The 142517-nt window shown below is 49.7% G+C and overlaps 1 protein-coding gene and 3 long non-coding RNA genes across 21 annotated transcripts; 1 reads left to right on the top strand and 3 right to left on the bottom strand.

The window, feature by feature from the left end:
• Window positions 1-35541: 35541 nt before the first annotated feature.
• On the bottom strand, window positions 35542-128512 carry Pax2 (paired box 2). 18 transcript variants are annotated; one of them, XM_006988168.4, is made up of 12 exons: window positions 127728-127881; window positions 117350-117460; window positions 113710-113878; window positions 112882-113079; window positions 85880-85965; window positions 83540-83659; window positions 77217-77285; window positions 56894-57069; window positions 54436-54562; window positions 40582-40683; window positions 38380-38466; window positions 35542-37904 (listed from the first exon to the last, which is right to left on the bottom strand). In XM_006988168.4, exons 1-12 carry the CDS (start codon window positions 127750-127752, stop codon window positions 37828-37830), a joined length of 1347 nt encoding a protein of 448 aa, XP_006988230.4. In that variant the 5' UTR covers window positions 127753-127881; the 3' UTR covers window positions 35542-37827. The 18 variants fall into 18 exon arrangements, with proteins under 18 accessions (XP_006988230.4, XP_076419288.1, XP_015862152.3 ...); XM_076563173.1 differs by having other exon boundaries at window positions 35542-37885; XM_016006666.3 differs by having other exon boundaries at window positions 113710-113875.
• Window positions 102030-106440, bottom strand: LOC143271158 (uncharacterized). Its single transcript, XR_013048368.1, has 2 exons — window positions 105367-106440; window positions 102030-105334 (listed from the first exon to the last, which is right to left on the bottom strand). It is a non-coding gene; the product is annotated as an uncharacterized LOC143271158 (long non-coding RNA).
• On the top strand, window positions 118352-129229 carry LOC143271159 (uncharacterized). The gene is made up of 2 exons (XR_013048369.1): window positions 118352-124199; window positions 124788-129229. It is a non-coding gene; the product is annotated as an uncharacterized LOC143271159 (long non-coding RNA).
• Window positions 129230-129691: 462 nt separating this feature from the next.
• LOC143271157 (uncharacterized) lies at window positions 129692-134419 on the bottom strand. Its single transcript, XR_013048367.1, has 2 exons — window positions 133464-134419; window positions 129692-133200 (listed from the first exon to the last, which is right to left on the bottom strand). It is a non-coding gene; the product is annotated as an uncharacterized LOC143271157 (long non-coding RNA).
• Between the last annotated feature and the right edge of the window lie 8098 nt (window positions 134420-142517).

Genomic DNA, 142517 nt, shown 5'->3' with positions numbered 1-142517 from the left:
TAGGAAAAAACAAGAATGGAGTCCCAATGCAAAGCTCCAGGAATTTCCCTTTGAACCCACTTCCATCTACCTTTGCTACACCTTCCTCCCTCTGGGCTACCGCTTCTTTGTAAATCTACTTTGGTCACTGATATGCACAAATGTTCTGTTTGGTGCCCACTCATTAAAGATGCATTTTCTAGGCATCTTTCTTCTTCTTTGTTAAATTGAAAATAGATTCTTCTCTCATATGCATCCAGACCAGTTTCCCCTCTCTCTGCTCCCAGATCCCTCCCAGCTCCCCTATCCCCCAGATCTACTCCCTTTCCATTTCCCTTCAGAAAATAGCAGGCCTCCAAGAGACAACAACCAAACACAGGATACAGTAAGACAAGGCACAGCCCTCATATCGAGGCTGGACAAGGGAACCCAATAAGAGGAAAAGAGTCCTAAGAGCAGACAAAAGAGTCAGAGACACTCCTGCTCCTGCTGTTAGGAGTCCCACTGAGGGCAAGGGCATGTTTGCCCTATTCATTGCTGAGTCTCATGTCCCAGGTGCTCTCTGTTTGAGACATAGAAGATTCTGTGAAGGAGAGAGAGAGAGAGAGAGAGAGAGAGAGAGAGAGAGAGAGAGAGAGAGAGAGAGCAATATGTCTACTAGGGTTGGAGAGTGTTGTAACCATCCACTATCCTGGTGCTGAACTTTTAGCTTCTGAACCCATACCTAGGGTCTTGGGCATGTTAGGTAAGCACTGTACCATTGAGCCATATCCTAGCCTTTTTTGTTTGTTAGTTTTCAAGACAGAGTCTCACTCTTAGCCCAGGCTGCTCTGGAACTTACTCTGTAGTCTAGCTGGCTTTGAACATGTGGTGATCCTCCTGCCTCAGTCTCCTGAGTGCTGAGATTACAGACATGAGCCATCACACGTGGCTTTGAGGCCAGGCTTTGGATGGAGGAGCAGTAAAAGGAGACTTGGTGGGATTTCTTTCTTTGTTTCTTCCTTCTTTCCTTCCCTTCCCCCCCAGGAATCTGCCTCCTGAGTGCTGGGATTAAATACATGTGCCACCACAGCCAGCTAGATTTGGTAGGAAACTTTTCAAGTAGGAACTAGAGAATTTCTAGAAAGAGTGTGAATCTGAGCTTTGGCATCAGGCATAACAGCATTTGAATTTTGTTTTAGTTATTCATTAGCTACGTGATTGGAAGTTATTATTATTATTGTTTTTTTTGAGATAGGGTTTGTGTGTGTAACAGTGTTGGCTGTCCTGGAACTTGATCTGTAGACCAGACTGGCCTCAAACTCACAGATATTTGCCTGCCCCTGCCTCCCAGAGTACTGAGATTAAAGGCCTGCACCACCACTGCCGGCCAGGAAGTAATTTTGTGTGTGTCTGTTTCTCCATCTATAAAATAGGATGGTAATCTGTAACCGACCCTCTTAGTTGTTGTGAATATGGGATATGATGATGGAGAAGCCCTCAGCACTGGCTCAACGCTGGGCCTGTAAATGGCAGCACCCCACCCCTCCCCCACTCCATGGAAACTTTCAGGGAGAAAGGGAGGGCTGTAAGAAGTGGAGTGTTACTGTGCTTTGAGAGAGCTCTGTCCCATTGGGTCAACCTTAACTTTTTACACCAGGGATTCTCAACCTTCCTGATGCTGTGGCCCTTTAACACAGTTCCTTATGTTGTGGTGACCTCCAGCCATAACTGTAATTTTGCTACTGTTATGAATCTTAATGTAACTGTCTGATATGCAGGATCTGATATACAATCCCCGTGAAAGGGTCATTTGATCCTTGAAGGGCTTGTGTCCCACAGGTTAAGAACCACTTTTTTCTTGTTGTTTTTACTACTCTGGAACCCAGTCTGTAGACCAGGCTGGCCTTGAACTTAGTCATCGGCCTACCTCTGGCTCTTGTGTGTTGAGATTAAAGGTGTGTGCTACCATCACCTGGCTAGAACTACTGTTTTAAAGGATGTGTTTTTCCCTCTCTATACATAAATATGAATGCTAAATGGAGGAAAATCTGGCAGATTCACATATTCAAATGAAAACAACATCTATAATTTCTGTATTGTCACTTTTAATATTTTGGTATGAAGTCTCCTAGGCTTTAGTTTTTATTCACACATAATCAACATTTTATTTTTATAAAAATAGAATTATTTAATACACATGGTTTTGGAAGCATTATTTCTCACTTAATAACATATTGTGGAAAGTTTTTCATGTAGTTCTGTAGTAAAAATGACTAGTGATACATAATAGTTTCCTGTGAGGATTGAATAATATTTTGTTGGTGGACACTTGTCTGTGCTTTCTCCTCTTATAAACAATCATGTAAGGAATATTCCTGAATCTACATGTCTGCATCCAAGAAAGGAGTGGGAGGGTGTCTCTGTGACCATTGTGGCTGCTTGAGAAGTTTTCTGAGGCCAGAGTGCCTGAGGCTTTAAATCTACCCTGAGAGGAGTGAGGAGTGAGCAAGATGGAGGACACCTGACTGCCAATGACTCTGCTTGAAAGGAGCAGAGGCTGTAATACTGCCTGGAGAGGATGGCTTTTCAGACTCCGAGTGTGCCTACCCTGGTCAGAACTCCACAGCAGTCCTAAGGGGAAACCAGGAGGACCAAACAGAGAGAGCTAGCCAGAGTCTGTTGCTGAGTGAGAGAAACAAATGGTGGGACAGACATTTGTCGTGTGTGTGTGTGTGTGTGTGTGCGTGTGTGTGTGTGTGTGTGTGTGTGTGTGTGTGTGTGTGTGTGTGTGTCCCTGTTTCTCTGTGTAGCCCTGGCTGTCCTGGAACTTACTCTGTAGACTGTAGTGAGTCTTTGTCCCACCATCCAGCTACCAAATAATGACGTGAATACTTAATTTTAAAGCTCAGCCTTAGCTTAGGCATGTTCCTAACGAGCTCTTATAACTTAAATTAACACATTTACAGTAATCTACATTCTGCCTTGTGGTTGTTACCTTTCTTTCATTCTGTATGTTCAACTCCCTCCATGTCTTGTTGGTGTCTCACATCTAGATTCATCTCCTCTCTCTCTCTGCCCAGAAGTCTCGCCTATACCTCCTACCTAGCTATTGGCCATTCAGCTTTTTATTACACCAATCACAGCAATACATCTTCACACAGTGTACAAATATCCCACATTTCCCCATGTTATAGAATATTAATTTAAGATGTGTTACATTTGTTTATGCTGTGGAATATTTGTTTAATGATGCAAAGATGTGTTGTGTTCTTTTATGTTGCATTTGCTGAACTCTGTGAAGCTGTGTTACTGTGCCTGTCTAAAACACCTGATTGGTCTAATAAAGAGCTGAACAGCCAATAGCTAGGCAGAGAGAGAGGAATAAGTGGGGCTGGCAGGCAGAGAGAATAAATAGAAAAACATTAGGAAGGAAGGAAGAAGAAGGGATCAAAAAGCAAGAAAAGAAAGGGCCAGCCACCCAGCCACATAGCCACCCAGCTACACAGCCACACAGCCACACAGCCACACAGCCAGCCACAGTGTAAGAAATAATGAAAGAGACGGCTCAGAGGTTAAGAGCACTGGCTGCTCTTCCAGAGGTCCTGAGTTCAATTCCCAGCAACCACATGGTGGCTCACAACCATCTATAATGAAATATGATGCCCTCTTCTGGCCTGTAGGCAAAACATGCAGGCAGAACACTGTATACATAATAAATAAATAAATAAATCTTTAAAAAAAATAAAAAAAAGAAATAATGAAAGATATACAGAAATAGAGAAAGGTAAGAGCCCAGAGGCAAAAGGTAGATGGGCTAATTTAAGAAAAGCTGGCTAGAAACAAGCCAGGTTGAGGCTGGGCATTTATAAATAAGAATAGTACTCTGTGTGTGACTTATTTAGAAGCTGGGTGATGGGGCCCCCAAAGAGCAAAAAGTAAAAAGAGTAAAAAACCCAACAATACCTCCCTTTTGTCTGAATAAAAGGGAAGGTTTTAATTCTAATGTAAAATTATATACAATAAAAAGGAAAGGTTTTAATTCTAATGTAAAATTATATACAATAAGAACAATTATCAAGCAAGAAATACATTCATAAAGTCCAGTCTATCTGTATTTGGCAAATTTAAAGAAAATATTCCATTTGTCCACCCTACCTTGATGGGTCAAAATTTTGTACCTGATTTACTTTTTATTCTAACTTGTACTACCAACTCCAAACTATCTTTTTAGACATCAAAACATTCTCTTAGATAAACAACTTAAGCTTTTATATTTCTCAACCTTATAAACTCTCTCTCTCGTTTTTCTTTCTTTCTTTCTTTCTTTCTTTCTTTCTTTCTTTCTTTCTTTCTTTCTTTCTTTCTTTCTTTCTTTCTTTCTTTTTGACAAGGTTTCTCTGTGTAACAGCCCTGGCTGTCCTGGAACTCACTTTGTAGACTGGCCTTGAACTCACTGAGATCCACCTGCCTCTGCCTCATGAGTGCTGGGATTAAAGGCGTGCACCACCACCCCCTGGCCAACTTTACATCTCTTATGTAAGTTCTTTTCTGAATTTGGTAAAAGGAAAAATGGTAACTATAACTATCTTGTTTTCAACTTCATCAGAGACCTGAGAAGGATGTAATATTACCTGAGTAAACAGGAAGTGCATAGCAAGCAACTTTCAAAACTGTAGAAATGACAGAGACATTTGGCTGCCTGGACAGTTACCAAAGTTTTTTTCTGTAACATTGGGGCATCTATCTTCAGCCTACAGGCCTAGACTATTCTGACAGACTTTTCTCTGAAGCAGGAATTTTGAAGAACTGTTCTACCTTGTCTTGGCAAAGTTTGGCAGTTGCTTTCTTTTGTGTCTTGATTGTCCAGTTTGGACAGCATACTGTCAGCAGCAGAGGCAAGAGCAGTTTCTTGCCCAAATAACTAGCTTTGCCACATTGGAAACAAACTCCATATGGAGGTTCTTTGATGCCCATCATCCTTTTTTAAAGTAAATTGGTACTGCCAGAAGCAGACATGTCTCACTGTCATGAAAAGCCTTATGTTATTAAAGTATTTTAAATGCCATGTTCTGTAGGTCTTTGAAGGGTTTAAAGGCCATCTATTTATTTAAAATATATCTCTGTGTGACTTTGAAAACATACCTAACATGACTATAAGTTTGATTCTTATAGATGACTAACTACTAACCTGTCCTTCTTTATTATCCCAAATAACTTTCAAGGACTAGAGCTTTACATTAAATTTTTTATTTTTTATTTTTTTTTTATTTATTTATTTATTTTTTTTTGGTTTTTTTGAGACAGGGTTTCTCTGTGTAGCTTTGCGCCTTTCCTGGAGCTCACTTGGTAGCCCAGGCTGGCCTCGAACTCACAGAGATCTGCCTGGCTCTGCCTCCCGAGTGCTGGGATTAAAGGCATGCGCCACCAACGCCCGGCTACATTAAATTTTTTAAATGAGCTGCATAGTATTGTGGAATATTAGTTGAAGATGTGTTACATTTTTTTTTATGACATGGAACATTTGTTTAATGATGCAAAGATGTGTTGCATTCTTTCATGTTACATTTGTTTAGCTCTGTGAAGCTGTGTTACTTTGCCTGTCTAAAACACCTGATTGGTCTAATAAAGAACTGAATGGTCAATTAGCTAGGCATAGGCAGGGCTGCCAGGCAGAGGGAATAAATAGAAGAATGAGAAGAGGGAAGAGTGAGAAAAGGAAAAAAGGGGTGGATGCCAGGGCCCAGCCACCCAGCTACATGGCCAGCCACAGAGTAAGAAGTAAAGAAAAGCATATAGAATAGAGAAAGATAAAAGCCAAGAAGCAAAAGGTAAATGGTCTAATTTAAGAAAAACTGGCTAGGACTGGAGAGATGGCTTAGTGGTTAAGAGCACTGGCTTCATTTCCAGAGGGCCTAGGTTCAATTCCCAGCATCCACATGGCAATTCACAACTGTCTGTAACTCCAGTTCCAGGGAATCTGACACCCTTACACCAATGCACATAAAATAAAATTAAATAAGTTATTAAAAAGAAGAAAAGCTGGCTAGAAACAAGCCATGCTAGGGCTGGACATTCATAAGTAAGAGTAAGTCTCTGTACTTATTTGAGGGCTGGGCTGTAGGCCCCCAAAAAAGCAAAGAGTAAAAAAACAAAAACAAAAACAAAAACAACTACACCATAGGTACAATACCTTAAATAAGAGTAGAAACATATATGCAGTATAACAAAAATAACCTCACATTTGTACAAATATACAAAAACACATACCAATGTAAAATATTTGAGACTAGTGGTTGTTCAAAAGTAGACTAAGCAATCCACCCTTTTTTCCCATCATTTCTATACTATAACCCCCTTTTTTCCTTTCAGAAAGAAATCCCTGAATCTAATTTTCTTTTTTAAAGCTTTTTTTTCTGTCCATTACCAGTAACATCTTGAACCAAGCCCCCTAAACAATGACAAACATCCATAACCCATGGAATGATAAAAAAACAACCCACCCTACCTTTTGGAATGTGGGTGTTGTGTTCTCTAGACTGCTTCCTGTTATCTGGGGGTGATGGCATCTTTAGGAGACCCTGAGAAAACTAAGATAATGGTCAAGTCCTGGGAGAGCTAGCTGTATTATTTTTTGCTTAGTCTCTGTGTGATGAGAAAGTTTAGAACTTTTCTGAAGCCTTGAATGGACAGTTATGAGGCTGGACCATCTCAGCTAGCAGCTTTGAAGTTGTTCTGGATGCAGAATTTTGAGCAAACTGAAACAGAGGCATTCTGAGAAGCTGGATCATCTGGGCTACTTGTTTTCATTGGTATCTAATCCTTTTTGTTTCCTAAAAATACACAAACTTTTAAAGGTAATATACGTATCTGCATTAACACAAGTATGGAATGTACAGTGTGCACAAGTTAGTAAAGATGATTTTTTTCTCTGTGTTTGAGCAGGTAAGAATGCATCTGTCAACTTTATAACTCTGTTTGGACTGTGTAACCAAACCTCTATTCATGTCATATGGAAGGATGGCATGTAATAATAAGTCATGAGGACTCTGTAGCCAACAAGATTTATCATGTCTCTGGGCTGGAGAAATGGCTCAGCGGTTAAGAGCACTGGCTGCTCTTCCAGAGGTCTTGAGTTCAAGTCCCAGCACCCACATGGTGGCTCACAACCATCTGTAGTGAGATCTGATGCCCTCTTCTAGTGTGCAGGCAGAACACTGTATACATAATAAATAAATAAAATCTTTAAAAAAAAAAAAGATTTATCATGTCTCATCTAGTCTCAGAGCTGTTCCCATGTCAGAGGATCAGTTTATACATCACCTGTCTTGTAGTCTTCCTTGGCTTTTTCCCTCATGTCTGCAGCCAAGATCATCAGGAGATTTCCCTTGATCAAATCTGATCTTTATTGATTTGAATAGAACCATAACTGTTTGTTTCCTGTGGAAACAAAGGTATAATCTCTTCCCCAGTGCAACATATTTTCTGGCTTCCATTTTGAAGTTAAGACATTCTTAAAATATATAGGTTGGTTTAATTTAGCAGTTTTCATAATCCAGTGTCGTCTCTCAGTAGTTATTTCTTTTGTTCATTAACATTTAAAAAACTGAAAGCCAACAAAGCACCATACAGGATCCAGACACCCTGTGTATTTCCCATCTTTATGTAGCTTTAAAAAAATGTTACTTTACTCTTTCTTTAAGGACTTTATTATTTTTAAACTTTTTTCTATGACTGTCTATACTCATTTTCTTTTCTTTCCTCAGCATCTAAGTACATTTTTAAACAAACTGTACCTTTTTAGAGGCTTTCTGTAAACCTGGCTTTACTAAGTGCCTGCAGTATTTTCTGACTGCGTGAGGCAAGCCTTAATGCTGCCAAGGCTCCATAGAAGGTCCTGGCTGGCTCAAGCCTGAAGACAATGGCTGGGAGCCATGCCTCTGTAAGCTATAGCCTGCCTGAGAGATTGCGTGACTAGGAAGCTGTGTCTGTTTGCATTTTTAGAACTCTTTTTTTTTTTTTTTTAAGTTTTGTCAGGTCCTATGTTGAAATACGTGCCTCCACATTGGATGCCATATGTAATGAGTCTTTGTCCCACCAACCAAATAACAACATGAAGACTTATTATTAATTACAAAAGCTCAACCTTAGCTTAGTCTTGTCCCAATAGCTCTTATAACTTAAATTAACCCATTTATAGTAATCTATGTTTTGCCTCATGGCTTTTGACTCATTTTTCATTTTTTATATCTGACTTCTTCTATGTCTTGTGGGTGTCTCACACACACCTAGATTCATCCCCTACTTCCTCTCTCTCTCTCTCTCTCTGCCTGGAAGTCTCACCCATACCTCCTGCCTAGCTATTGGCCATTCAGCTTTTTATTACACCAATCACAATACATTTTCACACAGTATACAAATGTCCCACAATAGTAGACCAGGCTAGCCTTGAACTCAGAGATTTGTCTGTCTCTGCCTCCAGAGTGCTGGGATTAAAGATGTGTGCCATCACCACCTCACTGACATTAAGTTTTTTAGTAAGATAATTCTGAATTCTTCCTTATTTACAGAATCTTGGTGCTAAAAATAATTTTTAAATAGCTTCCCTTTCATTGTCTCATTGCGGTAGAAAAAGAGAAGACATGCACCATTTTAGTCTTTAAAACCACACACACACATACACAAACATAGAGAGAGGCACATACACACACAGATGCACACACACACACACACAGATGCACACACACACACACACACACACACACACACACACACCACATGCCTGGTACCCCTGGAGACCAGAAGAAGGTGTCAGATCCTGTGAAACTAGTTACAGATGATTGTGTGCCACCATGTGGGTGCTGGAAATCTGGGAATCTAACCTGGTCCTCTGGAAGAGCATCCAATGCTCTTAACCACTGAGCTATCTCTCCAGCCCTCATTTTAGTAATTTTTAAGTGTTCATTGATTGTTCACTGTGTTGTACAACTACCACCACTATCTATTTAAAATATTTTAATTACCCCAATAAAAATATCCTGCCCAGTAAACAATTATCACTTCACCCCTTCCTCCCGCCAGCACCTGATAACCCCTACTCCACTTTCTCTGTGAATTTGTGTGCTCTGGGAACTTTGTAGACATGGACTCACATATTTGTATTTTGCACCCGGGGCCATCAAGATTCACCCCTGTAGAGGTGTGTATCAGAGAATCCTTCCCTTCTGTGACTGAGCAATGTATATTTATGCCACATTTTGTTTCATCAATCAACTATTGATGTGTAGACATTCCCTTCTTTAAATCCATTTCTCCAAATTGATATTCTGTGTGCAGATACTAACTGGGAGGCTGTTTTCCATTACTTCAAATGGGAAGAATGTTAACAGGCTGTGTGTCAACTCAAATCAGCTGACTTCTTAAAACATAACTAAATCCCAGAAAAAGACCTGTAAATAAGTATCAGCTTCTTTGTGTGTGTGTGTGTGTGTGTGTGTGTGTGTGTGTGTGTGTGTGTGCGCACGTGCATGTGCTCATGTACTATGTTGTATGCCCATGTGGAGGTCAGAAGACAACTTGTGAGAGTCAGTTCTTTCCTTCCACCATGTGGATTCTAGGAATCAAACTCAGGTTGTCAGGTGCCTTTACCCATGAGCCACCTCACTGGCCCCAATACAAAAAGTCTTATGTTAGGATGTAAAGTGTTTAACACAGGTTTCCTGGGTACCAAACAATGAATATGGTTGGTAGGAGTAGGATCTCGGTATTGGCCACACTCCAGGATCATATATCTACTTGTCCACAAGTGTTTTTTTTTTTTTTTTTCTATTTTGGTTTTTCCAGACAGTGTTTCTGTAGCCCTGGCTGTCCTGGAACTCATTCTGTAGACCAGGTTGGCCTGGAACTCAGAGATCCACCTGCCTCTGCCCCCTGAGTTCTGGAACTAAAGGTGTACACCACCACTGCCCAGCTGTGATTCTTTTCTGTTATAATTTTGAGGCAGAGTCTCATGTAAATCAGGCTGGCCTCAGCCTTGCTATATAGCTGAGGATGATTTTGAACTACTGATCCTTTTTGCCTCTGCCTCTGGCATGCTGGGATTACAGGTGTGTGCCACCACACCTAGTTTAAGCAGTGAACATAGGGCTTCCTGCATGCTGGGCAAGCACTCTACCAACTGAGCTGCGGCTTAAGCCCACAGGTGTTCCTGACGCCCTACCAAATCTATTGGAAAGGTAGATTGGGATTCTTTCTGCACACCACGGTGTTTAGAATATCAAACTGAGATTGGTGGACATACATACTGTGTCTACTTTTCCTATAAAATGGTTGGAAAATGTTGTGCTATACAAGTGTCATATAAAGTTGGGGTTTTAAAACCCTAGAGTTGTTGGAGGAAAGTATTTATGGATTTTCCTATGTAGTCTAAGCATAAAAAGCAAGCTATATGAATGTGAATAAAGCAAGCTATGTGAATGTGCATAAATGCAGACCTCTGGAAGAATATATGGCAAACTATCAAAAATAGAGAATGGACTAGAATGGGTGGTCAATGAGAACTTTAGCGTCATCTCTAACATTTTCATTTTGTTGAGAATGTATTTATATGTTACTAATCTGACTAAACATAATAAATATTCATTTAATGCCTGGGACCTTTAGGGGAGAAGGTTATGATGTAGGATTAACCAAAACAGAGTCCTCTAATTTTTCTTTATGTTTCCATAGTGTTAAGGTGAGTGATTTTAAATCAGATGTAATAGGGGAAAACCATAATTAATAAGTCCAGACATATGACACTGAGACTCTGCTGACAGCGACCTTTGGGGACTCATGGAGGATGGGAAGATTCCTGTGGAGTCATCACACAATGGGAGGATCCTGTGGAGTACTCATCACACAATGGGAGGATCCTGTAGAGTACTCATCACACAGTGGGAGGATCCTGTGGAATACTCATCACACAGTGGGAGGATCCTGTGGAGTACTCATCACACAGTGGGAGGATCCTGTGGAGTACTCATCACACAGTGGGAGGATCCTGTGGAGTCATCACACAGTGGGAGGATCCTGTGGAGTACTCACACAGTGGGAGGATCCTGTGGAGTACTCACACAGTGGGAGGATCCTGTGGAGTACTCATCACACAGTGGGAGGATCCTGTGGAGTACTCACACAGTGGGAGGATCCTGTGGAGTACTCACACAGTGGGAGGATCCTGTGGAGTACTCATCACACAGTGGGAGGATCCTGTGGAGTACTCACACAGTGGGAGGATCCTGTGGAGTACTCATCACACAGTGGGAGGATCCTGTGGAGTACTCATCACACAGTGGGAGGATCCTGTGGAGTACTCATCACACAATGGGAGGATCCTGTGGAGTACTCATCACACAGTGGGAGGATCCTGTGGAGTACTCATCACACAGTAGGAGGATCCTGTGGAGTACTCATCACACAGTGGGAGGATCCTGTGGAGCACTCACACACAGTGGGAGGATCCTGTGGAGTACTCATCACACAGTGGGAGGATCCTGTGGAGTCATCACACAGTGGGAGGATCCTGTGGAGTACTCACCACACAATGGGAGGATCCTGTGGAGTACTCATCACACAGTGGGAGGATCCTGTGGAGTACTCATCACACAGTGGGAGGATCCTGTGGAGTCATCACACAGTGGGAGGATCCTGTGGAGTACTCATCACACAATGGGAGGATCCTGTGGAGTACTCATCACACAGTGGGAGGATCCTGTGGAGTCCTCATCACACAGTGGGAGGATCCTGTGGAGTACTCATCACACAGTGGGAGGAGCCTGTGGAGTACTCATCACACAATGGAAGGATACTGTGGAGTACTCACACAGTGGGAGGATCCTGTGGAGTCATCACACAATGGGAGGATCCTGTGGAGTCATCACACAGTGGGAGGATCCTGTGGAGTACTCACACAGTGGGAGGATCCTGTGGAGTCATCACACAATGGGAGGATCCTGTGGAGTACTCATCACACAATGGGAGGATCCTGTGGAGTACTCACCACACAGTGGGAGGATCCTGTGGAGTCATCACACAGTGGGAGGATCCTGTGGAGTACTCATCACACAGTGGGAGGATCCTGTGGAGTACTCACACACAGTGGGAGGGTCCTGTGGACTCATCACACAGTGGGAGGATCCTGTGGAGTACTCATCACACAATGGGAGGATCCTGTGGAGTACTCATCACACAATGGGAGAATCCTGTGGAGTACTCATCACACAGTGGGAGGATCCTGTGGAGTACTCATCACACAGTAGGAGGATCCTGTGGAGTACTCATCACACAATGGAAGGGTCCTATGGAGTACTCATCACACAATGGGAGGATCCTGTGGAGTACTCACACAGTGGGAGGATCCTGTGGAGTACTCATCACACAGTGGGAGGATCCTGTGGAGTACTCATCACACAGTGGGAGGATCCTGTGGAGTACTCATCACACAGTGGGAGGATCCTGTGGAGCACTCATCACACAGTGGGAGGATCCTGTGGAGTACTCATCACACAGTGGGAGGATCCTGTGGAGTACTCACACACAGTGGGAGGATCCTGTGGAGTACTCATCACACAGTGGGAGGATCCTGTGGAGTACTCATCACACAATGGGAGGATCCTGTGGAGTACTCACACAATGGGAGGATGCTGTGGAGTACTCATCACACAGTGGGAGGATCCTGTGGAGTACTCACACAGTGGGAGGATCCTGTGGAGTACTCATCACACAGTGGGAGGATCCTGTGGAGCACTCATCACACAGTGGGAGGATCCTGTGGAGTACTCATCACACAGTGGGAGGATCCTGTGGAGTACTCACCACACAGTGGGAGGATCCTGTGGAGTACTCACCACACAGTGGGAGGATCCTGTGGAGTACTCATCACACAGTGGGAGGATCCTGTGGAGTACTCACACACACAGTGGGAGGATGCTGTGGAGTCATCACACAGTGGGAGGATCCTGTGGAGTACTCATCACACAGTGGGAGGATGCTGTGGAGTACTCATCACACAGTGGGAGGATCCTGTGGAGTCATCACACAGTGGGAGGATCCTGTGGAGTACTCATCACACAGTGGGAGGATCCTGTGGAGTCATCACACAGTGGGAGGATCCTGTGGAGTACTCATCACACAATGGGAGGATCCTGTGGAGTACTCATCACACAGTGGGAAGATCCTGTGGAGTCATCACACAGTGGGAGGATCCTGTGGAGTCATCACACAGTGGGAGGATCCTGTGGAGTACTCATCACACAGTGGGAGGATCCTGTGGAGTCATCACACAGTGGGAGGATCCTGTGGAGTACTCATCACACAGTGGGAGGATACTGTGGAGTACTCATCACATAGTAGGAGGATCCTGTGGAGTACTCACACACAGTGGGAGGATCCTGTGGAGTACTCATCACACAGTGGGAGGATGCTGTGGAGTACTCATCACACAGTGGGAGGATGCTGTGGAACAGTCATCATCCAGCAAAGACAGTGCTAGCTTTTCATTGCTGTGATGAAGTACCTGGGAAAAATCAAATGAGCCGGAGCAAAGTTTTAGCTCACAGTTCATGGTCACTTGTTTCTGGGCTATTCTGAGGTAAAATGTCATGGTGGGGAGCATTTAAGAAGCGAAGGGAGAACATGCTTCATCTCATGGCAGCCAGGAAGCAGAGGAGAGTAGAGGAAGGAGCCAATATCCCAAAATACCCTCCAAAGGTTTGCCTCCTATGACATGCTTCTACCAATTAGACTCCACTACTCAAATTCCCACCACCTCCCAAGAGCACCACTGTCTGGGGTCCAAATCTTCAACCAGCCTTTGGAGATGCAAATTCTAATATATGAGCCTGTAGTCAGAAGTTTCTCTGGTCTCTCCTGGCCCAGCGGTCCCTCAGCTGCTTATAAAATAATCATTCAGAGGCTTAATATTAATTACAAACTGTATGGCCTATGTATGGCTTAAGTTTCTTGCTAGCTAGCTCTATCATCTTAAATTAATCCATTTCTATTAATCAATATTTTGCCACATGTTCTGTGGCTTTACTGGTCTGCTGGCATCTTGTTGTTCCTTTGGTGGCGGCTCTCTTCTCTTCAGACTCTGCTTTTCTCTTTCCTGTCTCTCTCCTTGGATTTCCCACTTGCCTCTAAAATGCCTTGCCATGGACCAAAGCAGCTTATATATTAACCACACAGAGCAAGCAACACATATTAACAGCATATAGAAAGACATCCCACAACATGAGCCTAGGATCTGGAAATTAAAGATTGTCAAGATGTTGATTCCTGGAAGAATTCTAGAAATGATTATTGTTTATGGGAAAGTAGGCACAATATGTGCATCCTCTAATATCAACTTGATATTCTAACACAGTGGTGTGCAGGAAGAATCCCAAACTACCCTTCCAATAGACTTGGTAGGGTGTCAGGAACAGGTGTGGGGCTGGAGCTGTAGTCTCAGTAGGTAGGTAGAGTGCTTGCCTGGCATGCAGGGAGTCCTATGTTTACTCCTTAAACTAGGTATAGGGCACATACCTGTAATCCCAGCATGTCAGAGGTGGAGGCAAAAGGATCGGAAGTTCAAATCATCCTCAGATATGCTTGACAAGGAGAGTGATGATTGGCAGAAGCCATAATCCTCCATTAATAAACACTAAAGGAAGAAATATCAGATTCTGTTGATGAGGAGAATGGATGAATAAGTCAATAGTGGGTGATGGTTTTGGGTCTTCCTCTTTTGTGTCAGTTTTGCTTTCAACCAGGCAGTTGGTCATGTCCTGTATGTGAGAAGTGTGATAGCCCTGTCTAGAGGATTTTACTTAACCCAAAGAGGGATGACCATGTGTTTTATGTTTTGCTGTAGGAACTCTTTGAGCCAGGGACTCAGCTCTGGCTGCGATGTTTCTCCCTCAGAGACTCAGATGAAGAGGTAGGTGTCCAGTTCATCACGCTTTCAAATGACACCAAGAGCAGCAGGATCTGATAGACTGGATGACAGGACTTAGGTTTGAAATGATCTCGACAAGCTGAAGCAATGATTCTACCTGAACAAACGACATGCAGGGAGGGTGGATGTGGAGCCATGCAGGCAGATGGAGAGCAGAGGTGCCTGTGTAGAGCTGAACCCGGGGTTTAGGGATGGGTCATAGGGAAAAGACTGAGTTTATTTCAAATGTGTTCATTGAGAGTCAGTTGTGAGGCACTGCCTGGGGCATGTTGACTCCCAGACTGCCTCGGTAAAGCGGGAGTCCTGAAATAGCAAATGCTAGTGGTCCCGCTGGACCCCATATTTTGCTATGTTCAGAGCTAAAAAAAAAAAAAATCCTCTTTTGTAAAATTTATTACTTTTTAGCCAGGCAGGGCATCACATGCCTTAATCTCAGTACTAGGGAGGCAGAAGCCGGAGGATTTCTAAGTTCAAGGCAGCCTGGTCTACAGAGTGAGTTCTGGGATAGCCAGGGCTACACAGAGAAATTGTCTTGCAAAACAAAAAAAAAATTTTTTTTTGTTTTATGTGTATAAGTGTTTTGTCTGTATATACATCTGTGCACTATGTGTATAGCTGGTACCCTGGGAGGCCAGAAGAGCGTTCTGATAGCCTGAGACTGGAGTAACAGTTGTGGGTAGCAATATGGGAATCGAACCCAGGTCCTCTGGAAGAGCACCATGTGGTTGCTGGGAATTGAACTCAGGACCTCTGAAAGAGCAGCCAGTGCTCTTAACTGCTGAGCCACCTCTCCAGCCCCCATATGATTACTTTTTAAGTTATTATTTAAAAGGCTGACTCCCCAAGGCCATCAGGAAGATGGCCGAAGAGAGGATGGGAAGGATGTAAGAGTTGGAGGGTTGGAGGAGCTGAGCGCTGTACCTTCTGGACATGACACTGAGGTCTTGAACTTTCAGTACCTGTGATTATCTGGAGAAGACCTGCAAAAGACCGCACCTGTCAAGATTTCTCGGGAGCGGGGAGGACCTCATGAAGCCCTGCCCCTCCTTGAGGATCTATGGTCAGTTAATAGTTGCTGAGGGAGAGAGAGACTTTTTCTTCAGTGGCTGTAGACACTGCTAAGTTGTCCATGTTCCTGTAGACAACCTATCACCCATGCTCCTGAAAAAATTCCTCATTAGACTCACTGGGTCACACACACACACACACACACACACACACACACACACACACACACACGACCATGAGAGTGGAAATGGGCTAGCTGGGAACAGGAGGGGTCAGCTGGAGTGGGAGAGGAGCAAGAGAGAATAATGGGGGGTGAATATGATTAAATATTCATTATATAAGTATATCAAATTGTCAAGGAAAAATAAAAATACTTTTAAAAAGCACAAGGTTCTGGGTTTAATTCCTAACATTAATCATAAATAATAAAAAATAAATAACATCATACATAAATAATTATAAAAACATATAAAGGATTGGGGAGATGGCTCAGCCTTGTGAACCGAAGAACCAGAGTTAGATTCCTAGAATCCATGTTTTTTTTTAAAAAAAAGCTGGGCATGGGGCTGGAGAGATGGCTCAGTGCTTAAGAGCGCTTGCTGCTCTTCCAGAGAACTTGGGTTCAATTCCCAGCACCCACACATGGCAGCTCACAACTGTCTGTAACTTCAGTTCCAGGGGATCTGACATCCTCACACAGACATACATGCAGGCAAAACACCAATGCACATAAAATAAAAACAAATAAATCATAACAAAACAGAACATGAAAGAAAAAAAATGCAGCAGGGCATGGGGCCAGTGAGATGGCTCAGTGTACTTGCTGCCAAGCTGCTAAGCTGACTTCGAGTCCCAGAACCCACATGGTGCAGGGAGAGACACGATTCCTGGAAGTTGTCCTTGGACCTCCATATGCATTCTGTGGCATATGCACTTATGTGTGTCATATGATAAACAGACGTAAAAAGTTAAAAAGTTAGCAAAATGGCTCAGCACAAGTATGTGTATGTCTGTGTGCCACAAGACTGAGGTGCCCATGGAGGCCAGAAGTGGCCATTGGATCCCCTGGAACTGCAGTTTCAAACTGTTGTGAGCCACCTTGTCAGTGCTGAGAATCAAACCCAGGTCCTCTGCAAGAGCAGCCAGTGCTCTTAACTGCTAAGTCATCTCTACAGCCCTCATTTCGAACACTTTAAAATTTAAAGTAAGAGAAGAACGTGGTAAAATCTTGGCAGTTGCTAAAATTTGAGCTATTGGAGTATGGAAGTTTTTTGTGTTATTCCTCCCCATTTTTGTGTGTCTGAAGTTTTCATCAAAATGGTATATTTATATAGCTCAAAAATGAACTGAAGAGGATATGCAGCTGTCTTCTGTTAGCTCCTTATCTTAGATTGTCTAGATAAATCTTTTGATATGTCATTCCTTATTTTCATTCACTATGCTGATTTGGACATTTTAATGCTTTATTTTTAGATATAATATGTTCACTGATTACAGAGCATTGGGGTGAGAGTGCCTTACATCACCATCTATATTCATTTTATGTTTGTGTAGTCTCCTAGTGCCTCAGTATTTTATCTTTCTATAAATTAAACCTATTTTCAATAGTTGACCAATGTTATTTTATCGCATTTAATTCTTCCTTCCCTTTTTCCTTAGCTTTCCCATTCCTTCCTATTTTTAATTTTTATCTTTGGACTCACTGTGGCCCAGGCACTCCTCAAACCTGGGGTCCTCCTACCTCAGCCTCCCAACGCTAGGCTTACCGGCTTGGGCCACCACGTCTGCCTTGTCACATTTAATTTCTCATATAATGTTTGTTTTTCCCTAGGGTTGATAATTGCCTTATGTTTTTGCTGTTGTTAAATTTTCTAGCCACTTAGTCCTAATTCATCTCTAACAGAAATGAAATTCCCTTTGCTTTTGCAAAATATGTATTGTGATCTCTGATACTATATGTTTATTTTTAGTAGTGAGATGCTTCCTCGGTTGGTTTGGTTTGGCTTGTTTGTTTTGAGGCAAGGTCTTGCTATATTGCCCAGGCTGGTGTAGAACTTGCTGCATGGTCTGGGCTGGCCTTGAACTGTCAGCCCTCCCCGTGGTATACTTCTGGGACCTGAATGCTTTCATTAACGGCTGTCACTTGCACAAATGGCCACTGTGAATGAGTTAGAAAAAAGTACTTGTCACGGACAGATGAATTTATTTTATTTTTATTTTCATTTTTGTAGGCTTTTTTGAGATTGGGTTTCTCTGTATAATAGCCCTGTCTGTCCTGGAACTCGCTTTGTAGACCAATCTGGCCTCGAACTCAGAGAGATCCACCTGCCTCTACCTCCTGAGTGTTGGGATTAAAGGTGGATACAAGTTAAAGAGGAGCTTTCTAAAATGACAAATTCAAAAATTTAACTCTGAGGAAAAATTAGCAAGAAATCCCTTTTCCTATAGTTGATGCAAAGACCTTGGCATGGCAAGCAGAGTGAAGGGGGATTTGGGCTCTCTCCTATGGTCTCAAAGAAGACACTTTCGGATGTGGAACACCCTAACACCTGTATGTGGTGAGCTTGTTCTGGTTCCTATTTGGTACAAATAACACCATGATCATGCTGCTCAGTTGTCATTGTGAAATTTCCTTTTCCACCATTTTGAGGATTTTGCTCATCTCTCTCTTGCTTGCTCGGTCTCAAATAGTCTCCTTTCTGGTTAATTCCTTCTTGCTCTTTTTTTTTTCTTTTGCAACTAAGTTTCTCTGTGTAGCCTAGGCTGCCTTGAACTTTGTATTTGCCTGCCTCAGCCTCTTGAGTACTGAGATTACAGATGAGCACCATTGGGCCTGAAAACCCATTCATTGTTAAGGGTGGACATTCTCTAGCAATTTTTCAAGATAACATTCATGAGAGCTAAGTTTGGGGAGACTTTGGATGAATGTTAGTGACATTATTTCAGTTTCACTGTTGATTGATATTTTGGCTGGGTATAGAATTTTAAATTTGAAATCACTTTTCCCAAGAAAATTTCTCTTGATATTTGCAAAAAGGCCAAGGAAACTTCCTAGGAACATTGAAGGCATTGTTACATTATTATAGTTTCCATTGTTGGTACTGAGAAGTCTTAGGCTATTCTTATTCTGAATGGTCATATTGGATCCTCTCCACACCCCCTTCTGAGACAGGGTTTCTTTGTATAGTCCTGGCTGGCCTCTGTAGACCAGGCTGGCCTTATATTCAAAGATCCACCTGCCTCTGCCTCCCAGGTACTGGGATTAAAGGCGTGTGCCAACCACGCCCAGCTTACTATTTTTTTTCTCTTATTCTAGAAGCTTCTATTTCTTCTTTGATGTTCTATAGTTTCACTCTAATGTACTTTAGTGTGAGAATTTGTAAATCTACTGTACTTGCATTTCTTAGGCCCTTTCAATTTAGAAATAAATTCACTTCTGAGGAACTTTTGGAATTATTTATTTTATTTTCATACTTCTCTTTGCTTTTGTGCTTTTACTGACATTGTTCTTGTTAAATGTTCAGACTTTCTGTATTTATGCTCTAGATTAATGTGTGTGTATGTGCTAATGTAGGGCACATATATGTATGTGTGTGTGGAGACAGAGGACAACTTCATGCATTGTTCCTCGGGCAATGTCCTCTATTATTTTTGAGACAGGGACTCACTAGTCTAACTCACAAGTAGGTTAGGCTGCACAGCTTGCAAAGCCCTGCTTTCCCAGGTCCGGGATCATACGTCTGCCCCACAATGCTTAGCTTCTTTTTACATGGGTCCTGAGGTCAAATTCACATTCTAGTGCTTGTGAGGTAAAGACTTGACCAATTTCACTATCTCCACAGCCAGTTAAATAGTTTTTCTATCTCTGTGGCTGTCACCCTTTCTCATGATTTCTGAAATTCTTTTCTTTCTTTCTTTCTTTCTTTCTTTCTTTCTTTCTTTCTTTCTTTCTTTCTTTCTTTCTTTCTTTCTTTCTTTCTTTTTTGTTTGTTTTTGAAACAGGGTTTCTCTGTGTAGCTTTGGAGCCTGTCCTGGATCTCATTCTGTAGACCAGGCTGGCCTCGAACTCACAGAGATCCACCTGGCTCTGTCTTTCAAGTGCTGAGATTAAAGGTGTGCACCACCACCACCACCACCACCACCTGGTGGTTTCTTAAATTCTATCTTGAAAATTTTCTTTTTTTTTTTTTTTTTTTTTCTTTTTTTTTTTTTTTTGGTTTTTCGAGACAGGGTTTCTCTGTGTAGCTTTGCGACTTTCCTGGAACTCACTTGGTAGCCCAGGCTGGCCTTGAACTCACAGAGATCCACCTGCCTCTGCCTCTTGAGCACTGGGATTAAAGGCGAGTGCCATCATCACCACCTGGCCAAACTCTTTTTTCTTGGAGCATTTAATTTTGGAGTTTATCACTTATGCTAGAAATTTGTTTTAAATCATTAGTATCATTTTCTGACTATCAGCATACAAAAGTAAGGCATGCAAAGATTACTTTGACATTTTTGTTTATCTATGGGACCTAGTGATTAGTGTATACAATTGACGAGTGATCAGACAAAGACCCAAATGTGCAGGAGGCATCATAGTCAGTATATAGAGATCTTTTTTCTTGGGCTGGCCACTTTCTTGAGCATCTCCAGCTCTGAGGCTTGATCAGCTGATGCAGCTGCCAACTTTCTGAAAGTCAATGTTGGAGAGTCATTTACCCCGAGTTTCCTAATTATTCTTCATCAACAAAAGATCAGGAGTCAGATATCAGGGTAAGAATCTGAATGATCAGAGAAACAATGGAGACGTCATCAGTGACCTCTCTCTTCCATTCCTCAATCAAAAAAGCTTGAGATCCTCTCTCAGCCCTGTCTTACTACTTCCTGTCTCCTATCTATCCTCAGTCCAAGACCTCTATGGTTAATTTTGGTCAGCTAGTGGCTAGTTCCGCCCTCGGACTCAAAGAAAACTATTGTCAGAATGCAGTGAAAATATCACACACTATTTCCCCCCTTTTGTCTAAATAAAAAGGTAAGGTTTTAACTAACATAATAAAACCATATACAATAAGTACAATAACTATATACAAATATATACAGGTAAGAATTACATTAACAATGTCCAGTCTATTTGCATTTGGCGAATTCAGAGAAAATACTCCATTATCTATCCTGTCTTGGTGAGTCCAAAGTTTTGCACCTAGTTCACTTTCTGTTCTAACTTGCATTACCAACCCAAAATTACCCTTTTATGTCTCTCAACCTTATACACTTTATACCTCTTTTGTGAGTTTCTTTTCTGAATTTGGTAAGAAGGAATACTATAACTACAACTATCTAGTCTTCAACTCCATCAGAGACCTGAGAAGGATATATTATTACCTGGGTAAACAGGAAGTGCAGAGCAAACAACTTCCAAAACTATTTATTCAGTTCTCTCCCTGTCTCTCTTCCTTTTTTTCTTTTTGAGCCTAAGACCTTAGGCATCCTAGGTAAGGGCTCTATCACTGAGCTACATACCCAGCCTTGCTACCCCAAATTTAAACAGTTCATTTCAGCATAGCCTTAGTTTAAACCATTGTTATTGAAAACTTTAAGTATGTATAAAAGTGAGATAATGGTACAATGACCCCAGCTCCAATAATTATCACGTTATAACCAGTTAGATTATTTTTTTCCCTTTTGGCTTTTGAGATAGGTCTTGTGCAGCCCAGGCTAGTCCTGAACTAACTATGTAGCCATGTATGACGTTGAACTCCTGAGGGTTTTTTTTTTTTTTTTTTTTTTTTTTTTTGAGACAGGGTTTCTGTGTGTAACAGCTCTGGCTGTCCTAGAACTAGCTTTGTAGACCAGGCTGGCCTCAAACTCACAGAGATCCACATGCCTCTGTCTTCTAAGTGCTGAGATTAAAGGCATGTGCCACAACCACCACTCTTGATCTTTCTACCTCCACCTCTCAAGTGCTTGGATCATGGGCATGCTCCATCACATCTGGCTACTGTGACCAATTTTATTTCATATATTCATGCAATCAGTTCTATTCCATCATTATTTTATAACAAAATGCAGATACTGTATCTCTTAATCTGTAAATATTTCAGTTTTTATCTCTAAGACAAAAAGATTTTTAGTAACGTTGCTGCACTAGCACACCTAATTCAGTGTCCAAGTAAAGCAGTGCTTATATATTCATTTCCTCATAACAACACCCCCACTACTTACAGAATACAAACGTAATGTGATTAATCACTATACCTCTTAGCTGTATTTTAATCTATCCATTTGCTTCATTTCTATTAATTGGAGAAGCTAGGTTATGTGTCCTGCCAGCACCTGGAGTTTTCAAGTTGTGTCCTTGCAATTCCTCTGTCCACAGCATTTTCTGCAAAATGGTGGCTGAATCTAGGCTTGATTAGAGTAAAGAAGGCCTGATTTTTCAGAGGAATTATTTTTTTCTTATGTTTCCAGCATAAGGAATCTGATGTTCTATTGTTTTTTTTCCCCAAAATTAATAGCCATGAGTGATGGCTGTTAGCTCCATTATTTCATTGGGAAGTACAAAGTGATGATGTTCTAATTCTGTACACTTAGTTTTCATCTGCTAGTTGAAAAAACCTTTGTAAAAAGCAACTTCTCTGCTGTTTACCCCAGACAACGTTCTTATAAGGACAGTCAAGATGCCTGGTCCCTTCTTTCCCTATCAGCTTTCCAAGTGAGGAGTTGCTTCTCTACCATCCCCCATCCCCCAAAGAAGATGAGCAGATTTTTTTCTTCTCTCTCTCTCTCTCTCTCTCTCTCTCTCTCTCTCTCTCTCTCTCTCTCTCTCTCTCTCCCTCCCTCCCTCCCTCCCTCCCTTCCTTTCTTTTTTTTTGTTTTTTTGAGACAGGGTTTCTCTGTGTAGTTTTGGTGCCTGTCCTGGATCCTGGATCTTGCTCTGTAGACCAGGCTGGCCTCAAACTCACAGAGATCCACCTAGCTCTGCCTCCCGAGTGCTGGGATTAAAGGCATGTGCCATTGCCACCTGGACTCAGAATTTTTTTTTTTTTAAAGTATACTTATGTACTTAGATTTAAATATCACAGCTGCATTTCAATAATTGCAGTTAACGTTCTCAGTGATGCTCACCTGTCCCATCTTTGGCCAGCGAGAGCCTCCAATGGGTGCAAAAGTCTTTTTGACATGACCCTCGCACTCCCTTTTTGCTTTCTGACAAGACTTCCAGAACCATCTTGCCCATATTTTGTTTTAAACCTGGAATCTTCTATTTCTCCTAAAGAGTTCTGGTTTCTTCAAGTCAAAGCGGCATTTCAAGACCATCATCTAGGAACTGGAGATGCTTGTTTCTGTTGAGTTGTTGAACTCCTTGTTCTTTATGGTGGAGACGGACACTGTTATAATTAAAATGCGTTGAGAGTTACCACTGATCCTTCCAAATCAAATTCCAGACCGTGGAGGACTTTATTAATCCTCACTCACCATCTGTTTTTGTTTGTTTCTTTGTCCCACACCCAAAGCCTCCAAGAACATCAATATCATTACGTATTTGCTTTATTAGTATATACCCCACCAGGGATGTATGTGAAGTCAATTATTGGATTTTAAATTACTTGAAATAGTTTCTCTCTATGTGATGATGACACCAACTCAATAGACAGTTAGGTTCATTTATTTCATTTTGCTTCAGAGTTTATTTATTTATTTGCTTGATTTTTTATTGTGCCATTATGTAAAGTATTTCCATTCTTTTAAATTCAAATCTATAAAATAAGCTATACTTGGTGATCTCTCTCTTCTCCTCCATCCTCTCTCTACTTTGTTTCTTCCCTTCTCTAATAATGATTTAAAAATATTTTTATCTTTTCAATTTGTAAAGTGTAAGCAAATAAGTATACTCATATTTCTCCTTTTTTAGATAAATGGTTTCTATTATGTACAATTTATCTACCTTAATATTTGCTTTTTAATAACATTTTTATATAAGAATATGTTACATATTTATCTTGTGACTCAACCTGCCTCCTTATTTTTCTCATGTTGGCCTATCGCACACTTCTTAAAGCAAACAATGTCAAAGGCATAGATGTGCTACCCCTTTCTTTCCTGGTACGTGATTTGAACATATAGGTTCATCTCTCTCTCTCTGGGGGTCTTTATCCTCACATGTAAAACGGAGATAATGAAACTTTCCTCAGAGGGTCATTTGTAGCACAAATCTTTAAATGTCTTATTAATTAAATCAAACCCAGAAACAGGTATTGGGGTGAATGCTGGAAGATCAGAGAAGCAGAACAAGCCACAGCTTCCTCACCTCACCAATTCCTCAGCTGATCCTGTTTCCTCAGACTGGAAGCCTCTGAGTCCTCATCCAAATGAATCTCAGCTGAACTCTGCTGGAAAGCCTGAAAGCTTAACCAGGCTCTAGTTCCTGGTCCTCACGCCTTATATACCTTTCTGCTCTCTGCCATCACTTCCCGGGATTAAAGGCGTGAGTCACCATGCCTGCCTGTTTCCAGTGTGCCTTTAAACTCACAGAGATCCAGATGGATGCCTGCCTCCAGAAGGCTAGGATTAAAGGCGTGTGTGCCACCATTTTCTGGCCTCTGTATCTAGTGGCTGTTCTGTTCTCTGACCCCAGATATGTTTATTAGGGTACACAATATTTTGGGGAACACAATACCACCACAGTCATTCCAAGTCATGGCCAAGTCGAGAAGAGCACTTAGCACCCTTGTCAGTACGTGGTAGGTCAGGTAAATGCGAGTTTCCGATTGTGTCATGATTGGAGCTGGGGCTTCTTTCTTGTTCTTGTTAATTTGATGATTCCAAGGATCTTATGAGTACTGAATCTGATTTTCCCTTCCTTTTATCTCCCAAAGGCTGAGTGAGTCAAGGATATTCAGATGCTGGTCAGCAGGGATGGTCCTTCTGACCTAAGGCTAGCCTCCTGTGTCCCTGTTAGTTCAGTGCTGGGTCCTGTCTTTCAAAGCTACCACCATGTCCTGCCTCCTCAACTTTTCTTCTTGGCTCAGCTCTTTGGTCCTAGGATGCAGAATCCTTCCCACAACTACTTTTAGGCCTCTGTTGCATCCTGAGAAAACATCTTTCTAAAATAACCAATGCTTTTTTCTTCAAGTCTCAGGATTTTGAGACCTTAGTCTAACATATCCAACTTCTTCCTTCCACTGCTTTTGAGACTTTATCATCACGTGACATTACTACTATATCTTCCATCATGTCATCATTACATCAGTATATCATCACTGTCAGATTGTCACTCTGTTGCTGGATTCTCCGAACAGGTATGTCAGCACTACAGTGTCACGATTACATGGTTACTTTATTACAGCCAAGTATTGATAACTTGTAGTGCATTGGCCCATCATTTTGTGGTTAATATTAGTAAATTGTCATGTGATTATCTTGTTTCTGCAATACATCATTACAGCTCTGCACTATCACTTTCACCTTATGGCGACACATTTTTGCTGTATTGTAAAATTATGAGATTATTGTGGTTTGGTATTTTACTATTATTCAGCTGAAGAATTATAGGCACCATTCACACTGAAATACAAATTTAGAGGGTAGAAGATTGAGGCAGGAGCATCTATCTCCCAATTTCCTGAGCTACTTTACTGTAACTCTGTTTATGGGACATCACACCCAGACACAGCCAACTCAGGCATGGAAAATCAATATGCAAAATCACGCTCATTGTTAGAGTTCCAAGTCGGCCCCTCTTCTTACCTCTGCAGATGGCCCTACCAGCATCCAGTCTCACAGAATGCAGCCTCGGAGGCAGTCATTTTTACTCTGTCTCATTTCCTCATCTTCATATCTAATTGGTAGCCAAGTCTAGATCGGCTACTCCAGTGACTCTCTCTCTTCCCTCTCTCTCCCCCTTGCTCACTGTATTGATCATTTTTTTAAATCACTATGACCACAATACTTCATAAGAACAACTTAGGAGACAAGAGCTTTGCTGTACCTCATGGCTTCAGAGAGGTTTAGTTGATCCTGGGTAGAAGTTCTGGCAGATCACCATGGTTCACGGTGGTAGAAATGTGCTGAGTGCTGTTCACATCATAGTAGATCAGGAAGCCAAGAGCCAGACTAGAGCAAGGGACTAAAGAGCCACCACTCAAAAGCCCCACCCCAAAGTTTCCACAGCCTCCAGAAATGGTGCCATCAACTCAGGAACAAGCACTAAAAAGACAGCCTATGGGGGTCATTGCAGATTTCAATCACGGCACTCAATGCACCAGCCTCTGATGGCCTCCCGCCTCTGCTTCCCCTTCGACCACCCTGTCTAGTAGCAGAATTAATTTTTCAAGTAACACTTTGCATTTGATCACCCTAAGAACTAGGCAGGGAAAAGGCCAAACGCAATCTGGCATTCATCACCCTTTTTAAATTACATCTCCTTTTCGTCACCCAGTTAGTATTCAGGTCCTGTCAGCTCAAATCCTAATGACCATGTCATCAGTTTGGGGACGTTTCAGCTGTGTCCCCTACCAGCACATGATTCCAGCCAGCACAGGCTCTGAGCCAAGCCCGCTTTACCCAGACCCTATCTTTGCTCTCTTAGGAAGTCTACCCCCAAGTCTACCTGGCCATTTGCTCTAAAACTGTAACCTTTAGCTTTCAGGACCTCCCCCCACCCTAAGCCCAACCTCTAGCTTTCAGGACCCCCACCCTACCCCCACCCCTCCGCCTGCCCTGGCTCCACAGCTGGGATCAATATTATGGGATCACAAGTTGCTTAAACAGTCTTTGAAATTAAAGAGTCTCACCTCTCTAGCCCTCTAGCCTGTCCTGAGCTACCAGTAGACTCCCGATTCTGAGCAACCAGGTGCTTAAGTCAGGCTAGGGCCTGAGCCAATGCAGGGCCAGACATTTATTCATCTGACAAGTGTTTTCTAGTATCTATTAAGTGCTAGATTCTAAGAATAAATCATGGACCCCATTCTCATGGAACTTAACAGTGGTGGGAAGACTAAGCAAGGGGCTGGAGAGATGGCTCCATGAGAGAGCTTGCTGCTCTCCCAGAGGACCCCAGTTCTGTCCCAGCATTCACAGTCACCTGTAACTCCAGAGCCAGGGGACCTGACGCTCTCCTCTGGCCTCTGTGGGCACCTGCACATTCAAGGCATACACTCACATAGACATACATGCCTACACGTGAAAAGAAAGAACAAATGTACAGCTACTAGTGTGATCTGTGAGCGAACGATTCATGGAAGTTTGAAGAACCATAAAAGTACCTCAAGGGTCAGAAGAGGGTTCTTGCCTACAGGACATAAATCAGAGTTTGGAAAAACAGCTAGGAGTTAGTTACCTGAGTGCTGGGAGACCAAGGGTGGAAGGAGTAAGTCGTGCTAAGAGAACAAGGTTTCCAAACACCAGCAAGGAAGGTCAGTGGGCCTGGAGACAGAGAACACAGGGCAGCAGGCTAGAGGTGTGTCTGGCCAACAGAAGAGACTAGAGCACATGGTTTGTACATTAAGAGTTCGACTAAGACTTCTTGCAGGCTCATGGAAGTCTACCAATGTGTGTGTGTGTGTGTGTGTGTGTGTGTGTGTGTGTGTGTGTGTGTGTGTGTGTGTGTGTGTGTGATAGAGAGGCGTAACAGAACGTTACTTGTGTTTTGATGGTTGCAGTAGCTCTGAACAAAAGCGTAAGGCTGGAGTGAGGCAGAGGCCGCGATGGCTCCGTCTTGAGTGGAAGAAGAGAGCGGGAAGCAGGTGAAATAGATTTGTTAGGTTCCCGGGGCTTTGAACCCCTAAGGCTTGGCTTCTGACTGGATGAGTTAGAGGAAGGAGTCAAGACGACGGGCAGAATGCCGACTTGTGCAGTTGAATGGATGGAGATACCATTCTCTCAGATTAGGATCAATGAATGGACAGTTGTGCTTTGGGTTACAAACGTCCCCTAAGACGGGTGAGGATAATGATACAGGAGGGTAAGGAGTTATGGTACCTAACTCAGTTAAGTGGTTGAGAAAGTCTTTCTGGTTGGGCCAGCTGGTGGTAAGGCCATGACTAAATGTGGTTGGGCCTTGAACTAGATGGGAGGGGCCTGGAAGTGGGAGAGTCAGGAGACCTGGAGGCTTAGAAGTGGACCCAGGGTGGCCCAAGGCCTGGGTGACTCCAGCCTTCATTGGTGACAGACGGCTGGGCTAGGCCAGGCTGCCCTCTCCCCCCCTGATAATTAATCCCGCGCGGGGGCCTCGGGCGATGACAGGGCTGTCTAGCGTGCACTTAAGCATTAAATGACCAATTTCTGTCAGACTAACTTCCCCGGCCTCCCCATCCCCTCCCCTGCCGCCCACCCCCTGCCTGGACCCCCTCCCTCTGCTCCTTGCACTCCGAGTTTTTCAGCAACTGATGGCTCCTGGTTCATTTCTGTGGAATTAATTGGTCCCTGAATGAATTCTGTTGACAGGGCAATTTATCATGTGTTTGGGCTGACAGTGCGGGTGTGTGTGTGTGGGGGGGGGGTAGGGGGTGGGGAGATAGGCTGGGAAGGGGCCTGAGATGGGGGAGGAGGTTCCAGGTTGGGGTGAATATTGGCTATACATAAGGGCCTGAGAGGCACCAGTCTAAAGGCTTGGGGTTCTGTAGAGCACCCCGACCACGGCTCCATCCTTTGCTACACATCTTGGTTCCACAAGCTTGAAAGAAAACTCAGAATTGGAAAGGAGCCCTCAAACTTTGTCTGGATTCTCTTCAACTCTTCCATCACTCAAAATTCAGGTGCTTTCATTGGGAGAACTCAGTACCATCCTGCACTAGCCCTAATGTCTGGAATGAGATGCTGGAATTTGAGAGAGAGAGAGAGAGAGAGACAGAGACAGAGACAGAGACAGAGACAGAGACACGCAGAGAGACAGAGACAGAGAGACAGAGACACACAGAGAGACAGAGAGACAGAGAGAGAGACAGAGACAGAGAGACACAGAGAGAGACAGAGACACAGAGAGAGACAGAGAGACAGAGAGAGAGAGAGAGAGAGAGGCAGAGAGAGAGAGACAGAGAGAGAGAGACAGAGACAGAGACATTCTCATGCTCTTAAGGAGCGAAGGGCTGATTAGGTAAGCAGGCTGGTCCCCAGAGAGTTGGGCGCTCAGCCGGCCTGGCTAACAGGGGCCTGAGAGACTGGCTAATTAGGGTATTGGGATGGTCTGGGCAGGCAATGTGGAGAGGGTGGAAATGTAGTTGGCCCCAAATAGCTGCTTCCTTTGTCTCCCTCCCGGTAGCCCCCACCTTGCACCCTCAAAGGTCCCCTCAGGCCACTTTGATTTGCCTTAATGCTTATGTTCTTCAACCCAGAGACCTCTAGGCAGACACTGGGAAGAGAGATGGGGAAAAGCAGCTGGAGGATGGAAATGAGCAATCCAGTCTCCTTCTGTGGCTTAAAACACACCACATTGCCTTCCCCATCTGCCTGCAGCCACCAGAACTTTCTAGAACTTCTCCTGGCCACAGAAATTGCCAGAACATGTACGGTACACAATCACCAAAGACTGGAATAGCAAAGTGGGAAAAAGCCCCAGAAGCCACCAGCTTCTGTGAGGAAACAGAGGCATACAGGGAGGGAGGAACTTGTTGACAGTCACATAATGACCTTGTAGGATGACTTCTGGCTCTCTTCTGCCCTTGACTGGCTGAACCTCTGCACTTAGACCTATTTTTTGCTCTGCCTCTAAGTCAACACATATAGATGGGAATTTCTGGGTGAAATTCATCTCCTACACATGGGAGCAGAGGCCATGTCCATCCAGGGCCTTGGTGATGGACAGTCCCAGTGATCAGTGAGAATAGGTCCAAGGTGAAGCTGGGACCCAGTTAATTAGAGAGGTCACATAAAGGATGGGGATGTGGTGGGGAACACGGGAAGGGGATGAAATCTTGGGAGCCTGGATGCTGTGTGTGAAGGATGATGCCACAGTGAGCCATAGATTTGCCACCAGAGACATGGTTCTTCCTCCCTTGCAGACTTCCTCCTGAGCCTCTGGAAGAGAATCTCCATAATTCTCTGGCCTCCTCAAGGCTAGATCCAGTCTCGTCCTCATCTCAGGGACAGCACTCTACCTCCTGACAGATCCTGTCTCAAGTCTCTCTTCTCCTTTCTCCTCTGAGGAAAGGTGCCCCCTTTCCTCTGACAGCGGAATTCTCCAGGCCCCACCCACTGCCTCACTTCCTTCCTCCAGGCTTCTTTCCTCCACACGCCCCTTACACCGACTACTGCAGATCTGTCCACCTAGTCCTTAGCCTGAAAAGAGACCCTCTCCTGAGCTCACTGACCACACCACCTGGCCCCTCCTGTTCTCCCTTTCAACTTTTCTAAAGAACCCCCCACATTCTGTTCCCTACTTCCTCGGGCTCCTTGCCCTGCACCTTCTGAGAGCACAGCTCAGAGGTCACCAGGTGTCTCCTTGCAACAAACCGGTTAGCCTTTCAGTCACTGCAGAATCAAAAGAGCTACATTTGATTTCTTCACGAGACAATTCTGCTTCTGTGTGTCAAGGATCTGGTTGTCTCTTGACTTATGTTTATTTGTTTTTAATAAAGTCAAAACTAGACTTTCAAAAAAACGCACTCCAATCTCACTCTTGCTTAGTTCTCACCCACACTGCTCCCTTTTCAGAGACGACTGCTCTCATTAGAAAGATATTGGACTTTCATTTATATGCAAACATGAAAATCTCTTGCCTTCTCTCTCTTCATACAATGTGTCCTCTATTTTTTATTTATTTATAGTCAGAAATGTGGCCTTGTCAGGGTCTGGAGAGATGGCTAAGAGCTCAGTGGTCAAGAGCACTTGCTTTTCTTGCAGAGGATCCGGGTTCGGTTCCCAGCACAGCTCACAGCTGCCGGTAACTCCAGCTCCAGGAGATCCAGTGCCTCTGCTGGCATGTAGTGTACATATATACATACAAGCACTCACACATCATGATAAAGATAAGTAAGTAAAAGTCTGTATAGCCTTGTCATATCTCCATATTGCTTCCTTTCAGAGCCCACCTAATCGCCCAGCTAGTCCCCATTTCTTTTGACTTCACTGCATTTTCCTCCACCCACAGTCTCTCCTTATGTCCCAGTCCACGTCATTGGCAGAGAGTTCTTCCAAATAGCAGAAACACGAAGCTATTCTCTTTCGCCTATAGAAAGAAAAGAATCTAAAACCCTTAACAGGGTTTCATGTTCTCAGAACTTCATGGTCAGAGCTTCCTGGTTGTAAGCGACCACTCAAAACATATTTGTTTAAGCCCTCAAATGGAAGCAGTATTGGCTTTTGACCCTGGAAACTCCAAAATAGGCCTTATTTCAGATCTGTCTGGATCCAGAGGCTTAATTAACACTGCCAGGGCTCTCTGGTGCTCTCCGCTCAACTCTGCTAGTCTCTGCTTGATTGAGTGGGCCTCGCTTCCAGGCAGGCACTCCGTGTGCAGTAATACATTAGAGGGGTTCTTACGGCTCCTGGGCTTCATCATTGCCCCCCACAGTCCAGGTGGAGACCCTTGCTTCTCCAGGAGCCAGAAACAGTCCTGGTGAGATGCTGAGAAAAAAAGTACTCTTCTTCCTTCCTTCCTTCCTTCCTTCCTTCCTTCCTTCCTTCCTTCCTTCCTTCCCTTCTCTTTTGAGACAAGGTCTTCCTTCCTTCCTTCCTTCCTTCCTTCCTTCCTTCCTTCCTTCCTTCCTTCCTTCCTTCCCTCCCTCCCTCCCTCCCTCCCTCCCTCCCTCCCTCCCTCCCTCCCTCCCTCCTTTCTTTCTTTCTTTCTTTCTTTCTTTCTTTCTTTCTTTCTTTCTTTCTTTCTTTCTTTCTTTCTTTCTTTCTTTGAGACAAGGTCTTCCTACATAGCCCTGGCTATTCTGGAACTCTTTCTGTAGACCAGACTGGCCTCAAACTCAGAGATCTGCCTGCCTCTGCCTCTAGAGTGCTGGGATTAAGGGAGAAAACTACTGTTTCTAATTGAGGTCTATGCCCTGTAGCCAGAGACACAGGGTCTTCATTAGGGAACGGGGTCACAGGCCCCACATGTGGTCAGGAGCTGATGTGGTACTCTGTCAGTGCCGTAAGAACTACACCGGATGGTACATGGTTAGTCTTCTGTGGGAGGAGGGGTGCACCCCCAGTGACCCTCACAGGAACTGTGATTGGTGCTTTGAGTTGTGTGGAACAGTTATTTGAGAAGTGTGGTGCTTGTAAGTCTCAAACCACTGGCTGTGGAAGGAGCAGCAACGGTCTCCTGGGACCTTTTAGCAACCCAGCTCCCCCTCTGTGGTCATTCTCTTCCATCTCTCACCTTTGTTCCTAGCCCTGCCCCTGCCCCAAGTCTCCTGTTTACTCGATTTTCTTTCGCATCACCTCATTCCTGTTTATCTGTCATGTTTGTTGAACAGCTATTGTGTGCCAAACGCCATCCTTGACATCCTAATATACAGCTGCCATACAACAGATGCAAAGCTGCCCTTACGCCTGTTCATGCTCCATGGGCGGATGATTGGAGATAGACAAATATAATGGAACCTGCTGGGGGTGGTGGCACATACCTTTAATCTCAGCACTCAGGAGGCAGAGGCAGAGGCAGGTGGATCTCTGTGAGTTTCAGATCAACCTAGTCTACATAGAGAATTTAAGGCCAACTGGGTCTATATAGTAAGATCCTGTCTCCAAAACAAACAAACAAACAAACAAACAAACAAACAAACAAACAAAAATCTAACCCTCCAGGTACTGCCAAAACAATATATAAATGCAGGGAAGTGAATGGTGTGGTGTTGTATATAGTTTGTTTATTTATTTCAGTACTGCAGATTAAAGCCTCGGTCTTCTGATGTAGGCAAGTGCTCTACATCACCAGCACCTGTGTGCTGCTTTATTTAAGGTGGTTGGAAAGCCTCTGACAGGTAACACTGGGGTAGAGAGCACAAGGCAATGAGAGGGCCCGTCATGAAGTTATCTAGAGGAAAGATTTTGCTGATGGATCAGGTGGACATGGGAGTCCATGAAAAAGGTAGGTGTCCAGGAAGAGTTGAGCTCCATTCTTGAGCACCTGGTAGAATGGAGCTAACTTTATTGACCCAATAAAAATTAGGGAATCCCCTCAGGATATTCATGGGGCTTTACCTTTCCCGAGGAACAGCCTCATTTTCTCCATACTGCTTACCTCTGCTTTGTGAGAAAGGAAGAAACATTGGCTCAGAGTGGACTCAATCCAACATGCTGCATACACGGGCAGGATGTGACTGTGGGTGACTCGGCTTTCCTTAAATGGACATTCTCACCAGTGTCCTGGCTACTCACTGAACTCTTTTAAGCTTCATCTGATATTTTCTCTCCTTGTTCCACCCCAAGCACCCAATACTCTAGCTACTTTAGTATACTTTCATGTCTTTGCCCCCAACTGTTTGCCCAACCCGGACACTTTTTTTCCTGTCTATTAAACTGTTATATTTGGCTACATCACTTGGGACTCTGTGCCAACGAGGTGGGGCAGGGCTAGCAGACAGAATGTGGGAAAAGCAAACTGAAGCTGGGAGACCAGATCCTCTTGGTGTCTGGGTGGGTGAAAGAGCCGCAGTTAGACTAGGGAGCCGGCAGGGATTCCAGAGCATGTTTGGCAGCTTCAGGCTGATTCCATGATGACATCAACACTCCAGGAAGGACACGGTGAGAGATTTCCACCCGGCAACAGCCACTGTTAACAGTGCGGCCCCTGCCGTCTATTTTGGTGGGAGGAAGACCAGAAGTAAATAAGAAGATAAGCGATTCTGAAGAGTATCCACCAAAACGTCCCTGGCTTTTCCAGTTGATGATGGGTAGGTAGGTAAGAACCCTGGAGGCGAAAGCAGGCATGCAAAGCCAGGTGCCTGCTACATCTGGCTAGGGGCAACATTCTGATAAAGCCGCTGAACTTTGGTCTAACCCAGTGTCCTGTCGGCTTCCAGGAACACTTGTTGAGCATCAGATAATAACCAGGAGTTCTTCCTGGGTGTTTGGAAGCTCTGAATAGGCACATCTTCTAAGACACAAAATAATCTACTTAAGATTAAAAAAAAAACCATTAGAACTTCTGTTTCTATGTTTCCCTATTTCATTCATAATGAAATGCTTAGATTAGAGTGAACTTCCAGAATTCTTTTACAGATGCATTAGCATCGCCAAAGAGATTGAAGAGTTCTTTCTGGAGACTGGAGGCCGAGAGGGGATGCACCAGGCCGGGTGAGGTAGGACTGCTAGCTCCTGGGAAGGAGAATGGGTAGCGAGAAGGGAGAGAGAAAAGGTTCACTGATATGTTGGGGGTCCGTGTATCCCCCTGGTGGTGTGACGTGAATAAGCCTGGGTAAACCGCTCTAGGGAAAGGTCTCTGACGTGTTGGTGGGGAGGAGCTCTCTGGAAGGCACTGCCCCAGCCAAGCGGGGAAGGTCACTCTTTAGTCTGCTCCCAGACCCGGCTAGCAGCTCTCCAACCAATCCTGGAAGAGTCGAGCCTTTCAAGCCGGCAGGCTGAGAAGGACGCTTAGCTATGGACACTTCTAAAGTCGAGAAGGAAATCTCTCCGGGTGGAGGACAGATGAAAGCCGGTGCCACATGTCTGTTGGCGGGAAGGAAAGCTGACAGGCTGCTGAAGAGATGGACAGGGGATATTTCGAAGCTTTTTCTGACACAGCAGGACAGCTGTGGACAATCAAGATATCCCTTCTCTAAGCAGGAACAGACAGACACAAGGACAGACACATAGATCCTTTCTTCTCACCTGAGCTCAAATGTGTTTAAAAAGACCAACATTACCTTCCTTCTTTGCTGCTAGATCTTCTCTAGGACACATAGGCCCACGCAGAAGAACACAAATTCATTTATATGCAGGAAGGGATCGACCCACCCACCCACTCACATTGACCTTTGCCCAGGGCACCCAAACCTTTCCTCTCTCAGTACACCCACACCCTAAACCTGCACCCAGACCCTAAACCTGAGCTACTAGTTTCAGGCACTTGACAGGTCTCAGGTGGGACTCTGCAACACCCAAGTAGCCCACGAAGGTCCGGCGAGCCAGCTCTTAGGGTCTAGAAATAAATGCTGAAAGGAGAAACTTGGGGCCAGGGTTTGAGGTCGCTGGTCTCTTAGGGGACACAGTATCAAATTGCAGGTGTGCCAATGAGCAGCTGAACCCCCTGGGGGAGCAGAGAGAAGATAGGACCACAGGCTACCCCCACCCATGGAGAGAGAGCCCCAGACATTGCTCATTTTGGGAACCTGCGCCCCCCGCCCCCACCCCCACCCCCAGGTGTGGTCGCAGGACACCAGCAGTAAGACAAGGCTGACTCGGGAGAGAAGGGTAGTGTCAAAGTTACTCTAAGGTTCCAGGAGGCCAAAACTCCTTGGTCCACGGCCTGGGTGAGTGTGGGCGTGGGGGTGGGGTACTGAGGGACAAACTTCTCCAGGCCATCATCTGAGTTCAGCTGCAGTCCAGGGGTGTCTTGGCCAAGAATTTAGAAGAGGTCGCATTGGGAGTGAAGTTGGATCCTTGACAGAATTATTGAGGGTCCACCAGAGGGAAGACAGGCCTATCCCAGAGGCAGGGAGAGACAAACCTGGAGCCATGGGGAGTGACATACAAAATTTTATTATTATTATTTATTATTATTATTTATCATGTGCACAAAAAAAAAAAAGAAAGGAAAGGAAGGAAAGAAGAAAAAAAAGAATCAAAACGAACCGACACGTTGAAAGTGGCGGAGGAGACCAGAACAGTGGAAGACCTTTCGAAGGCTAGGCCAGGTCCTGGATCCCGCGCTCCTTGAGCGCAGCCAGCCCCACACAAGACCGGGATCGTGCCTGGCCTCGGAGCTGGGACCTAGGCAACCTCGCCAGGCGGCTCCAGCCACTGGACCCGGACCAGGTGCTGGCATTCCCCTTGAACTATTATTCTCTTTTCTCGCTTTCCTTTTCAAATAAAAAGGCTCGAAGGGAACAGAGATCTGGGCTAGGACTCCAAGCCTTTTTGGATTTGCTCAAGGATTTTTATTTATTTACTTATTTATTTATGTTTCACTTTTATTGACTTTGTTTCTGTTATTTCGAGTCGTCACGATCCACGCTTGAGAAGACATGCAGGAAGCGTCGCGGCTACCGGGAGAGCAACTACGGGGCAGGGCGGGGCAGGGCGGCCTGGCCCGGGCGCCTTGGCAAGGCCACCAGGGGCTAGCCCGGAGGCTGGCTCTGCCACTTTTGATGTAGCCTTGGAGGCCTGGGGCAGGAGGGCCGGACCAGACAGAGACGAGTGAGGCAGAGAAAGAGACACGGAAGGGGAGAATAGCAGAGAAAAGGGGAGATGACCAGGGAGAGATGCAGGGAGGTGAGAGCGGAAAAACACGGAATTACAGAGAACCAGCCAACAAAACAGAGGCGAGAGGCGTCCACGGGACCATGTTCGTCATTTTGCATAGAGATTTCTTTCATAATTTTTTTTTGTAACGTAAAAAATGCCCCCCTCCCCCAGGACGTGCTGTGCTTTAGTGGGCATGTAGCTGTGTCCCCCCCTCCCCCCCAGCGAGCGGCGACGCACACAGCGCGGACAGCAGGGTGTATCTACAGGCAGGGCGGGCGGGGGACAGGGACAGGGACTCTACGGTACCCGGGGCGGGCGGGGCGGAGAGGGAGGGGATATGTACAGAGAGAGGTTCGCCTCCACACCACACACACCGTCTTTCTACAAAGCAGCCTTTTGGGGTTTCGTTTTGTTCATTTTTGCAAAGACCATAATATTAAATAAGTGTAGACCTTTTTTTTTGCGGCTATGTTCAGCCCCTGCCCAAGGGAAGGCTGAGGGTCGGGGGGGGGGGGACGGGTTTGGAGAGGGGGGCGGGCAGCCTCCGGTTTCCATCTCTGGGTCGTCAGTTCCCTCCTGGCTCCTAGCGCCGGCCCGCAGGTTGGGAGTTTGGGGAGGGGGGATGTCCGGGGGGTGGGTGGGGAGGCAGCAAGTTACTGTTGGGAAAGACGAGTGCTCGCCGCAGCAGTCGGAGGAAACTGTTCCCGCGGTGGCCCCGATGGGGCTGCGTGCTTGGGGCCAGACACAAGGCGTCGTGGGATGAGGACGCGCAGAAGGGGGAAGTGAGAGGCCAGCAGATGGACGAGGCGCTGAGGTAGGGGCCAGGCGGGGCCGAGAGTGGAGTCACTGTAGGAGGAGATCCCAGGCCCTGGGGAACTGGGCAGTCCGGGTGGACGAGCTCAGTTAGCGTCTGCTCGCCTTGGGTACCAGCCTTGGAAAACTCCGACGTCCCAAACGCTGTCCCTCGAGTCCGATCCGATTCTCGCGTCCCGGTGCCACTGTCCGCGGCAGGACGCAGACGGAGGGCGGGGTCCGCCTGGCAGGCACAGGGGGGTGGGGCAGGGGTTTCCCCCCGGGGTTCCGCCCGCGGCTCCTCCTTCGGCACAAAGTCCTTTCCTTAGTTTCCCCTGCTCAGCTTCTCCAGCGAAGCCTCCCGGTGCCCGGGGAGGGCGTCGGAAGCAGGCTGCCCCCGGGGTGGGCCACGCTGATTGTGTGTCACAGGAAGGTGTCGGGCGCGCGGGGGCCCGAGGCGGGCAGGCTTCCGGGCGGCGCGGTGGTCCAGGCAGACGGGGAGGGGCGGCGGGCGGGGCGGGCGGCGGGCCCGGGCCTGAGGGTCCCACGCGCGGCTCCACCGGCCCGGTCAGGCCATCGACGGGATGACGTGAAGGGCTGCGGGGGGTAGGGGGGGTGTAGGGTGTCTCGAGGTGGAGGGGGGTGGGACAGGGACGGTGGCCGAGTGGCAGCGCGTCGCTTCGGTCCTCCCTCCCTCTGGGGTGGGCGGTCAGACTGGGACGATGTGGAGGCCGAAGCTGTCTGCCTGAAGCTTGATGTGGTCCCCGCGGTAACTAGTGGCGGTCATAGGCAGCGGCAGCAGCGGCAGGGGCGGAGCCCCGGGGGGCGGCACTATAATAATAAGGGGAACCTGGAAGTTAACACAGGAGAAGAATGGGCTGGGTGAGAGGACAAACAGGAGAACAAAAAAAGGAAAGAAAAGCAAAGAAAAGCCCTCCCCGGGTCCGGCGGGATCAGGACTGGAGGACTGTGGCTGAGCCCTGAGGCCAGATGCCCAGGAGTGCTGCATTCACAGGGCGGGAGAGGGACAGGACAGGTGACCCTTGGCGGCAAACAAGCCAAGGGGTCCGATGGCCACCGCGGCCAAGAGCCTTCCAGTGACCGAGAGAGACAGGGGATGGAAGAGGCAGGAGGCGCAGGCGCCGTCGAGGGTCCCCCAGGCCCCAGCGCTGCTGTAATGAGTCTGTCTCCCTGGCCCATCCCGGTACCCAGAGGTGGGGTGGTTCAGAGTGGGATCCATGTCCCAAAGCAGCCTGCGCGCCCAAGCTGGCAGGGGGCGGGCAGGCGAGCCGCTGAGCTGCGGGCCAGCCAGGTGGCGTACTCACTTAGTAAGGCGGGGTTGCTGAATCTCCAAGCCTCGTTGTAGGCGGTGTACTGGGGATGGCTGTATGGGTTGCCTGAGAACTCGCTCCCTGTGGGAGGGCGGGGAACTGGAATTAGACGTACTCAATGTGCCCAGCTGGCATCTTCTGCCCTCCCCACTGTGAGTCCCAGTCTCAGGTGTTCCAAGCAGAGCAAGGGCCCGCGGGGGGGGGTGGGGCGGGGGCAGGTCAGAGATGAGCAATCCACACTCTCCGCGTGGGGACAGCCACCAAAGGCAAAGAAGTACCCCTATCTCTGCACACCTAGGCATGGAGGCATCTGTGGGCACGTTTGTGTCTGGGCTCCCTGTGAAGCATTTCTGGCTACCCCGGAAGGGTTTGGACCGGTCTGGCTGTGCCCACTTAAGTGACTTGGGGCCTGAGAGCTTTTATAGTGGACACTTGCTTTAGGAACTCCACAGGACGCAAGACGCGGAGGGTGGTGAAGGAAGGCCCTTGAGACACTTTGTCCCAGAAAGTCTTAAGAGCGGCATCTCAGCGCTGTGCCAAGACTAGGCAGGTGGTGGTGATGTGATGATGGCGCTCTCCGGGGAAGTAGCCCCTCCCCCTTTTCCCTCCTGAGGTCCAATACCAGAGCCATGCAACTGAGGAAGGAGACTTGGAGGAATCCAGTGGGCTGCCCGCAGGCCCAGGGGCAGTGAGTAGTGGAGGGCACTGGGGGTTGGGAGCCGCCTCCCTCCCTCCAGGAGGAGAAAGGCCAGGCCTATGGGTTTCCCCCTCGCCCTTTCTCCTGTGTGATGACCCCAGACTGTTTACAGTGATCCCTAACCGCGGGTTAAGTAGAGGAGAAGGGGCCCCACTCCGAGAAGGAGCTGGGTGGGGGTGGGGGACGCAGCCACTGGAAAGCCTGTTTATTGACGAGGAGGGAAAGCATGCGTGCAGCAGGATAATGAGCTTCTGAGCTCAACTGTGACCAAGAGGAACTGAGCTATCTCCCTTCCCCATCGCTAATGAAACAAGTGTAATTTCCTCATCAGCACTAGATTCTGTTTAACGACTCCCCCCTTGCCACCATGAGCTCTCTGCGGCTCCCCTCATCCCCACCTCCCTGCAGACTCCCCGCCCCCCACCTCCCCACTCTTTCCTCGCCCCCACCTCCCTAAGACCTCCTCCAGCCTCCACCTGCTCACTGATCTACCTCCAAGGTCTCTCCTTGCCCCTGCCAACGCTTCTACTTGCCTTCTCCAAAGCCTGCCCAGGACTCCCTGTCTCACACCTCCAGCTCCCTTCAGGCCCTGCTCTCTGCTCCCCTGTGGCGGCGGTGTGGTTTTCTCAGTACCCCTCGGCTTACTCAGGGCTGTTCCTTGATGGAGGAGGCCAATCACCTTTCCTACCCTCTCCTTCTTCCCCCTACCCGTGAGGGCTGCACTTCAGGTACAGGGCACACCAAAGACTCTAGAGGCAGAGGGCTGAAGGCTGGGAAAGTCTTGGTCATTTCAAGACAGAGGTTTGGGGAGATAAGAACTTCTACTCTCTTTGACTTTAAGCCACTCCCACTTGGGGTGGAGGGTGGAGCTAGGAGCTGCCAGGCTTTACATACATCCCCAGTCTCCTTAATTCCAAATCCAAGTCCAATGCCTCTCGGCAAAAAGGTGCACTAGAGTCCCAAAGGAGCCCGGAGGGCCTGTGTCCTCTGAAGAAGTGTTGAGGTGTTCTAGCTTGCTTCTTTCTGAAGCTAAGGCGTCCCTGGTTCCCTCCTGTCCTCCACTCCTCCTTCTCTCTCTCTCTGGATTGGGGTTGGTTCTCTACAGTGCTCCCCGCAACCCCCAGCTTGGTGTGGACCAGTGTGGCTTTGTCTGAATGACTGCCATGCCCCTGAAAATGGTCTTTGGTTCCAAGTTTCCATGGAAACAAGGGCAGGCTCTTCCAAGCAGTGTCAGCTAGCTGGGGTGGGCTGCGGCACTGGGACATAGGTTTGGACGGATGGGTGCTGAGGAGGGGCCAACCCTACAGCTGTGCACACAAGGGGCACATCTGCAAGCGTCTAAAGGGCCAACTTGCGGCTTCTCAGGAGAAGGAGGGCGGAAGGACAATGGCCTGTTGGAAATCCTCCCACTCCCAGCCTCAGACTACAGACTGTTTAGCAGCGCACCCACAATTTAGTTACCCCCACCTGGATCAGCCATCTACAACATTGTCACCTACCAGGCACCATTCCTGCCAGGGTGGAGGTAGGGTAGCTTCCCTGGCCAGTGGGGGGCACATGAGGGGGGTAACCAGGTAGAGTGGTGCTCGCCATATCACGACCTGGAAAAACACAAAGGGGAAGGAGTGAGGCCTGGAAGAGAGGGGCCTGCCTCAGCTCACACCCGGATGCTAGGGACAGGACATTCTTCTCCAAGAGGAAGGAGATGTGCAGATGTGCACCTGAGCCTTCGGGTCCCCTAGTAGCTAAATATGGGTCCAAATGCCTAAATATGTGTCCACCGTCAGCCTCATGTGTGTGTGTGTGTGTGTGTGTGTGTGTGTGTGTGTGTGTGTGTGTGAGACTCTGTTTTATGTTGCTCATTGCATATCTGTGCATACGTGTCTGCCTGCTTTAGTCTGTGTCTCTGTGATTCCCAACAGAGATGGAGCTGGGTGGAGATGGCCTGGGGCCCAGGCATCTGCTGCGGATTCCCCTGCCCTTCCTCACCAGACAGTGGCATTCTGTTCCTCATGCTCTGTCCAACCCTGAGGAGGCAAGGTGTGGCTGGAGGAAGTCATAGCACTATGGACACCTCCCCTAGTTCACTTTCTTTTCCTTAGTTGGGTCCTAGTCATGGTTAGGCCTGTGGGACTGACTTTCCATGACTGTTCTGTAGCATCTTTCTTCCTTCACTGCTGTCCACTTGGTGAGGCCAGCTACTTCATTCCCCAGATATGTGTGCTTTCTCATTCCCACCTTGACACATCTAAGAGGGTCATCCTTCTCTAAGGACACAGAGCTACTGCTCAGGCTTTTCCATTCCTGACCGCCTGCTGAACATCCTCATTAGCTGTCCCACGGCCACCTCAAACTCAATAGGAATAAAGACAGATCCACTTTCTCCTCCATCAGTCTCCCAGCCCTTTTGAAGATTTACCTAGAGCTTCAGAGTTCTAGACCCAGCCTTCTTTCTCCACCCCTTCAGATACGCAATCGATTCTCTTTAGGCATTTCTATTATATTTGTAGTTTAACCCCCAAGTTCCTGCCTTTGGCTTCCTCCAGTGGTTTTTCTTTGCTTGTATTCCTGCCTCCGCATTCTCCCCTCTTACCAATCTAAATATGGCTGCTGGCCCTTCTGAACTTTGCTTTCATGGTACCACGCCCTTATAAACACTGCCGTTGGTTCCCTGTAGGCTACAGTTTGGATGGAAACTCTCCAGACCCCAAGTCTCCCAGGTGCTCACCCCACTTGGCTTTCTCAGCTCTGACTCTCACTTCTGGTCAAGTTTGTTTTCAACTTGTGATGTAAAAGATGTGACCTTTGCTTCCTTCTTACTCATAGTTTTCTTCCAGCTCAAGCCTCAACATTTCCATCCTTCTACTCATCAAGGAAGTTTCTCTCAAGTTTCCATGACATCTGTGTGCCATGATTGACTATGTCATCATATTATTGCAAAACGCATTGCCACTTGTGTTGTTTCATGCCAAACAGACCATAACTCACCCAAGGGCGGGACCTGCGTTCTGATCTGCCCTGCACAGTTGAGAACACAGTACTCACTGAGTCCTTATTGATCAATTCTCAATCCCTCCATTGCATGCACAGCCGATCCCTGGTGGATGCAATGGTTTTCTTATCGTTCCACATGTGTTGATCTACTACAGAGAAGCAAAGCTAAGACGAAATCCTCCGTGAAAAGTCAGTGGGAATGGGGCTGGAGAGGCAGCCTGTGGTTAAAGCACTGGCTACTCTCTGGGAGGACCCAGGTTCAACTCCAAGCCTCCACGTGACAAATCACAGCTGTCTGTAACTCCAGTCCCAGAGGACTGATGCCTACTTCTTGCCTCTTGGGGTACCAGGCATGTGGTACCCAGACATACATGCAGGCAAAGCACCCATATACATAAGAATAAATAAAAGTTTAAACATTTGAAAAATAAATTGAGGCAGCAGTGGAATTTTTACAAAGATTTTCAATGACAGATTCATCTCTGGTGACTCAGATTTACCATGCAACAGAATGATTTCCTTCTATACCTATTGAGTATAGCTAATGCCTTACACTTCCTGAAATTCACTAGACAAAGAACTAGCAAAGAAAAGGTCAGTTCTGAATCCCAGGCAGTAGAAGAATCTGCATCTGCTTTTTGTTTGTCTTATTTTGTTTTGTTTTGAGACAGTCTTACACCTGGCTCAGTCTTGCCTCAAACTTGTGATCATCCTGCCTCAGACTCCTGAGTGCTGTGATTACAGGTGTGTGCCACCACGACTTGACTGTGTTTGCTTCATTGTAGCTTTTCTTGTATTGACTTTTTTTTTTTTTTTTCCAAGACAGGATTTCTTTGTGTAGCCTTGAGTATCCTGGAACTAGCTCTGTAAACCAGCCTGGCCTCGAACTCAGAGGTCTACCTGCCTCTGCCTCCGATTCAATCTGCTGGGATTAAAGGTGTGCACCACCAATGCCTGGCTCTTGTATGGACTTCTATTGCCAATTTAAAAAAGTACACATCTCCTGACCATTTCTCAGTGGAGAGGAGGTGCACAGTGAGAGAAAATACCTATCAGTTCCTAGAGAGAGAGGAGAAGAAGAATATGGCATTTATTTGTCAAAGAAGACCTAGGAAAAAGAAGGATTATGGGAGATGCAGAGGTTTTGAAGCTACAGAGATACAGAACTTGATTCCTCCAGGCCCTGTGATCTCAATATCCACAGAGCAGCCAGGAAGCAGAGTGTGCCTCCCTCCTTCTCTGCCCCTCCCTTCTTATCCCCTCTATTTTTTTTTTCATGCTGGGCATCATGACCCTTTGTTAAGACAGGAAAATTGAATTTGACCTTCACTACCATCATTCTTAACAACTAGTTAATACAAATTCCCCATCGTGGAAGGTATTCACATAAAACAACAACAACAAACAGAAACAGACAAGACAAAGATGGGGTGGCTGTTCAGAACTCTCGACAGACAACTTGGAGGCAATCCTCTCGCAAAGTTTATTCCCACAGCTGTCTGGCCTGCAAAATGGCATGTTCAACTTCCAGCAGGTAGAAGACTTTGCCTACTGAGAACTGCTCTCCGAACGATTGATTGGAAGGCACATTTCCAAATTGTACTTCTTAAAAGAATCTATGGCCGGGCAGTGGTGGCACACGCCTTTAATCCCAGCACTCGGGAGGCAGAGCCAGGCAGATCTCTGTGAGTTCGAGGCCAGCCTGGGATACAGAGTGAGTTCTAGGAAAGACGCAAAGCTACACAGAGAAACCCTGTCTTGAAAAAACAAAAACAAAAACAAAACAAAACAAAAGCATCTATATCTGTAGGTAGCAACTTGAAATTTGAAGAAGGTGGGAGCAGAGGCCTTCGGGGAGGAAAAATCACTCAAGTTTTGTAGTGTTTGTCATACTCCTCTGCTTTGTTCTGTAGCGGTGTCACCATGGAGAGGCGCCTGCTCAGGACCTCTGAGTCAACAAGCTGCCAGCCACTGCATGCAAAGCACGCTCAATGACTTCATTAGTACACAGACAACACCTGAAGAGCGGGAAACATTGACCAAAGTCTTGCTAGAGCTATATATTCTCCTGGAACACCATTGTCAATAATGGAAAACACACAGTGCAGGCAGGAAGCTTTCAAATTACTAAAACCATCATACCATTTGCCCAGCAGCATTCTTGGAGCAAGCCTCCTTTGGGGAGGGAATATCAATGGGAAATGGAAGACCTGACAGAGTGCTGGCTGCTGCAGTGTTAGGGAGAGATGGCCAGACAGCGGTGGGGACGACTCTGAGGCTGTAAGATGGCACACACAGGCCGAAGCACAGAAACCGGAGAAAAGCCTACCCGGCAGAGTGCATCAGTTATAAACTATGTGCCGTCGTCCCGAGGCAGACAGGAAGCAGTAAAGCATTTGCTTGCCCACTGACAAAGCCAGCAACATAAAAACAGCACCAGGAATCGAAGCGGATAAAAAGCCAACGTCACTACGAGAGAGCGGGCCTCTCATGCTGCCTGCTTGCTTTCTCTGTGACAAAGCCTTCAGAGGTGAGTCTCCTGGATGGCCATGCCCTGGCCGGAAAGGTAAAAAGGTGGAGACACAGAGGCATAATGACTCTCCTGGGATTACTCGGTTAGTAAATGATAGCACCAACATTGGAAGCCACGTCCATGCCACACTGCCTTTAATGACAGTACGGACCCAGATACACCCCCCCCCAAGAGCCAAAGAAAAGGAAAAGAAGTTTTCCAACAAGCAAAACCTCATGCCACCACATTACCATTAAGATGAAGCGGGCAGGGGGGTGGGACACACACACACACACACACACACACACACACACACACACACACACACAAGGAATGAACAAGTGTATGGGAGGTCTGTAGTAAAACTCCATGGGGGTGGAGTCTTCATCTCCCTCGAGAGTTTTCTAACACAAAAGAGCCCCTCTGAGAAGCAGTAGTAGTGGAGAATCTTAAAGTCCCCAGAAGTGTTAGAAGCACTGTACTTGATGAGGATGTCTTCTCAGTTCAACCGCGGGAGTCCCTGAAGACTCCAAAGCCAATTTTTGCAGCAGTCGCTCTGAATCAGACAGTGAGTGCACTTTCGTCAGGCATTCCTTAGCAAATGGGCCAGAGCAAAGCAACTGTTCTGGAGAATTCTAAGTGCAGCCTCTCTCCCAAGGACGGACAGAAGCAAAGTTTCAGGCTTCATGAAGAAGTGAGGAACTTTACGTCATCAGATCACGCGTGCTGCTTTGTTGGGTGCTGGGTCAGCAATCATTTGCGCCCGGTCTTTCTAGCATGCACTGAACAGCTACCATGTGCTAATCAGTCATCGCCTTCAATATCTTACATGTGTTATCCCCTCCTTGAATTCTCTTACCAACTCTACCAGTTGACCTATTTTCAATCCCTGGTTTTCAGATAAGAAACTGAAACACGGAGGAACTAAGGATTATGGTCAGGATTTCACAGCTAATCGACAGAAGAACCTGGACTACAGAAGTGATAGACCAAGGGATTGATACTGGGATGATATTCCCAAGTATGACAGACCTAAAGACCGAGTAGCCTGGGCTCATGCTAAATGAATCTGTCCTGTAAGAGGACATCTTGGATTGTTTGGTTTGGTTTCTCGAAACAGGGTTTCTCTGTGTAGCCCTGGCTGTCCTGGAACTAGCTCTATAGACCAGGCTGGCCTTGAACTCAGAGAGACCCGCCTGCCTCTGCCTTCCCAGTGCTGGGATTAAAGGTGTGCACCACCACTGCCCAGCTCAAGACTATTTGTTTCATGTGTGTTTTAGCTTGCCTCACTTTGTGCAGTGGCAGGTTTTAGATCGGGGTTCATTGATTCCATAGGGTATCACAGATGTGTTTTAAGGGATCCATATAAAGCTATACCTCAGTGTTATTACACCTCTTTCTGAGTAGAAGGTACATTTAAAAAATTGTACTCTCAAAAGTATTCATGACTCCAAAATGAATAAGCTACACATATAAAAAACAAACAAACAAACAAACAATGAAACCTCTGATTTGTTTGCAACTACTTGAATAGCATGAATGAAACCACTTCAGAAACAGCACAATGTGAAGCATCAGGCGTATCTCAAGTCCAGGCCGATGTCAGCATTCAGAAGACCAAGGGAACACTAAGAAGAAGCTGCCCAGGAACTGCTGCTGGTGAGGCTTTGGCAACGAGGCTCATTCGACCCAGATTTACACAGCAGAGGTTGTACCCAAACCGTTTAGAGATGCTTTTCCTGGGCATCTTCCTCTGCAGAGGAGCATTTCTGATATCCGTTTGACACCGTGGAGGACCCTGAGGCCAGAAAGCGTAACTCTTGTTTTACTGTCCCACCCCCATGTTTGTCTGCCTCTCCTCAGGTGGCAAAAGGGAGGCGTTAGATTTCCTCAAGGCTGGCGCTCTGTGCTTACGTCTCACCCCAACATAACACACGCAAGAATATAGTCACGGACGTTTTCATTGCTGCCTAAATATATCGTATCCTTGCATTTCCATGTTATATGTAATATATTAAAGCAGTGATCCCTGCAAGCGATGCTTTCAAGAGAGAGCGAAACAGCGTTCTATGTATTTCATCTTGGTTTTCATTTCTAAGATTCCCAGACTTTCACAAGGTTTGCCTTCTAGAACAGAGGAGCCTGTGGAAGGGACCCCACCTAGGACAGACACTGTGTTGTTCGCCCTAAGCTCGCCTGCCTGCTCCGGGTTCCAGCAGAGGGGGCTGTGCTCACAGCTCAGGGTGGCTGTTCTTCTAGCTGAGCGGCTTGCCCACTGACAGCTAGACCTTCGGTCCCCCAGGGTGCCCTAGGCCGAGATGCTAGATCTGCATTGGCTCAGTGAGGTCTGCCCCTTGACGGCCAAACACCTGGACACAACTAGCCAGGCTATTTCCACCTTCTCCCCTCCCACAAGGCCCTTATAGGGCTGTGCAGTGCAGCACCGTGTGTGTGTGTGTGTGTGTGTGTGTGTGTGTGTGTGTGTGTGTGTGTGTGTGTGTGTGTAGGGGGTTTCCTCTAGCTCAGCTGGCGTGGGTGGAACTTCTGGCTCAACCTGAGAAAAGCTAAGAAGACTCGCACTTTCAAAGGGCAGGAAAGAAACTTGGCTCGTTTACAGAGGTAGAAACTGCAGTTTGGGAAGAGAAATCTCCAGTGCTCCTCACGGTTTGCTTCCCCGAGATGCCTTCTCTGACTCCATGAGCAAATGAAGAGCAGAGCTGAGCAGGGACTGGCACCCAGGAGAACGGGCAAGGGACTCACCCATGGGCTCAGTGCACGAGAGACCCTCATGCTGGGTGGGCAGAGGTTAAGCCTGTTTGCACAGTCTCCTGATACGCCGCCGGGTCTCCCAGTTCCTCTCTGGCTTTATTTTGTTCTCTGAGAGCGCTGAGTTGTCAACCCTAATCCTTCTGAAAGCACAGCGTTTTTCAGGCGCTCTGTGTAAGTGAAACTCTAATCCCAAAGAAAACGGGCACTTAAGCTGCCGGAGCATTAGCCTGTTCTCCGAGCGACCACTGGATTTCCTCCTCCCTGCCAGGCAGCCCAGCCGCCACCCGCCACCAGCCACCCCGGAGGAGAGCAGAGGATTCCAAACTGAAGGCTGCAAAGCCTCACTGAAGTGACAATAGCCTCAGGGCTACCTCACAAAGCTCGGGGTTAAAGAAGCATTGGCTTATTTGTCCTGGGGCGACAGCTAAGGAGGGTCTTCCTGTCACCTTGTGGGTATCTGGTTCTCCGAGAAACAGGTTTCAAGTCTTGCCTTGGTGGCTTTAAGGCCGCTAAGACATTCTGAGCCATACCTATGACATTCCTTAGAGCACCACCATTCAGAATTCCTGGTCATTCAGGAAAGACTGTATTAGCAGCCTTCTCCTTAGGCAGCCTCTTCTTAGGAAGTGCCAAAGGGCAGAGTAAACAAGCTAAGTGTTGGAGGACCCCTCTTTGGGCCACCCCAAGCGTCTTCAAACAACATCTGGTAGCTGAGAAGTTCTTTCCACCTCCCTCACTGTGAAAACAGGGTGCTGCCCAGGCTTCCCTCGTTAGCCTGAGTTAGGTACTATACACACTTAAAGACCACAGATTTTTGTGAAAATGTTTTGATTTCATTCCGACAGGCCTGTCTCTCTTATCGCTGAGTTAGAGGGAGCATATGTTGAGGAAAAGCGTGGTCTGTTTGACATGCCCAGCATCTTGGGTGTGTTTCATGGATAGAAGAGATAAAGGGAAGAAGTGGTAGAAACTCCGATGATGTGGACCAAATTCTGGCTTAGCTTAGAAGGCCACGGAAGAAGTTTGCCAAGATGCCCAAACCCTTGTCATCTTGCTCAAGATTCCCTATGTGGCCTCACTGTCAGGCTGTGTGCTTCCGCCCAGGCCCCTTCTGGGGAGGCTAGCCCAGCATTCCTGGGACGGCTGGTAGGAGAAGACATGGGTGTACATTACAACAGTTAGCTTGGATTCCCACTAAACTGGCCTGCCTGTCAGCCTCTGAGCGGGTTAAAGTCTCTTCCTTTTAACATCTCTCCCCTCCAAATGAGGTAGACTGCGTGAAAGAGAAAAGAAGAGTCCCAGGCAGTGCCTCCCTGAGGTGCAGGCCCAGGGCCCCTGCATATCTGTCAATGTCTCATTGCTATGGAAATGCCTCCATAATTAAATCACAGTGAGGTCTGGGGCTTGAGGTCCTTGGGGATGTAGCTAGAGGCCTCAGAGATAGCTAGAGGAGGCCTCACCCCTTTGCCTCGGGCCTTCTCAGCCTAAGTAGAGGTGTAGAGGAGAAGCCCTCTGGGTTGGCTTGGTGACCACAGGAATGGGCTCTCTGACTCTCCACATGTCTGGAGTTGCCCTCAACCTCTTCTTTCAAGGTTGGAGGGAACCTCTAGTGTCTGTGCCCTAAATTCCTCCAGCTAATCAGGGCCTTTGAGGCGACAGACAAGAGCAGAAGACTCCCAGCCTCCTTCAGCAGCATTTCTGAGCTTTTATTGCCTTCTCCTACCTGAGGGGCTGGCCAAGGGCTATGTGTTTATTTTATGGGGGAAATGTGCTTGCATTGGAAAGAGGTTGTTAACTACAGGAAAGGGGAGGTCCCTGGAGGTGGACACTTGGAGTAGAGGAGGAGGTTTCCCAGGGTCCATACCTCTGTCTGCCAAAGGGCCACTTTGCTATCCCTTGGAGATTCAGGCACCATGTGCAAGCTGCTGCATTGGCACCCTGCATCTGAGCTTGTGCCAGCACTGTCTCCTCTGGCCTCTAGGACTAAGGTCAACTCTGTTCTTTAGCTCCAAACCTGGTGTCTCTAACCTCCTCACTTCTGTTCAAAGTCAACAGTTTCTACCTCCTCTGCTGACTTGGGCACTCCTCTCTTGGGTAGCATCCACAGATCCTTCCTGGACCTGAGTGACGGCTTCCTTCAAAGCTCTAGTCTCCAGGCAGCCAGGAAAGTTTCCCCAAGATCTTGAATAAAACTACCTCCTCTCCACCAGGGCTGGGAAGACAGCACAGTCTAACCTTCCCTTGCAACATACAGAGGGAAGGAGAGCGCTGTCCAGGGGCCTAAAATCTCTCATAGTCAGTATTATCCAAAAGAAGAGCAAGACTCTGCTGAGAAGACTAAAGAGAAGACTAAAGGCTAAAGAAAAAGCTAGTCTTTCTCTTCAATCTTTTCCTTCATCGATCTTCACTTTGGGGTAGTCCATGATGGCTAGCTCTTGGGGATGTTAACTGTCCTCTGCGTCACTTCTGCTCACTTTCCCTATGATGATGCTTCATAGTCACATGAAGTGTAGAAATATTTTTATGGTGAGCTCATCATCTTCTATGGTAGGCTTTAATGTTTGTTTGTTTTTTCTCAGTGGGAGTCCTTTGCATCTTAGATCATGGGCTGTCTCTACAGGGAAGGTTTCACACAGTTCCTGCTGGCACGGGAGTGAACTATTGTCCCCTACAAAATTCTGTGTAAGTTCTTGGCTTGGGGTTCCTGCAACTACTTATGGCATGAACTTGGACTTAGGTCTACGTATGAGCTTTCACGTCCCCATTTCTCATGACATGTGCCTCTCTTTCTTCCCCTGGCTCATGAGGAAGAAAGAGCCCATAGCTCTCCAGCTCCTGGACAGTGTTGTCCTTGTCCTGTCTCTATTTCTCTTGGGTCCAAGATCACACCTTCTGTCTGGTGCCTTATACCTCAACATCCCTGCACCAGGGTTTACCTCTCTATGAAAGCCACAGTATCTCGTGTCCTGCTTTGACTCTGGCTTTCCTCTGTTTCTGGCTCCGGAGCGAGCTGTGGCTGTGTATTAACTCCTCTGCTGTTATATTTTATCCAGCTCTGTTTTGCTAAGCTTAGTCTGCCTTGTTTCCGAGTATCGTGCCTCTCATACCTTTGCTGCCCTGAGGGTGAGAACTGCATCTGCCCAAGGTGTGCCCAGTGTTTGGGAGTGATGCCCACTAGAGGCCAGCGAAGCCCACTCTGTGCAGCTGCTCTAGGGACGTGAGTGTCCCTTAGCTTCTCTGAGAAGCACTGGGACTGTGCTAGCACCAACTCCCTTCAGCCTCGTCTCAGCCCACATAGACCCAGGAAAGGAAACTGGCTCTGCTGTAGAACAGAGTTTTGCCCAAGTCAAGGCACTCTGGAATGCTCTAAAGCAGCCTAGTGACTGTGAGGATCCTAGAACTTGTTTTCATCTTCTCCTCTCAGATTAACATCACTTTCAGGGTCTCCGCAGACTCTCCTACTGCTGCAGCCTGGGCCAGGGCCAGGGCCAGAGAGGAAGCCATGGGGAAGAGGGGCTCTTGTGGCTACTGGTGATGGGAAACTTAGGAAGCAAATGATAGATAGAGCACGTGACTGTAGCAGCGGCCTCTCTGTGGAGTCCCAGATCAGAGGGGTGGTGGGATACTTAAAGGTTAAAGGCTATTCCCCTGTGGGGTCCTTTGAAGACGCTCCAAGCAACCACCTAAGGAAGCCTGAGGCCAGAGTGCCCCAGCCCCTTCTCCCATCTAGTGGGCCCCATTTTCCTTATCACTTAGTTGAGACTCGGCTCTGTTCCAGACCGGCAGCCTAAAGCAGTGGGCTGGAGCAGAGATGCCGCCGAGCTCGGGCAGCCCCGCGGCAGAGGGGAGAGTGGGTGATAAATTTAAATAACCAGCTTGACTTGGCAGCTTGCTGAGTTGTGATGCAGCGAAATTAAAATCTCGGCAGAACTTGCAAACGCCACCCTCGGTGTCTTGCCTTGGTTCCCTGCTGGAAGCTGGGTGGGGAGGCTATCGGGCTGAGTCCTAGCCTGTGGCAGCCACCCTTGCCTGTGATGTGATTAGCTGTGTCCTGGCCCACTGGCTCTCACTCTCCCCTCCACACAGTAGTCCAGGCTCCTGTCTCCTCTCAGTCCTGACCTTGTGGAACAGCTGTATCAAGTGGCTGGTGAAGTTTGAAATCAGCCTCCAGTGCCAGGCGGTGGCAGGAATATCAATAAGGTCTGGCTTCTCAGGTTGGGCCAAGGCCTTCCCAGGCAGCTTCCTTAAGACCCACTTCTTAGGGTTTGCCTCTTCTCAGGGAGAAGAGTGAGCTGGGCACCTGGGGACTTGTGGAATCCCCTGGCACATCCAAGGCTATTAGCATAGCATGACCTTGCAGCTCCCTGATTCAGCACCCACGAGGCCACAATCACCTACCAGGCTCCCTTTTCCTCCACCAAAGCCCTTACTATTCTCAAATGAAACAAGCTTTTAAAGAATGTTTGTGAGCCGGACACAGTGGCTTATTCTTTTTAATCGAACCAACCCAGGTAGTTGGATTGTTGTGAGTTAGAGGCCAGCCTGGGCTACATAGTGAGACCCTATGGGGTGGAGGATTTTTGAGAGGAATTTCTGCAAATAGACCGCGTCTCTCTCACCTCCCCAGCATGCTCGGAGCCCAGTTCTCACAGATGTCAACATCTCCCTAGAACTCACTCCAAGTCCTTTGGTTCTGCCTGTCCTTGCCACACTGCTCATTGCTACCTACCAAGTCCTGGCCCAGCGCGTTAAACCTGTTCCCAAGATGGCCCATGGAGTCTCTGGGCCATCCCGTTTCTCACCTTGACAGTACCTCCAGCAAATTCTGTTTGTCCCCATAATAAACACATCATGAATCATTCATCTTTAATAGATTATGCAAATTAGGAGGACATAAAATCAACAAAGATCAATAGCTGCAGCCGTTTAATTGCCAGCAAAAACATTTTAAGAATGAGCATAATCTGCAGCCCTTTCTCGAGTAATGGCACTATTAATCCAAACAGTGGGTCTGGGTCTAAGTGTGCAAAAATCATTCCCTGCCCCCACCCACCCCTCCCCTCCCCCACCCCTCTCCACACTTCTCTCTTTTTTGGTAATTTCCAGTTTCTGAGCGAGTTTCCCCGTCATTACCACTGGTGAACAGCTCCGAATGTTAATGGTTCTGCTTTTGTTACTCCTCGCTTGATTGAAATGTCGCATACAGATTGAGATGTTAGTGCTAACTTGCCACCTGGGAATGTCAAGCTGAGTCTGAAATGAACTTTTCTCACACTTGGATCCAGATGGATCAGCTGAAGATGTTCCCAGGCTGAGCTGGGACCGTTCCAGGGCCATAGGGGGGGAGACTGGTGGGGGCTCCTCAAGGTGGAGGCCTTTTTCTACATTAGCCCCCCAGTGTCTCCTGCAGCAGGAGTCCTGCCCGGAAGAGCCACGTGTCCATCCCCAGGAAGTTCCTGCCTTCTGGATTGCGGCACTGACTGGGGAGAAAAGTCCTTTACGCTCTTTCAGCACTTTTGAGGACTAACCACTACGTTGGAAAGCTGGCTTGACTTGGGTCAGAAGATCACAGAGCAACTCTGTGCAGCATCAGAGAACTCATGTCCAGGGCCTGTGAGCTAAGCCAGAGGTTCTCAACCTGTGGGTCGTGACCCCCTGGGGGGGTCACATATCAGATGTCCTGCATATCAGATATTTACATGATTCATAACAGTAATAAAATTACAGTTATGAAGTAGCAACAAAATACTTTTTATGGTTGGGCGTCAGCACAGCATAAGGAACTGTAGGTTGTAAAGGGTCACAAGAATTAGGAAAGCATTGGGAAGGTTGAGGATCACTGATCTAAGCTGTGTCCTGACTCAGCTGGCGCAGCTCAGAACATCACTCCCCAAAGCCTAGGCAGCCCAGGAGCACTTGCTTTGGAGGCCTCCCCGAAGACTACAACTCTGTTTTTGCTGGCCATATAGCTTCAGGAGAGCATGGGAGAGGTAGGGCTCTCTGGAGCCCCCTGGAGGAGGGGCTTTGAGCCCACCTCAGCCTGAGCTGTGTTCCTATCCACAGCAAGTCACCAAGTCACCAACACAACCGGTCACCACAGAGCCCTGGCCTATGGCAGGTCCTATGCCCGCTCCCTGTCTGTGCCACTGGATGTGATGCTGGCTGGCTGCAGCCTCACTGTCCTGTCCCCAGGCAGTCTCAGCTCACTCGCAGGTAACGCCTCAGCGTCTCCCAATCCCCACCGAGACCCTTCTCAATCATCCCGTCTCCCAAGGTACAAACGGCACATTGGCTTTAGTGCCTCCAGAATAATTAGGTGAATTTTAATAACACCTCAATGTGTGTCTCTCTTACTGGAGCACTCTCCTGGCCCGGAAACCCTGCCATGGCACCAGGGACCTTCTGAAGCTGGCATCTGAGGCATCATCTACTAGCCCTCCCCTGCATGGTCACCCCAGTGCCTCTGCAGCCCTCATCCCTGGAAGGCTGGGCCAGGGCACCTCTGCCCTGTATTTGACCTCCCCTGGCCTTGGACCCCAACTTTCCTCTCAGTGGCTTTCTCCAGGAAGTAGGAGAAAGGCTGCAACAACTGTGTTCCGCTCTGCAGGGCTGCTGCTACACCCTGGGGTCCCAGGCCACAGCTCCTCAAGCTGCCTGGAGAGAGGACAGCAAGCCCTCAGCACCCTTGGGAACAGAGACGCGTGAAGGCTACAGGCTGGGACCTCTGAGCCACTTTCCTCGGCCGGCCTGTTTGTCCTGACATTCTTCCGCATATGTCCAAAGCCTGGGAAGTCCAGACAACTTGGGGAGAGAGAGGAAAGGAAGCAAGGACGGCAGAGACAGCAGGCAGCGGGCCTCTGGTCCCCCCTTTTCCAGGCTGAAGCCCAGAACCCTGACCACAGTGTTTCATGCCTACGTCTACACACATCTGTTCACGAAGGCTCTCTCTCTCTCTCTTCGTCTCCCTCACTCTGCAGATACCATGGCAGGGGGCCCACTTGTCACACCGGGCCCCAGATGGCGCAGACCGAGGCACCCCACTGAAAGCAGCGCCCCACCCTCCCGGAAGCCCCCTTACCGGTCACGACGGGGTACGTCTGTGTGCCTGACACATTGCTGCCCAGCTCAGGGTTGGTGGATGCAGATAGACCTGACTTGACTTCATCAAGCCCAGGGGTCAGGGCCGGGAGTGAGTACTCATTCCCCTGGGAGAAGAGAGAAAAGTGACAGCTCTCTATTGATGCGTCCACATGGAAAGATACAGCAGGCAGATGGAGAGGAGGACCCCGGAGCCCGCCCAGATGGGGCGGAAGGGGATGGCTGGGTGGGGCCGGAGAGTTTGGTGAGGGAGGGGGTGGACCTGCCATGGTGAGTGGAGGTATAGTCTACACACTGGGGGTGGACTTCCCAACACCCCTGGAACTGCTTCCTCACCTTTGGCCTAAGAAGCCCCAGGAGGGAGTGTCACAGTAGGGATCCCCTCACCGAGAAGTGTGGGGTGCTCAGGTTCCTCTGAGCAGGAGGAGCCTTGGGGAGCAGAGGTGGACCCTGCCTGACACATGGCTGAGGTAGCTGTTGGGGGAAGTGCCTAGCGGGTCTCCGGCCTGGCACTGCTCGGTTGCCTGATGGGGTATGGGCGCCCCTTTTTAAAAAACAAACAAAGACAGCCCCATGGGCCCCTTGCTCTCTGCCTGTGCACTGGGGTATGAAATTGGGGAGGGGGAGAGTCCACATGGCTAACAGAAGGGTGGGAGGGGGGCAGCCATTGAGTCTGAAAGGGTGTCCTGCCCGAAACACTTGGGTAATTGCCTTTTTATTGCAACCACTACCAAGCCAGACCCCGGAGCTGGGCAGACCAGGAGCCCGCACAAAGCAGGAAAAGTTGCTCTGATTAATATTACGTTAAATTAAAACTGATTTTTTGCTCTTTCGGGTCCGTTTTTTTTTTCCCCTTCCGCTTCCTGGCCCCCCCAGAGGGCCCCCTCCCCTCCCTGGCTGGACGGGATTGCCTCGTCATTTCCAATTCCTTCTCGTATTGATCTTCCTGTAGAAATCAGTTTTGTAATTAGCTGCAAATTAGGCCTTCTACTGGGGGTGAAGCTGCCCCCTGATTTATCACCAGAGTAATTCGCTGTGATCGGAGAGAAATTAAAATGAACTCAATTAGGCTTCGGATTTGCTTTATGGGCCCTGCTCCGAGTTTCAGGGGGAAAAATGACTGTGCTGGTGTTTAATAGCCTAATGAAAGTAAATAAAGGTTATTCATTGTAATACAGCCGGGGACTCGGGGAGGGCGCACTGAGCCGCCCGCCTCGGCCAGCTCCGCCTTTGTTGGTTTATGGCTCAGGGCACCTTAAAAAGACTTTTGATTTTTGTTTTATGAAGACAAACAGCTTATGGGATAAAAGGACGGGCGGGCAGGGAGAAAGTAGAGAGACTAGGAGCTGTTGGAGTCTTAGAGTGCAACTGTGCTGTGTGGAGCCAGAGAGGCTGTGCATGTACGAGTGTGTGCATGTGTGTGAGCACACGAGTGTAAGTGTATGCACAGCAGGCTGGGCTGCGGTTGAAGGCCTGACCTAGGCCATATATGTAGGCTGGTTGGGGGGGGGCTATACTGGTGTGTGGGTGGAGACATGTGCCAGAGGGTTGTTGAGCTAGAGGGTGACCTGGGAAGCGTGTGCATTTATGGGCTTTGCAGGACTCCTGGGTTCCATAGTGAGTACTGTGTGGGGTGGGAAGAGCAGGTAATGGGAAATGGGAAGTCTATTTTTAATTTTTAAAACTGAAAAACTTACTGTGTGGGGAGTAGGTCATGCCATGGCGCACATGTGGAAGTCAGAGGACAGCCATGTGGAGTCAGTTCTTCCCTCCCCACTTTATGTGGGGTCTGGGGACCAAATGCAGGCTGGCAGGCTTGTAGCGCGGGGTGGCGAGTGCCGTTACCCTCTGAGCCATCCTGCTAGCCCTGAAATGTGAGGTCTCTGGGGATCTGTTTCCGGGTGGTGTGTTTTGCTGATGGCACCTGTGTGCCAGCCTATGTCATGTGCTCTGTGCTTGTCTGTGTCTGTAAGCATTGTGGGACAGCTATCAGCCAGCCTGGGTTCCCAGCGGATCAGGGAGAAGGCACAGGTGGGTTCCCCTCCGACACGGGACAAGAGGATCTTCACAGACCTTCTGTAGGACCTCGTGGGGGCAGGGCAAGGGTCATAGCAAGAGGACATTTCTGTCTTTCTCGTACCAGGATCCCAGAATGCAGAGCTAGGGTGGAGAAACTGAGGGACGACACATTGCCCTTCATGAGGCATCGGAAACTGAATAGAGATAATATTTATCCTCTCACCAGATCTTGTCGTTTCCCGTGACTACATAGTGACATTATTTTTCTTCACTCTGCCTTAGCATAGGTCTGTGCTGTCGTGTTCACTGCACACGTGGTAGCCATATGACCACGTGCGGGGCTGGGTGGTTGGTGTGAGAGGGGCCTTGCTCTGCCCAGTTCCTCTCTGCTCCGGGTGGACAGGAAGCTCCCCTCTCACCTGTTCTGATTTGATGTGCTCTGATGCCTGGAAGACATCAGGGTAGGAAGGACGCTCGAAGACCCGATCCAAAGCTTCCAGCTGCTGCTGGGTGAAGGTGTCGGCCCGCAGGTGCTTCCGCAAACTGTCCACACCACTCTGGGAGTCTCCGTTAGGGACTGAGCCCTCGGACACATCTGGGGAACACATAAACACTTCAGGCATGAGCACCAGGCCAGCAGAAGCAAGGGAGGATGCAGTGGGTGAAGGGCTGCGTGCTTGGCTCTGGACCCCGGGACCCTGGGACCCTGCTAAGGTCTCTTCCTTCCGGTCCATAAGCTAGAGGAGGCTGGAGGCCTGGGCCTAGAGGCCTAGGAGGGCAGCCCCTCCTCAGAGACCTGGCTGGGTCATAGCTGGGTGGGCAAGAGGTGGGGCCAGGGGGTCCCATGAAGCTGTCTCCAAGGCTTTCTTTTCCCAGCACCTCCACCCATCCCCCAGCCTGCGTCGTCTGGGGGAGGGGCTGGGTTCTCAGACAGGCATTACTGTGGAGAATTGAACTGGGTTCAGATAAATTTCAGTTCCACGGATTCTAGGGGTTGAAAATCAACAAATCAGGCTGGGTAAAGTAATGAACTACTCCCGAGAAGGAGGGGCCCTGGAAGCAAAGCTCGGGGACACTGGCTGGGAGGAGTCATGTGCCCGTTTGGGGACCCCCCGAGTTGACTCCAGAGAGCAGCAAACTGTTGTGACCTGGCCACCATTCTCCTCTGGGAGGGGGGGGGGGGCTCTGGCTCAGGCCTCAGTAAGAGCCGCTCCCTGGACACCTGGCTGGCTATTCTGTCAGGTTTCCACAGGAGTCAAGACTTGTTCTATGGAAAAGGGCTGGGTGGTGACCACTAGAGTCTGCTTCTGGCCACAAGGCAGTCCCGACTCCAAGTGAGGTGCCACCTCGGCTGCTCATTGCCCTATCTGTCCCTGCGTCCAGTGTTTGGTCACTTGGAGCTTTTAGAGCATGCTGAGGACAAAGAGCCCATCCAACAGCCACTTTGATCCCCCACCTAGCGACTCTCCTGGCCTTCCAGCCCCAGCCCGCCATTCCTTAGCTTTCCTCAGCCCATGACAAGCTGGGAAGCCTTGGGCCTGGGGCCAGCCTGTGCTTTAGGGCCTAGGGTATTCCTCTGGGACTGTTATATATATCAGTTTATAGGTGATTATATGATATGATATAATCAATATTGCATTATATACAGTAACGTCGTACAGTATCATTTGGGAGACCATAGAAAGTATTACATATTGATTAACCTCAATCCTCCTCCCTTGCTGGCCTCCCAGATGGAGCAAAAGGCACTGTTTTCCAAAAGGACCTCCCATATTCCCACCATACTGTTCAGGAGCAAAGAAAGAGTGTGTGTTGGGGGGGGGGGTCAGCGAGGGAGAGGTAAAGAGAGAAAATATGGAGAGAGAGAGAGAGAGAGAGAGAGAGAGAGAGAGAGAGAGAGAGAGAGAGAGAACAAGAGAAAGAGAGAGCGAAAGACACTCAGAGAGAGACACTAAGATGAGCCTGAGGTGGGCAGAGGCAGCCTTGGTGGCATTCCTAGGTTCCTGTGGATGTAAGACCTTGTAGTTGTATTTTTTTCTGAATGGTTCTGGAGCCATGTGTGACCCTGTAGGGGGACTGGAATACAGTATGCTTTTTTCCCCTTTGTGTGAGTGTTCTCTGTGCATATACATGTGCAAGTAAACATTTGCGTGAATAAGGGTCTCGGTGAGTTTGAAGGACAGCACGAATCTTTTTTGAAAGAACACATCACACAAGGAATGTGGGCCCATGTCCCCTTTCTCCCGAGAGCATGCCTCTTTCCAGGATGCACACCTCCACGGCCTGCCACTGTCTGCATGCCCACGGTGCCCAACTGTCTCTGCTTGTAGCCCTCCTGCCTTCTGGGGGAAGCCCTGCTGCTGGGGCCCAGTGAGAGCAGCATCACGGGATGTTGTATTTATTGCTCCTACAGAAAGTGCCCTGGGAGTAGAAGGTACATTCGTCTGTGAGCATGCATTCAAATACGTGTGTGAGTCTGAGCACACACATGTGGCAAGATCCATTTCATGCCTCTCTGTGGATTTGTGTGCATGCCTGTGTGTGGCTTGCCTCACCCTGTGACCGAGGTGTGTGTGTGTGTGTGTGTGTGTGTGTGTGTGTGTGTGTGTGTGTGTGTAGGAGCTGAACTAAAGCTTTGTCCTCAGGTCACTGGCTGGAGGAGTCTCTTTGCCTTCATTTATTCAGGGGCCCTTCAGATCTTGACAAATCTGTCACTCTAAATTTGCGAGAGATTATGGTGCTCTCTCCCCAGCCCGCAGAGAGGTGATATATGATATCTGCTGCCCCTATTGATTGCCTGATCTGGTGGCAGAGGCCGGCGAAATGAACTTGAAATGAACATCATGCCTCAACTCATTGTGCGTATAATACACTACTTAATCCCACATTTTTCAGCCGCTATGGAATTCAATTGATCAATCATGTTCCACTGATAGTACTGTTTTAGGGGTTATTGCTGCTCCCTCCACTCCCTGACCTTTTTATTTATTTATTTTTTTGTACACACTGGCCCTGGTGGTGAGACAGGTTACAGAAGCAGCGACGAGGACGGGAAGCAGGGGTGGGGGGCTGGAGGGGAAGGAAAGAGGAAGCCAGCTCCTGGAAGAGGAGGCACGGGGAGGTGGGGGCAGAGGAAGGAGACGGGAAAGTAGGGGACTGGCAGAACGAAAGTGCGAGCGGCTGGCACAGGAGGACAGAGCTCGAACTCTGACCTTAGGCTGGGGGAGTCTGGGGGGGGCGAGGGTCTCCAAGTGGGAAGAAAGGCCACGAGGAAGCATCTGCAGCTGGAAAGGTGGGCTTTTGATGAGCAGTGAAGTATGGTAGGGGGAATTGTGGTGGTGGTGGTGGTGGTGGTGGTGGTGGTGTGTGTGTGTGTGTGTGTGTGTGTGTGTGTGTGTGAGAGAGAGAGAGAGAGAGAGAGAGAGAGAGAGCGCTACAGGGCAGGGAGAAGACAGTGAGTGTAACTGCTGGTGGGGAGACAGGGAGACATCTCCCTCCAACTCAGCCACAGGCCTGGGCTGTCCCTGGCATGCTCTATGAAAGGGACGGTGCCCTTCCTTTGGGAATGAAGGAAGTGGGGAGGAGCCAAGGCAGAGAGAGGGCAGACAGAGCAGGGAAAGGAAGTGGGAGGGACCGTGGGCCAGGAAGGTGCCAGGAGGAGATGCTTCTGCAAGGAGAAAGCAGAGAAGCAGGGCAAGGGCAGGAAGAGGGGGAGGGAAACGGAAGAGACCTTCTACACCAGAAAGTGGGAGGTGCTGGACAAGACGCCTGGCAGAGGATGGAACCTGGTGTCACAGCTGAGTGTCCAGCTTTGGGGAGCAGTGGGGGGGGTGATGGGAGACTAGGAAGAGGAGGAAAAGGAGAAGAGAGTAGAAAGAGAGAGAAAGCGTCAAAGGAACGTGTGGGAAAGTGGAGTAAAATAAAGCGGTTGGCAGTGCTCGTCACTGGAGTGACCCCCAGAGGCGATGGAGAGAGCACTCAGGCAGTCTGGAGAAGGGGCCATTGCGAGGACCGGTCAGAGCTCGAAGGGCTATCTGGCAAAGCTGTGCAACTACTGGCAGAGCCAGAATTGAGTCCTGACCTTCGAGTGAGAGGGAAGGAACACGTGAGTGTAGTTAGCATCGATTGCAAGGACAATTCCCCACCCAAGAAGATAGGTTCTGGGTTCCTGTGGGCAGGGACCATGCATTTCTGTAACTCTATCCTAGGCATGACACTTATCAGGTACTCATTATGTGAATGAATGAATGAATGAATGAATGAATGAGCGAGTGAGTGAGCGAGTTAATGAGACTCTCCCTGTGGTATTCAGAATGAGACCCCTGGCAGAAATTTTCTAGACTGGCCGTTCTCAGCACCAGCGCTCTGTCATTTGTCAGGTCAGCCCACTGCCTGTTAACTTCTGGCCATGTCAGCTCCCATACCCTGGAAGTCCTTGCTGCCTCAGCAATGCCATCCACCTACCCATGGTGCCTCGAGCTAATGAAAACCCCGTTCCTGGGCAGTACCACCTACCTACGGTGCCTCGAGCTAATGAAAACCCCGTTCCTGAGCAGTACCACCTACCCACGGTGCCTCAGCAATACCATCTGCTTACCCACGGTGCCTCGAGCTAACGGAAACACCATTCCTGAGCAGTACCATCTACCCACGGTGCCTCGAGCTAACGAAAACACCATTCCTGAGCAGTACCACCTACCCACGGTACCTTGAGCTAACGAAAACACCGTTCCTGAGCAGTACCACCTACCCACGGTACCTTGAGCTAACGAAAACACCATTCCTGAGCAGTACCACCTACCCACGGTACCTTGAGCTAACGAAAACACCGTTCCTGAGCAGTACCATCTACCCACGGAACCTCAAGCTAACAGAAAACACTGTTCCTGGGTCAGGAAGAATTTAGCCTTGGAATCAAAGGGCTGCCCCCAGAACAGGTGGCAGAAGCCACTCCAGGACAGGGCTCAGAGTCTACGTGAGTCAACATTTGAACTCCCTGTGCCAAGAAGGCTGGAGTATGGTGTCTGTATGTTCTGGACTTTCTGGAACAATCCCTACTTGGAATATTCTTTTCAGCTTTCGGGATAGGCTTTTAGAGAGAGGTTGGAAAATATTGCTGTAGGCTTCTTAAGCCTCCCTTCGTGTTATGAGAGGACCATGTGCTGGCCTGATTAGTCACCACTGATGGAGAAGTCAATCCAACTTCCCCCGGCCCCTGCCAGACACTCCACTACTGCACAAGGATTGGGGGCCCCTTGGACTGGGGACGTGGCTCAGGGGGAACATTTACACAGCACATTCGAGGCCCTGGATCCAATCTCCAGTGCCATAAAGCAAACAAACAAAATAATGAAAAGAATTATAAAACTATACACAGCAGTGCCTGCCTGGACTCTTAGGATTCAGGAAGTTACAGCAGGGACATTGTGAGTCCCAAGCCAAGGGGCTAGCTAGGGAGACCCTGTCTCAAAGGAACTAAAAACTAAAAGCAATGCTTCTGTACTTCAGACCTCCTTTAATCCTTCCAACATTGTTGCGAAATAAACACTGTGGCACTTACTTTATGTACAAGGAAACCAAGACAGAGGACATTATGTAGCTTGCTAAAGACTGTGCCCATAGTAAATGACAGTCAGGATTTGAGTCCAGGTCCCATATGAGAGCTTGTCTCCTACATTACTTTACTCTGAAGCCTAGGTACTGAGCCCAGGGGTCTAGGGCCACTTGGCACTATTCAGGGTATATCCCTGGTTCTTTGCTGGCACTTTTCCCTGCAGTGAGGCTAACCCCTGCGGTGTGTGCTGGCCGAGCACAGACTGCTCAGGTGATTAGGGTACTGCATTTATCACGTTATGGTTGTGGAGACTAGTTGGGTGAGTGGGAGGTAAGAGGCCAGTTCTCCCAGGTCCCATAACTGGGTGGTAGGGCTTTCCGGCCTGTGGTAATTCTAGGGGCTCTTTCCACTATAGTGTGATTGTTCCCAAGGAGGATGGGCTTACTGCAAGTCCTTCAGGAAACACAGACAGGCTAGAGACGAATTAATTAAGCCCATATCATCTTCTTTGACTCCTTATTTATTGAACACCTAACACAAAGTCTTCACAGATCTTGGGTTATTTGGGCTTCCAAACAATCCTCCAACATTGCTGGGAATTATTCCTCTTCTAACTTCCGAGAAGACTAAGGTTCAAAGTCACTGAAGTACAGATTAGGTAAGGGTAAGTGGCCAGATCTAGGGCATATCCACCAGGGACCCCAGCACAAGGAAGTTCCTCAGCAAAGGTTAAGCTGTAGGCTGAATTACCCACTGTTAGACAGAATTACCCACTCAGCCCCAGAGCAGGAAGCCTCCGTGTAAAGGACAGCCATGAATGCAAAGGTCACCTGCCCTGGAAATACTGACCCCAACATGGTCACAGTGGCTCCTTCCTGATCATAGGCCATTTCACCTTCTTTCTGTCTACGCTTTCCTACATTGTCTGGGCTTTGTGCAAAGGCATGTATCACTTCTAGAATCTTTATTTTAAAATGTCTCAGGACTAGCCGGGCAGTGGTGGTGGTGCATGCCTTTAATCCCAGCACTCGGGAGGCAGAGCCAGGCGGATCTCTGTGAGTTCGAGGTCAGCCTGGACTACCAAGTGAGTTCCAGGAAAAGGTGCAAAGCTACACAGAGAAACCCTGTCTCGAAAAACCAATAAATAAATAAATAAATAAATTAATTAATTAATGAATAAGATAAAATGTCTCAGGACTAGCAGGAGAGTTTAGTGATGGACCATGTACTCAAGGCTCTGGGTTCAATTTCCAACACACACACACACACACACACACACACACACACACACACACACACACACACACACACACACTCTGTGCCCAAAAAGAAAAGAAAGAAGGGAAATGTCTTACCTCTCCATCTGACCACCTCCTGACAGCCTTATCCCATCAATACTGTCACCTCATCTGTTCCTGGGTCGCTCTGGAGCAGAGCCTACCTTATCCTGGACCCCAGGCTAGAACCCTCAATGTGGCCAGTCACAAATGGGAATATCCAGTGAGGTCTCAGCAACTTGGTGAGCGGGAAGTCACTGAATACTGTGACTCTGGAGCTGGAGACAACGGAGAAATATATCCTTTCCTCCTTGTGTTCACCTTCACCTGAATTCCAAAGGTGGGCAATGCAAAGGAAAGGAGACAGAGGGGGCCACGCACTCACCCAGACAGAGGTGGCTATGGGAGCAGGACAGGATTAGCTGTTTCTTTTGTCAGACGGCACCAGTGCTCCTTAAAGTCCACACCCTCAGGGTGAGGTGAGCTGGGCAGCACTAAATCCAGCAAACAGGATTGATTTGAGCTTTTAAAATTATTCATATATATAAATGTATATATTGGGTTTTTGAGACAGGGATTCTCTGTGTAACAGTCCTGGCTGTCCTGGAACTCACTCTGTAGACCAGGCTGGCCTTGAACTCACTGATAACTCCTGCCCCTGCCTCCCAAGTGCTGGGATTAAAGGCATGCACCACCACAGCCCGGCTAATTATTTTCATTCTTAACACTATATAGGCACAGTTTTTCTTCCTGTGTGAGAGTATGTGAATGCAAATGCAGGTGCCTATAGAGATCAGAGGCACTGGATCTCCCTGAAGCTAGAGTTTGTTACAGGCAGTTGTGAGATGCTCAGTTGGGTGCTGGGACTTGAACTCTGGTCTTCTATAAGAACAGTCCATGTTCTTAACCAGTGAGCTATCTCTCCAACCTCCAAGAAACTTTGTAACACAGAAATAAACTATATAGCTTTAGTATTTAGTATTTTCTTCTAAAGGTGGTGATCAAACTCAGGGCCTTGAATACGCTAGGCAAGCGTTCTAGCATTGAGCTTTAGTTTTCTAAGTTCAAACACAAAGGTGCACTCACTGGTCATGGGCCAACCAACAGTATGAGTTCACCTATACTTACTAAATCTGTTCAACTTTACTGGTTCTTGTTATCGTCGTCACCATCATTATCATCGTCATCATTATCATCACCATCATCATTGTTTTTCAGATAAAGAAATAAATCTCAGAGAGCAAGTTGCTTCCTCTAACATCACATAGCTGATAAGTAGCAAAGCCCGGATCTGAAGTCAGAAATGTCTGTTTCTTCCTAGTAAGTCGTTTGCTTTGTCTTCTGGCCATTGCCACCACAGCCATCATTTCCTGCCCACTTCCTGCCCTCTTGGACAGACTCAAGGCACTTGCCGCACTCTGCCTCTAGCCCTCACAGAGCACCTGAGAAAGAGATCCCAGCCGTTCACTCTTATAAACAAGAAAACAGCTCTGGAAAAGTTCAACATGACCTCAAGAACTGGTGGTATAGGAGGGAAAGAGTGTAAGGAACTGGTAAAGGAGGGAAACAGCGCCGGTTGGGGCAGGAGCATTAAATTTATTCCTCTACCTCATCTCCTCCACATCCTTCCCCCTCAGAAGAGCTCACCCCAGCCTGCCCCCCAGTCTCCCCGGCTGCCAGTGGTTGTAGTTTCAAACTCAATTGTTCTCCCCGGTACTGAGGCAAATGGAGTCATTAATTACCTTCTATCTGCTGGGCTGAGTTCAGAATGCGATCAATATCCCCTCTTGTCATTCAGGGCAGCCCGTCTGTGCAGCCCCAGCCCCACCCCCCACAGCAGTGGCACAGCAGGACCCAGGACCCAGACAGGTTTGGGCTGCCATTTGAGGCCCCCATCTAATAGTGGAACAGGGAATGAGGTTGCTCCCCAGAACTAGGGTGCCTATGGTACTGGGAGAAGAGCAAGGAAGGAAGGAAGTGGGGAGGCGGAAGGAGAGGTAAGAAGACAAAGGGTATCGGGGAAGGAGTCCAGATGGGAAGAAAATGGGGAAATGGACATGGGAGAGATGGGAGGAGAAGATGGGGAAGCCTGGAACAAGTGAGAAGGAGGGAGGAAAGGAGAGGGAGGACAGAGGAGATGCTGCTGTGCTGCAGGAGCCTGGACAGCAGAGAGGATGTGGTACCCCACTGCTTCCCACCTTAAGAGGGACAACTTGGAGTTTGGTCTGGCCATGAACCCCGAAATAAGCTTGGCGGTCATAAAAAGGCCCTTGGAAAGCCGAGTGTTGTGGTGTCCACCTTTAATCCCAGTACTTGGGAGGCAGAGGCAGGTGGATCTCTGTGAGTTTGAACTCAGCCTGGTCTACAGAGTGAGTTCCAGGACAACCAGAGCTATGTAATAAGACCTGGTCTCAAAAACAAAAACAAAAGAAACAAACAAACAAAACCCACAAAATAACAGAAAGGAAGCCCGTGGAATCTGGCCCAAAGTTTTGTCTCTGGGCAATGTTAGGTCTGCCCAGCCCACCAGCCTGGCAAACCCCACATGCTACCTTTGGCTACACCCAGCTTCTAAGCACCATAGGGTGAGAGACTGGGGTGGTGGATAGTAATCCTGGCCCCAGGCTTGCTGTGCCTACCCATACCTACTTACTTCTGGGGACACTATGCTAGGGATCTTAAAACAAGGCTGGAATAGATGTAACATCCTTAAGCCAAGATCCAGCCCTGGAATAGATGTAACATTCCCCAGGACTGAATCTTAGCTTTTCTTGCTCACTTTCCATGTGACCTTGGACAAGTCCCGTGAGCTTCTACGCTGAGTTTCCTTAGATACAGACAAGAAGGCTGGGGGTCATCCTACAGCAACACTAGGTTTCCCTCTCTCAGTATTCCAACGCTATCTACCCAAATCCCTGCTGTAGAAATAATGATAACATGGACCCAGATTCTGGTTGATACCAAACACTATGTTTAACAGAACACGTAGATTTAACTCTTAGAACAATAGCATGTTCTAAGTGTACAATCCATGCTCATGTCAGAATTTTTACTGGAGTAACACATTCAATTTTCATAAGAAAAACTCCATCAGGGAGCTTCTATTATTATACCCATGTCATAGGTAAGGAAATAGAAGTTTGGAAATTAAAGGACTTTCCTAAGGTCACAGAGAGGTAGCTGAGGAATGACAGGGAAGGCAGAGCCAGACCACAGAGATGTCCCTCTGGAAGCTGAGCTCATAACCTGGGGAAACTGAGGCATTTCAAAGACAGGTGGCTGCTCCAAACTACTTGCCATAGCCACTAAGTGTCAGAGCCAAAAGTAAACTCTGTATGTGGCACAGTTACATTACTATGCTTGGTCTCTTTACTGAACTGTCTCTGGAGGCAGAGACTCCACATTTTCTCATCTTTATAAACCTAACATAGAGCCTGATATGTGTGATCTCAAATATGGGCTGATTCGTTGAAATCCAAAAACAAAGATGGTGAGCCCTGAACTTGCCTCCCCGACCTGCCCCCACTTTACCTTTCAGAAGGAAAAAAAAGAGGCAGTAATAGCGGTTGACACTGTGGATTCGACATCACACTTTCCAGCTGCAAAGTGTGACCTGAAGATGATTTAGTCCGATTCCATCTTAGAGATTTAAAATCAGAACAAAACAAAACGCAGACTCGGAGAAGTTGGGTAGTGTTTTTGTGTCACAGAAATGGTCACCTGTCCTATCCCTTGACTCTGGCCAAGAAAGAAAAATGAATTAAAGGCAATGATGGGGATCTGGGGAGAAAGTGACCCTGTCTAAAGCTGGCAGAGGAGGGGGGCATTGGGGGAATCCCACAGGAGGAAAGAATACACATGAAACTCCATGTCAAGAGATTCTAAAAGAAGACAGAATTCCACGCAAGACAGACGCTCTGAAAGATGAAATTCTGCCTCCTTAAGCTTAAATGAGCAACCTGATGAAGTAAAGGGACTGGGAGAAGGGAGGGCAGAACCAGAAGGGCATTTACGGAAATCACCGTTGCCGCACACGGCTAAGCTTTAAAATGTGATGAGCCTAGACTTTAAAAGGACATGTACATCGAACAGTGGAAGATTATGCAGCCATTAAAAAAATCATGTTTTCAAGGAATATGTAATGACATGTGAAAATGCTACTATATAATGTTAAGTAAAACTAGCAAGACACAAAGCTGTGTGCATAGCAGCACTCCAACTTTAATTAAGAATCACATAGCTAAAGTTACATGTGCATAGAAGAAGGCGGCTCCAAAATTATGTGCCTGGTTTCAACACTGGTTTTCACTCAATATGGGTTATAGATTATTGGGTTTTTTAGACACTTATTGTCCTGTCCAAATATTTTACAATGAACATGTACTGCACTTAGAATCAGACACAGCACTCCACCCCAAAGGGCACAAAACAGATGGAAGGAGGGACCACAGCCAAGGAGGGAGATGAGAGTAACACATGCCTGCAGGAAAACAAAGACCCAGAGGGCCTGAGACGGTGCAAAGGGCCCTGCCCTGCAGAGGAGGGTCCCCCTGGAGGGGACGCTTGGCTCAAACCTTGGGAAGAAGAGATAGTCATGAGAGGAGAGGAGAGGGGAGGGGAGAGGGGAGGAGGGGAGAGGAAGAGTGAACTCCTGGTTTGCCTTTGTCTCCCTAGGAAGAGGAAACAACCCCCAGTGTGAGCTCAGAGGGCTGGGGAGGGCCCAGGCAGCAGCCCTAACTTTCTCAGGTCGCTGTTACACCTCAGGACTCAGAGGAACCAAGGATCCTAAAACTGCGATTGCTGAGTCCTTGAGTCCAGATGCCTGGTTTCAAGAAGATTTTGCAAACGACACTGCAACATCTTCAGTCTCAGGCTTTGGATATTTTTCTGAGAGAAATTATTTTACCACCGATTTGCAGGGCCAGAAAATAAAAGGTGACAGACCAGGACCTGAATGCACTCACTGAGAATAAGTTGTGGCACATTAACTTGATATTGATGCTTAGATTAAACGCTCCCCCCCCCCCAGCCCCTGCCACCACCACCATGATGGGGTGTGCCCAATTGCCTTGGCTGGAAGCTATAACTCTGTTTTGTTTTATCTTTTAAAACATTCTTCATAGCTTTTCTGCCATGATCACAGCATCAATCACATTCTGCTTGTGTGATGGTGTGCACATCTGCATATGCACATCTGCCTCTCAACTAGATGATAAGCGTCTTGAAGTCAGGAGCTGCTCCATTTACCTTTGTAAGCCATTCACCCATCTTTACTTAGCAGGTGCTCAATTTGCTTAAACTGGCATTTTCCCCCCTTAACTGATTTATTAAGACAGTAACATGGATATAGTAAATGTTAACATTTGACAAAGACACCCCCTCCCCTTTCCGAGCGGAAGGACAGGGTAGAGGAAAGTGAAATAGTTGATGACTATCGAGTCCAACGGAATCTAAAGCATGTGTTTATCACAACTGGGAGGAGGTCTTCGCTTTCTTGCCACATGATTTTCTTCATTTGAAATGAGAATAACAACAAAAAGAAGGAGGAGGAAAAAGAGGAGGGAGAAGAGGAGGAGAAAGGGGAGGAGGAAGAGGAGGAAAAAATCCTAAGACTTCTCGGATAACGACATAGAAGGCATCCTTATGACTTTAATCAGGTAGGGTTAAGAGCCTGAACCAACAAGACGAAAATGCAACAGGGATAAATGGAATGCCCTATGTTTAGGTTAAAAAAAAAAAATCAATTACACAAGTACGGAATGGGTGGGCCTGGCTGGAGAGCAATTGATGTGAAAAAGATCTTGAGGTTTTAGTTGACCATGAGCTTAATATGAGCTTGGGTTGGACACGGCTGCTAAAAAATCGAATGTAATCTTAGGCGACGCCGCGGGTGTGAAGTCTCCCGGCGGGAGAGGGCAGTGGTGCTGCAGTACCTGGCCTTGGCTGGACTGTCTCTGGGACTCAGTGTTCACGAATCCAGAGACAGGTGACCAGGATGGCGAGGGGACTTCCTCCAGGGTAGGAACCTAGTCATGAGCTTGGTAAATAGGGTAAATGACTGAGGGAAACAGGAAGGGAGAGAGAACGAAGGAGCTAGCGAATGAAGGTCCTTTATCACCATCCACTACTGTGCTGGTAAATGCCATGATCTCTAAATATTTTACCAGAAACTAAGATTGTGAGAGATAACGGAAATACTCAAACATCCTAGAGCAAGTAAGGTGTGGGGTGGGCTCCTGTCCTATGCCCTCCCCTCAAAGCAGAGAAAGGCACAGCTGTAGGCAGCAGACACTCTTCAGCCATGTGCCACGTCCACGCACAGGCTGTGGCCCGGCAAGCAGAGCTGAGGGAAGGACGGGCTCTGTGGTGAGAGGTAGGCAAGGCCAAGGACCCTCAAGACTCGGGGATCCTCCCCTGTCACCGCTCTCCCAGCCCCTGGCTTCCATCCACATGGGAGGTGTCCTTGGAGCTAGCCAGTCCCAAGGCAAGCTCCACTGCCTGCTTGCTCTTTTGGTCAGCCCCCTGCACCCCTCCTGAATACATAGCCAGGGGGTTCAACTCTTAACGACCAGCCGCCTCTGTGCCCTGTGCAGCCCTGCCTTCCCAGTCTACCTTCAGCCCAGCACAGTGGACATCAGGGCCCACACTGGCACAAAGCTCAAAGAAGAGACCTGTGCATTCAGTACCCTACCTACTTACCACAGCGGCTCACAGACTCTCAGCTTTGAAATCTGTCTGCGAACAGAGGGATAGTGAGCCTGACCATTTAAGGCCCTCACGGTTAATAGCCAACCTAGAAAAAAGAGATGGGATAGAGGAAGCCTAGAACCCCAGAAAATTGTGCTAGCATGGCTACTTTGCCCAATTTGAGTAAGCTGGCTTCCTCTTCCGCCCCAGAAAAGCCCACAGGTTACCCACTGCTGAGGCAGAGCCGGTCCCCACATGTGACACCTGTATGAAGAAGTTGGAGATGCTCTGTGACTAGAGATGTGGGAGAGGAAGATGAAGGCCAGAGGCAAGAGGAAGGCACAAGAGGTGAATAGAGAGCAGACAGGGACCCCCCCCAGGAAGCAACCCTCGGGGCCAGCTTCTGTTGGCCTACCCTCAGAGCCCGTGGGGAGGGGGGTTTTGGAGGGAGGGGCTCTTGTTTGGACCCTGGCTCACCTTTCACCCCCTCCAGAAGGGACTGGGGCCTTCTGCCTGGTGTAACCCCCAGTGGGCTCCAGTTGGGCCAGAACCAGTCCGAAACCTGTCTGAAGCTACGAGGGAAGGGGCTTTGTTAGCTCTAAGGACACAAGCAAGGCGAAAAATTACATCCCAGGCCGCCCTAAGTATGCTTGTTTAGAGAAACTGCTTGCATTTATGAAGTCCTTGGTGCGGAAAGCAGGGTTGCAAATGGCTGCATCAGAGCGACAGCAAAGGCCATTAATTTCCTGTTATGTTTTCCTGTGTTGGGGGCTTTATTAATTTAATTTTACACTGTCCAACAACAGCGAGAGCTGACACCGCCACACCGCCATGGCTGGCGTGTTCTTTTTGTGTGTGTAGCAAGGCTTTGCCTGACATGCAAATCAAGGCTATTACCAGAACCAATAAAGATGTGTGGAGGGAAGAGGGGAGGGCTGAGTGGGGAGGGCAGAGGAGAGAGCAGGGGACAGCGAGGGCCAAGGCCGTCCCTGGACAGTTTCTGCCTCACTCTGGGCCTGGCCTATCCTGGATGCTTTGGTATCCTCCACGCTCAGCAATTCCTGCCCCCCTCCCCCTCTCCCCTACCTCCCCTCTTCTCTCCCTTCTGTGCCTCTGTGGACTCTCCCTGCCTGCCAGTTCTCCTCCATCCAGGATCCTGGCAGAACCTGAATACAGACATGGGGAGGGGGCGGTAAGCTGACATCTCACTGGCAGGTCAGAGTCAAGGCACCCTTCCCTTTCAGCCGCATCCCCCCCCCCCCAGTCACTTTTCTCAAAAGTACGGGTCCTGGTTAAGCTCAGTAGGACACACACACACACACACACACACACACACACACACACACACATACACACACACACACACACACACACACACACACACACATGCAAGACAGAATGGAAGGAAGGAAGGAAGGAAGGAAGGAAGGAAGGAAGGAAGGAAGGAAGGAAAGAAAAGAAGGAAGGAAGGAAGGAAGAGAAAAGGAAGAAAACAGAAAAAAAAAAAACCAAACCCACTGTCAACAATTTCCAGAATTTAAAATCCTGAATCATGACAGGACACATTTCAGTACAATTAGATTACCACCACAACCCACCAGGACAATGGAAGAGGAGGAAGAGGAGAGGGACTGGTCGGGAAGAGGGGATTAAGGAAAGGAGGGGGATAAGAAAACATTATGGGGGTGAATATAATAAAAATATGCATGTATGAGATGTCATAATGAAACACATTATTATCTATAGCTAACATTTGCTAATAAAAACAAAACCTGTTATAAAAATAATAAACAAAGTTATGGGTTCTGGCTCACTCACATATTCCTAGTGTGCATCAGCACGCACAAGCCCCATGCTGTGGGCAGAAAGGTCTGGAAGGGCCAATACTCTAACTTGGTTGTAAGTCCCTCGGAGATCTCTCGTGGCCTCACCTTGTCAGTCACTTACTTCCTTAGAATTCTCGGAGAACAGGCAAAGGTCTCCAATAATCTCTCCCTAAGAGACTGCAGCAGCTGTCTTTAGTAACTACTGGGAGCCCACGTGGACATCGCCCAGCGTCAGAAGAAGAGGTAAGCTTCAAGGAGACCTGGTGGTGCCACATTCTGGTCCCTGCCATGGCCAGTCTTCATTCCCACTGCCCAAGACCACACTGTCCCTTGCTGGCTTCCACAAACTGGCTGCTCCAGGTGGTCCGCAATGTCTTTGGTTCCGTTTACCATACAGCCATGCCACCTAGTGCCCATACTGCCAAGGGTATGGGCTGGCCACACTGCCCGGGGGATAGAGATGGCAGGTGGGCACGGAGAGATGGGGAAAGAGGGGTTCCTGGAGCTTCTCCTCCCAAGCACCATACCGTCTGCATCCTCTGTCCTGGCTTCTCAGACTTTCTCAGCCTACAGTGTGTGCGTGTGCGCATGTGTGTGCGTGTGCGTGTGCATGTGCGCGTGTGCGCCCACCTGAGCATTTGCACAATGTCCATGCATTTCTCCCTCTGTCACTGGCTTTCTCACTCTCCTGCCCACACTTTTTTCTTCTGGAACCAGTTGGCAAACTTGGAGAAGCTGTTGGATGGAATCCAGCTCTCCTGAGGAGGAAAGCATAAACTTCATAAACGGCATTTACCTTAATGCAGGTTCCTAGGGCTGTTTTCCTCTGGCTTCTCTTTCCTCCCCCATCCCCTCTGTCTCCATCACCTTCTCTGCCTCTGTATGCACCCTGACATATGTATGCATGGGTGTACACACACACACACACACACACACACACACACACACACACTGCGCAGGTACATGTGCTATACCTAATCCTGGGAGGTTGAAAGTGGGGCGGAGCGGAAGGGAAGGGGGACCAGTTCTGCTCCTCCATTCACGGGAGAAGGCCACAGCCGGGGGGTCCTCCACAGGCTCCAAGGGATGCCCACGCCCTGTCTCCAGTGGAGATGAGCACAAAGGATGCTTTGAAGCTGGCCTGCCTCGGGGAGGGAGGGATGCTGACATTTCATAAGGATGGCCAAGTGAGGAGCCACCTGGAAGCCAGGCCACAGGGCTGCTGGAAGGGAGCGAGAGAAGGCTGGCCTGCAGCAGGTTTGTGAGGCCTCTTGTGTGATGCTGTCAAGGTCAGCAGGTTTGGGTTCACTGAAGGGTCAGGATGGTTTGAATTACTGGCTCTGCTGCAACTAGGCTCTGAGGCTCATGACTGACTCCCAGCCTGCGCCAGGCCCCACCCTCTCCCAGACTGTCTGGCTTTTCCACCACTGTGGGCCAGAAAATGAGGTCCCAGACAGCCCCAAGGCCACCTTGGCTCTGAGGAAGGCAGGATGGGGAAGGGTCGCTGCCTGGTCTCAAAAGTCTAGGAGGCTGCAGGCATCCTGGACCTCTCAACCCTTTCGTTTTCTTCATATCCATTCTGAGGGGTGTCATGCCAGCGGCCTGTCTTTCCCCATTGCCCACTGGTCTGCAGAAGATGAGGGCACCCAGGAAGGGGAGCCCACAAGCAGCAGGACCCAGGGAAAGCCCTGAGCCTGGCTCTTCCCTTCCATGTCCAGAGCTGGTGCTGGGGTGGGGGTGGGGAGGAGAAGAGCTGAAGCAGTGGATTTCTTGCTTCATGCCCTTGCTGGGAGTGGGGTGGGAGGAGCCAAACCCACCCACGGGGTTGGAGGGCGGTTGCCGGGGGAAGATGAGGAATGGAAGACATACACGGATATGATGGGTTCTCATGTGAGGGTGACTACAGGAAAGATGTGGAAGACATGCTTGCCTTTGCAGAGAATGTGTGACCTCCACTCAGTGTTCAGGAGCAGAGGGATACAAACAATCCCCTCTGCAGCAAGTCAGCACCTCCTCTCCTGGGGAAGCCACCCTCCGATCTTTCTGTCAATGTACAGACAATGTATACATTGTATAGACAACCGTGCTGTTGTGGGAAACCTCAGAATATTTTAAGCAACTCACTCTTGAGCCACAAAAGCACGAACTAGCTGGAAAAAAGGAAACATGACAGTTTGGCTCTCAACTCGAGTGTAAGACTACAAATCTGCACCTGTCCATCCCACACAGCCATGGTTAAACCCGGTACCTCCCCACAGAAAAACACGAGTTACCTCTGCACAGAGCCCACGGCAAAGGCTTACACAAAACATCGACACAACCTGCATTTGCTTCTGAGGAGTCACAGGCTCATGGCCAATGGTATCCAGAGAGTTTGGCTAAAATATGTGATCTAACCGAGATAGAGAAAAAACCTGCCGCCGGTACAGCCAGTCTCATTTCCTCGGTTACCAGGAAGGCAGAACCAGAACCACGAATGAACGTTCATAGTGGGGCTCTCTCTGGAGTCCTGGCGACCTTTGAACTTAACTCCTTCTTTAACTGGATAGTAGCCAGTTTGGAGTCTTTGCTGGAGATGAACGTAAATTGAGTGTTGTTTAACATAGTTGAACCCCAGCACTTGTCCAGACAGGGGGCTCCCATACTCGGGCCAAGGGACCTGTCGCACTGAGGCAGTCTGTGACAAATGCTAGGTGGTACCCAGCACACACGAAGCCATAAAACCCCAGTGTGACCCACAGGAGCCTTAGCTCTTCCTAATTCCAGCTTTTGTTTTTCCTGGCTTCAGTTACCTTCCATTTGTTAAGTGGATGGGACTGGAGAGATGGCTCAGCGGTTAAGGGCACTGGTTGCTCTCCCAAAGAACCCAGGTTCAATTCCCAGCACCCACATGGCAGCTCACAACTGTCTGTAACTCCAGTTCCAGGGGACCCAACACCCATGGCAAAACACCAATGCACATAAAATAAATAGATAGATAGATAGATAGATAGATAGATAGATAGATAGATAGATAGATAGATAGATAATATTAAGTGGAAAATTCCAGGAACAACAATTCATGGGTTTTCAATTGTGTGTCTTTCTGGGTAACATGATGAAATGCTGAGCTGTCTGCTCAGTCCCACCCTGTGTACGAAGCAGCCTTGAGCTCACTGTACTCATACTGTACCCATTGGTCACTTAGTGGCTGTCTCGGTTATCAGACTAACTTTCGCAGTACCAATCTAGAATTGCTCTGTTTTAAATATTGTTGCTGTTTATCTTTTACTGTGCCTAATCTATACATTAAACTTTCGTATGTATGCGTTGGGAAAAACAAAGCCTGTGTAGATAGAATTGGGCATATAGGACTCTTCATGATTTCACGTGTCCACCAGGGGTCTTGGAGATACGTCCTTATGGGTAAGAGAGGACTACAGTATTCTCAAGATATGAATCAGATAGCATCCCCCCACTGTCTCCAGCTCACTCTCACTGTACTCTTTCCCAGACTGTGTGTGTGTGTGTGTGTGTGTGTGTGTGTGTGTGTGTGTGTGTGTGTAAGGATTAGGTGGGCACAACTGTACCCAGGTGCTTGACTTAAGTTAAAGAATCAGTGCAATATCGTTCTGTTGGCCCAACATGTGCAACCTTACAGTGTCTTCTGACTCCCCTCAATGCTTCTCCCAGTTCCTTCAGGCTGTATCCGGTCCCACTGAAACAGCATGTAGTCAGCAAAACTTCCTGTGTCCTTCCCATGGGACAAGCTCCAAGACCAAAGGCCGTTGAGAAAGTCAGACTCCATCTACAATCTCTACCTCTAAATCCAGCCCACACTCCTCTCGGGTCCCAGAAAGTCTACCTATCCAGCCTTGCTCACCTGCGATACCCACCCCTAAGCTGCCGCCGCAGCAAGCCATACCCAGAGATCCAAGGCCAGGAGAGCCTCTCCTCTTCCCCAGGATCTCCCTTGCCTGTCTTGCCTGACACTGGTTCTCTTCCCATGGCTCCTCCAAAGGACAGCTGGGAAGAGCTTGGTGACCAGGGCACGCCTGGTTTCCATTAATGAGATACACGAGTGTAAGGCAGCCATGGAGGCAGTCTACAAAAGGAGGCGATCACGGGCGGCCAGGAGCCGAGCTGCTCAGGTAATTGGTTTATCTATCTGGAAGCAGGGGGAGCAATCTCAGCACAGACAGACTAGCAGTAAAGTCTCTTCCTTAAGGCTATTTCCTTTGTCTTTTCAATTGCTTGCACATCCATGTGAGAGAGGGAGAGAGTGTTAAAGAGAGAGGGAGAGGGAGAAATGTTAATTTGTGAATTAATGGCTTTTCTCAGCGGAATTGTAAATTCAAATGTCACCTCACACGGTGACACTACCGCTGGTCTGCTGAAGAAGCAATGATAAGATCCCCCACCTCCCTCAGTGCCCCTCCCTCCCCAAAGATAGCTGTGGAGTGGAACATGCTACTTTTAATTTGCAATAACAACACAACAGAGGTAGACGGTAATGACTGCCTCTGCCACCCTCCTCCCAGCTTCCTGCCCCCCAGTCCAGGTGGCTCCCCCATTTCCTCTCTGCCCACCCCCTTCTGAAGTGCCTCACTTCACCCTGCTGCCCCCACCCACCCCAGCCAGGGGCTGATCACAGGGGGGGTGCCTTTGGAAGGCTGCAACCCTCTCTTCTCCTTCAATAATCAGGGAATTAATGACCCTGAAGTTAAAGTGAGGCTGATACCGAGGCCCTGCCCAGCGCTGGGAAAAAGCCCTCATTGTTTTCAAGCAGGAGGCGGGCAGCAGTGAGGGAGATTCATGGATGGAGATTGAATATGCAATTTTCTTTCACCTTGCCAAGAGCTGCCCCTGGGCTGTGCCTGGCCTAAATTTTTCCTTTTACCATCTCTGCCTTATCCGGCCCTCCCACCTCCCTTCCATTCTTTCCAGAAAATTACCTTCAAAATTGATTTCCACTTTTACAAACAAATATAATGGGAACACAGGAAAAAACTTGGGCCGTGATGAATTAGGGCTGTCAGGTGCTTCCAGGTCTCCTTTGCCTTTGTTTTACTACCCGATCCACTCTTTGTTTTTCCAAGGGCTGGAAAAACTGCCCCCATCCACAGAGCGGCTGACCCTCTGGGCCACCAGGCCTCAGCCCCAAACCTCTGTGGTGGCCCATGGTGGAAGAAGGGATCCAGGCCCAGAGACTGTTAGCTTTCTTATATTTTTGGTTGTGAGCCTAGCCTTTAACGGCTGAGCCATCTCTCCAGCCCGACTGTTAGCTTTCTAAGGCCCCCAGTGAACGCCTGTGCCTCGGCCTCCAGTTGGCTGTCTGCCCTTAGGACCCATTTCTCTAGCCACGCCCCCCGAGCTATTCCCCTTAACCCCCACACCATGTTCCCTCTGGCCCTCATACCTCTTAAAGTCCAGACCAGATGCAAACCTCCACCTCCTCTAATGTGGGCAGGATCAGTGTATACCTCGACTAGAGTAAATAAGAGACAGACAGACAGACACTGAGAGATCCCGAAGGACAGGCAGGTTGATTGGGGGGCCAGATCCCCAAGCTGGGAGACCAGGCTCCTCTTCAAAGAGATACAAAAGTTCTGAGCTGCAAATTACACACAGCCTGAGTGGGAAGGACTAGTTCTTCGCCTCAGTCTCCCTCATCTTAGGGCCCAGCCACTCTCAGGGGTGGGCTTAGGACAGCCCACTGATTTGTCAACAGATGTAGGTTGATAGCAGTGGGTTCTTGGGGCTAAACTATATGCAGGCCCATCCAACATCCACAGTGTTGAGCACTCAACATGCCTAGGTCTGGCTTAGGATTCTCCTGGCTGCTGGTGTCAGCATGTACATGGCCTTATAATACTCTCTCCAAACATGTGCATTATCTAAAACACTGCATGCCTTCCCAACATGTGACATTCCATACCCCCTCACTCCTAAAGGTCTCAGAGCGACATCACACACACAACACACTTACATAAACCACAGAAATATCATATGTGGTTTAGAAAACAAGCATCTAGCCTCCAAGGTAAATAAACAACCTTGCATGTAGGAATAGAAATGCACACAGAAGGACAGAGAGATTAACAGTCCCATCTTAGATAAAGAAAGGCACTTTTATATTGACATGTGTAGAAAACTATGGTGGACGCTGAAATGATGAGTGGCCCATTAGGTAACCACAGAGCAACAAGTGGACAGGTGGAGGTAGACACAAGGGTCTCCACCGTGCAGGTGAGGGCAGCTGCCTCATCCTTTCCCGATTAGCTTGTCCCAGAGTTACAAAGAGCCCCGCTGGGGTTAGGGAGTCTAGGCCCGAATAGACTTCTTTCTGTCCTCACAGCTTCATTTCGTCCTCGTAAAGTTGGCACCTGCCAACTAGACTATTTTTTGCCTAGGTACACAGTGATCCATCTTCCAGGGTGGAGCTGGCTTAACACTTTAGAGTAGTGGTTCTCAACCTTCCCAAGGTTGTGACCCTGCAATATAAGTTCCTCATGCTGTGCTGACCCCCAAGCATAAAATTATTTTTGTCATTACTTCATAACTGTAATTTTGCTAGTTAGGAATTGTAATGTTAAAAAAAAAATCTAGGGGCTAGAGAGATGGCTCAGTGGTTAAGAACACTGGCTGTTCTTCCAGAGGACCCAGGTTCAATTCCCAGCACCCACATAGCAACTTACAATTGTCTATAGCTCCAGTCCCAAGGGATCTGACACCTTCACACCAATGCATATAAAATAAAGTTATTTAAAAAAAAATCTGCTAGGTTGTGGTGGTGCACGCCTTTAATCCCAGCACTTGGGAGGCAGAGGCAGGCAGATCTCTATGAGTTTGAGGCCAGCCTGGTCTACAGAGTGAGATCCAGAAAAGGTGCAAAGCTACACTGAGAAACCCTGTCTCAAAAAACAAAAACAAACAAACAAACGAACAAACAAATTCTGTGTTTTCTGATGGTCTAGGTGACCCCATGAAAGGGCTATTTGGCCCCTAAAGGGGTCGTGGCCCAAAGGTTGAGAACCACTGCTCTAGACACCTAATGTTTTAGAAACCTCTCCATAAGAAGTAAGGGTTGAGCAGGGTGGTGATGATGTAGGCCTTTAATCCCTGAACTCAGGAGGCAGAGGCAGGAGGATCTCTGAAGTTTGAGGCCAGCCTGGTCTACAGAGTGAGTTCCAGGACAGCCAGCGCTACACAGAGAAACCCTGTCTCGAAAAACAAACAAACAAACAAACAAACAAACAAACAAACAAACAAACGAAGTAAGGGTTGTTACTACCACACTTGACAGAGGAGCTGGGGTAGAGAAATGACTTCCCCAAGGTCACACAGCTGAGTTCTAGGATTCCAGTCCAGGGTTCACAGTTAAGGCAGGGCTGTGTGGAGGCTTCGGCCTGGCAGGCCTTAATCACGCTTCTTCCTTCCTGATAAGGAGTTTTGAAACCTTCTCTTGCTCAATCTAGGGCCTCTAACCAGGTGCTGGTCATGTCCCTAGCTCAGTCCCCTTATGGGCCCCAAGCATAGCCTGAGCACTGCTCTTGGGGACTTTTAGGGGGACAGTGAGGAGACAATCTGCTTCTTCTAGCACCAGCAGCAGCCAAAGCGGCAGGGAGCTGTCCACGCAGTGCCGGGACTCGGCCATTTGCAGCCATGCAACCTGTCCGGCCTGCAAATGCACAACCTCGCCAGCTTGGCACCACCCCGTCGCACAACTCCTTGTACACCTAATTAATGGAATACAAAATCATGGCCCCCTGCAAGCCCACCCACCCAAGGCTGGTACCTACGCGTCTCCCTCCCACAGATCAGCAGACCCTCACCATAGGACTTCATCTGGATTTGGGGACAAGTTATAAAACTTCTCTGTGCTTTACCCCACTGCCAGTGGACAGCAGTGCACTCGGCTGTGGCTGAAAAGAGCAGGGGCGGGTGTGTGTGTGTGTGTGTGTGTGTGTGTGTGTGTGTGTGTGTGTGTGCAAAAGACAGTTTTCTGTGGTTGGTTTTGTTTTCTTTCCAGGTTGGGGATCAAACCTAGGACGTTACTTATGCCTACCAGGCAAGCACTCCACCGCTTAGCCACACCCCCAGCCTGGCTTTAGTTCCTCGGTCTGAAGATAAAGAGGCTATTACAACTCTGTTTTCCAACCACAAGAGCCAAGGTGTGTAACATTCAGGGAATTATGTTTCTTAATACAGCGGCCCATGGCTGTTGGGTGGAAGTGAAGGTTTCAGCAGGGCATTGATGAGGATTTCTCCTCCTTGGATTGGTACACAGCCTGGGTCCCAGGCGCTTCATGCATGTTTTCCTTATCTCCCCCTGGTCTTTCTGCCTGGGGTCCTGGATCCCTAGGAGGCGAGTCCGAGCTTCTTGAGTGCCACATTTCTCCAAAGCAAGTCTGAGTTTTTGCATATTCCCCACAGGCCAGGGCTTGGGAAGGAGTCTAGATCAGCTTCCCATCCCAACCCTGAGTCAAACCTGATTAGCCCTTAATGAATATCCCCATGATGCTGTCCACATTCCAAGGGCCAATGCCAGCAACATTCTGGTTATTGCCAGTGCGACACCAGTAACCACTGCCGAGAAGGCCTTCATTAATGCCAGCACACACTGCGGTCGTCACCCTTGCTAATGCCTACCACCTCATTGCCCAATGGTTAGAGCTAAAGAATGGGCCGCATTGTGAGGCGGAAGCCAGAGTGGCTTCCTGGAGGGCAGAGGGACACCCAGCTTGCCTCAAGACAATCTAGGGAGATGTCACTACATCTGAGGTCAAAGGAGGGTCAATACAGTTGATACCTTTAGGACTCTCCCAGAGGAAAATGGCCTGGTCCTCTAGTCCCCCTGGGTCTAGTCCCTGGACATACATTTCAACACTCTGTGCCCCCTCAGATCAGTTTCCTTTTCACCCAAAGTCCTGGCCCAAGAGCTGAAGGGCACACCGGTGTTTGTGCAGCCTATGCCCCAGGCTCCTCCTGCGACAACGACAACGGACTGGCCTGCCAGCTGCTTGCTACCTTGGCCTGACTGCAGAGTTGGGCTACATCATCTTGACACATAATTATCTCCCCATTCTTAATCATCTGAGCTGCGCCCTAATGCAAACTGGGCCCTGCTGCTTGGAGGCCTCTGGAGTGGGGGAGGGGAGGAGCCCTCCAGATCTCCCTTTGCATTCTCCTCTCTCTCCTCTCCCTTCCCACCTGGGTCCCATGGATCAAGACTGAGATGGTGGTTGGGGAAAGCTGGCGTCCCTCCCAGGCCCAGCTTCCAGGGAAAGGACAGCTCCATCTGGCCTCGGTTTAAGAGAGAGAGAGAGAGAGAGAGAGAGAGAGAGAGAGAGAGAGAGAGAGAGAGCAAGAAAACCCCCACAAAAAATGACAGGGTCCCCGCCCGATGTTTCTTGTAACCTGGTTAGGCCTAACAGACGAGCCTGTGAGGCTCTCACTATCCCTCACTTGGAGATTACAGCTGTTTCCTGCACTGCCACCCTGCTGGAGGCCCCAGACCAACCCTGCTCCTGTGTCTTCCTGCCCAGATACATTTAGGGCTACCTCTGCTTTCCGAGAAAAGCCTGTCCCCTCTTACATAGCTCATAGTCTTGGTCTCTTCCTGTGACTCTGTCCACTTGGGCTCACTTCTCAGAGCTCCCCCTTTGCCCACTCAACTCATCCTGGCCAAAGCCACCCAGCCATTGCTGTTCACTGGCTTGATGCGTGAGACAGACCTCCTCAGCCATGCCCTAGGGCCTTCCTCAAAGAGCAGCCCTTCCTGGCAGTGAGCTTCCTCCCTGCTTCCTTCCCCATATAAAGGCCTGGCCAGATCTCCACCACACCATATCCGATGGCCTTTCTGCTCTCTGGACGCAGTGTTTAATGTATGCGCTAGAGTATAAGCTTCCTAAGGACAAGAATCACATCTTGTTTGGCTCAGGGACCTTCTGTACCAAGCTGTTCTCATAGCTGACAGGCAGAGGGGGTTGTCGCTGAATTGAACTGACTGGAAACAATGGATGTGAGCAGGAGGAGGGGAGAGCATTCTGTTCCTGACCTGGCTGGCTGGCCCAGCCTGGGTAGTCCCGCCTCCCTTCACCACCCATGAAGGCCCAGGCAGCAGAAGGCACACAAACCCCCTACCTCAGACCAATGAGGGAGAGCACAGAAGGGTTCCCATGACCTTCCGGTCCCCCTGGACATCTCACACTCTAAACAAGGCAGGTGGCTAAAGAGAAACCCTTAGGGTTGGAGGCAGACTCGACCAAGGCACTCAGGGTGCCAGAGAGCTTGGCTAAGGCCTGCATGTCAGAGGCCCCAGGGAGAACCAGGGCTTAGGGCCTCTCCCGTAGCCTCCCCCTGCCCATCAGGGGCTGCCGCCAAAACAACCACAATGAAATTTAGTGAGTGGCAAAGGCCGTGGCAGCCAAATGGATTTGGATATTTTGGAAGAAAGAGAAATCGAGCCAGACAAGCTGTTTCCCTGTGAAACGAGGCCATTAGGGCTTCTGGAAGGAGGCCAGCACCAGGTCATCACTGTCTTGCCAGGCCCAGGTCTCTCCTGCACTGTGTCCCTTCTGCTGGAGGCCAGGACTCTTCTGCTGTCTCTTCACCCTCCCCAGCCCCGCCTGGGTCTGGAGAATCCAGACTGCAGCGTAAGGAATGTCATCTCTGTCCCTGTCTCTGTTCTTTACCCTCTCAAGAAGAGCTTGTCTCTGCTTGGGATGACCACCGAAACTACTGTCCAAACATGACATTTTCTGAAGGGAGAAGGAGGCGACGCCTGGTTCAGATGCAGGGACAATAGCATACATTGAGACTTCCTTGAGCTAATGGAACATATGGTCACTTTCTCCTTTATGTTCATATCTGCGGGTTCTGTTTTACGGAGAGTATCTATAGAATCCTATACATCCTGCAAAGACCAGGAGTTACTACTTCCCTAGCTGGGACCATGAGAGAGTTGGAGCAGGAAGCTGGCCTGAGATATTGGTGTCTGTGTCCATCTGGGTGCCCAGGCCTCACACTCCAGAAGAAAACTAGCTGGCCACCAATGTACCACCAGTGCCGCAGTACCTGAGAAGCACCTTGTCCCATGCGTATGCTATCAATCTCTCCCCTGATTTTCTTTTATCCTCTGTCCTCCTCTTAATTCCCCATTCCTCTTAACTGGGTCTGTGCTATCTGAGGTACTGGCTGTACCTCGAGGGCTCAGGAAGAGACGAGGGAGTCAAACGGTGTCCACTCTCATGATCAAGAGTATGGCGAGGCCCTATGTCCACCTTCTCAAGTGGTTTCAACGGGAGCAGTGTCCATGTGCTACAGAGAAGGGACCCAAGGGTCCTCCATGTCTGTATCACCTGCTACCTCTAACTGGGATCAAGTGAGGTCAGAGTAGGCTGGCCTTCCATCCCCAGGTCAGATACCAGCTATCTCCCCAACCTCTACAACCTTCTCAAGGTAAACAGTTGATGCCACTCCTCCTGGCTTCCCATGGGGACAGCTGGGGTGAGTCCCAGCAGAAGGTGAGACCATCGGGGCCGAGCAGATGGTGAAGCTGGTGGCCCCACAGCAGCCTCCCTCCCTCACTTCAGGAACCAGCAGGGCAGTGGGGGTACCAAGGCTTCGCTGCTAAAACTGATCTCACAGCACAGCAGCTGCGAGGCCAGCAGAAACCGGAGCCCCGAGTCCAGGGACAAAGCATGCAAAGGGGGGCCAAGGCTCTTCCCTCCGCCCTACCTTCATCACGTTTCCTCTTCTCACCGTTGGAGCGAGGAATCCCCAGGATCCCATTGATGGAGTAGGATCCCACTGGGTCATTAGAGGCGCTGGAAACAGGAGGGGAGGCCGTGCTGGGAACTGGAGGAGAAGAAGGAGGAGACACCATCAGGACAGCAGTTGTGACTGAAGCCCCAGGCTGGGACAGAGAGGATCTCATACCCCCTTCCTTCTGCTGAGGCTTGAGGGAGGAGTCACTCCCACAGACAGACAATACAGGCTGTTAGCACTTCTGCCCAGCTTCAGGTGAGTGGTGACCAGTCAACCCAGGCCTCCTCAGCCACCTATGGCATTTACTGGTCCCTCAAGCCCCTCCCCTCAGATGGGTGTACTATAGGCCCCCAAACTGCCAAGATGAGCTGTCTAGAAATTGCTCCAGTGACCTTCTCTATGGCATAGTTCCAAGGGTGCCCTCTGGAGCCACGCTTCTAGCATCCACCTAATGCAAAGGCTGAGCAAATCCTTCCAAAAAAAACCCCAGCTCACTGCTTCTCAGTCTCCTGGGTGGAGTCTTTGCCAGCCCTGATTTAGAGTCTGAGGTTTCCTCAGATCTGTCTCTGACACTTGGAGAGGCATGAAGCTGGTCCCCAGAAGCAACTCTCTCTCCCATATGCTTCTGGTCTTGAAATCGATGGAGAAGTTCCTGCTTCCCTCTTGGGGACAGGCCAGTGAACACATTCACTGTGCCATGATCAGCTCAGGTATAGCTCAGCACCCCCCTCCCTCCAGCACAGTGACCCAGGCCTGGTGAACAAGGGCTCCTGACAGCCCCAGCAGAGCTGGTCCAGCCACTTCCATCTCCTGCTGGTCAGGAGAGAAGAAAACCAAGGAGAAGTCAGTGTGCCTGTGCACAGGGAGGTGGGGCTGGGGGTGGGGACCTGGAAAGCTGCAGCAGGTGTCCTGACAGGCCTGGGTTGTATCCCTGAGAGCCTGCGAAGAGTTAAGAGGGCCAGAGAGGCAGAGAGCAGCAGAAGAGATAAAAGAGCAAACAGGCCAGAAGGAAAGAGGCCAGAAGGAAGGATGGAGGGAGACAGAGGGACAGATCCACAGCCAGACACATGAGGGGAGGGAAGAGGCCTGGGGAGGAAGGAAGAGGTGGGGAGAAGAGAGAAAGATAACTAAAAAAATTTTTTTTTTAAAGTTGGGGATATAACTCCATGGAAAAGTGTTTGCCTACCATGCATAAGGTTATGGGTTCTATCCCTTCCTCCCCCAGAATTTTTTTTTTTTTTCCAGACAGGGTTTCTCTCTGTAGTTTTGGTGCCTGTCCTGGATCTTGCTCTTAGACTAGGCTGGCCTCGAACTCACAGAGATCCACCTGGCTCTGCCTCCCGAGTGCTGGGATTAAAGGTGTGGGCCACCGCACCTGGCCTCCCCCACAATTTTTTAAAGAAAGATTTACTTTTTTGTTGTTGTTTTTTTCGAGACAGCGTTTCTCTGTGTAGCTTTGCACCTTTCCTGGAACTCACTCTTGTAGCCCAGGCTGGCCTCGAACTCACAGAGATCGCCTGGCTCTGCCTCCCGAGTGCTGGGATTAAAGGCGTGCACCACCACTGCCCGGCAAAATTTACTTTTTGTTTTGGTTTGTTTGTTTTTCAAGACAGGGTTTCTCTGAGTAGCCCTGGCTGTCCTGGAACTCTCTGTAGCCCAGGCTGGACTTGAACTCAGAGATCTGCCTGCCTCTGCCTCCCCAGTGCTGGGATTCGTGCACCACCACTGCCCGGAAGATTTACTTTTTTAGATTTCTGTGTATCTGTGCATGAATGTGCACATGCGTGCCTAAGGAGGTCAGAATGGTATCCGATCCTCTGGAACCGGAGTTACAGGTGGCTATGAGTCTTGCCTGACATGGGTGCTGGGAATCACACTTAGGCCCTCTGTAAGATCAATACATGCTCTTAACTGCTAAGCCATCTCTCCAGTCCACTCCCCTCCCCCCACCACACACACACAAAAAGATGTTATTAAAAAGATGAAGTAAAAGAGTAGATTTGAAACAGTGTAGGACTTAAGGAAGGACATTTGGGGAGAGTAATCAGATGATATAAACGATGATGGAGAGGAAGGAATGTTCAAAGGAGAATGACTGAGGGATGGCTGGGGGCGGGGCGGGGAGAAAGGGGAGGAAGACACAGACTAGGGAGGCCATGTGGGAGGCACTGATCTAATGTCACCAGGGAGGCCCTAGGAGGGAAAGGAGTGATTGGGGCCCATGGGCCCATGGATCTCCCTGGGGTGGGCAGTTCCCAGGGCTGGGCTGTGTTTTCCAAGTTGATTTCCCTCTTTCCTGAGCCCTCTTACCGATGGTGTGGCCAGGGGCAGTCACTCCTGTCCCTGCGCCATCCGGTGTCGGGTGGAAAGGCTGCTGGACTTTGGTCCGAATGATCCTGCAAAGCACAACAGCATTACACATCACAGGCCCCGTCCGGGCTCACCCTGCCCGGCAGAGGGGCCCTGCTGAAGCCTCACCCGCCTGCCCGGCCCTCCTGCCCTCCCCCACTGCTGCAGGGCAGGTGGTTTCTCTCCTGGCTGCTCTGCAGTTTGCTTAGCAGCAGCCCTGGGCAGAGGTGGTCTGCATTCTGTCCTGCCTTGAACTCCAGCTGAACTGCAGCTGGAGTTTGGGCAGCAAGAATTAAGGCTCCATCAAGAGGACCACAGCATCTTTTCCATTTCTGGGGGGCGAGGACTGCCCTGGTGGCTAGTGGCCCACCTGCCTTCCCCAGCCACACTTACGTAGCGCCTGGGACCAGGAACGCCTGGGTTTCCAACTAGGACCAAAGTTAGGGAAGAAGCTTCCTCATATACTGAAGTCAGGAGAGAAGGTCGAAAGGCAGGGCTGGGCCACAGGCGACCCCACCATAGCACCTTGTCCCTTAGCCGGCATCAGGCCCCACACACCCGGCTCCTCCTCTGGCTGGCTTAGGACCTCCCTCTTTTCTACATCTTCCCTGACTCAGACCTTCTTTACCAGACTGGTTGAAGAGCTAGTGCCATCCTTGTGCACCCCTGGGAAATAAAGGAACAAATCACGCCCTCCCGGGAGGGAGAAGCCCATCTTGCAGGAGCCCAGAAAAACACAGAGCTCCATCATGCAAGAGACCAGGGACTTCTTTCTCCCTCCACCCTCACGCTCCACCCTGTCCAACTGAGCGTTGCTCCTCTCTATGGAAAGCCAAGTTCACTTCTACCATCCCAGTAAGTTGCAAGCCGTGAATCATTCAACTTCAGCTTTTTTTTTTTTTTTTTTTTTTTTGAGACAGGGTTTCTCTGGCTGTCCTGGAACTTGCTCTGTAGATCAGGCTGGCCTCCAACTCACTCACAGAGATCCCCCTGCCTCTGCCTCCTGAGTGCTGGGATCAGCTCAGCTTTAGCTTTTACTGATTGCTTGTAGGCACATAGCTGGGACCCTGTCTCCCAGTGCTGGGAAGTTGGGAGGGCGGATTGATATTTAAAGGATGCCAGGTAGCCCAAGGCAGTGAGGCAGCCAGTGCCAGAGGAAGAGCCACCCCTTGAAGGCAGGGACCAGGGGGAGGAAGTGAATGAGGAGGTGGAGCCTGGCACAGACCCACAGCAGAGCTGAGCTGAATGCGGGGGTGGGGGGGCATATTAAACAGCAGAAAGTGTACCAGGCTGTACCTCAGAGCCAGTGCCGGTTCTGGCTCTGTCATTAGAAAGCCGAGTAGCCTCATATTTATCACTTAAGTGTCTTTGTACCTCAGTTGGTCCAAGTGAACAGTAAAGGGCTCTCAGGGCCACAGCATCTCCAAGATCTCTTTCCCCAGGGGAAAAAAATAGTATGATTCTAAGAGGAACAGGAGCGTGGGGGGAGGCGATGTCATACCCAGGTGCTGGAGGAGGGCGGGAAGTTTAGTGGGGGAAGCCCAGGAGGGACACAGGCTGGGGTGACGCCTGCACCCCAGCCAGAAGGGGTGACGCCTACACCCCCAGCCAGAAGCAGTAGAGGTGTGGACAGGACGGAGAAGAAATGGGGCTGGAAGCTTGCACCTGATGATGGAAGCAGCCATTTTCCACTCATTAAAATGTTGTACATCAAGCCAGGTGGGGGTGGCGCACGCCTTTAATCTCAGGAATTGGGAGGCAGAGGCAGGAGGATTTCAGTGAGTTCGAGGCCAGCCTGGGCTACAGAGTGAGTTCCAGGACAGCCAGGACTATTACACAGAGAAACCCTGTCTTGAAAAACCAAAAAAAAAAAAAAAAAGTTGTACACCAATCTTATATATAATCTATAAGGCTCCATATGTACTTCTCTTCATTTTCACAACTTCAGAAATAAATGCCATTGTCTTCCTCTTGCAGATAGACAACCGAAGCTGACAAAGTTTAGCGAAGAAGGCTTCTTTGGGACCAGACTGCCAGTTAGAGCGGAGTCTGAATTCAGTCTCTAAAATCTGCGTCTTCTGCTACTTTGTCATTGTTCCCTCATCGTGTGAGAACCAAGCCTTAGAGGTCTGAAGCCATGCACAGTGCTCACTCTAGAGGGACGTGGGCAAAGTGGTTGATCTCGGGAAGCTAATATGTCGGCATGAGGTAGTAACAAGCTGCTCTCAAGAAAAAGAAAGAAAGAAAGAAAGAAAGAAAGGGGAGAATCTTCAAGAGTGAGAAGGGGAAGAAGCAAGGGAGAGCGGCAGGGTTTGGCGACTATCTGGAGTCAAGCATGGCTCTAAAACACTCCCGTGTCGTGGAAGCTGTGTGGCGTGTGTCACCGTGGAGAGCAGGGATGCAGGAAAGTGAATGGCATGGGAAGAAAGTGTGATGTTGGCTCTGGAGGTGTGAGGTGGGCAAGTCGAGGCATGGCTGGCCCAGAGGAAAGGAGTTCATAGGTAAAGAAGCGTGGAACAGTATGGGAGGCTGCAGTGGTGGCCACCAGAAGCACCAATGTAGAGCAGGGTAGCCTGATCTCAGTAGATGGAGGAAGCCATGCTAAGGATTTCATCTACAGTGCCAAGGGTGGCCATTAGTGACTGAGCCAGACAGCTCGAACAGGATCCTGGCAAGAGGTGTATGGAGGAGAGGGGAGTTTTAAAAGATGACTGTGGTGTGGAAGTCACAGGATGGACCAGTAACCAGAGTGTAGGAAGGGTCATTCAGGGCAGGAAAGAGGCGCACCAGAGAAGGAGAAGAGAGTGAGGTTGCCGAGGAGACTGAAGATGATGCAGAGCAGGGCAGAATAGTTGGGGGGGCTGGAGCGAAGGACCAGGGCAGAGTTAGACAGACACAACAAGAATGTCAGAAAGGAGCGTTGACAGCTTTGCACTCTCAGCAGAAGGTGGAGGAGAGGTTTTGAGGCTGATCACTGAGAGCCATATGACCCCCGCCTGCAAGAAAGTCTAGAAGGCAAGACTTCTACCAAGCAGCTGTTACTGTACAAGCATGCAGGGTCTGGGGAACCTCAGTGGCTCTGCTTATAGGCTGACAGGCTTTGGGTTAAGGCGTCCCAGGGCTGGGGCTGGGGCCCACAGATAACTGGACTGGCTGGTGGAGCTCCTGTCTTTATTACCAGAGCCTCTGACCCCCGAGGCACTGATACAGATTTAGCTGAGGCAGCAGCTGATGGAAAATCGCTATGCCCCGACAGCAGCTTGGGGGTGCATGGGAGAGAAGTTGGGCAGGGCACCTGCTATGGGTTACTAAAGCTCTTGGTGTCCATCCATGACCCCAGGGAGTGGGCACCTGCCAGGTCCCAGAGCTGATCATCGGGCATTTAAGAACCAGGGTTGTGAAGACCCTGTGGTTGTTTATATTCCTCTACATTCTGTGCTCAACGTGAAAGACAGGGCACTGCTCCCCATTCCCAACCAAGCAGGCTTTCCCACACAGAGTGCACTTTCCTCCTCCATTTCAGCGAGAGCTCACCCTGCTCGGTGCTTTATCTTGCTCCCAGTACAGGGACTGCTGGGATTTTAATGTCTCCCAAGGATGCATGTAGAGCTAAAGGAATTTGGGTTTCGGTTTTGCTTTTCTTTTTTTTAAGATGTATTTATTTTTATTTTATGTGTAGAAGTATTTGCCTGTATGTGTGTATAAGAACTATGCACACGCCTGGCACCCATGGGGGACAGAAGAGGGCCTTGGCTCCCCTGGAACTGGAGTTGTAAGCCACTATGTGGGCGCTAGGAAGCAAACCTGGGTTCTTTACAGAAGCAGCCAATGCTCTTAGGCATCGAGTCAGTTCTTTCGCCCCTGCCTTGTTCTGATTTTGTTTGTTGTTTTGAAACAGGGCTCACCATATAACTCAGAAATACCTCGAAGCTGGTCCTTCCGCCCCCCAGGTGCTGAGCGGTCACAGTCCAGGTGTGCACCACCACCCCTGGGCTAGTGAGGGATTTGGGATGTGGGCTTCAGGCTGAGTCTACCCGAGTCAGAATCTCAGCTCTGTTTCATCCTTCCTAGGAAGCCCTTGGACTTTTCTTACTCCTTTATCTGTAAAATGAGGTAGTGCTGCTATGGACTTCCCAGGGCTATGGTGAGGATTAAGTAGGATAATTCATGTAAAGTGATTAGTATGATGGCCGGCTCAATAAATGCTAGCTGTAATAATAATGTTCACTTGTGTTATTATCCCTATGGGTGACCCCTATGCCTAACTGCTTTCAATTTAGGGGCAGGGCCAGGTGCAGCCAGGAGGCCTCCCTTCTCAGTATGCCCCAACTGGATCAATGCAGGTACTCCCTGGGAAGAAATGGAGAAGACGGGATGAACAGCAGCAGGAGTCACAGGCTGACCCCAGAAAGGATGCAATCAGACTCCCCAGAAGGCAGACTGGGGCCTGGCCTGAGTTCCACCTGAGTGCACTGGGATGGACCCACAGAGGGCTCAGGTGGTAGCAGGGCTTCAGAGCATAGGATGATGAGCAGATGGTGAGGTCACTTCCTCTCTGGTTAGACTCCCAGGAAACCTCCACTTCCTCCCACCTTGAAGATCAAAACAGTCTCAGGTGCTCTGTGAGACGGATGAAGGTCTGCTTGAGTCTCCTGGCAAGCCTGTTAAATTGGTGAGGAGATAGCTCCGTCTTCCGCTGGGAACTCGGACTCCTACTTAACCCTTCTCTGTCTCTCCTTCCTTCTCCCACTGTTTCCTCTCTGACCCTCTCCGTCTCTTCATCTGTCTCTGCCCCCCTTTCTCTCTCTTTGTCCATCTGTCCATCTCCTTGTACCCTGAAGTCCCACGATGGCTGTGTGAGTTTATTGATTCCTGGGAGCTGGGGGAAAGCGGGAGGTGGGGTGGGGTGCAGGGCTCAGGGATGGAAATAGAAGGCTATAAATTATTTGTGACAGGAAAGCAATAGTGGCAGAGTGCTGAGCACAAGTCCTGTGTCACTATTAGATTCCTTTTAGCCTGATGACACTGTAAAAAAGGTTAAGTGTCTGCTGGAATCGTACACCTGGGGGGCCGGCTTGGCCTGGGAGCAGAACAAGCCACTGAGAGCAGGTATATCAATTCTCCAGGCCAATAATATTCCTCTCATTGATCGCCACGCAAAGTTCAAAAATCTCATTACAGCCAGGCAGAGCGGGAACTTTTTACAAATCAATAGAATGATATAATGTATGTATACATAGTACAAATGTATCTATTCATCTATCCATCCATCCACGGTCTGCCTCAGGGTTTCCAGGTTAGCCTACCCATCATATTATGTTATGTATAATAGTATATTGCATTATATTATATGATAATAAATGATGTGCAAAAACTTCCCCTCAGGTGGAAACAAGAAGCAGTCCTATTAGCATTGAGATGACCTCAGACAGCTCACCTTGGGAGGAGTAAGGTCTAGGTGGGCTGCTAAGAGCGATGCCTCCCAGATGAGACTTTTGTGATTAAAAAGCACTGTGCCCTGAATCTTTCCTGTGTGAGATGCCATGTCCTAAGCACCTCAAACATTTCATCTGCTCCATTCCCCCAGGAATCCCTTTTGCAGATGGTCATAGGCCATCTATCTATCTTATAAATGGCAAGTCAGAGATTTGAATTCAAACAGACCGATCCCAAGGCCCACTTCCTCAACTGCTCAACTGTACTGCTTCCAGAGAGAAACTTGCAAAAGCGCAGACTCCCAAGCTCCTGTATCCTGGACCCAGCAGTCTGTCTGCTCTTAGACATGGAGGCTAGCAGACTCCTGAAACTCACCGTTTCCTCACCAGGATGTGGGAGCAATAACATGTATTGGAGCCGGCTGCTAAGAACATGTAGACACGGGATGGGATCACCAAGAAAGTCTTCATGAAATCCTGCTCACTAGCTTGAAGCAGACTGCCCTGCCAACTTTGGAATTGTTTCCTTAAGGAACAGCAGGCTGCCCCTCAAGCCTGGTCATACCATTGGTTTAGCCAAAGAGCCTTAGACTGTTCCACTCCCGAGTCTACAACATACTTAATTCCTAGTATGGGATTTGTAAGGCAGGTTACAATGTTTCCGACTAGATAAGCTGACTGCCTACTAAGCTGAGAACCAGTAAGAGGGTGGGGCCGGCCTCGGCCAGTGACTTCAAGCTGCATGGCTATCATGAGCTGGCTCATTCTTAAAAACAAACAAACAACCATATTTGCTTCAGCAAAGGATATTTCATCCAACAAATGCAGGTAACTGCTTCATCTCAGGTTTCTCAGAGCTGCCTGTGTTAGGCATATATCCCAGGCTTGGCCCTGAGGCAAGCCAGCTGGAGATGTTTCCTAGCAAGTGAGATGTCATAGATCACCCAGGAAGCTGTTACATCTTCTGATGTGGTGCCTGCTCCAGAGAACCCCACAGAACTAAGTAGCCCTTTCAGATTGGAGGCTGAGACTTACTTTCTCCTCACACAAGGAGCCCCAGAAATTCTGTCCCTGGCATCCCCAGTGACCACTCTGAAGCACTCCAGGAACACTCTCCCTTTGTAGGCTCTGCCTCTACAGCTTATATGGTTCAGAGGTGTTGCCCAGGCTTGCTCACAGGCTCTGTGAGTTTTAGCTTGAACAATGAGAATGCCAGTGAGGCGAATCAGGCTATTCTTTACAGCTGAGAACTGGCCTTTCCATTCTGGCTAGAGCAGGACACAGCTAGAACACACAGGTTCTAGGTTATGAGAGATCTTCCCAGATGATGTAATATATATATATATATATATATATATATATATATATATATATATATATATATATATAGAGAGAGAGAGAGAGAGAGAGAGAGAGAGAGACAGAGACAGAGACAGAGACAGAGAGACAGAGACAGACAGAGAGACAGAGAGACAGAGAGAGACAGACAGACAGACGAACAGACAGACAGACAAAGAGGGGGTGGTGCTCATGTAGCCCAGGCTCACATCTTAAACTCAATATATATGTAGCTCCCAAGAGCTGAGATTAAAGGCATGCACCACCACGGCCTGGCTTGCCTTGTACTCTTAATCTTCCTACCTCTGCCTCCCGAGTGCTTGGGTTGTAGGGACGCTCAGCTGGAAGTTATAATTAAGCTCCAAGAATGAGAACCCTACCAGAAAGCTCACAAAAGTGTGTCCTCAAATGACTGCCCTGGAACTACCTGCATCATAATCCCTTGGGGCATTTACTAAAATGTAAATCACTCAGTCTCTCCTTGGTCTTCCTAAATTAGAATTTCTGAATTCTACAATCTGAGAAGATGAGCTCAAGCCAGAGTGTGAGGGAAGTACCTTCTGGTTGGGGATGGGGGTGTGGGGGGTGTGGGGTGTGGGGGGGGTGGGAATCAGGAGATGCTCTTGGCACATGAAGATGGCTCCTTACTCATACTTCAGGCCACATATCTCTCCATCTGGTAATCCTGACTCCAATCAACAGTCACCAAAACTCCAGAAGCTATCACTTCCTCTGTAGAGACTAAACTCTAGGTTGAAAATAAAAACATTTCAAAGTCGTTCTTGTGAGTCCCAGGATGATCGACTCCCAGTGGTTTTCTAGACTATGCAGTTTTATGCAACTTAGCCTTCTAGGAATGGCATTGAGGGTGACAGTCCCTTCACAGTGTATCCCTGGGATCCCAGGCCAGACACAATGGACTAGATGGGCCATGGGGCTGGCCCAAGGGGGCAATGGTGATAGTTTATATGATAAGTGGTAAGCATATGGGTTGATTTAACGTCAAGATATGCATAGGTTTAAAAATTAAGGGGCAATGTGTTTAACTAACCATTTGGAAATCAGTCTACAGTGCATGCCAAGCCAGAGCATGGCCAGACTCCCCCTTCTTGTCACCGACCCTGCCCTTGTCTGTCACAGCTTCCCGCTAAAGCTGGGGTCTACCAGCTGTTCACCCCACCGTCCCGCCTGGGAGAGTCTGGTGGCCTGGGGACTGCCTAATGTAATGGTAAATTGGTCCTGCTTATAGGCTCACCACAGCGGTGGGTCTTCCCCTCTGAGCCTGTCCATCCCGCCTACCCCTCCACACGCGTACCGACCCCCCGTCTGTAAGCAAAGGGAAGCCTGCAGGGATATTGGGCTCTCTAGTGACGGCCTGGCCTTGCTGCCTCTAGCCCTTGTCACCTCAGCCACTCAGGGATTCAAAGAGCAATCCATCAGTCTCTGTCCTGGAAGAATAGGATGGAGCTAAACGCTGCCCTTGCTTCCTGTTTCAGACGCGGCCAAGTCAGGGCTTCTCAGCCTAGCTAGCTTTCAGAATCTTCCCCACCAGCCTCCTGCCCCCACCCACCTCCTGCCTCCAACGCTTTCCGGGCCAGGCCATCTCTTTCTGTTCCCCCATAGAGCTGAAACCATTCTTTGCTTAGCCAGTTCATACTGAACCCTCCCATGGACTCAGTTCAACAAGGGCAAATGTCATAATTATTTTTCTCACCTTCTAGCAACAAACAAGGCCAGCTATAATAAAAGAACTTAATATTAAGTTATTAATACTATTGGAAGAGCAGAATCCTAAGGGACACTGTGTGCTAATATATGTTCTATATGTACCAGCCATTGTGCTAAGTGTTTTATATGGACTTTAAAATTTAATCCCTGCACTCAGGAGGTAGAGGCAGGCAAATCTCTGTGAGTTTGAAGCCAGCCTAGTCTACATAGTGAGTTCTAGGATAGTCAGGGCTATACAGAGAGACCTTGCCTAAAAAAGAAAAAAAATAATAATAATAAAATTCAAGTCTTCTAAGCACCTATGAAGATTATTATCCTCGTTCTTTAATGTGGAAACTGAGGCTCAGAAATATTAGCACACTTGCCTAAATTTACACAGCATTTCTATAAGATCAGAATTTCAACGTGGGCATCTCTTTGCAGGGATTAAATTTTAAAGTCCATATAAAACACTTAGCACAATGGCTGCTGCATATAAAACATATGTTAGCACACAGTGTCCCTTAGGATTCTGCTCTTCCAATAGTATTAATAACTTAATATTAACCTGCTCCACTAACCACTTGGTAGACAAACTTAGTCTTATCAAGAACAAATGGTAAGATCTATCCATCTAAGGCTAGACCTCACTAGAAGAGCTGCATAGAATAATAGTGAAAGTCATAGTTGTATTTGTTTTAAAGGCCTTACATGTGTTTATTTGTGTGTGGAGTGCTAGTGTGGAAGTCAGAGAGGATCAGTTGCCAGAGCACGTTATCTCTTTACACCAGTCTCTGCCTTTGACTGTGTAAAGGGTGTGGGGATTGAACGTGGGTCATCAGCCGGGGCAGCAGGTACCTTCACCCACTGAACCACCTTGCTGGCCCTGATCATTTATTTTGTATTCGCTGTAGAATAGACATTGTACACACTGCATTTTTCTCATTCAAATCCTAACCACAGCTCTATCAAATAGTGTGTTCTCCAGTCTACCTTAGAGTCAACAGCATGGCTAAGCAACTCACCCAAGGTCACATTTTTAATATCACATTGCTTTGGATCCAGGTCTGTGACTTCAATATCTGAGAGCTAGGTAATATAATCTCCTCTGGGAATTTCTATATTAATAACCCTTTGTGTCTATTAGCTATTTGAGCATGAACAGTTTCCTTAGTCTTTTCACATACACGATTTGGACAACTGAGCAACCATCTGTAGACAGCTGGCAGAGGTTGCATGTTATTCAAAACATGCTTTCCTCTCCCATGCATGTGCCATAGATTATTTGGTAAGCATCATGTCTGTGTTACAAACAAACCATAATTTGCAAGTCATGTACACAATCCCATGATGATCCTGCATATAGATGTTTCTCAGCTTCCGTACACTTTAGAAACTATTTCTGTGATGAGCACATCTTTATATTCGTATCTGTTCTAATGCATTGATCTGAGATTTATAACAGTGAATATACTTATCAAAAGCTACTTCATGAATATCTGCCAAATTATGCCTGTTTCTGTTAAACATGTTAAGCCACAGCGAAACCCATCAATGTTCCCTTTTCAGAGTGTTTGAGACTCCCACATCACAATCCTGTTTTTATATTGGTTCGTGCGGCAGTATCGATGTGCATAAATGTGCATTTGTATACCTGTGTATCTCCCTGTCTGTGGCCAGAATGGGGTGGGGGTGGGGGATGTGGAAATGAGAGAATTATTAAATGCCAAGTAGATGTGCAATAAATTCCATTGATTTTATAAACTCCAACTTGTCTTCAGTCTCCTTCCATTCTTTATCCTGGGGGCATTGCAACAAAAACCTATTTTAAATACCTTGGCCTCCCCCTCGTCCCCTCCCCAAAAAAGTGTCAATATTTTATTTGGATTTTTAACTTCACTCCATAACAGTTGTTTGACCTCCTGACTCGTGCAAGTCACATAAATTCTGGGACTTTATTCAGGAGCCATGTTCCTGCTATTGAATAAGCAATTTGGGAGGGTGAATTAATGACTTGTGCTGGTGCCGGAAAGTCCCTGAAGAAATATTAAAATTGCTTGCAGACTCAATCGATACTCAGTGAACACCCAGCAAGAGCCGGCTTCAGCTCCAAACGGCCACAGAGGCAGGAGTCAGAGGGGAATTCCTGCACCCAGCCTGGAGAGCCCCCCCCCCAACCCCACTTCTCCATCCCTGGAGCGCTGTCATTTTCCGTAACAGCGAAGTCTTATTAAACCCCAGCCAGGATGGAGCTGATTTGTCCTGTCTCGGGAAGCAGGCTCTGGGGACACTTGACTCTTTTAGTAGCAGCCAGAGCCTGGAGGCCTTATCAGAGGTGATGGTCTAGATACATCCACCTGCTGGACAGGGGCCGTGCTGGGTCCTGGCAGCTGCACTGTGCTGAGGGACCCTGTGGCTGTGACTATATTCAGGAGGGTGTGCATAGGGCTGGGGGTTTCAATGCTGACGCTATCTTTGCATGTCTTACCAATGTCTATCATTGCCCCAAGAGCCACCTAATTTCTGTCTTTGTGTATGGGTGGCCTGTGGGATGGAGAGTTTGAACTGGGTCACCACTTAGCCTGTGTGGCATCGTGTGGACACATCCCGGCAACTGGCCTCGGGTTTGTTTTGGTTTGTGGTATTGTATCGAGGTGACTGCACTTCCTGTAACACTGAGTTGGAGGAATTTGAGTATTGTTTGGTGGCAGCGTGTGTTTCTGCTTTAGATGATCGCATGCATTGATCATATCTGCATCTCTTTATTCATAATGTATGTCTCAGAGATTAGGTTAATGGGTGTCTCCTTGGTGATGTGGGCTGAGTAATGATGCTGGATCTGGGTGGTGGTTGTGTGATTCGGTAATTGCTTTAATGGCCTTCTTATAGTTGTGAGGGAGAGGGCCAATCTTTTGGCAATTTTTTTTTTTTTTTTTGCCTTACTCTGGCCTGGTCATTTGTACTGCTTCTTTCCAGAGGGAAAATTCCAGAGATGCAGGGAAAATATCAACCTGATGATAAAGTTTACATTTCTATTCTTGGCCAGAAGAGTTCTGACTTAACCACACTGGTTCAGATCTGGGTGTCACCCCCCCCCCTCTACCTGCCTAATCTGGAGAGGGAAGCCTCGAGGCCAAGCATTATCCCTGTACAGAATCTAGATCCTGGCTGGGGTTCGGGGAGGTGGATGAAGTAAAGCTCCCAGTCCCGGTGGGAACAACACCATGACCTCTGTCCCCCAGAGGCCCTGTTCCTTCCCACACTGTGGCACTCCCCTGAAGCATCTTCTCCCCACCACTCTCAGATGATGTGGCCCAATAGCAGACGAGTGTCATGGAAGAATTACAGGCGTGACTTTCCACTAAGGCACAGGGTGCATGTTCTAAGCTTGTAAGTAAATATATGAAATTGCAGCAGGGCATGAGACTGAGGAGAGATTAGTCAGGCCTGCGTTTTCTTTGATCAAAAGTAGACAAGGACTGTGGTGCAGCAGATAAGCACATGGGTTCCAGCACCACGACTACATGGGTTCGAATCCTGGGTCTGCAACTTAGTCTGTGACCTTGAGCAAGTTATTTGACTTTTCTGTACTCCAGTTATCACAACTCTAAATGCCGCTGTAAAGGCCTGTGGGGCTGTTCATCAGGCCTAAATCAACTAATACATGTAACTTACTGAAACTGCTCTACTGTAGCAGGGACTGGTTAGCTATGAGTGTGATGATGGTGATGATGATGATGATGATGGCCGTGATTTTAAAAATTACTGGGTAAATTTAACATGAGACTGGCCAAATACAAACATGTATGCAAGTATGCTAATGCGCATAAAATCATAAGGTCAATTAAGGGGTGCATTATATGTTTTAAGAAAAGAAATATAAAAACTGCAGTTGAGAGGGCTGGAGAGATGGCTCAGTGGTTAATAGCACTGACTGCTCTTCCAGAGGACCTGAGTTCAATTCCCAGCACCCACATGGCAGCTCTCAACTGTCTGTGACTCCAGTTCTAAAGGGTCTGACATCCTTACACAGGCATACATGAAGACAAAACACCAATGCACATAAAAAAATAAAAATAAATATTTTTTAAAAACTGCAGTTGGACAGAACAGGGCTGCCGGGGGCTCTCTTCCCAGGTTGTTTGGACAGAGCAGGGGTTGCCATTTGACAACGGCAAGAGCTAGCTCTGTACTAATGATGAGAAAGGAAGACGATAGCCCTCATGTCGGTTCACACTTAACTGAAAAACTCTGAGGGTGATTCAGCCCCACGATTCCAACTTAGCTGATTTTAAATTTTTCCTAGGGCTAGAAATATAATTCAATGTTAGAGCAACTGCCAAGTGTACACAAAGCCCTAGGCTCAATCCCTAGCACCGAGTTACCTTTATCATTTAAAAAATCAGGACCTTTAACAGCCAATTGGACGGTTGCATATCTAGAAAGAGGCTGGAGAGACGGCAAAGCATTTTAATTCCTGCAGAAGATCTGACTTCAGTTCTCAGCACCCTGTCTGGCAGCTCACAAGTGCCTGTCGCTCCAGCTATAGGGAACCCAACAGCTCCGGCCACCAGGGGCACATGCACTCACATGCACATACCCACACATAATCAAAATAAAAGTAATCTTAGGATATCTGATAAGCAATGGGCAGGCACTTGAGTGTGGCTCTTTGGGGGTTCACTGGACTGAAGGCGGTCACTGAGCCAAAGCGGGGAAGCACAAGATCAGGCCTTAGCCTCCTTCCATGGGATCTTCCATAGAGATGAGAGACATGTCCTCCTGAGTCAGGACGACTTTGGTTTTCACCTTGTTTTTGCTGGGCACAGAATAATTAGAAAAATCTATTATTATGCAGTTACTTTGGACCACTGCACCAAATAGACTAAGCCCAGAGTAATTTTGCTTCCTTAAATCTTTTCTTCAAATACCCTTCCCTCGGCAGCGGTAGTAGCAGCAGTGGCTACTGGACCCCTATCCTCCCGGGAACATCCAGACGCAAAGGCCCACACTTGACAGATCTGCCAACTGTTTGCTTGCTCCTCTTTTTCATCCTTTGTCTTTGCTCCGTTTTTCTTTCTTTCTCCGCCTCCTCTCCCCATTTTGGCATTTAAGCACCAGGACAACCCTTTAAAACTATCACATGAAGATTCCCCCCATCACCACTGTTTCATTTATCTCTTTAAAAAAATTACAAATGCAAAGAAGCACAACTTGGGAAAATGCCATGGAGCCTGGAAAATGCCAACCTTCAACTCCTCAACCAAGAGCCCGCTCGTCCCGGAACAGCGCAGACCTGTACGCGAGAGCATGCACACAGGCATGCACACACTCACACATGTATACAGGAGGGGCTTTCAGGGGCAATTACTTAACTAACTCTGTTCAGTGGTCAGAGACCCGAGGCACAGAGGTTCTCCACCTCCCGGAAAACAGAGTCAACTCCTTTCCTGAATTCAGCAGGTCTCACAGGATGCCATGATTCTCACTGACACTCACGATATTCAACCCTGCTCATGGACTATCCTTTTGGCTCTTTAAGAAGCTTTCTTTCTTTTCCTGTTTGTTTTTTTAGATACAGTTTCTCCATATAGCCCTAAGCTGACCCTAAATTTAGGATCCTACTGACCCAGCCTGAGTGCTAGGATTACAGATGTGAGCCGAGACACTTGATCCTTCAGACCTTCTTATTTAAAATACTTCAGTGCTCCTACGCATACAAACCAGAAGACACACATATTGACACAGTCTAAAACTAGAAATGCATACTTGATTATTACTATTGCAATAAGAACAGTAACATTTATTGATCCCTTACTATTGGCTAGTTGCAATTCTAAGTAGATTTATTTGGGGGGGGGGCTCATTTAACCCTCATGAGAGCCTAGAAAGACTTAAGTGATTATCCCTACCCTATATGACAAGGGAAACTGAGGAACAGAAAGGACATGAGATTAGCCAGAATCAAAATATGGCCATTTCTTCCTGGAACTTGCCTCTTGCATTGTGCCATGGAGCTTTATGTGACTTGTCTGGCACATAAGAGGCGCTTAGTGAGACATTTCTGAATGGGTGAATGAAATGATGAATGAATGAATGATCTTGTCTATTAAGGACCTTCGGATGGCAGTTTCCCTAGTGGAAGCCAGGCCTAATGGACGGCCGAAGGTTATTTGGATGAAGCCTCTTCCAGTGTGTCCAATGGCTGTGCTTGTCCAGACACTAGCTGCTGCCACCACTGTGCCTGGCCCAGGCTCCCTTTAAATCAGAAATCAGACCCAAGTGTATCCAAGATGCTTTCTAACCGCCCTTTGTTCCCTAGAACACTTTTCTCTGAAATAAGTGTTTCCTGAGGTACTGGGTCTGTGCCTGAACGAAACCCGAGAAATCTAATCCGCCAGGTGGACGTGCTAAATCACCAGGTCTTTGGCATCCTATGGACAACTAATATAGATGATTGACTAAAGTTTTTGATTTCCATCCAGATGTTTGGGCGTTGCTGTGGTCGTTAACCTGCTTGTCAGCAAGTGCTCGTGCATCCCCGAGACACAAGCGAACACTACAGAGGAAAAGAATAACCCAGAATAGAACAGACTAAAGAGGACAGGGTAGCACTTGTTTGCAAAATCAGTCAGGCAGGCAGTGTTCCAGGAGTGGGCTGCTACCTTGGAGAACCATTAGAACGTGGCTCCAGCTCACCAGAGACTCATGTGCTTAAAGACCTTTAAAGACTCTCATGCGGCCATATCCTTGACGGTCTGCAGAACCATCCCAAGCAGATCCCTGCACAGGGAGCCGATGGATCAGTCCCAGAATCCAGCACAGTGAGCAGCCTACCCACTGCCAGGCCAGCCCACCTCCCTGCACGGTCAGGCACACGGGATCCCCACTTACTGTCAGCCCAGGCTGTAGATTTTGCAGAGCTTGGTGTAAATCTGGTTTGTGACTTTGTACACGAGCCCCTATTTGTGATTTAACACTCTGCCTCTTCTCATCTCTCCTACCTCCATTTCCTTCCCCTCTTGCGTTTTAATGCTATTTACAACTTCCTTACTCATAGAGTACCACGGCTATTTTTCAGTGTCTCTAACTGATATACCCAAATGATTTTTCTTACCTAGGCTTTTCTCTCCTCTCAACTGAATTTATGTTTTAGTAAGCAGGAACTTCATATCACTCCATTCAATAGTATTAAGGGTTACTGCTTCTATCAAAGGGATCGTGGCACTAAAAGACTCATCGTGAGGGCCATTTGTTTATTCTTATGAGCAAGCAGCTCTCCTTCTGTGTGCGTGCATGCGTGCGTGCACAGTGTCCTTCACGACGTGTGCCTCTATGCTCCACTACCCTATGTCAATGCCACTTGGCCTTGGCAGGAAGGGCCCAGCACACCCATGATGTGGGCAGCAGCTGCCCTCCCAGGGCTGGAGATAAAGCCAGACTGTAGGCCCCGCCTGTTGACGTCATTGAGTTCTTCTAGGAGCAGTCACGTATACGCCTGGTGGGTTTATTTCCTCTAAATCCTCCCTCCCACGCCTCTTTTTACCTCAGTTGCAAGGAAGGCTTATGATGACATTATTCACCAGCAAGTTTGTTTGGTTGTTGTTGTTGTTGTTTTTTTCCGGGGGTAGGGGGGTGGGGGGGTCCTATTCTTCTAGAAGGAGGAAGGTTAGAAAACCAAGAAAATGCTTTCCTACATTACTGTCTTGCCTATTGTCTTTTCTCCTCTTTAATTCCTTCTATAACTTCTCCTCATGGCTTATTGTATTTGACCTTGAACTCTAGCCCCTTCCTTCACAGCAAAAATTTGCTGCACAGTAGACAGTACCTGCAGAATAGTTACCCAGCCTGACAGGCCTGGAGACCAGTAGTCAGAGGGGCCAGACCATCACTCCACTCCTGGAAATAAATCCCATTGTATTTGCATTTTAATTTTCCACATAAACAAAGGCTCAGAGTACTCGCTTGGGCAGCATCACTGGACGAATTTAATTAGAAATGAAAAGTTTATAGGGCCCTCTTTAATGCGATTAATGCTCAGTTAACATTTATCACATTCGAATGCCGGAATCGCCTTTTCTGAGCAGCCACTAGCCATGAAATGAATTTCTCTCAACTTTTTTGTACCTACCCTGAGAGGTCATCTCTTAAGAAGTCTGCATGACCTTCCAGAGTGTCTCCATCAGGTCAGGAGTTGAGGAAATGGGAGTAGAGGAAGGGGCAGATGTTACATGGTAGGCAGGGTGGTAGGGAGGAGAGTTTCTAGAAGGAGCTGGACCAGAGCCAGAGGTGTGTCCTCTGCAGGAGGCCAAGCCCCAACCTAGAAGGCTTGCAGAAAGCCTCACAGCTGCCTGCTTCAGCCTCGTCCTGGGGCCCCGCATCAGGCTTGAGGCAGGGCCGATCCGTGTCAAGGCATCTGGCCCTCACCTCTCTCTCCTGGCGCCTTTTCTCTCTTACCTGGGAGTTCGCCAGGCTGCCCCTCCCAGGACCATAGTGTAAGGAACCTCCTTTCCTCCGGCTTTCCCAGAAGCCAGACAGTCCCAGCAAGTGGACGGACGTCTGCCTGCCCTTCTTAGAAAAGCAGAGGAGAGTGGGGAACAGGACACCTCCATTGGTCCCTGGAGGAAAGGTGGCCTCGCTTATCTTATCAACGTCTCTTCACTCTTCAATTAGCATCAACTGAGATTGGTCTCTCTCCTACCCATCCATCTAACCCAGGGGGAGAAGGGGAAGGACTGGGGGGGGGGTGCACTCCACAGATGGTTGCAGATAACCATCCTGACCTTTGGTCTCATCCATACCCAGTCTGCCTCTGAGGTCACAGGTAAAGACAACCAGTGCTATGGCCACCCACAGGTGACACACTCACTTCCAACAGAGCAAGTGTGCCCTGATCTCACCTGGGCCCACACTCCCAGATACAGGTGTGCTCACAGATCATGTCAGAACCCTTTGTAGACCTGACCTGATCCTTACCTATTGACTCACTGGGACATCTATTGTTCCCTTGAGCCCTCCCTCTCTGGATAGCACTCAGCAACATCCTGAATGAGCAGACTATCCACACGATGGCAGGGATTCTCGCTCTGGGACCAAACAGTTCAGCCAGCCAGGAGCTTTCTGAATAAAGAAACCACCAAGACTGACTTCTGAGAGCTCCCAGCGATGCTAGGCCAGCCTCCCAGGCTGTGAAAGCCAGGCTTAGCTAGAAACCACCAGCCTCCGTAGTCTCTAAAACAGAGCCACATGAGGCCCCCCCAGGCCAGGGCTATCAGCTCCTCTCAGGATATGATGAGCGGCACACGGGGCAAAATGAGGTCCTTATGCCTGACTGTCTCAGTGATCCATCAGACCCAACAGTGTCCGCAAGGCTCCTGGGCTCCTTTTCTTGCCTGAAAGGTATGGACTGGGCATCTGGACCCCCAAAAATTCCAGGGCCAAGAGGGAGCACCAGAATCAGGAACGGCACCCCCGGTACTAGCTAGATGTCATCTGTTTGAACTCTGGGGTCCCTTTGTTGTCCCTTTCTGCCCTGTTCTCTCTCCCAGGTCGCTACATCCTTCCTCGTATTTCTCCGCTGTGCCTGCAAGGTGAATACTGCTCCCTTTCCAGGCAGCTGCCCTGCTGTGGAGCCTGCCAGGAAAAGCCTGGCACGTTCCCCCAGCTTTCTCTGCTCTCAGGCCACTGCAGAGGGAGCTCACCACGGTCAGACAGGCCTGAAGGAAGACAGGCATAGCAGGAAGTCTGGAGCGGTGTGGCCCTAATCTCCGGGTAGCAGGGCAGAGGGGAGTCTGCTGTGGAGCCCCAGAGAGCAGGGACCACCCTGCCTTCTTCCTGAACTCTCTCGTGCTTTTCTTGGGCCTGCCAATGACAGCCATACTCACTGCCAGGGATATGCAGTATGCTGAGGGGCAGGTGGTCACAGCCTTGTTCACGTTCCCGTAGCTCTCTCTTAGAAAGGACAGTGAGACTCTGACCTTGAGGACTCGCCTGCAATATCACTTCCTCTGTCGCACCCTCATGGGGGAAGCTTCTCCCCAGCTGGTGTCTCCTTTTCTCCTTTGTCAATTCTAGGCTTCTCAGAATGCCACCAGTCTGAACTGCCAGCTACCCTGGGCACTGACTTTCTCTAACCGTATCTAAAATGCTTCGGAGGACCAAATGTCCCTTATTTGGATTGTGGCACCCTGTCCCCTTTCTCAACTGTAGCTCCATTCTCTGTGCTCCAGTCCCCAATACCATCCAGACCAAGGGGGCTCCCCCAACCTCTTCATCCTCTAGCTTCTCTTCTCCTCCATCATGCTTGTGTCTGCCTCACATCTGCTACTCCCCCCCATCACCCATGACTCCCCAACTCCTCCTCCAGCTAGAAGGAGTCCTACCATCTCCCATGACATCCCCAGAAGCTTGTGTACGAAGGTGCAAGGGAAATGTTGGTCCCCTCACACTGCTCTATCCTAAAGCAGACATCAGTGTACGGAGTTACACGGACCAGAGGCTGCCGACTGCTGGCCAAGACAGAGTCGGACCCAACGTGTGCTTTGTTTGTCTAGCACAAAGCTGGTAAAATTCATCTTTTGGGGTCCTGCAAGATGGCCCACCGGGTAAAGGCACTTGCCATGCAAGCCTGAAAACCCGACTTCAATTGCTAGAACTGACAAGGTGGGAGGAGCGGCTGGGGAGATGCCTCAGTGGGTAGAGTCTGCTGTGCAAGTGTGAGGGGCAGAGAACTGAGATTCCCAGAACCGACATAAATGCTGAGTAGGACCAGTGGCCCACCTGCAATTCCAACCTCAGAAGACAGAGATAGGATCACCAGAGCAAGATGACTAGCAAGACCAGTCATATCAGCAAGCTCTGGGTTTGATTGAGAGGCCTTTCCTCAATGAATAAGATGGGAAGCTATGGAGGATATTTCCCGATGTTAACCTTTAGCCTACACACACACACACACACACACACACACACACACACACACACACACACACACACACACACTGCACCAAAATGGGGTGCAAGAAAGGTAGAATAAAAAGGATAGAATCAACTCTCAAAAGTTGTCTTCAGACTTCATCATCCACACACAAACAATAATAAATGTAAAAGCTTTCTCTGTTTCAAGGCCCGTAGGTTGGGCCCATGTTCTCCAGCTCCTGTAGCCATCCATGTACCTTTTCTGGCAGGGCCCTGAAAACACTGCTTGTGACCCCTGTGGCTACACACATTTCCATCAGTGCTCTGGGCACACACCAGCTTGGACTTGGGGGCTCTTCTTTCTTTACCCTTGCATCCAAAGCCAAGTTATCTGGAAGAGATGACCATGCCACTCTTAATCCTTTTTTCTCTGTCTCTCTCTCAACATAAAACACCTCACCACATTGTCACACAAAACATCTTCTCATCCCCTTGTCACTCAAGAAACACAAGAAAAGGGCCTGATATTTCCATGGCTCGAATAAGCTGTGAGTGGAACTGGGATAAGTGAGTGCTCCCATCTGCCCCCCTTCCACATGCCTTGCTTCCTACCTGGCAGTTTTTTGGGTACAGGGGGGCCTACTTTTTCTCCTTCAGGTCAGGCCATTTTTCTCTCTTCTCATAGGCAGCAGCTCCCTTGCCCAGCCTTCTAAGAAGTTCCCAATCACTGCCTTTGATACTGAGCCCTGTCTTCTCCAGTTCTAACATGTATTTAATTTCTCATCTTGAATCATCCTTGTTCCCTAGTACCTGGGAAGGATCTGGAGTCTGGTCCTGGGCCCAACAGAGAGAAAGCTATGTTCATAACTGTATACTACTGTTTTTTTTTAAAATAACTTATTTGAACTTATTTTATGTGCATTGGTGTGAAGGTATCAGATCCTCTGGAACTGGAATTACAGACAGTTGTGAGCTGCCATGTGGGTGATGGGAATTGAACTCAGGACCTCTGGAAGAGCAACCAATGCCCTTAACTACTAAGCCAACTATCCAGCCCCTGTTACTGCCATGCTTCACGCTGGGTATCCTGGCCTGTGGTTCCCTGAACCACAATGTGTGTGTGTGAGTGTGTGTGTGTGTGTGGGGGGGGTGTCTGTTTTTACTTGCTTGTTTGAGACAGGGTCTCATTCTATAGACCAGGCTGGCCTTGAACCCATGGAGATCTGCCTGCCTCTGCTGTGATCAAAGGTATGCACCTCCATGCCTGGTATGGATCATAGTTTGGGGGACCTGATAGAGCATAGTCTTGGCTACTGGTGTGACTGGTCCCTAACCAGTCCTGCCCACAGGGCTTGGGCTCATGTCAAAGTAAGGGTGAACATGTGATCACAAAAGTCTCCATCACAGAGGTGTCGCCACAGCGTCAAAGACTCTTGCATTGGGGTTCACTGGACTGAGGGAATATTGTAAGATAAACAAAACATGATGGAAAACTTGACCCCAGGTTGTCTAAACTGTGAAGTGGAACCACGTTCAGCCCAACTCTATGGCTGTTACCACTCCAGGCAATAACCCAAATGACTGACTTGTGATTAACCATCTGAGCCAAGGACAAGGTGCCCAGCCTTGTACTGTAACAACGGGTCACATACCAGGGACTGTTTTCTTTGTTCTCTTGACCTCAGAGACCTGGACCTAAGGGTAGATACAGGTAGACACACAAGCATGCACGGTCTCCCACACAGAAGGTAACAGCCTTTACTCCTATATACCATGGTGCATACATTCTACCTGCACCTCAAGAGCATCGAACCCCAAAATGTGACCGACAAGAGGAAACCGTCTCTGCCCAGTGGCGGCAGATAATTCTAGGAGACAACTTCTCTCCACCTGGTGTTTCCCTTACTTGGGCACTGGTTGAGAGGCACCAGTCTCCAGGTCTCAGGAACCCTTCTGCCTTCTCGGGGCGCTTCATTGACCATAGATGCCTCCACTTGTGAACCTGAGTTCTGGACATCTAGTCTGATGGGGAAGGAGGTATGAAAAGACACAACAGTAATCTAGAAAATTGGCAGGCCAGTTGGGTGCCATCTACTGGAGTCTTTTAAGGACATGGAAAGTGGCTTCCTCTCAATGTGTACATTCTCCTCCTAATGGGAGAACTGCAATGCAGGCCCAGATAGCACCAAGGAGGAGCTCAGGGAAGCCCTGAGTACCAAGGCCCTGCCGAGTGGCCAGGTCTGCTGCTGTAGGAAGCTGGGAGTGGACAATGGGCCCCTGGGTTAAAGTGTTCCTTCATCAGTCCTGCCGAGAAGGCTGAAAAGCAGGGCCTCCATCCCCTATGGGCTCACGGGAACCCCCTCTCCAGAGTGCAGGCTTTGGGGAGAATGATTCATCTCTGCTGGTTGCTACTGCTTTTCTCACTAAAGCTGTGATGTTCTAGTCCTCAAGTCTATCCCATCATGTTAGCGATCAAGCCACCCTCTGAGTACCACACACCCACTCCCCAGCCGCCCTCTAGAGCACGTGTGCCCACCACCCCAACATCCAATGTTGCCTCTCCCTCCTGAGGATGACGACACAGCAAGCCTCGCCTGTGCCAGTAAGCATGCGCAGCCCTGCCTTCCCAGCCTCTTCTTCTCCAGGACCCCCTGCTTCCCTTCTCAAGGAGCTGTTCCTGCCTGGCACCATCGCCACTTGGCTAGTTCCCCTCGTGGCCCCTCTATTGAACTGTTGTGTTGTCCATTTCCCTGTGACAAGGGCTCTGGTTACAGAGTTATTGATTGGTTTCATGCAGACAGATGGGCCCTTCCTGGCTCCCATCGAAATCCCTGGCTGTATGGGCTGATTGTTGCCTCCCAGGGTATAGGATTGCACCAGAGACCACCCTCCACGCAGTCTCCTTTGCTCGGGCTGTGGATGGTAATAAATGGAGTCAGCCTGAGCGATAATAAAAGCAATCCAGTAGGGTTACCTGTGCAGACACAAGATTTATGCCTCTTCATATTTGATGTGATTGTTTTATTGAGTTCTCAGAACAGTTGGGACTTTATTTGTTTATTTTGGGGTTCACCCACTCTTTACCTCTTTATATCACCTTCTAAACCCAACCTGGAGTTTTTAAGATAACCCCTCATCCTTACTTCTCAAAAGTTGCCAGATGAGGTAGGAACTCAAGGCAACCAACTCCTGGAAACCCATGAGCCAACCACCGGGGATCGTCAGACCCGGAAGCCTATCACAATCTTCTCAATTCAATCCCAGAATGATAGAAGGAGAGTGCCAGCTCCTGCAAGTTGTCCTCTGACCTCCACCTGAGTACTGTGGTAGGTGTGCAACACATACACACACACAGAGAGACACACACACACACACACACACACAATAAATAAAGATGAAACGTGAAACATTAAAAACACAAGAAACAGATAAACAGCCATGCCTGTCTCACATGCCTCTCTAAGTATGGGTGACCAGAACAGCAGGGACTCTCTCTAGGAAGAATGGACGAGCATGGCTTTGAAACAGAAACCACGGAGAAGACGCTACTTGCAGCCCCTCTCAGAGAGGCCTAGAGCCCCTTGTTTTTCTCATCCCTCTTTGGGATGAAGCCTTTGTCTTAGCCCACTGACTCACGCTGACTCTGTCACCAACAGTGGTGACAAACAAGCAGCCGGGAAGATCTGAGAGACGTGGCGAGCACTGCCACCCCTCTGCCCTAGCTTCCACGCCAAGCCTGGTCCAAGAGTCAAGTCTTGGGGATCCAGACCTGGGTCTCAGAGGCAGAAGCAGACATGTTGCATGCTCTACGATGTGTCTCCAGAATTCCCATGGCTGTGATCGGTGACTAGCAGCTTACTTGGGGGAAACAAGTGGGAGACCACTGCCCACCCCAGACCAGTGACAAGCCTGAGAATGGCAGCGCAGGGGACACCAGGGTGACACCGGCTGGCAGTGCTTCACACAGCCCTGAGGCCATGGCCTTCCAAGTCAGTGCTGCTACTGGAGGAAAGTGCTCCCTCCGAGCCAAACAGGCTGAGGAAGAATAAAGGGGTGGTGATGGGTGAGCCCCAAGGGTCCACTGCAAGGATCTAAGGGTACAGAGTCCTTAACCCCAAAAAGTGTTGACTAGCCTCAAGGCCACACCCAAAGAGTCTTCAGTAGCCCTAGAGTCCACCTGGAGTTCCTGCTGTTCTCTCAGAGAAGTGGTCTCTACCCAGGGCAACAGGCCAACCTAAAGACTCAGATGTATCATCAGGAAAATCCTTCGTGCTTCGTCAATAACTCAACCTGACGAGGCAACTTTCCTCCTCTTTCGGTACGTGGATCTTCCATCTCTACCCTGCCCACAGGTCATTTCCCAGGCCAGGTTTCAATCTAAAGTTACCTGTTTACAAACACGGTCCCCAACAGTGGTGCCACACAAGCTGAAGAGCTGGCAACTCCACACTCAGCCATAAGAAGCCCAATATTTACAATGATTCAATAAATCCCAAGACCTGGTCAGAGCTAAGATTTTAGCCAAGGGTCTCTAGGTGTGGATGGTTCCCTACCACACCTTTGGCCCAGAGAGGTATTTCTACGAGGATCTGCCAGGGGAGAACCCAGGTTGGACAGCCAGGGCTTTATTGTGACGGGATCAGAGAATGCCAAAACCATTTTTAAAGCATGAGAAGCAATTTAGTTTATGGCCATAACAGCATAGTTCAAGTGCGGCAACAGCATCTGTTTCGGGGGGAGAAGACGAAAACCTTTGGCTCAGGTGGGTGAGCAGGTGTAGACTTCCTTTCTTGCCAATGTTGGCTCCTGAGCACTCTTACTTGGGACACGTATGTATGTACATACATACGTGTGTGTATGTATATGTATACATCAACAACAATAGCAGCACAGGTGGACACCCTACCATCCCCCAAGCTCTGCACTCAGGCACTCCCCACTTGAGTGCATACCACTCTCTACACACAGGGAAATCTCCAGCTGCTTCCTACAGTGAGTGAGAATCCTTAGAACAGAAAGGCCCAAGTTCCTGATACAACCTGCATCTGCAGGAATGCCACACCTTTATCAAGCATTTGCAAGAAACACTGCTCCAGAAGAACCTTCCCCTTCAGGGCGGAGTACCCACAGGAATGGTATTGATGATTGGGGTGCCCAAATGTGTCCCACTGACACACTGGGAAGCCCCAACCAATTTTTCCAAAGTATCAACCATGGGAGGATTCCTCCCAAAGCAAAATTTAAAACAGCCTGATAGATCCTGTTGACAAATTAAGCCTTGAAGCCTAACTGCGGAGCCATGGCTCTGTTGTTGGCTTCCCTGTTCCTGGCTCACGCTCCATTCACCTTCAGCAACGCCTACCCAGAAATGCCTCTTTCTCCACACCCAAAGGAAGCCTGTGTGTACCTTAGGTAACAGGACCCTGTGGCCAACAGCCTCTGTGACTGTCAGAGTGGTCGGGCTCAGGCCATTCTTTCCCTAAAGTGCATCTCACGGGCAGCCAGCTAGTTTACTTCCTTCCAGTTTGGTAGGTGCACCTTCAGACCTCTGGAGTTTGATGTCCGGGTCACTTGTTCTCTGTACTCTAGGACTTCTTTTCAGGATGAAACGTTTTCAAACTTGTGCCCAAACCAGCTTTAAAAATAGCCCAACCATCCATGGATATGTGTTGGAGGGGGAGCGGACAGGGAGGGTGCTAGGTGAGGCTGCCACCATGCCAGACCCAAATGAAGCAAATCACTGTAACAATATATGTCTCTCCCAAAGCTTGCAATTTCCATCACAGACAATAGGTGTATCTCCAAAACAGCCCCCAGGGCACCGCTCCCCAGCCCAGTGACATCACTCCTCATCTCAGCTACTCTTGGCTCTGCTTCTGTCCTGTCAAGACCTCAGTTCTAACCCACCGCAAGGACCACCACCAGCTCTAGAGGCAAAGTCTCTGAGTGGCTCAGGGGAAAAAAAAGAGGAAAAAAAAAAAAAAAAAAGCATTGTCCCTTGTCACACCTGCCTCAATACCCAAGCTTCCCCAGCCTCTTGACTTTTAAATGCAAAGCCCTTATTGCTTTCTCAAAACACCCTGTGTTTTTCTCCAGCTCTTTTGGAAAGTGTCTAAATGTCAAACAGCCACACATTTCCAGTACCTAGCTGAGCCAGGCCCAGGGAGCTGGAGAGTTTCGGAGGGTGTATAATTAGCCGATCAGTATTATGTTACCCTGTTCATAACTGAATCACCATTTTAATACAGATGGCACACACTGGGATAATTTCTGGGGTCGCCTTGCAGTACGTTACAACATGAGTGTGGCGGAGGGAATCTTCTTTAGCCAAGGTACATTCTACCAGCTAATTTTACCTGCTGTTTTCAGGATGATTTGGGATAATTCCATATCATTTGCAAAATATTAAAAAAAGATAGGTGATGCTAGTTGCAGAAAGAAACACCATCTGAATTATTAGTTGTTCTGATAATGGGCCTGTAAAGAGTTTCAAAGCATAACAGAGTATGAAACTCTTAGCTATCTTCTCGTGTGGGGGTGCCTGAGAATGGGGGGACCTGCTTCTGGCTGGAGTGTGACTTTGGCAGCCCTGAATCTCTGCATGCAATGGCTGGACTGTAACAGATCTGCAGCTCCAAAGCCAGTTTGGGATCCTGGGATTTAGTACTGCCTGAGTGTTCTGAGGTCACCCCAGACTGATACCCTGGCACACACTGGCTGGGGTACATATGCATAAAGCATAACCTTGTGGTCTCCCAGATAGCACTCCAGAGCGACCTGGGGCTTAAGAGACCTGAGTATCCTGCAAGTTGAACTGACTAGAGCCTGCATGGTCCTAGTGTCTGAACCCATCATCATGGAAAAGGTTTCAGCCTCAAGATAGGCATGCTTGGTGGTGGGGGCATCTCCCAAGAGTCAGCCACAGGGACCCAGCTCTCACTCCCTGCCTGGCATCCCAGTCCTTGTCCAGCTCCTCTACTCTCTGCCAAGTCCTGGCTGGTGGCTGGCATCTGCTCTGCAGGCCTGGATGCCAGTGCTTCTCGGCCGGAAATTTGTGTGGAGCTGGCTAGCAAGACCTGGGCTCCTGGGAGGCAAGCTTTGTGGGAGCTGCCTGAAGGGGTAAAGGAGTCAGGGTTCTGGCTGCCCCTGGGGAAGGGTACATGACTTTAGAAAGAAAAGTCTGTTTGGAAGCAGTGAATAGACAGTGGTCATTTTAAAAGCTTTGCTATGGGCTGTGATTGTCTCTAGATCCCGAGGCGGGTAATCTTGGAGTCTTAATTACCACAAACACTTGGATTCATTTTCAGGACACCGGCGGGAGAAGCCTGGCAGGGAAAACCCAGCTCTGAATTGGAAAGAGCCCTGTCTGTCTGTCTGTCTGTCTGTCTGTCTGTCTGTCTGTCTATTTCTGCCTCTCAGGTCCATTTTCCTTGCCCAAAGACTTCAGGCTGGGAGCTGGAAGGAAGGGTAGAGGCTGGTCAGAGCAAGGATGGGCCCTGGGAGACGGCCCAACAGGCAGGAACAGGGAACTGGAGTCCTGCCCTCCAGGCCCAGGGGGGCTTCGCTCACCTGTTGATGGATGAGACGCTGGGAACCGTGTCATTGTCGCAGATGCCCTCCGCTAGCAGCCGGTCCCGGATCTCCCAGGCGAACATAGTCGGGTTCTGTCGCTTGTATTCAGCAATCTTGTCCACCACTTTGGGCGTTGCCACCTTGGGCTTGGAGCCACCAATCACTCCAGGCTTGATGCTGCCAGTCTCGTAGTACCTGGGCCAGGAAGGCCGTCGGGGTCAGCAAGAAGCCGGTGGTGGCCAGGGCAGGGGGGCTGCAAGCTCCAGAGCTGCTAAGCCGCACTCCCTCCCTAGGCATCAGCGGGAAGGGAAAAAGGCCCCGTGTAGCTGAGCAGACTCCGGAAGGTGGTGACTAGCGTGGAAACGGGCATAGTAGCTAGGCGTGGAGAGTGGCCAGAGCGGGGACCCCGGGAGTGGAAGTCTGGCCTTCCATTTGGGAAGCAGAGAAGGACCCATGCTGGGAGAGCTGATTCCCCCTGAAGCAGAGGGTCCCTTTGGAACCTGAACCCTCTTTTCCTAATGCTGCATTTTCTCATCTTGGGACCCCCTTCTTCCAACCCCATTCACATGGATTAGCTGGGGGGGGGGGAAATCCCTCCTTTTCAGAATGTAGCTGCCTTCCTCGAAAGGGCCCCGGAGCTGGGTTACGCTGGGTAGACTCTGCTCCATCCTCACTCCAAGGCCTAGCCATCACTTGAATGCCCGCCTCCAAAAAGGGGCAGCCAGTCTTTTAAATCCCTTCAAGTCCGGACCTTCCTTTCCTGCCCGGCATCTCAACTTTTAACTAAAGCCTCAGCTGGGAAGGGAGGCAGCACCCAGCCCTCACCTGCCCAGGATTTTGCTGACACAGCCATGGCTGACCCGCAGCTGCCGGGAGATGTCACAGGGCCTCACACCCTGGTGGGCCAGCTCCACGATGCGCTGCCGCACCACGTCGGGTAGGGGCCGGCCGTTCACAAACACCCCCCCGAGCTGGTTCACACCCCCGTGCCCTGCTGGGGAGAGACAAGAAAAAAACACAACACCCCACACACAGCAGGGACCGGCCATTAGTCAGGGTCCGAGGCCCGGCACGTGCGAAGGGAGCAGGCAGGGCTAAGGGGCATATCCCGGGGCGGGGGACTCGGGGAGAAAGGCGGCTAGGTGGGCGTGCAGGGTAGAGGAGGATTAGACATCAGAACCCCAGGCTAGCTGTAGGAACTGAGAAGCTGGACTGGGGAAGAACCCGCCCCCTCAGACTAGTGCGCTGCCAAGGAGAAAGTGCAGGAAAAGCAGAGGAGCCAGGGGAGAGAGGAGAGGCGAAAAATGGAGAGGGGAAATAAACGACAATGGGGAATGATATCAGTAGGGATGAAAGCAGGGAGCTAGGGAGAGGACGCACCGGGCCAGGGACAGTACTGCTGCGGGCTAGGAACCCGCCTGCGCCGCAGGCTAGGTGCGGCTTGCGTATCACCAGGGCTTGGAGCTAGATGATTTTGGAGGGTCGGGGTCCTCTTGACTCAGCGGAGTCCTCAGTGTAGAGAGGGACTAAGTCAAACGCACCCCCTTTTCACCTTCGCTGCCTACCTCTCCCCTTGTATCTATTTTTAATTGTAATTGTATGGTTTCCTCTTTCCCTGTTTTTCCGTTTTGTTTTTATCGGAAGTTCTTTCTTCCTTTTATGTTTTCTGTCTTCGGGTATTTTGAACCATATTTCCCCTCTGCATCCCTAATGGCTAAGGTAGAAAGAAATCTAGGTGGAGAAGGAACGGCAGAAGGGGTGGTGATTCGGAATCCGTTGCGCTCAGAGACCGCGAGGCTGCTAAGAGTCTCGCTCTTCCGGGCAGCCGCTGAAGAACGCAGGCTGCTGGGGTTCGCTTGCCTACCACGCTGCAGCCGGCTGGGGACCCCCGGAGTCTCCCCCAACCCCAGGTGGCATGGTAGGGACCGCACCTGCCGGCTTAGGGCTCAGAGGCACTCGGTGTTGCAGTCTAAGCCAGTTCGGGACCCTCTGACCCCGCTCAGACCTCGGCAGCTGCCTAGGAAATCCAACCGTAAGGACGGATGTTCCACCGGTCAGAGCAGAGCCCTTGGTTTCCAGTCCAACTAGGCGGGAGCTCGCAACCTGGAAGCCAAGAAAGCCACCGGGTGCCGGGCTCGAGGCCGCTGCAGGCTGCCCCATTTTCCGCGGCCTAAAGCAGCGTGGAAATCCTGCACCTAGTGCGATTAACCTACAGCTGCAGTTACTCAGCACGCTAACGCAGAGACTTCTAGCGGCAGCGTCTGGCCAGACAAGGTCGGCAACCTGCAGCCACTGCCCCACGGCCTCAAGCGAGTTTCGGAGAAAGCGGGCACATCTCGCGCCCCCTTCATCTGCAACCATCTCATTCTGGGGAAATCAACACAAGCGTGGGAGAACACCCTGGCCAGAGGCCTCTAATCGAGTGGTTCCGGGAGGCCGGAACCTCTTATCTTACATCCCCATCCCCATATTCTCCCCATCCTTGGTACCACTCTTCTCCCCTCCCCTCCCTACAAACCCTGACCATCAATAATTTAGGCCCCGGGAGAACTCGCGTTACCGGTATGAAAAGGCGGCAGCTGCGGGCAGATTAAAGATGAATAATTCAGCCTCACCGGGCTCCGGGCCCGGCCCCTCTGCCCCAATATACGGGAAGGGGATTGCAACCGGCACGGCTGGAGTTCAGGGCGGATGGTCTGCGGAGGATCCGCGCTGAATCAGGCCCGGAATGTGCTACTGCCGAGGGCGCCGACCCGGGCTGTAGCTGCTCGCCCGCCACTCGGCGGCCTTGCTGGCCTGCGCAGTGCCCCTCTCCCTTCCTTCGGCTCCCTTCGGCTGCCTTTGCTATCTTTTTGGTTTCGAAGTGGTTCCCTGAGACTGGCCCTGACTGGCGCGTCCCGGAAGCAATTCTCAAAAAAATTGAGCTAGGCAGTGGCAGCCGGGCTGAGACAGGCCGGCCGCCTTGGTGAACCGGCGTGTAGACTCGGTTTCATTCCCTCCGAAAAAAGAGCTAGGCTTCCCGGCCGCCGGAGACACCCGCTGCAGCCCCAAGTCCCTGGCTTGGGTTTCCTTTACCTAGAAATCATTTCGGGAACTGTATTTTATTCCAGGAGTTTGGTTTTTTTTTTTTTTTAATTGTCCCGTGAAGTTAAATGTGTGCTTAGGAAACAAATAAACAAAACACGACTGTCTTATTGGATCACATTTGAAGCACAGATGGAGGCTAGGTCTAAAAAGTTACCTTGTGGAAAGTTACAAATTATCCTTAATTATTAATCTATAGATGGGGAGGGTTTTCTACTTAGAATATTATTTATCTTTTTAAGCAAAGGAAGATACCTGACAAATAGTTTTCCAAGTTAAAGACCTAGCATGAATTAGATAAATTCAAAATTCATTAAGACATCCTCCTCGTTTCCTGTTTTCCTGTTTCTTCCCCCCCCCAATAACATCCTTTCAATTTTCTTTCCTTGATTTCCCCTCGTTTTGATTTCTCTTCCCTTTCTCCTCAGCTTTAGCGGTTGTCTTCCTTTTGTTCTTTCCCTCTCATTTTTCCATTCTTGCTGACCCCCTGGCCAGGGCGCTGGCTGCATGGTCCTCAACAGAGAGTGGAGGCCGGCAAGGAAGTCTCCAGAACGCAGAGCATCCAGGAGCTGGATTGGAAGGCTCTAATACTCGCGTTCTTCCTGACTTTGACTTCTTCTCAAAACCTCTTATTGTTTTTAGAAAGATCACTTCCCTGGGCAAAACCAAGAAAAGTGGCTACCTTCTCCTGCCAATCTCGGGTTCCTAGCTGGAAGGGAAGGGAGGGCGGGCGGAGAGGAGAGGGTGAAAGAGAGAGCATGGAAATATTTCAAACAAGCCCCACTAGGCTGGAAGGAACCAGAGAGGCTGGGAGCTGAGGCTCAGAAGGGGGTCACACCCCCAGGAGCTTCTCCACAGCCGTCCTGACAGCGAGGCTGCACTAGCTAGGAGCCTCCTCCTGATCAGCCACAGCTCTAAGTTTGAGAAAGGTAGACACGAGAGGAGGGAGGAGAGAGAGAGAGAGAGAGAGAGAGAGAGAGAGAGAGAGAGAGAGAGAGAGAGAGAGAGAGAGAGAGCCCGAAAACTGACAATCCTCCAGTCCAGTCAGGGCAAAGGCTAGGGAGTAGTGGGAGGCTGGAACCTGGGCCCAGGGCTATGGATCCCGCGAGGTAAGGAGGAGCAGGTGGAAAGAGGAAGCAGGTGAAGCACTAGGGGAGGTAGAAAGGCCGACAGAACGATGGGCACGGGGTGGTAAAAAGCAGAAAAGAGAGTGACTGAAGGCATGAGAAACACTAGGTTAGAGAAATAGGCAGAAGGCAAAAGGAAGGGCCGGGGGAAAAGCCAGTGTGGCCTCTAGGATGAGACCTGAGCGCAGGGGGCCGGGCCGCGCTGGGGCTGGATGGGTTTGGAACCGAGACAAGAGCCGGGCGCCGGTACTCACGGTGCATCGCGGAGAAGGGATCTGCTTTGCAGTGCATATCCATGGGGAGGCAGAGGAGCGGGAGCAGCGCGGCCGCCGCCGCCGTGTCGCCTCTCAAACTCAACTTCAGGACTTGAGGAGAAAAGGAAGGGACGGTGGGGGAGGGAGGGTGAGCGGGCGCCCGGCTGCTGCGGGGCACGCGAGGGCGGGGGGCGCCGCGCCGCGCTCCCCGCCGGGACTCCTCCGGGCCCGCCGGGGTTTGCAACCGCAGCGGCTGCAACTTGCCACCGTCGGGGCACGCGGCTGGGCAGTCAGTAAAGCAGCCCCCGGGCGACGGGCTGGGCCAAGGGGCACAGGGGGCGCATGGCTCGCGAGCCAGCTGCGGCCAGAGCTGAGGCCGGGTGGGGACGACGGCTCACTCAGCGCCCCTGGAACCCGGTGGCCCGAGAGGCTCTGAACGGAGAGGGCTCAGGGCAGGGGCGGCCCGAGGGCGCCGGGAGGGGAGCCGGGCCGCGCCAAGTGCCGGCGAGTTGGCGAAGTTGGCAGAGAAGTAGCAATCCCCGGGATGTCCAAGCGGGCGCCCGCGGGAGGGGAGCGCGCGAGCCGGCCCCCGCCCCCGGAAAAGGCAGGCGCACGCCGCGGCGGCCGGAGGGCCAGGGAGGGAGGGAGGCAGCCTAGGAGCCGAGCGGCGCCCGCAGCGCTGTGCTGGCCCCAGGTGGGTTGCGGCTGCAAGAAGACTCGGCCGGAGACTGGAGCCTGGGCTCCCGGTGTGTGTCTCTCTAAAAGCTGCAAAGCCCCCTCCAGACCCCCTCCTCCTCCCCGCGCCGGGAGATGGATGACTTGTCAGACAAAGGCAATAGATTCCACCACTCTGTGATTCGCCAGCGCCGGAGCCCCGAGCTTCGGCAAGGAGGGCCCCGCGCCTGTCACTCCGGTGCCGGCGAGGGGAGGGCCGGGGAGGGGGAAACGGGAGGGAGCAGCGGGCGAAGGAAGAGGGAGGGTGAGGAGCGGGCCAGGGGGAGGAGGACTAGGAGCCCGGGATTAAAACTACACTGAGAAACGAAACTCGCCGAGAAGATAAACGTTAGATAAGGATAAAGAGCGGCCAGCCTAATGAATATTCAGGCAACTACAGAGGGCCTTGGAGCGCGCCGCGCCCCGAAGCCAGGCTCTCCGTCCTAACTCGCCCAGCCCTGCCATCCACCGGCCAATGCCCGCAGATCCCACCGCCCGCGGGTCCGCATCCTTAGTCCTAACTCGGCTGTCCTCAGCGCTGAGTTCCCTTCCGCTCCTCCCTGTGTCTTCCTTCCTCCATCCCTCTACCTCTGGTCCTTCCCTTTCGCGTTTCCCTCCTGTGGTACCTTCCCATCCACGCACGCCTGATTCTCATTCCGGGGCAAAGTGCCCAGCAGTTTGTCCCCTCCCGTCCCACACGCGGTGGCGCGCACCCCCTCTCCGGAGTCTGGGCAGTCCAGAATGCTTGGTTTAGAATCAAACCGGAGGCCTCTGGCTAGGACCCACCTGCCTTGGTGGGACCCAACGGACGGCAGGAGAGCCAGGGAACTTGGCTCCTGGACCCTCGGGTAGCTAGGGAGGGGATTGGGCCGGGAGACAGTGCGCAGCGGCTTGTGGGCTGCAAAGGATGCAGAAGCCCAAGGCGGGACCAAGACGCTCTCTCTCCCCGGCTGGGGAGAAGAGGAGGCTGTGAACGCGGCTGAGCGCCGCCCGCCGCTAGCTCTGCGGATCCGGAGCGAGCGCAGCCGGCGCAGCACGCCGGCCTGGCCCGGCTTCTATCCGAGCCGCTGGCCCAGTCTCTGCAGCCTGACCCGCGCTCGCTCCCTTGTTCGCTGGGGTCCTCTCGCACGCACTAGGCAAGAGAAGCCCTTTGTCTCCTAACTGGTTAAGTACAGAATATCCGGGAGATCTTTATGAAATATTTTCCCTCGTCTCATAAATCATCTTGGCACTTCAGCTGATGTTTTAACTCTCTCTCTCCCCCCTTCGCTCCCTCCTCCCAGGCTTCCCTGGGTCTGAGAAAGGGCGGCTCCGGGAAGCTCGAGCTGCCAACCACTGCTTTTTTGCCTGGCGGACCCGAGACTCTCGGCATTGTCTGCAGCTCCTGAGGCCCAGAGGAAGGACAGTGAGTGGATTCGTGCCCCTGTCCCTATGGCCCAAAAGCCTCAGCAGTAGTTGGGATTGGGGGGAAGCACCCACCAGACTCAGCCCGACTCAGACTGACTCCTACTGGGCATCTAGAACCCTGGTTCTAGAATCCAGGATGCCCTTACTCTGAGTGGGTTTCAGGCCAGGCTCAGCTGCACAGGATTCTGAGCTTTCCATTGCTTGGGGAGATGGGTCCGCTGGGACCCGGGCCTTTGCCCTGTCTCCCGGAAATTCCTGATCCTGATCCGATTAATCCAATTGCAGAGTAACTGCTGGAAAGTAAAAAGCAAAAAAAAAATAATAATAATAACAAAACAAAATAAGACAAAACACCTATCCATCTGTCTCCCATCTCCAGGACACTTCCCTGTGGCTGAGGACTAGGGTTCCCTTGGGCAGGAGGCTGTAGGCTCAGGGGTCCTGCCTGGAAAGCCAATGCCTTCCTCCCAAGGCCTGCAGATGGCGCTCGCGGGTTTGCTTTGGCCTCACAACCCCAGGAACCCGCACTAACTTCGTGTAGGGAACTAAAAAGGGAAAACAGAGTAAGCCAGCTCCCAGGCCAGGGGAGCCAGGACCTCTCAGGTGGTAGTAACTGGCATAACCTTGGCAACCTCAGAATTGGAGGTGGGGAGCATTCAAAATGTTCCTATAGAGAGAAACCCATGAAGGAGTCCTTGCCTGGGTCTCCATATGTTGGGCATACATAAGTTACGTCTTGGTAAGTCTGAACTGTGAACCCCTCGATCCACACAGAAAGTTACGCTTTTCTAGAACTCAGTGTATTCCTCTGTTTCGTATACTATGAAGTATGAAGATGGACAGTGAGCGTTTTCACATGCAAGGGGTGGGGTTGATCTGTGCATTTTGTAAAGAGAACTAACGATTTGTAAAGTGTGTTTGAAGTGGCATCACACATGTACCCTTCAGTACCCTTTGTATACACCCTCTTAGGAATGAGGGCTACTAACTGTCTAATTTTCAGGTAGCCTCGGAAGCCTTAGCACACCTTCCTCCCCTGCTCCTGGGAGGGACATCACTCTCCCTCGGGTTCCCAGGCAGTTTCTGGATCTAGATAATCAAAAGGCAACCCACCCTGCCGTTTTGGAAACTCCGTGAGCCTCTGCACAGCCTTCTCTTTGGACTTCAGCACGAAGGGCTGAACTGCAGATGTCCCCCCCTTGCTGGCCTCTCCCTCCGACTCCCCTTTCCTGTCCTTTTTCTTTTTCTATGGGCTCTAACAGAAGGGGAAAGAGTAGGAAAAGAAAAGAAGAAAGAAGAGGAAAGGGAGGAAAGAGAAAGAAAGAAAACAACCCAACCCCAAACACAACCAGGGCTCCGACCTGTCAGGGTTGGTTGCTTTTCCCTCGTCTGCCTCTAAATGAACCTTTTCTCTCTAGTGTTTTCAAAGCAGCCCGTCCACCCCCACCCCAACCTAGGGGCATTTACACTTCAAACAAGGCGCCCGCCTCCCTGCGGAAATTTAAAGGCAAATAAACTTTTGGGGAGTTGCTGTGATACCCATCTCGGGATTTGCTTCATTAGCCGCCTCTGTGCAACTGATCTGCCCAATAAATCTTCCTTGTGGATCTCAGCTCCTTCGCCTTCTCCGCTCCCATCTCTGCCATGCTCGCTTGGCGCCTGGCGGCCCACTCCTACCTCCTCCCTTTCCGACCGGCTAGGGTCGAGCTGGTTCTCTGCTGGAGCAGGCCTGCTCCGCTCGAGTGTTGAGTGTGCGGGAGGCGGTGGTCGCAATAAGAAGGCCCTCTTGTGTATACTTATGCAAAGGTGTCCCAAGCCGCGTGGGACTTATACCTCGGCTTTCAATGTGTCTCTGGGCAGATTGTGCCTAAGCCAAATGTGAGTGGAGATCCTGTCTGCTATCCCCGCTTGCCCCGGTCCCTTTTTGTGACTCTTTTGCTGGGTTTTTGGTTTGTTTGCTGCCCAGTAACTTTCTGTCGGGATAGCAAAGAGAGTGACGTGGCTGCCTCCCTTCTGCTCCCAGGGCTCCGACCCTGGGACTGGGGACCAGGTCTCTAGCAGTTCTGAAAGGTGGCTGTGCTACGGAAGACCTGGTGGGGCCCGGCTGCAGCGGAGCATCCCAGCTGTGCCCCTCCCCCGTGGCCTGGGCCTGTCTTTCTCCTTCTACCTCCTGGGGAGTAGCGAGGGGAGCTAGGGCCTGAGCTCTGACGGAGGGGATTAGAAATTCCGAAATTAAGCGTATCTCCCCAGGAAATGCTCCCCACAGCGCAGACCAAATTAAATGCATTAAAGTTGGGGAGGGGTTGCTGTTTAGAATTAAGGGACAGAAAAAAGAAAAGAAAAGAAAAAAGAAAGAAAGAGGAAAAAAAAAACTAGTCCGAAGCAAAGGAAAGCAGGATCGAAAGAGGGAGAAAGCGAAGGCTGAGTAGCTACTAAGTAGCTCAGTGTCTTTTCTAGATGATGCCGTTTGGAACTCACCCATACCCACTAACAAAAAGAAAAGAAAAAAGTTCTTACAATCACACTCTGGGTCGCACACCCGGCCCACTTGCCCTCCGAGTGAGTCCTTGGAGGGCGGACCCTAGGCGCCCAGATCCCTGGCAGTGGGTGAACGCTCCGAGGCCCCCTCTCCTGCCCCGCCTGACCGGCTCCCGCCAGCTGCCCCCCCACGCGCCCCTCCCCCTGCCTAGCCGGCTTTCTGGTCACATTGGAGGATTTTTTTTTTTTTGGAAGAGCTTCTGGTACAATATGGAGCACCATGGGCTGCAATTTCACACTCCACAGCACATTCTCCCTAAAGCTACTTTTTTTTTCATCTAAGACCCCCTAATTTCTGCTTCCTCGCTCTCTCCCTTGCTCCCTCCCTCCCTCCTGCGCTCGCTCTTCTTTTCCCGCCTTTGTTCCCAATATTTGGACACCCCACAAGAATCCCGGGGGTCCTGACTGCCAGCTGGCCCCGCCCGCCTAGTCTGTTGGTCCTGTGGAGGCCGCGCGCACGTGCTGAGCCTTTATCCTCCTTGGCCCCTCCTCTCTTTAACCCTGCTTCCCTACATAAGAGGACCTAGCAACCTCCCGGGTCCTTCACAGCTCCTTTGAGGAGCAGCGACAATGCAAACCACTTGGCCACCAAAGGGGCCTCATATTGGCACGGGTCAGCCAGGTGGCTGCCTGTGGGCCACTGAACTATTGGAGGGTGTGTGTGAAAAAATAGCCAAAACATGGCCAGCAGACCCACGGGGTAGGGGTGGTGAACTATGACCAAAGAGGGGAAACTAGATGGGGAAAGAATCAAGGAGACCCCGATAATCCTGGCTCAGACGTGAATACCCCCGTACCCCAGGCACCCAAGGAGGGCTGCTTAAAGGACCATTCACACACACACACACACACACACACACACACACACACACACACACTGCCTACGGGAAGGAGAAGCTGCCTCTGCCTGCATAGTCCCTAGGCTTCTCTAGACCCCAGTTTTCTCAGCTGTAAAATGGGGACAACTACACTTGTCCACTACGGAGCCCACCAATGGACACTTTGAAAAGCAAACACTTCTCTAGTAGATGAAGGGATAATTGTCCAGCTTTCTGAACACCTGGCATCCACAGGGAGGGAAGGGAGGGATCTGGGCATGAAGGCCGGCAGAAGGTGGTGTTTTCCATCCTACCCATACCCCACCAATGTTCCTGGGATTCCTCACTGACACTCTTTCCTGTGTTTCTTCTTTGCAGACTCCCGCCCCTTCCCTTTTGACTATACCACACCCATGCAGGTTTCTCCTCTCCTCTTTTGCCACTCCTCCATTCCCACTTCCTGCAACAACAGCCGCCCCCCCTCGCCCCCCCCACCTACTGTAACCGCTAGATCAGTAAATTTCTCACCCACATCCCCAACAATCGGGTTAATTGTGACCCGAGGCGCGGCCCCCTTTGGGCCACTCCGCCAAAACCTTTGGCAGAGATTGGGGAAGGCAATCCCGTTCTGTCCGGTTGCAAACAAAGACTCGGTCGTCCCAGAACCTGCAGTCAACTTGCCAAAGACCGAGTAGAGAGGAGACGTGGGCAGAGTCTGAGAGGAGGCAGGGGGAGGCAGAAGAGGTGGAAAGCGGCGCCCCAAAGGTGTGCTGAGACCACCGAAAAGAGACCTGCCCCTGGAAGGCCTGACGAGTGGTAGGGCAAAGCCGGTCTCCGTCGGGCCAGCTGCCCCCTCCTCCTCTGAGCCTGGGTGAGAGAGTCCAAGGGTGGCTGAATGTTGATGGGGAGGTAATGATTAACCCCTCTTCCCAGCCTGCTGGAGCCCGCGGCTCACCGGGCTGTGGTGGAGGGAGACTGTGCTGGCGGATCTGGGATGTCCCCAGCGCCACCCGTCACCGCCACAGCGACTACAGGGACTGCAGAGGGAGGGGACAGGAGGTAGCAAGAGGTAGTTGAAAGGCAACTGAGTGTAGGGCACCTCCAGATGCGGGGAAGCTAAGGGTAGCTAACTAGCCAGGGCCCGTACGTCGGGAAAGGAAGGGACAGTGTGTGCGGACCAGGGCTCTCGGCCCTGCGGTGCTGAGGAATGGATGGAGAGGGGCGGGAGCACCCGGGCAGAGTTTCCCGGGAGTTGCCAGGAGTCACCAAATCTACTGTCTCGGATCCATCCGCGCGCCGCCCTCCCTTCCTCCTCTCCCAGCAGCTGTGTGGATGTGAGGAGCAGGCGGAGCGCGCGTCTGAGCCGGGAGCTGGTAAGGCAGAGCGAAACCCGCCAGCCAGGCAAGGGAGGCTTTGGGGGCACGGCCGCCCAGGCGGGGGAAGGGCTGCGAGGTGGCTGGAAACAAAGGACCGGAGAGGAGGGGAGAGAGGACACAGGGGCCAGAGGGCTGGCTGAGATGGGAGAGGCCCGAGAAAAGGGGTCTCTCGGGGACAGAGCAAGGTTTGTACACGCCTCTCTCTTCCATCACGCCAAGCTTAGAGCCAAGACGCTCCCGGGGATCATGGCCCGACGACCAGTGGCCTCCGGTCGGGACAGGGGTTGTAGCCAGCTGCCGGGGGCCTTGTAAGGGTGCAAGCTTGCAGGTGACTGGGCTGGGGAGAGATAGGGAGGGGGGGGGTCCCTCCTAGGCGTTAAATTTCTGCATTTGGTGCTGCAAGCCTCCGCCCTCCGCTCTCCACAAGCCCTCAGAGCATCCATCCCCTCAAACTTCGCTGAAGCAAAAGGCTTGAACGTAATTTTTTGAGGTGCCCTTCTTTAGCTGGGAAGGGGATGATTTGGTTTGAGAGTCTAAAGTTCATCTGTATCCAGGATTATCTCTTAAGTTTCTGTCACTCCCTAGAAAGAAAAAGCGGCGAACAGTGAATCCCAGGTAGAAAGAGCTCAGACTCAGGAGTTCTCCTATCACGTCTAGATCCGCAATGAGCTCTAGACCCACGGAAAACGAATACATTGATGAAACTGACTAACGAAGAGAGAAAACCCCTTTCGATGTCTAAATCAATTCGGAGAATTTCTAGTGTGTCTCCTTAGAGGCAGAGATCTCTTGGTGGGGTGGTTGGCTGAACGTGTGAGTGCTGTAAGGGGTTTTGAACGGTGGTGAAGGGTGTTTAGACAAACAGCTGTGTTCCACGCGGGGCTGAGAAAATGGGCCCAGGACCTATTTCCAACGCCTCTCCCTCCTACTCAGCCCTCAGCCTAGGCTGCTCAGAGGCCAAGGCCTCCCAGCCTCTTCCAGCAGGACTGCCAATCAATCTTGCAGGTCAACACAGCAATTAATAACGGGGTGAGGAGGCCCGGCAAAAGAGGGTGGGAGGTGTCAGTCTGGGTCTTCCCCCAGGCTCTGAAGACCCAGTGACCGGATCAGGGAGATCTCTGAGGGAAAACAACAACAACAAAAATCCTGGGAACTCAGTGGGAGTGTGGGAGTCCACTCAGGGCTACCAAAGGAAGAGGCAGGGGGTCATCCACTGGGAGCCAGAAAGCTGACTGGGGATTAGGACCGAACAGAGGGGGCCCACACCCCTCATTTTTATACTTTGGGTGCAAGATCCCCATGACCTAGCTGCCGATTCCTGCTCCTTCATCCTTTCTTTACCCTTCCGGTGTGTGTTGGTGCTGCTCCGAATCAGGCTGAAGAATCTAGATAAAACCCGCATCTCACGTACACCCCGGCTGCAGCGGCTGCACCCCTGCTGCTGAGAGGCACATTTGCTTGCTGGCTCCCCTGCTCTTCTCTGTGGCATTGTCATTTTGAACAGTCAGATTGGGATCCAAAAGCTCATAGGGGGCTCACAGGGGGACACAGGGGGACACAGGGCACCGAGGGAGCTGTGCAACGGTGAGACAAGCCTGTGATGGAGAGAGTGAGGATAGAGGATCGGGAAGAGTGGAAGAAAGAAAGAGAAAAATAATTCAGCTGGGGGAGGAGGGGGGTAGAAGACTTGGGCTGGGCTTGGCGGCCATGGGGGTACCTTGAAAGAAGCACCATTTTTTCCTCTTCACCATTTCCTGCCTCCTGCCTCGCCTGGCAGCTTCTTCCTACCCTGTACAAACTGTGCCTGGCTGGAGTGCCAGCCTGGCTCCAGGAAAGGAGGCACGACAACAAGCTTGAGCTGTGGCTCCTGTGCCATGAGCCGAGCTCTTGTCTACCCCACCAGCTGCTCCCAGGGTGAGTTTGAAGAGCCTGGCTTCTTCCCAGTGTCCCACGTAACTTGGAATGAGAATCCTGACAGGGTCACAGGGACGCCTCAGTGCTCTGCCCTCTCCTCCCCGGAGTGCTGGGCAGGAGGCTTGCATCCGGCTGCTTGCTGGGACTAGGAACCCAGTCTAGGCACCTTAGGTCTGCAAGGCAGGCAGAGGCACCTGCTAAGAGAAAGAATGGAAATGTTGGAGCCTGGGCAAAAAGGACCTGGGAAGGAAGGGCAGGGGCAAGAGGCAAAACAGATCCAGAGAGGGTGAGCTGGAGAAACCCTGCATAGGGAGGGAAGGAAGAAAGGAAGGAAGGAAGGAAGGAAGGAAGGAAGGAAGGAAGGAAGGAAGGAAGGGAGAGAGAGGTTCCCAGGAAGGCTCAGCCATTAGGTCTGTCCTTGGGCTGCATATTTATACGGTCCAGGGGTGCACAGATGGGTTCTCAATTGAATTCCATCTTCAACACCATCAGAGATTGATTTTATACTCGCTTTTAATTTTGCCATAATTAATTAGATCATTACAACTGTTTGCTATTGATCTCCCTACTTAAACCTCTGGTCTGGAGGGTCTGCCCAGAGCCCTAAAAGCCCAGGAGGCCACGGCTGACACTCAGAGGGGCCCTAGAGAAGAGTGGAAACAATCCAAGACTGAGCCAAGAAGCTAGAGCCAGAGCAGTGTTGGGGCGGGGTCTCCTGAACTATCAGTTGAAAGAACTGAACTTGAGCTGGGGTCGCGGGGTGGAGAGAAATGAGATTTGGATAGGGTGAGGAGTGAAGAAAAAAGGCCCCGAGTTAGGCCTTGACCTCTACAGAATTATTTGGAAAACTCTGGAAACTTGATCCAGCCCTCTCACTCACTACCAGTCTCAGTTTGGGTATTTGGCCTCCCACCCGTACACGACACCGGGACGCCTAATGGGCAGTCACAGCTGAGTTGGCAGGTCTGGAGAAGAGCGGGAGGGAGGGAATAAAGAAGAGCCGCACTAACAGCCGTCAGTTTCAGATTCTCCTCCCCATCCAGGCCCCCTGGCGCCTGTCATCTTTCCCCTAGGCCCCCCCCCCTTGAACCTCTCTTGATTGGGGGGGGGGAGTTTGACTCCCTACACTATTGCTTATAACCAAGTATTCAAAACCCACACGCATGTGCACACAGCATATATATTCCCACCACCGGAAAACTAAAGCCTCCCCAATGTTCCCAACTCGAGGAAAGTTGTGTAAAATATTTATGCCAAGAGAGAAATCAGAACGATCAAGTCCTAAGCACTCAATGGAAAGGAAAAGCCAAGTTCTGCAAAGTGAACTTGTAAAACTCACGTTTCCTGGGTGGAAAGTTTTCAATAGAAGATTCAGAGGTCACCAGGAGGGAAGGCTTAAGACGCCCCAAAGGGGAGCGTCCACAGAACCTCTTTTCCCCAGCCCTCACAGTCCCAGCTGTGGACCATACCCCGGAAGGAAAGAAGAGTGGAACCCGCTCTCAGCTACACAGTCCCTCCTTCTCCACTGATCAGCGCCCCCACCCCCACCCCCACCCCATTCCCTCACTCCCACCCTCGGCTGGGACGGCTCCGACGGGTCCTAGGTCTTACCTGCTCGACCCGCACACTGTTCCATGCTCTGCTCGCCGCTGCTCTGGCCTGGGTCTCGGCTGGCCGGCTCCTCCGCCGCCCCACAGTCGGTCCTGCCTTGGCCGCCGCAGCCGGGAGATCCGGGAGCAGCCACCCGCGACGGAGCAGCTCAGATAACCGCGGCTGCCGGCCGCCTGGGCGGGCTGTGAGCTCCGATCGCGCCCGCGCTCACACACCGGGTCGCAGAGGACAGCCACCGGCTGTGCAGCCGCGGGCTCCCCGGGCCGCGCACAGGCGCGCACACGCACCGAGGCCCCCAGCCCCGCGGGCGAGCCGATATCCACACCCTCGCTGTCCAGAAGCACCCGGAGACCGAACCCTGGGTCTAGACACCCGCACACCCTCTTACCCCACCCCCTCATCTTCACGGTCACATGCCCCCCTTCAGATTACAGCCTGCAAGGCCAGGCGTCCACCTACGGCCCTTGCCTTCTCCCCAACTTCGTGCGGTTCCCCTTTGCCAAGACTTCCGGTATTCTCCCTGTCATGCTCCTTCGCCTGCCTTGAACTTTTTGACTCCCAGTTTAGCTTCTAAAGTCTCCACAAACGCACCCTAACTTCTGCAGACCACAAATCGTTCCCCGAGGTCCCCATCCCTAATACATTCACTGTGGCTCTGCTCTCTGATTTCTTTACAAATCTGCTATGGATTCTTTTTCTTTTCAACAAACAAAAACTTAGGATAAAAGGAAAATGTCCCGGTGTCCTTGAGGAGGTGTTGACCAAGAGGAGGAAGGAAGGGCCCACTCTTCCCTTCTCATTCTGCGCTCATTTGGACACAGCCCTTCTGCAGGATTCTGAGCACCCTCCACTCCCCCACCCCCACCCCGCAAGTTTCCTGGGCCTTCAGACTCACACACTTTGTAACCACACCTGTGCTTTCATCGGTGATCAAAGGCCCATTTTCCCTTGTCCTACATCATACCCTCTCAATCTGCAATTTACATCTCTCCAACTTTGGCCACACATTCTGTAAATCTCTCATAGCCCATTTTCCTTTTTTTTGCACCTGCTCTTACTTCCTTCAGAAGCACACACGCCCCCTCCGGAGCACTGGGGTTCCCTCCCTGTGCTCCCTTCCCTCATCTGTTCCATTTTATCTTGCTTGTCCTGGGACTCCCCCTTTTAGAGCCTTGTTCTCATAACTAACCCTGAGCAGCTGTCCAGGAAAGCACTGGATAAGCCCTGTGTGCAAGAAGTCTATGATGCTGTCACACACACACACACACACACACACACACACAGAGAGAGAGAGAGAGAGAGAGAGAGAGAGAGAGAGAGAGAGAGAGAGAGACTGGAAAGAAAGGATCAAGGCAAGAGTTGTGACTCCAGCTTTAATCCCAGCACTCCAGAAGCAGAGGCAGGCAGATCTCTGAGTTCAAAGCCAGCCTGGTCTATGGAGTGAGTTCCAGGACAGCCAGGGCTACACACAGAAACCATCTCTAAAAACAAAACAAAACAAATAATCAAAAAAAGAACAACGTGACTCAAGTCCCCCATAGCCTCTTTTCTTACTTAGAGACTTGAAGTTGACTCCTGAGGCCACAGTCCTTCTACTGAGCTCAGCCTGGAGAGATTGTCCAACCAGAAACAGGAAGCCAGAGAAGCACAAGGAGCCACAGCAAGCCTGTAGGAAGATGACTTTCTGGACGAATTATCACCTCATTGGCTTTTTCTTTTCCAACAGCACTGGGGATTGAACCCAGGAATCACTCATCCTAGGTGCTCTACCACTGAGTTAGATGTGTAGGCCCCAGGCCTGGCCTACCAACATGTCTTGTTTCAGACATTAGACTTCATCAGCTACTTCTCCTCCTCTTCTTCTCCTCTTTCTCCTCCTCATCTTCCTCCTTCTCATTTTACAATGGTTTTCCAACCCAAATGCATAAAAGTTAAAAAACAAACAAACAAACAAACAAACAAACAAACAAACAAACAAACCCAGCTCACTGGTTACAGTGGTGCACACCTTTAATCCCAATACCCAGGCAGCAGAGGAAGGCAGATTTCTGTGAATCTGAGACCAGCCTGGTTGAGAAGCAAGTTCCAGGCCAGCCAGGGATACATACTAAGACCTTATCTAACACTGTTTTTTTTTTCTTGCTGTTATATACAGAGAAATACTTCCATGGTTTAGGATAGGAGGTCGGTAGGCACAATTACACACAACTATCATGCACATGACATGACAACTTGTAATCAGTTTCTCATTGTCACCTGGTCACACACCTTTTTACACTTATGTATTTGTGTGTGTGTGTGTGTGTGTGTAAACAGGGTGTGCACATGCACACAATCTCATGGGGAGGTCAGAGAGCAAGATATATAGGAGATGGTTCACTCTCTTCCCACCATGTCTATGGGCGTCAGACTCAGGTGATCAGGCATGGTATCAAGTGAGCCACACCACACATACATGGTTGTTAGTGGTGATAGTGGTAGGTTTTGTTTGTTTGTTTGTTTGATTTTTTTTTTGTCTTGTTTGCAACAGATCTCACTACATAGCTCTGGCTGGCCTAGAACTCAGGGTGGCCTTGAACTTGACTAGGGTAGCCTTGTAGACAAGAGTGGTCTTGAGCTTGAACTCATCGAGATTCCCCCTGCCTCTGCCTCCCAAGTGCTAGAATTAAAAGTGTACACTGGCACACATGGGTTTTGTCCTGTGGACTCACACCTTCCCTGCAGCTCTCTGTGTCTTTGTTCCCTAGCATCTGAAACGGTGATAATAATCCCTACCCTTTTCACAAGTTTCTTAGGAGTCAAAGTGTGCTTAAATGACTTAGAAAATGTGAAGTTAGACCACACATACCTGCATCAAATATTCCTGTTCCCACTCAAACCAGGAACTGAGACCCAATCTCCCAGACACACAGGTTGGGAAGCACTCACTTTTGAGTGGAGGCACACACTCAGCTCTAACTACCCACTGGTGCTTACATGCAGGATCCAGGGCTGGGGCAGTGCCAGGGTCAGACATGGGTCCTGGAGAGGCAGCTGGGCCCGCTGGACTTACAGGCATCACTGAAGGAACTTGAGAGGGAAGAGGTTTCTCAGCTTCTCCCTCTGCTACCCTTCCTCCAGGCACCTATGGGATGATGTCAGTCAGAGGCACTCTGGCCTTCAGCTCCCTTCAGCCTCTCCCTCAGCGTCTATCTCCCTTTGTTCCCTGGCCCTCACTCCTGTGCCACACTGTCTCTTGGGCCCTTTGCTCATCGTTGGTCCCATTGATTGAAAGTTTCTTTCAGGATCTCCAAGGAGTCGCAGGAAAAATGATCCGCCAGCCTATTGATTCTTCATTAGAATTACATTTTCACGTGTGCTAAATTGGTTTTAAAAGCTTTTTTCTGTTGTTATTGTCTTGTCAGACCCTGCGGTCCAGGGCAAACCGAGTTTAAACGTTGTGGCTTCTTAGGGAGAAAAAAATCACCAGCTCTGGGTCTGTGATTACCTACCTTTCCGCCTTACGGTTGTCATCATGACAACAGTGATCGGGTTTAAGTGTCTTTAGGAAAAGGGCCTCCGAAGGGGAGGTTGCCCAGGTCAGCCTGAGGCTGGCTGGTAAGGGGTCTGAAGCCCCGAAGGAAAGATACTAGAGCAGGTTTTTTCCTTCCTGAAATTAAATTTAGTAGTATAACTTGGAATAATTGCTCCTGGGACAAGAGGGAAAGCACAAATTTTAAGAAGGATTTTTCTGTTATCCTGCTTCCCTTTCAGATGGAAGAGGAGAAATGGAGAAAACACCTTTTCTTCTCCTTAAATAGGGGTGTGTGTGTGTGTGTGTGTGTGTGTGTGTGTGTGTGTGTGTGTTTCTAAGTTTTTTGTGGGAAGGCTGCCTTGCTTTGAGTCAGGGCAAAAGCCCAGTTATAAGAACTTTGGTCATCTCATACTCTGGGCTGTCCAGGGAGGAAAAAGGAGAAAGGGGAGAAGAAAGTCTGAGTCACGACAGAATAAGGAGAGGGGAGGCTAACCCTCCGGAGTGATCAGGGACAGGGAATAAACAGGGATGGACCCGCAAAGAAATGGAAAGCAAGAAGGACAGGAGGGAGGGAGAGAAGGAAAACAAGAGAAAAAGAAGGAAATGGGGTGGAGACAGAAAGAAAAATGTACAAAAGAAGGGAAAGAGGAGGAAAGAGAAAAAGAGAGAGAGAGATCAAGGCAGGCAGAGGAATAAGCCCCAGGGGCTCCCAGCCTAGGCAGCCTGCCCTGCCCCCAGCCAACCCCCCTTTTCCTGGCCTGGCAACTGGCAGCGTTGGAGTGGGCACAGGCTTCGATGGAGCTGAGGCAGGAAAGCTGAATGTCTCCGTGATGTGTTTATCCCCTAATCAGTTCATTAGTTATAAACAACATGACATTAGAAGTTAGGAGGCAGTTGATATTAATTTTTATTTAACTAGTTGATGTTTAATCCGTCACGCCAGGCTGGGTAGCAGCGAGAAAGATCTTCCTGACACAAAACCAGTTAGAACTTCATAAGGCGCAATCAGTGTCCGTGCCTTGAAACAAACAAGAGAGACAGAGACATCCATACCCAGAGAGGAGAGAGAGAGACAGAGAGAGACAGAAGCAAACCGCCAGAGGCTGAGAGAACCTGGCGGGCAGGGAAAGACTAACTCAAGGCTGGGGCTGGGCGAAAATAAGCTAGGAAGACCAAGGATGGGAAGAGGATTGCTGTGCTCGGGGCCAGCGTGCCCAGGGTCCGGGGCGAGTCAGACAAGAAGGGCAGCCCCAGGAACAGCAGCAGGGGCCTGGGTAAGCCTGGCCGCAGCCGTCACCAGCGCCTCTCAGCCCGGGATGCTCCCGCGTGCAGCAGCCTGGCGGGAGGCCAGAGGCTAACGTGCCAGTCAGACGGGGTCCCAACTCCTAGGTTTTGAGGGCGATGACCTTCTCTTTCCCTGATTCAGGACAAGCAGGCCAGGCAAGAAAGCAGGAGGGGGGGGGGGTGAGTAAGGAGTTTAACAAAGTTTGCAGCGGTCAGAAGCCAGAGCAGGGTGTGCTTACGTGTGGACTCTGGGGTGCGGACAGTGACTGAGAGGGGGAAGTGAGTGATCGTCCCGGGGGGCTGCAGGCCTGAGAGGGCTCTCCCTGAGTTCGCCTGTGTCTTGCGAACCTTCCAGCAGCAAGCGAGGCTTGGGGCGGGGATCTGGCTGCGTGGCTTCTGGGTTCCTGGTGTGATTGTACGTGCCGATGGCTGAGGTTCCGGGCTAAGTCTGGGTTAAGCTCCCCCCACCCCCACCCCCACCTTCGCTCCAGCACAAGCGCTGGGCTTTTTCCACCTTCTCTGCGGGCATTGGCTGGGTCACGGCCCCTGCTCAAGCAGGCGTGGGGGACCGGGGCTGTAGTTTTCCGCTGTCCGGCGGCGGGACAGTTTGGAGCGACAGAGGCATCCTCGTGGCGGGCAGACTCGAGCCGATCGCCTCCCCGCTTGCATGTTAATCTGCTTCCACGGCGAAAAGGAAATCGCTGAAATTCCGAAGAAAATTGCCTCTCGCCAACGGTTAATAGTTAACTCAGACAGGAAAGTTCCCAGGGAAGGGTGAAGCCCGGGCAGGAGGCGCAAAGGAGGCTCCTGGGAGGCGCCCAGGGAGGCCCGCAGCCCGCGCCTTGCCCCTTGCTGGCCCAGCTCCGCCCTGCGCCTCTCCCCTCCTCCGGCGGCGGCGCGTCCCGCACCCCATAATTAGCATCGTTTAGTTCACAAACCCTTCCTGGGAGAAATCTGTTCCCTCGTTCCGGGGCTCGGTTCAGCACCTGATTCCGCCGAGTGAGGGGAATAAATCACCGTGGCGGCGGGGGAGCCGGACCCGAGCCCGCCAGACGGGGGCCCCTGGGAGAAGGAAAAAGTGAGAAAAGGGCGGAGGGGCCAGGGAGATAATGCGGGAAGACCTTGCAACCTTCGTCCAGGGACAGCCAGGGGTCCAGGAAGGAAAGTCCAAAGAAAGAGAGGGACCCAGAAGGAGAGAAGAGGCTGAAGCAGAATAGGAAAATAAAGGCAGGCGATAAAAGAGAGGCAGAAAGAGAGAAAGAAAAGCAAAGGGGAAAGAGAGGGAAGGGGGAGAGAGAAACGAAGTCAGAGAAGACGCGCTAGGAGGATGGAGAGGAAGAGGGAAGAAAATAAAGAAAAGTGAAAGAGCAAATGCTTTGCGGCTAGTCGTGGCAGTCAGTGTGTGCCGGGTGGCCGTCAGGGTAGGAGCCGTGGCCACTGACAGAGGAGGCCACAGCGGGGAGCTAAGTGTGTGCCCTGGGGGCTCTGGCCGGGTCCCACACAGAACTGGACTCACACAGAAGTGTGTGTGTGTGTGTGTGTGTGTGTGTGTGTGTGTGTGTGTGTGTGTGTGTAAGTGACATTCTGAGTCCATGGTAAGTGAGGGAGACCTATGTAGGTAACAACACAGGTTCTTTTTAGGAGTTGAATTGGGTGCCCGGGACTTCTGGCCCAGCCTGCGTGGGGCAGGGACCGCGTGGGAGCAAAGGACCTTTAGCTCAGACCCGCTGCACCCCCGAAGCTCGTACCCTTCGCTCTTCAGCAGGCCCTGGGAGAATTTCCCTGTCATGGATCTGGAGCTCCTAGGAAAAAGAGACCGGCCACAGCTGTGAGGAAAAGAAAAAAAAAAAAAAAAAGCTGAGCGGAGAACCGCGACCCAGCGCCAGCGGAGGGCGCATTTCCTAAACCTGGGATTTCTGCAAGGCACCGCGCAGATACTCCTCGCTTTGGGGTGCCTTGGCCAGCACTGGCTGCCTAGATCACAGGGTAGGAGGAATGAAGAAGCTTGAAAGAAGGAAGTAGTGGCAAAGAGAAGAGAGAAGAAGAAGGAAAAGTAGGGAAAAGGGAGAGAGGGAAAGGAAGGTCTAAGGATGTTAGGAATTCTCCAATGAGGTCTCTGTGGATAGATGTGGGAGCGCCCTCCCCGTTTCTGGCCTCGCCATTGCAAGCCCGAGCTTTGATACTCCCAGGACGCCTGAATGAAGTCAAGGTTGCTAAGGACCTCTGTGTCGGTGTGACCCAAAGTAAGGAGAGGAAGTCGTCTAGTCTGGCCTGGCAGCCTCTGGATGACGAATGCTCGGGAAAATTTCCAGCCTTTAGAGCCTCTGGGTCGGTGGGGTCCAGCCCACTCCACAGATCTGTGTCTGACCTTCCCTCAAAAACAGTCCTCCAGGAAGCCGGTGGGCCACTTAGTCACTTCCAACACGTGCAGGGACTCGGGTGTGTAACTAATGCTGAAACCTGAGGGCTGAAAGTTGAGGACAGAAGGGAGGCACCACTGAGCTGGGACAATGGGGGCTATCTCTTAGTAAGCCTGGGTCTGCGCGGTGCTGCACGCTGGCACAGATGTTACCCCCCAGCCCCCGCATTTGTCCATCCCTTTTAAGGATGACATTACCTGTTGACAAATAAAAACTCTGAACATGTCAAGGTGGGGGCTCTCAGCTGGGCTTGTTGGTGCACACGGGAGGCTAAGGCAGGCTGAGTTAGTTCACTAAGGTCAGTCGGGTCTAAATATGGAGTTTCAGAGGAGCCAGGGCTATGTAGTGAGAAGTTGTCTGTCTGGGGTGGATGGTGGGTGTGGGTTGTCAAGGTGATTGGAATACAGGGAAACACAATTCAGTGCCAGGGAACACTTGGTAAAGGGTGTAGGGCCTCACAAGATGACTTGAGCCTGATGCTGCAGGCCTGTGATCCCGCTACTCTATACGTGTGTGTGTGTGTGTGTGTGTGTGTGTGTGTGTGTGTGTGTGTGTGTGTACCACATACATGGGAGAGCCCACAGAGGTCAGAAGAGCAGTCAGAGCTGTAGGAACTGTAGTTACAGGCAGTTGTGAGTGATCGCATGGAAACTGAGCCTGGGTCCCTTGCAAGAGCAGTAAGTGTTTTTAACTACTGAGTGGTCACTTGCAGGCTCAGCCCAGCTACTCTTGAGGCTGAAGCAGGAAGGTGGAAAGGTTAAGGCCTCTCTGGATTACAGAGCAAGTTCAAGGCCAGCCTTGGCAACTTAGTGGGACCCCGTGTCAAGAATTTAAAAACAAGGGGTCAGGAAATCTGGGGATATAACTCAGTGAGACGTTGTTTGCCCAGGGTCTGTGAGATTCAATCTCCAATGGGAGGGGTAACTAAATGCACCCTAAATGGAGGGATGGGGTGCTTATTCCCTGGGCCTAGAGTGTAAAAATAGAAAAGGCATGGGGAGGGTCAACAACCTACCTAGTTGGGGAACTGTTAACAAACCAACCAACCTAGGAAGCCATGTAAGGGGGAGGGCAGAGGCCAGGGCGAGAAGATGGCCAGCAACAGTCTTTCCCCTAAACTTTGATTTTCCCCTGCAGGCCCCTGGGGGGGGGGCAGTGGGAGGTTTACACAAGGGAGTAACAGGTCTGATTTTGGGAGGGAGGTCATTTTTGGAGGTGTGAGTAATGGGCTGGGAGGTAAGAGAGAGCAGCAGAAACCAGGTCAACAATCTTTCCCAGAAAAGACAAACTCTCAAGGCCAACCAGTCTGAGGGAGAGACAGATGTTAGGTGGAGAGGTAGAGGCAAGAGGCTCATCTGTTCTCTCTCTCTCTCTCTCTCTCTCTCTCTCTCTCTCTCTCTCTCTCTCTCTGTGTGTGTGTGTGTGGGGGGGGGAGATGCTTAGTAAATGCTAAGTAAAGGTCCAGGTCGGTTCCTGAGGAAATTTAAAATATTTTATTAAGTTTCATTTAATGTGTGCATGTGAGGAGCTCGCACATGCCACAGAGTGCATGTGGAAGTCACAGGACAACTTGTGGGAGTTTGTTCTCCCCTTCCACTCTGGGGGCTCAGGGATTGAACTTGGGTCACCAGGCTTGGCAGCAGGCACCTTGACTTGATGGGCCATCTCACCAGCCATCGGGTACTTTAATCCCAACTCTGACTCCTTCCCAACATCTTCCATCATTCTCACTTGCACACCCTCCTTTAGAAGGCAACCCTCACGGGACAGTGCATGTTACCGAAGGGTGTGGCTTGTCACTAATCCTGAAACATCAGAGAGAGCAGCATCCAGAGCAGAGGCAGCAGTCCTGAGGTGAACTCTTCCTCAGATAAGAATCACACCCACTATATGGTCAAAATCCTCGAACAAGGCTCTAAATGTCCACATTTGTAATCCAGAGCACAGAAGTTAAATATCCGTGTATCCTTGGTACAGACCTCATTTCTTTTCCAACTCATCCAGACTCGGACTTCTCTCTCTCTCTCTCTCTCTCTCTCTCTCTCTCTCTCTCTCTCTCCTTTCTTCTTTTTCTTTAGATAGGGTCTCACTGTATGTATTGCTCAGTCTGGTATCAATCTGGAGACCCTCCTGTCCCAGCATCCAAGTAGCTGGATTATAGGTATATGCCACCACACCAGGTGGCATATCTGACTTCTTTATGCTGAGCACAGGACAGGGTGTCAGAAACACAAAGAAGGGTTAATACAGGCCTGCTGGGGAAACAGTTCAGAGGGCAGGCCTGGAGGCAAGGGGCGTGATAATAAGCAACAAAGACAACTAACATGCCCGAGGGCTCACTGCATGCCACACTGTCTGCGTACTTTACATGTGGTGACCCCTTTCATCTTCACCTATTATTATTGTCTCTCTCTGTGTGTATTTCACACACACACACACACACACACACACACACACACACACACACGCGCGCGCGCACACACACGCGTGCACACACACACACACACACACGTATGCTCTCATGTGTGGGCACGTGTGTGTGGGTGGATGGGTGGGTGTGCATGCATGTGTGTATGTACATGTAGAGACCAGACGTTAACATAGAACATCTTCCTCATTTACTCTCTGCTTTACTGAGGCAGGGTCCCTTAGCGAACTTGGAGCTAACCAGTTTAAACTAGCCTAGCTACCTAGCCAGCTTGCCTCAGGTCTCTACCTCCTGAGTGCTGGGATCACAGGTGCTGTCCATGCCAGCTGGCTTTCATGTGGGTTTGGGGGTGCAAACTCTAGCCTTTATGCTTTAGCAGCAAGGGTATTTTCCACAGAACCATCTCCTCAACCCAACACCTACTATTATTTTCATTTTACAAATGAAGAAAGTGAGGCACAAAGAATCTTAGTAACTTTTCCTCTATCACACTGGGCAGGCAGCGTAGACAGGTTCCATAGCCAGAGGTTGCTTCTGTAACCTACAGTTCTGTGTTTATGCTGTGCTAGATATCTCTGGTCCCCAAAGGACAGTCAGAGGGAAGAGAGATTCTGTCCCATCTAAGAGGACTGCCTTGGAAGTCTGCTTTCTGGTGCAACACAGGGGCTTTCTTCCACTCCTGTTCCAGGTCTTCACACCACTCCCCACTCTCCACCCAGGGCCTACCTGCATCTGGAAACTCAAGGCTGCCATCTATGATGAGGCTGTGGTACCCCTGAGGCTGCAGGGCCATCACTGGGATGCACACTCCAAGGAGTATTCTCTGGGTTGGGAGGCTTCCTTCCCCAGCCAGGCCCTGTTTCTGCCTAAGATACCTTCTGAGTCAGTTTTAAGTTTCAGTATGGGGAGGTAAGGTACCCTTTGTACCTCATGGCAGCTGGGCTTAGCCTCTGATTAGGCCTGGTCCTCAACACTAGCTAGCTACAGGCAAGACTCCTGAGAATCTAGTGGTTCTCATCCTTCCTAATGCTGCGACCCTTTAGTACTGTTCCTCACATTGTTGTGACCCACAACCATAAAATTGTTGGTGTTGCTACTTCATAACTGTGATTTTGCTACTATTATGAATTGTAATGTAAATATCTGTTTTCAGATGGTCCTAGGTGACCTTTGTGAAAGGGTCATTTGCCCCCTAGAGTGTTGACACCCACAGGTTGAGAACTGATGCCTTAGGCTGATCTTGGTCCCCAACCCCAAGGCATGACCAGGGTTGCCCCATGTAGAGCCTCATGAAGCTGGCCAAAGCCCCCCACCACCGCTGGAGGCTGGGGGGCTGCTGAGAACCCCACTCCTCTCTACAGGGTCCTTTGTGTCCACATCACACAGTGGGTTGTGTGACTGTCCACAGAACTGACCTTATGGAAGCCGGAGGACACCACCTACACCCACGTTCATAGCATTTTATCACAGCTCCCTTTTAAGCCAGAAGTCCCCACCTCCTGACAAAAGGCAGGAGTTGAGGAAGCTCTGGAGCCCTCCAGGTATGTGGGGGACACTCCTGGCTCCCTCAACCAGGTGGGAAGAAAGGAGTAAATATGTTGTCGGGGGAGGATCCTGGGCCCATGTTTCTGGAGAAGGCTCTTTTAAAAAAAATGTATATAATTTGAAACTTAACCGTTTCCTGGCAAACAAACACTTAATACCTTCTTCCAAATGACCTTGGAGTTCCGTAAAACAGTCGCTGTAGTTGAACAGATAGATGTTCCCACAGAGCAAGCACCATGGAGCAGAAACCATTTATGTACTCCTCTCAGGGGTCTGCCTTTACAGCTCCAAGTCTAGTCTTGAAAATCTTCCCGGAAGATGGACAGGGTGTTGGGCAACATGCCAAATCGTTCAGAGCCGACACTGGGGATGAAGGTGACTGACTGGATGGATGTAAATTAGAGGTAGAAAATGTCTCTCTTGCATCTCCCTCCCACCTCCTCACCTTTCTCGGCCAAGGAAAAGTGTGTGTGTTGCAGGAGAGGAGAGCAGACCTAAAGATCCCTGAAGTAGACAGCTTCCCTCCTAAGACCAAGTTATTCTTGAGTCTTAGTTTCTTCGCCTGGGAAGTGGGAAGCCTCATCTTTCCGATTAGGGAAACTGAAATCTTAAAGCACCCTGCCCAGTACCTAGCATTCAATAAGGAACCTCATCAATGCCATTGTCTTGATCATTTGCCTTTCAAGGATGCATCCTGCATCTGGGTCGCAAGCCCTCCTCCACCTCTGGGAGCTGGGAGCTGGGGATGGAAATGGAGGGGTTCCTCTAGGAGAGCCTTCTGCTGCAGACTTGCTGACTTCCCAGGCGTGGACCCCGGGGTTCAGCTACTCAGGTGCGCAGGTCAGACCTGGAACCTACTGCTCGGGAGTTGTCTACGGAGACACGGGTGACAGGTGCATGAGATCACTGGGGGGCCCTGAAGGCTTCAGCCCGCATCAGAAGGGGGCCTGATAGCCGCCGCCGCAGAGCCAGCCGGGCTGGCGGCTGCCCCGGGCCTCTAGCGGACTGCACACTCAGAGCCTCGCTCACCCGCGGGCCGCCCCTCCCGCCGAGCGCCGGTGCTCGATTAATAATCATAAACCCCCCGCTCACCCTCCTCTTAAAATTAATAACTCTGTAATTAGAGTCATTTCGGGAGCCTCTGGAGCCGCCGAGGCCAGCAGGGCCGCCGGCCGCCCCGCACCGTGGGCAGGAGTGAGGAGAGGCAGGGCGCGGGCGCGGCATCTGCAGGTACCGAATGAGAATTAAAATCGCTCTCGCCAATCCAATACACTTTTTATCAGCCATCTATCTGGGAGCCGGGCCCATTCATCATCCGAGGCATTCTCCCTGAAAACAAGACCCATTCAGATTTTATACAAATTATCATATTTATCATCGTCTCCAACTCCGGAGTAACATCTCCGCAGAGTGTCTGCGGTCTCCCCGGGGAGCCGCGCGCCTCGGAGCGCCCGAGCGCCCGCCGGTCCCCCACCCCCATCCCCCGCCGAGTCCCTCCCGGGGCCCTCCGGAGTCCCTCCCACCTACCTCCCCCCGCCCCGGCCCCCACGCTGGCCCTTGATCCGCTGTGCTCCCCCAGTTCTGGGGTCCACATTTCCCCCAGTCTCCCCCAGCTCTTCTCTCCTTATCTCTCAGCTTGGCCTTTGATCTCTCAGTCCCCACACTCCCTCCCCTGTCCACTTGCTGACCAGGGCCCAGTGGCCTACTGGTCTACCCGGCCAGCCTGCCCTCTCTCTCCCCTCCCCCCTTTCTTTTTCCCTCTCATTCTGTGTCTACACCTTTACTTTTCTCTCTGGTCTTCCTCCGTCAGAGTCCAGCTCATCTCTATCCCCCTAGGAAAACTAGGAAACAAGAAGGGCCCTCTAGAATTGCTTGCTTAGACTTCTCTCAGGGACTGTGAAGATCTTCCAAAGTGGGGCTCCCACTAGCTGACTGCGGGGACCACTTGGGGCCCACATCCGGGAATGAAAAGAAATGAAGCAGGGCCACATCCATGCCAGACGTGGTCTCGAGCGTGTAGAAAGCCGGCATGGCTGGGCACAGTTCACTGTACACAGCAAACACAACACCACAGACCCCACTGCACAGACTACTACAGTTCTCTCACTTCATGTTCCCAGCTCCAGGTTCTCACACAGCCTCCCACCGCATACTGTCACATACACAAACACAATGCTCAAATAGAACTCTGGGCACACACATAGCCCAGTCTCCATATGTAGACACAGCTCTCCACATATTGCCTGATGCATGCCCAGCTTTCTGCTGCATACACAGTCCTCCAAATACGCACAAATACACGAAGATGCAAACACAGAATGTGGAGATCTACAATGCTTTTTTCTCTGGCTCTCACCTCTCTCTCTCTCCCTCCTGTCATCCTTCCTCCCATCTTCCTCCTTCTCCACACTGACCCCCCTCAGGTGGGCACAGGTCAGGTATTTCCTTCCTCCTTCTCCACACTGACCCCCCTCAGGTGGGCACAGGTCAGGTATTTCCTTCCTCCTTCTCCACACTGACACCCCTCAGGCGGGCACAGGTCAGATACGGCAGTATCAGAACATGTCTCCTTTGGGTGAGTGGGGGAGTAGTTTCCCAATAGCTAGTTGCCCATTCGGCCCTTGGATCCCGCTTGCTCTGCTCTGATCCATAGGGTTAATGAGGCTTCTCCAGGTAGGAGGGCTTATCCAGACTCCAAGGGGAAGAGGTCACACACACACAAGAGGGTAACACTATCCAAACACAGGCTTCTGACTCCCCCATCAGGAAGGGCTGCTTCCTTTGTAGGCCAGAGTCCTGGGAGTGGCCCTTTGGCTCCCCTGGGAACAGCCGGTCTCCAGCATTGTACTGCGGTTCATTTGACCTAGTGTGTCCTCAGTTTCCTAAGGGCTGCCTCAGTATGCTGCTGTGGAAGAGTCTGTAGTTGCGTGTCCCGTGGGTCGTCGGTTGGCTTGTTCATGAATTAATTTGTTTGTTTATTCCTTAGTTGTTCATTCCAATAGCATCATTGAGTGCCTTCTTTGTGCCAGCTCAGGGAAGGGCATGAGAAACAACTCCATGGTGGACAGGAGTTAAGGAGATCCTGCCTTTGTGGCGAATCTAGTCTAGAGCAGTGTGTCTGGACAACTCCTGAGACACACTCGGGAGGATGTTCCGTACTGCGCTGTTCAACACGGTGCCCACTATGTGTGGCTATACAACATCTGAAATGCAGGAGTGTGACTGAGGAACTGAGAGTGTGTAGGTATGGGTGTACTTGTGTGCTTGGAGGGTGGTGTGCACTTGTGTGCTTGGAGGGTGGTGTGCACTTTTGAGCCATAGGGATCTGCCTGTTGCCACCTCCCATCACTGGCATTGTAAGAACATGCTATCATGTCGAGCTTTAAACAAACAAACAAACAAACAAAACCACCTGGGTTTTGAGCTGAATTCAGGTCCTCATGTTTGGATGGCAAACACTTTACTAATGGAGCTATCCTCCCAGTTCCAAGGGTGCTGATTTTTAAAATTAATTCAATTGGCACATTTGATAGAAATATGGCGAATGGCTACCATATTGTCTGGTAAAAGGCTAACAGGCAGGTTAATCTTCATTTTGT

This window comes from Peromyscus maniculatus, chromosome 1, assembly GCF_049852395.1.
Source record: "Peromyscus maniculatus bairdii isolate BWxNUB_F1_BW_parent chromosome 1, HU_Pman_BW_mat_3.1, whole genome shotgun sequence".
NCBI classification, from domain to species: Eukaryota; Metazoa; Chordata; class Mammalia; order Rodentia; family Cricetidae; genus Peromyscus; species Peromyscus maniculatus.
This window is presented reverse-complemented; position numbering and strand designations above follow the sequence as displayed.

What these genes read in the sequence shown, in the direction of transcription:
- Pax2 (XM_076563166.1), bottom strand. Translation starts at nt 128,128, where the DNA reads ATGAGGGGGTGGGGTAAGAGGGTGTGCGGGTGTCTAGACCCAGGGTTC. An exon ending in GAAGAGGAAACGTGATGAAG is followed by an intron (nt 77,286 to 83,539) that starts GTAGGGCGGAGG and finishes TATTTACTCTAG; the next exon opens with TCGAGGTATACACTGATCCT. An exon ending in CAGCAACCCCGCCTTACTAA is followed by an intron (nt 37,886 to 38,379) that starts GTGAGTACGCCA and finishes TTATTATTATAG; the next exon opens with TGCCGCCCCCCGGGGCTCCG.